This window comes from Pogoniulus pusillus, chromosome 12, assembly GCF_015220805.1.
Source record: "Pogoniulus pusillus isolate bPogPus1 chromosome 12, bPogPus1.pri, whole genome shotgun sequence".
In the NCBI taxonomy this organism is placed as follows: domain Eukaryota; kingdom Metazoa; phylum Chordata; class Aves; order Piciformes; family Lybiidae; genus Pogoniulus; species Pogoniulus pusillus.
Window position 1 is genome coordinate 1,548,071 of NC_087275.1, and position 121,911 is coordinate 1,669,981.

General features: G+C 49.6%; 3 protein-coding genes across 3 annotated transcripts in view; 2 read left to right on the forward strand and 1 right to left on the reverse strand.

Moving 5' to 3' along the window:
* Positions 1 to 1,746, reverse strand: part of RCSD1 (RCSD domain containing 1) — a 41,235-nt gene extending 39,489 nt beyond the window's left edge. The window contains exon 1 of the mRNA XM_064152199.1: positions 1,684 to 1,746. Coding sequence (XP_064008269.1) covers positions 1,684 to 1,746 — 63 coding nt within the window. The remainder of the gene's footprint in view (positions 1 to 1,683) is intronic.
* Positions 1,747 to 14,546: 12,800 nt separating this feature from the next.
* CREG1 (cellular repressor of E1A stimulated genes 1) lies at positions 14,547 to 19,490 on the forward strand. Its single transcript, XM_064152243.1, has 3 exons — positions 14,547 to 14,828; positions 18,019 to 18,138; positions 19,305 to 19,490. Exons 1-3 carry the CDS (start codon positions 14,553 to 14,555, stop codon positions 19,488 to 19,490), a joined length of 582 nt encoding a protein of 193 aa, XP_064008313.1. The 5' UTR covers positions 14,547 to 14,552.
* Positions 19,491 to 41,197: 21,707 nt separating this feature from the next.
* CD247 (CD247 molecule) lies at positions 41,198 to 117,981 on the forward strand. The gene is made up of 9 exons (XM_064152200.1): positions 41,198 to 41,243; positions 42,448 to 42,828; positions 105,836 to 105,942; positions 108,573 to 108,626; positions 110,206 to 110,289; positions 110,937 to 110,972; positions 111,936 to 111,992; positions 113,820 to 113,861; positions 116,969 to 117,981. Exons 1-9 carry the CDS (start codon positions 41,198 to 41,200, stop codon positions 117,032 to 117,034), a joined length of 873 nt encoding a protein of 290 aa, XP_064008270.1. The 3' UTR covers positions 117,035 to 117,981.
* Positions 117,982 to 121,911: the final 3,930 nt, after the last annotated feature.

A 121,911-nucleotide genomic window follows, 5' to 3' on the forward strand; every position in this document is an offset into this window, starting at 1 on the left:
AAGGACACCTTTTAAATGTAACTTTCTCTCCCACCTGAGCGACTAAGAACGCAGGCGGCAGCGCCTCGGTCCCTTTCGCACGTGTGCTTTCTCCTCCTAACCGTCCCCCAGCTTCGCCAGTCTTAACTCTGCAGAGCCCTCTGAGGTGCATGACAGGGGCTGGGGTGTAAAGAAAGGTATCCGAGCCTCGGCCACGAGGCGTTTTGACTTGCCCTTAGTGAGGAACTGCTTTGCAAGGTGGAGCTAGCGCAGACCCAGGAGCCGCTCACAAGCTAGTGGAAATAAAAGTTTCCTTTACCTCCATGTCCTGCAAGAGAGGTGTCCTCAGGGCAGTCCTGCTTCCCCACCCCTTAGCTGTGGGAAAACTTCAGCCACGCCAGAGCAAAGTCGTGCTGCTGTGGACGGTATGTAAGAGCCGAGGGAACCGACAGAGCCCAGCGAGTGGCCCTGCGCTACGAACAAGGAAGAAGGGCGGGTGGGTGAGAGGAAGGGAGGGAGGCAGAGCAGGGGGAGGCAATCAGCGTTTAAATTTAGACACAAATCTAAACAGATACTGTCCTCCCCGGCGTGCTGCGCTCGGGACACAACAGGCAGCAAACTGCTGCTGAGGCAAACTTGGGAGCGCCACGGGTGCTTTTTCTCCTCCCTTTCTTTCTCTCCTTCATGTTTTCTGTCACCTTATCTTTATTCCCCTCCCTGCCCCGTTTTGCCTCTTTTTCTCTCCACTGATTGCAGTTGTTCCCCTGGTGTCTCTGTCTGGATTTCTCCCCTCTCCACACTTCCTTCTCCAAGCCTGCAACGTCTCTTCCTTGGTGTTTATTTGTGAGGAGGATCTTTTTTTCCCCCTAACTGCAGCTTCACTTCTCTCCTCCCGCATGCTTTCGGGTAATTTCAGTCAGCGGTGGACTGTTTTAGTGCTCTCAGAAGGACGGGAGAGGAGCAGAGTGAGGGTGATGGCTGCATTTGAACACAGTTTGAGGCACTGGTGTCCTGGTGCAGAGCTGGGACTCAGAGGGGTGACAGTAGTATCAGTGGCACTCCAGTGCTCCCCAAGGAGAGCTGGGACTCAGAGGGGTGACAGTAGTATCAGTGGCACTCCAGTGCTCCCCAAGGAGAGCTGGGACTCAGAGGGGTGACAGTAGTATCAGTGGCACTCCAGTGCTCCCCAAGGAGAGCTGGGACTCAGAGGGGTGACAGTAGTATCAGTGGCACTCCAGTGCTCCCCAAGGAGAGCTGGGACTCAGAGGGGTGACAGTAGCATCAGTGGCACTCCAGTGCTCCCCAAGGAGATACCAGGGTTCCATTTTGAAGGGTGCTGCAGAAACACATGAACAAGCACAGGGTCCCCATGCAAGGTGTCACTGAGTAGCTGTAAAGCAGAATTAGCTCTTTCCACCTTAAATTTGTGTCATACTCCCAGGTCAGAAGGTGCAGAAACTTCTCCTCTCCCTTGTCAGGCCAGGACAGATTTGTGCACTGGAAGCAAGAAGCTTCTGTGGTGGTAGAAAAAAAAATGACAGGAAAAAAACCAGTCTCAGAGGTGTTTTGCTACAATTCTCTTTGCATTCAGATGGGAGCATTGTACACCAGACATCTCTTTTAGCAACTGCTTGCATGTGCTCTTTCTCAAGAATCTCAGTCCCCACCTCTTGAGAGCAGGGTGGAGCAGAGGAATTTGGAAACGCTTCCCTTGTCTTCCGCTGGCTTCCTCGCCTTGCGTGCAGCTGCAGAGTGACACGACGTCATGTCGTCCGTCTGGGATGCAAAACGACCTCCCTCCTTCCGCGGGGGAGAAGAGGGTTAAAGCATCTGAAAAGGATGCATACTTTTGCTTTGCAGTGTTTCACAAGTCCCTGCTGGCTATGGCAGAAAGCACTCTGGAATGGATATAAAAGTGACCATCAAGATACCCCAGATTGTTGAAATCAATAAATTATCTCAGCATATCTGTTCTTACAATATAGTTAACTGTTGCTGCCTTGCATGATGTAGGACTCCTGTGAAATTAGAAGATTATTGTTTTCTTATCTCCCACATTCAATAAACAATGCTTACTTGGTCCTTATCCAAAAGAATGATAGGCTGTATTGCTGCAGGCTGGAGACTGGGAAAGAGGACTAATCTGTTGCTGAAAAACATTGGATTAGTTGAAACCCCTTTGCTGTAAGTAACCACTAGGTGCTCCCATCATGGAGAGAACAAAACAGGTTTGAATGTTAAAAGTAATATAAAAATTAAATTCCTTCTTGATTAGAAATTGTGCTGGTTTCATAGAATCATAGAAGCAAGCAGGTTGGAAGAGACCTCCAAGCTCAGCCACTCCAACCTAGCACCCAGCCCTGGCCAAGCAATCAGACCATGGCACTAAGTGCCCCAGCCAGGCTTGGCTTGAAGACCTCCAGGGACAGTGACTCCACCACCTCCCTGGGCAGCCCATTCCAATGCCAATCACTCTCTCTGACAACAACTTCCTCCTAACATCCAGCCTAGACCTCCCCTGCCACAGCGTCAGACTGTATCCCCTTGTTCTACTGCTGCTTGCCTGGCAGCAGAGCCCAACCCCACCTGGCTACAGCCTCCCTTCAGGTAGTTGTAGACAGCAATGAGGTCTGCCCTGAGCCTCCTCTGCTGCAGGCTGCACACCCCCAGCTCCCTCAGCCTCTCCTCATAGGGTTTGTGCTCCAGGCCCCTCAGCAGCTTTGTCACCTTTCTCTGGACACCTTCCAGCACCTCAACATCTCTTTTGAATTGTGGAGCACAGAACTGGACACAGCACTCAAGGGGTGGCCTGAGCAGTGCTGAGCACAGGGGCACAAGAACCTCCCTTGTCCTGCTGCCCACACTGCTCCTGAGCCAGCCCAGGATGCCATTGGCTCTGCTGCCCACCTGGGCACTGCTGCCTCATCTTCAGCTCCTCTCTACCAGCACCCCCAGGTTCCTTTCTTCCTGGCTGCTCTTCAGCCACACTGTGCCCTGTTTCTTGAAGTCAAAGCAATGCTATGGTAGTAGGAGTGGGAAGCAGAATAAGGCAGAGAGGGCAGGATGCTTTGGCTGCCTGTGCTTTGCCTGCTGTCTGGACAGAAGGCGGATTTCATGCTCAGGGATTTCACTGCAGGCAATGTTCACAAGTGTCATTTTTGAGTTGTCTGCCATGTATCAGACTGCCAAAATCACATACCTCCAGTGGTTACTTTATACCACTCGGGGCCTATTTCAGTGTTTTCTTTCTGCTTTCAAGGGTTGTACTCTGCAGAGGAAACGGTTTGCCTAGGTCTACAGAAAAGGAAACTGCTAGGCAGAGGCTGTATTGCTTTATCAGTACTAATAAAGCAAAGGTAGCTGAGGCTGCCTCACCACAGTTCTCATTCTGTTTCTTTCTGCTCTCAAGTATCTTGCCACAAGGCAAATCTTTTCTGCCAGCAGGATTCCCAGATGCTGTTGCTCTGACCATGGTACACAGAACTCAGTTTATTAATACTAAATCTCTCTTCCCAAAGGAGCAAGGAGATATAGGATGTATGTTTTCTCCAGGCAGGAAGACACAGGGTGTGGATTTGCTCTAGCCTTGCTTGTTTCTGGAATGGAAAACACTAGAAAAACTGAAACAGGCAAACCTCAAGCTCTAACTGCAAGAATTTTGCAACAACTTATACCAAGGAACTAGGTCTTTTACATGAGGAGTATGTGCAAGTATGAATGTGAGATATTTTAGAGTATGACCCTCTGTATGTCTGTATCTTTGTTTACAGACCTAACTTGTTCATATATGCAGAAAACAGAATCATAGAATCAACCAGGTTGGAAGAGACCTCCAAGCGCAGCCAGTCCAACCTAGCACCCAGCTGTTATGGTAAGCCTCACAGGCCCAACATAGGCTTATCCATGTCCTGCCTTGCCTAGGCATGTTTTTCTGCCCCACCAGAGAGGCAAGCACGGGAAACGGACACAAAAGGACCTGGAGCCGCTGAGTCTGCCCTGCCCAGGGTCCTGTGGTGTAAGGTGCACACACTTAGCTTGTGCCTGCCTAGTGCAAGGCCTGTGCTGCTCCCAAATTAGGGAAAAACAAGCCTGTGGCTTTGCCTAATGTGGTAAGGTTTGGCTAACTGCCATCCTGATTGGCTATTCTCTGTCCAAAGGGCAATTAACCTCGTCCCACACTGATAAAAGGAGATAGGCAGGTGAACAACCTGCTTTTGCTTCCCTGCTCTGCTCCCCTGCTCTTTGCCTGCTCTCTCTGCTGTGCCCAGCCCTGCTGCTATTGCACACTGCCTTATTGCTGCCTGCTAAACTCCACTGCTGCGAGTCGCCAGGAGCAGACCCTGGATGCTTGTACACGATTGGCCTGTGTGGCCAGCTGACATCGTGCTGAGACTGCACCACATCTGCCTCTGCACCTGAAGGTCCTGCCTAGAATCCCTGGACATGTACACAGATCATCCAGAGGAAGCCAGGAGACAAGGTCAGAGACTGTCTGCATCCTGTCCCCAGGAGCTGGGAAGATTCAAGCCTCAATGTCCAACAAGACAGAGTCCCCTGGGAGCATTTGGGCACTGTCAGGACTGTGGCCAGCCCCCACGAGTGGGTAATAATAATAATCTGTGAGTAAATGCTCAGTGCCTCTTTGTAACTCTCCATTGCCTTCTGCCATAGAGCAGAGAGAGCTCCTTGAGCCCAGCTGCTGGGCAAGCAGCGTATTGACCGCAGGAGGCATTTGACCACGGGAACCTTCTCTTCCAGTTCAATTAACGTTTCTGTACTTTGCTGGTTATTGCTAGAGCTAGATAATATCCAGAGAATGTTTCCATGGCCCTGTAAGAACCCAGATACTACTAAAATTAGCGGTGGGAGATGGCAGAGTTCAGAGTAGCAAAACTAATAAACAATACTCATTTTGGAAAAGGTCATCTCCCACCAATTAATTTCCCCTCCCTAACACCAGCCCTGGAGAATCAACCAGACCATGGCACTAAGTGCCCCAGCCAGGCTTGGCTTCAACACCTCCAGGGATGGTGACTCCACCACCTCCCTGGGCAGCCCCTTCCAATGCCAACCACTCTCTCTGGCAACAACTTCCTCCTAACATCCAGCCTAAACCTGCCCTGGCACAACTTCAGACTGTGTCCCCTTGTTCTGTTGCTGCTTCCCTGGCAGAAGAGACCAACCCCACCTGGCTACCACCCTTCAGATGGTTGTAGACAGCAATGAGGTCTCCCCTCATTGGGGAGAAGAACCTCCCTTGTCCTGCTGGCCACACTGCTCCTGAGCCAGCCCAGGATGCCATTGGCTCTGCTGCCCACCTGGGCACACTGCTGCCTCAGCTTCAGCTCCTCTCTCTGTTGCGGAGGCAGGAATTAATGTGTGGCCGAGTCGGGAAATTATACAAAAATAGTTAATTTTATTTCCCAAAAACCCACCCCCAATACTATATATACAAAAATTAATTTAGTTTAATTAGCAGATTCAGTTGCATGAGAATTAACTACAGGGATGCTATCAATAATCTGACTATTTTGGAAGTCAGAAGTTGGAAAAGGCTTTAGCTATTAATTAATAGCAGGTTTCTCACTGAAGTTAAGCTGAGCCAAATAACTCACGGTCGGGCTGGCTTGCTCGGGTCTGCCCTTCTCCACCTTTCAGCGGCTGCAGGTGAACGATTAAGAGTCGTTAAGAGGTATTCAAGTCTTACAAAGGTATCAATGGGAAAGCAAATCCTTTGAAGGTCTCTGCAGCCAAGGCGAGGAGAGTGTGTGAGCTCAGGCAGGCACATACGTCCAGGCACAGGCAAAACTCCAAAGCGGGAACCCCAAAGGCGGGAAGACCCCCAGTAGTTATAACCTTGGCTAGACAAAGGGCAGAGTTACCACACCTTAGGCGCGAAAGCGCACGGCCAGTCCCAGCCTGGCTCCAGCGCGGGAACTCACGGGGCAGTCCTCCCCCCCTTCACGGCTGCAGGGCAGGCAAGGAGGGAGGGAAACCAGGCGGCTTTTCCCCCTTCCCCCCCGAAGTCTGGGCAGGAGAGGAATTTAGGGGTACAGGACTCCAGGACACTCTCCCAGCACCCCCAGCTCCCTCTCTGCCTGGCTGCTCTCAGCTACACTGGCCCCAGCCTGTAGCACTGCTTGGGGTTGTTGTGGCCAAAGTGTAGAACCCTGCACTTGGCCTTGTTCAATCTCATCCCATTGGCCTCTGCCCACCCATCCAAGCTGTCCAGGGCTCTCCTACCCTCCAACAGCTCCACACATGCTCCTAGCTTGGTGTCATCTACAAACTTACGGATGCTGGACTCAATCCCCTGGTCCAGATCATCAGTAAAGATCCTGAACAGGCCCCTCTGCATGCATGTCTGTATCTGTTTACAGATCTTACGGGATATAGCAGTGTTTGAGACTAACTTGTTCATATATATGCAAAAAACCAGTTTTTACCTCTGTTCAGGAGGAAATCAGTGGACTCACCACAAGTGCCATTAAAACAGAGTCTAGAGAGAAATTTCATTTGAGTGAGAAAATGTTACAGTAGTGGACCCCTGGGTTTTGCAGCTTTCCAGTTGATTCTTTTCAAAGCATGTGAGACCAAACCAGCACACTTGCTTCAAGCCAAATGACCAGCACTCCTGCTTCAAGTAGCATGTGAATGGTACAAGGAAGTCCTTCACCCTATGAGGCTTGCAAAAGAGGTAGCATGACTAGTTCTGCAAAGCTGAGAAAGACCATGTGTAGTATTTGCTGGCCTCTTGCATTTTGGCTATGAAGTGTGGACAGTGAGGCCTCTGCAGGGTGCTAGAAAGAAAGGAACAGGAGGTACAAGGCAATTCTTTGTTCATATAACACTAGCTCAGGAAAGGAAGCTTTGGAGGTCACCTGCAACTTTGATATTTGTGTGCACACATTTATCTTACTCAGATATGTCTGTGTAGGTGCTGAATCTGGGAAGGTGTGTTTGCCTGGGGGGCGGTGGATGAATGAAGAGGGGAGGGAGTCATGGGTGCCCGCAAGGCAGGTTGAATCTCTGCACTTAAGGCATTTTTTGAGGCTCCCCTATCAGTGCCAGTATCTGAGATTGTTCTGTGTGACTTGAGCTGCTGACATCCACATAATTACCCAGAATTCATATTGCTAACCAGCAGCTGTTACCATCTTGGGCTTTTGACTCCCCAAAAATGGGGTTTCAACTCTTCCTGTTCCCACTCAAGCAACTCAGTTCTGAACTGAAAAAAAAGGAGAATAGGTAACCACAGGAGGAAAAAAAGAAGCAAAGAAAAGGAGAACACTGAAAAGCATGAGCATTTCAGAGATCAATCGGCTCAGAAAGCCAACATCCTGTTTTGGATTAAGTTTGCACATCAGCTCCTCTGACAATGGCAAACTGACAGGAAGTAAACATGAACAGTGTTTTCTATGGGAAACCCATTTTCTTTACATCCCCCCCGTTCTGCTGTGTTCTTAAGTAGCTGCTCCTGCCAACCCTGCTTTCGCTCCTCAGCATTAAACCAACACTGCGGACGCTGAGCCTCACCCTCCTCTTCAGGGAGTTATCAGCAGGAAATTAAGTCAGCTGGATCCCTTTGTACCATTGGCATTTTTTGCTCTAAGCCTGCAGCTGCAGTGGAGTGTGTCTGACAACACACACACACCCACCCCCATGTGTGCACACAGCGCGGCATGCCAGGCACTGTGCACCCCTGGGAACCAATGGCACCAAGCTGTGTGGCACAGGCAACTTGCTAGAGGGCAGAGATCCATCCAGAGGGACCTGCACAGGCTGCAGAGGTGTGCCCAGGGCAACCTCAGGACATTCAACAAGGCCAAGGGTAAGGTCCTGCACCTGGGTGGGTGCAATCCCAAGCACAGCTCCAGGCTGGGTGGGGAATGGCTGAGAGCAGCCCTGAGGAACAGGACCTGGGGGTCTGGGCTGATGAAAAGCTCAACAGGAGCCTGCAGTGGGAGTGCAGCCCAGACACAACCCTGTGCTGGGCTGCAGCAAGAGCAGTGTGGGCAGCAGGGCAAGGGAGGGGATTCTGCCCCTTGGCTCTGCTCTCCTCACACCCCACCTGCAGTCCTGGGGTCAGTTCTGGAGCTCCCAGCACAAGCAGGACATGGAAGTGTTGGAGCCAGTGCAGAGGAGGCCACCAAGATGCTAAGAGGGCTGCAGCAGCTCTGCTGTGAGCACAGGCTGAGAGAGTTGGGGCTCTGCAGCCTGGAGAAGAGAAGGCTTCAAGGAGACCTTGGAGTGGCCTTGCAGTATCTGGAAGGGGCTCCAGGAAGGCAGGGGAGGGACTACTGACAAGGTCTTGTAATGACAGGACAAAGGGGAATGGGTTTAAACTGTCAGGGGCGAGATTCAAACTGGATGTTTCACTGCTGATCTGCCTGACTTCAGAGAACACTGAGCAGGGGCATTAGAAGAGAGTGTTCACAGAATCACAGAGTCACAGAATTTCTTAGATTGGAAAAGACCTTGAAGATCATCGAGTCCAGTCATTAGTTTCACACTGACAAGTCCTTGACTAAACCAAATCCCTCAGCACAACATCTATTATTAATATATATATTAGCATATAATATGAATATATATTATATTATATTATATTATATTATATTATATTATATATAGTGCACTATACAACATTATATATTAATAACATATCAATGTTACATATAATATTATATATGGATAATATTATATATATAAAATTAATGACATTTAACATGATATATTAATATAAGGATGGGTCTTACATTATTAGTGCCAGACACTGACATCTCGCTTCTAGACTAAACATTTCTTCTACCAGTTGTTAGTTTGAGTGTGCAACAAGGCTTAACACAGACTAATAAAAAATTACAGTCAGAGCATGGATGCTGATGCAATTTCAGGCATCTGTGCTGGATACAACCATGTTTTTTATTACACTGTGCTACTGCCCATCTCTCAGCATCCTAGAAGGTGATGTCACAGCTGGCCTGTGACAATCACAACAGATTCCTCAGCATGTAGCCCAAGCTCTCACTCAACACCAAAAATTTCTAGCTGAAAATGGAGTGGTATTTCTGGTCCTTAACAGCTTGTGCACAGAGGAAGCTTGGCTTGCCACTGCCTGCGTGGTGGCTGTTAAAAAGCTAAAAGGACTTTAGCTGAATCCCAGACCAGTGCTACATTCATTTTACCCATCTCTGAAAAAAAAAATGCACTGATGAAAGAGTCAGAAGCTCAATTTCAACCATGTTAATTTGAGAATTGTGATGGTTTTGGAGTTACCCCCACCCTCACTCTTATGAAACTAACCAGCCTAGACTCAGCCAAGCTGGAAGCTAAGGAATGAAGCTTTATATTCACAGCTTAACACGAGATACAAACAGAGAGTTACAACAGTTACAGCTACAGAGAGAAATAGACAAGTTAAAGGTAACACAGAAACACAACAGCCCTGCCAGAAACCAGAGTGCCCAGCAGGGGCTTCCAATTGCCCTTCCACCCTTCTACCTTATCCCAGAGTCTGCCTTAAATGCAAGGTGACTTGTGAAGATCAGCCAGGGGGGTTAGAAGCAGAATGATTAGTTGAGCTACACAGATCCAAGCAAAACAGCAGAAGCCCAGGGAGAAAGCATAGACATCGACTCCGACTGATAGACTCTGTGTCTTATCCATGTTTGTATCCTTGTTCTTATGCATCTCAGCAAGCCTGTGAGTGCAGCAGACATCACCATCATTTCCTTTTCACAGCCTACCATCTAATTTTTCTTGTTAAAATATTCCAATTAGCCTCAAACTACAGAGGAATTCTGAGGATGAGAACACATAAGTGCATTATGTGCAAGCACATAACCCATCTTTGCGTTCAGCAAAGGTCTGTGCCGTGTGCCATTTCCCAATAGCAGTAGCAGGGCAGTGCTCTGCAGGGGTGGTGTCTCCTCTGGGGACAGCTCACCAACTCTTTTAGAAACAATTTGCATGGCGGGTCTCATGTGGCACGGAGCGCTGGCACTTCAAAGCGCTGAGTGCTCCAGCCCTTGCCAGAGCTGACTCACAGGTCAGTTGCTCCTATCAAATGCAGCGGCAAGCGCCTTTAATCACTCTGGCTGTCGCTGGGATGCAGAGAGCCGCACTGGCGGGGCAAACACGTACTGCACACAGAGACTGCACAGCCCCCAGGTGTTATCTGGGCAAAGAAAGGTCTCTGTTCACAGACAGACTGCGTGATCTAGACAGGAAGCCTGGCCCAGCAAGTAGCTAGATTGTGTGTCTGAAGAGAAACTTTGCCCTGCTTGTCCAACAGCCATGCTATCTAAAGAGAAACCTAGCTCAAGAAAAACCGACTATGAAGAGGACAAACACAGTGCAATAATCTATCAGCCAGGATGGAGACCTTGCCTACTCTCTGGCCAAAATACACCTTCTCCAGAGGTACGACCCCCAGATTCAGCCTGAGGCCATGCTGCTAGGCAGGTGCAGGGCTCACCCTGTGCCACAGCAGGAGTGGCCTGTGTCTGCAGAAGCTGCTGGCAGCTCAGGGAAGAGCTGCTCAGTGTGAATACTCCCTGCAGCCTGTGTTTGGTAGAGAGAGAATGCTAGAGATCCAGCAAAACCCTGCATGCTTTGCACCCCTCGTCCTTATTGGCCCCTCTTTGATGAATTGCTGCACTGGCAGCCTCCTTGCCAGCTGGTTGGGGTGAGGACAAGGAGTAACTCTATGATTACTGCTATGATCTAGTTGATTGGATAGGTCTGGGTGCTAGGTTGGACTGGATGATCTTTGAGATCTCTTCCAACCTGGCTGATTCTATGATTCTGTGATAGTGGATGTAAGCTGCAGCACAGGAGGTTCCAGCTCAATGCAAGGAAGAACTTCTTTACTGTAAGGGTCCCAGAGCACTGGCACAGGCTGCTCAGAGAGGTTGTGGAGTCTCCTTCTCTGGAGCCTTTCAAGGCCTGTCTGGATGTGTTCCTGTGTGACCTGAGCTAGATTGTGTGGTCCTGCTGTGGCAGGGGGGTTGGACTCGATGATCTCTTTGGGTCCCTTCCAACCCCTGACATCCTGTGAGCCTGTGAAATGAAGATCGTTCCATGAACCGGGCAGCCCCTGCAGGAAGTAAAGAGACTCAATCCATGGTAAGATATTGCTGTCTTTCTCTCTCTCTTTTTTTTTTTTTTTAATGTAAATACACAGGAGTTGAAAAGGGGAACTAGAGGCTAGCAATACTTTCTTGACCTTGTTATGCAAGGATGCTGGGAGCCTCTAGACATATTGCGCCACAATAGAGAGAATCCTTCTCCTTTCTTTGAGCTCTGAGGAAGTGAGGAGCCTGGAGACTTACTTCGCATATCCTTTCAGACAAACCTGAAGGAGATAAAGACCTTACCCCTCATCCTATTAGGTTCAACCCTGTGCTACTCATCAAAGAAAGGAGGGGACCAAAACAAGCCCCCTTCATTCAGTGCAATGCTCAGTCCGTATGCTGGTGTGCACTGCCCACTGCAGAGGTTGCTCAGCCTGATAGATTCTGTTCTCTGTAGCACAGAGCCAACATGATTTGCTTCCATAAATTCTGTCGAGTGTTTAATTCCCGTCAGACTCATCAGTTTAAATCCCGCAGGCTGCTTGGGCTGGGCACCAGCACCCCTTGGCGGCTGCAGACAGGGATGGCTGGGGGTGTGCCCTGAGGGTGGAGGTGCAGGAGGAGGTGAGGAAAACTTGGCAGACTTTGTTTAAACAAATCGTTTTCTCTTGGCTCCTGAGAGCTCACTGTATGGCCCCAGCGGTGGTAGGAGGAGTGCAGGTCGATCTTCCACTTTCTTTACGAGGTTCATGTTGACTGTGCTGCCACAGGAGATGTGCAGCTCCAGTAACACACACCTTTCCTGGCCGAAGGTAGCAAATACATACATCTAAAACCCAGAATATGAAAGCTTTTCCCCTTCCTGCATTTTCTTTTTCTGAAACAAAAGAAAAGGGAGAAAATTGTCAGCCCTGCTTCCCACATCCCCATTGTCTTCTTTTCTTCCCATCTCTTTTTATTGTTTTCCCAGTGGCACATGTTGCTTCCACATACATTCCACGTCATAGGTTGTTTCCTGTGCTGACCCCACCTGTCTGCTTCTGCTCCTGGGTAAAATCATTCCTCCTCACATCTCCCTCTACCAGTCAGCCCCTTGAGTTGCCATCCCAGGAGGTGTTGAAGCCAAGCCTGGCTGGGGCACTTAGTGCCATGGCCTGGTTGACTGGCTAGGGCTGGGTGCTAGGTTGGGCTGCATGAGCTTGGAGGTCTCTTCCAACCTACTTGATTCTATGATTCTATGACTACCCCTCCAAGTTCTCGGAAGGCAGAACTGCCTGAAAATGAGAACGAGCAGTTTCTGTGTATGCAGGCACACATTGATTGGGAGAGAAAAGAGGAAACTCCCATGTCGTGGTCTGGTTTAGTTAGCAAAATTTTTAACTACCAGAGTTTGTTTGGCTCTGTTTTCCTCATGCCCTTCTCTTTCCTAAGCGATTTCCTCTAAGCAGTATTTGTCTGTTTCATACATACTCTTTTCACTCCTACAGAATGGCTGCTGTCTTTTCCCCTTCAACTTGTTCAGCTCCTGGCCTTCATCTAAACATGCTGCATACTCCTACATACATAAAGACCACCTTCTGTGTAGTCTTTTCACTCATACCCCACTCCTTTTCTTGCTAGTTTTCTCCATAGCACTCTGCCCTGAAATACCACTGTGCCTGCCTCATAAACAAGGCTGTTTATGTTGGTTTGTTGCTGGAGCAACTGCTACTGGCAAGCTCAGCTACCGCTGCCAAGATGAGTGGCTGTATATCAGGGAAGAAGCTTTGTTTCCTCTTTTTTTCCTTTTCATCTTCATTTTAGTTGTGTCCTCATGTTCACTACATATACAGTGTAGAGATGCTTGGTAAGATTGAAGCTGGAAAATGAAAACTCATTGTCTTTCAGGAAAAGTTGAATTAAGCCTCAATATTACCTTACCCCAGTTAAGAAACATTTTTCCCTATAAATCTTTGGTGACAGAACAGAGAGTGATGGATGAAGTAAGGTGTATTTCAGTATTTATTTCTGTAAGCAATCTATTGAAGGCCAGGAGGTTGTTTGGGTAGCAAAATCAGGTCTTGTAGCAGAGGTGATTTTGACATAGAGCTTTCAAGTGGTAAGACTTTGGGCTGTGCCTGATGGCAAATCATCCTATCTATAAGCTTTACAGTTCAAACTAGTTTAAGATAGACTCTGCTTGTAGAGATTAAATGACAGGGGGTTCTACACTTCAGCCACAGCAACTCCAAGCAGCACTACAGGCTGGGGACAGAGTGGCCGAGAGCAACCAGGCAGAGAGGGAGCTGGGGGTGCTGATAGATAGTAGGCTGAAGCTGAGGCAGCAGTGCCCAGGTGGGCAGCAGAGCCAATGGCATCCTGGGCTGGCTCAGGAGCAGTGTGGGCAGCTGGACAAGGGAGGTTCTTGTGCCCCTGTGCTCAGCACTGCTCAGGCCACCCCTGCAGTGCTGTGTCCAGTTCTGGGCTCCTGAATTCAGGAGAGATGCTGAGGTGCTGGAAGGTGTTGGGCTGGATGAGCTTGGAGGTCTCTTCCAGCCTGGTCGATTCTGTGTTTCTACGAAGGTCGGGCCGCAAACACAGGTGTCTACTCAGAGCCAGCATTTGAGGACTGGCTAGGGCTGGGTGCTAGGTTGGACTGGATGATCTTGGAGGTCTCTTCCAACCTGGTTGATTCTATGATTCTATGACTCTATGATTTAGCAATAGCCAGGGACGGCAGGACCGAGGGTGCCACAAGTGTCCCCTGCGGCTTTAACGGATTTCCCCCGCCGGACTAACCCGGGACAACGCATGGGGGCAGCTGCTGCTGGGCACAGTGCTGACACCACGACCCACGCCGGGTCAGAGTCTGCAGCACACCTCAGAACCGGCTCTATTTCAGCTCCTCCTGGGTCGCCCCTGACCGTCCGCGCCGGCGGCGCAAAGCGCCGGAACCGGAGGCAGAGGCCGAGGTACCAGGCCCCGCCGCGCCCCACCAGCGCCCCCCGCAGGCCAAAGGGCCCAGCCACGCCGGGAGCTCCAGAACGCCCAGACTGCTGCTGCTGCTGCGCCCCGGCCCGCACCCGGACGCGCCACGGCCGCGGCCGAGCCCTTCCGGACTCTGCTCGCCAGACATGATTGGCCCAGAGTCCGAAGAGACCTTTCATTGGCTTACGGACCTGCAGCCACTCCGCCGCCTGCCTCCTCTGCCGCCGGCGAGGCGCAGCTCTCGGAGGTGTTTACACAGGGTGAACGCTGCGGGAATGTCCCTGCCTTCCGGCAGCCCTCATTGGCTGAAGAGTGGGGACGTTGAGACCCCATTGGCTGACAGCTGACAGTCTAAGTTCCCACTACCGTGATTGTCGCCGGCGTGCCCTCATTGGTGAAGGAGGACAGGCAGCGTTGTTCCGATTGGCGGAGAGTAGAGCGGTCAGCCCCCGCCCCCGCCGCGGACAGGACGTAGGTGACGGCGCGGCGGTGGCTCGGCAGTTGTCGGTGGTCGGTGATCGCTGCGGCATGCCGAGGCTGACGCTCCTGTGCGCGGTAGCGGCGCTGCTTCTGGCGGCTGGCAGGGCCATCCCGCCGCCAGAGGAGGCAGCGCGCATGGCGCGCTTCGTGCTGCACAACTGCGACTGGGGCGCGCTGGCCACGCTCTCCGCGCAGGAGGGGCTGCGCGGCCGCCCCTTCGCTAACATCTTCTCCCTCAGCGACGGCCCCCCCGGGCCGCTCGGCGGCAGCGGCGTCCCCTACCTTTACCTGACCGACATGGAGATCTCCGTGCAGGACCTGGAGGTGAGCGGTAGCAGCCGGAGCGCGGGCATCGCCGCCTCGGGGGGTTGCCCCTTAAGCTAGCCCGTGGGGGTGGGTGGTGGTGAGGCTCTGCGAAGTCGGGGCTAACACTGGCGTATGCGAGCCGCGGATACGTATAGGGACCCCGGTAAAGGAGACTTAAAACTTCCGAGGGAGCAGGTTGCTCAGTGTCCTGTTTTCCATGATTGCCTACACTTTGTTTCCTTCCCAGTGGAAAGTGGTGGTTGGAATTTCCTTCTGTGGGAGTCGGGGTTTACACCAGCGTTGTCTGAAGGCAGTGTTCAGGCACCGACTGCCTGCTTCCTGGGTGCCAACTCACCCCTGAGCACTGAAGGCAGTTATTAGACCTTGAGCACGTAAACATAGGCAGTGCTGCCTTGGCGCTCCGTAGGCCTCTGTCCTGGTTTAAGACAGTCCAAGCCCCTCCTTAACCCAGGAGGAAAAGTAACACAAAATTAGCAATCTCTGGTTTGAGATAAGGAGTGTTTAATGAAAGTAGAGTTATGAGAGTACAGTTACCTTAGCATGTTTCTCAGAAGAGCTCAGTAAAAGCAGCAGCCGGCGATAAAACGATGCCCAAACCCGGAGCAGAAAGCACCACCTAGAAAGCAGGCGCGGGTCAGGAGCGGAAAAAGTGCTAAGCAGCGCTTGGAGGGAGTGGCTGAAGCTCCCAGACACAGTGAGCAGGGAAATGAGAGGCCACGCGGTTTGAGTAGGGGAAAAATAGCAATGTCACTTAAAAATATCAAAAGGACTGGGAAGTGACAGTGTGAGACGTGAGCACAGAGGGCTTCTGCGCAGGCTGCCCGAGAAACAGCATTGGACTTTCTGGAGCACAACAAAGCAGCAGACTGGTAACTGAGACTCTGAGTGTGTGTAGTTCCAGACACAGTGAGTAGAGAAATGAGGGACCACAGTATTTAAGCAGGGGAAGAATAAAAATGCCATTGAAAATATCAAAAGGACTTGGAAGTGACAGCGTGAGACGTGAGCACAGAGGGCTTCTGCACAGGCTGCTGAAGAAACAGCATTTGAATTTCTGGAGCATACCATAAAGGCAAGAGCAGCACAAAGCACCAGACTGGTAAACTGAGGCTCTGAGTATATACAATTGGTCGTGCCTCAGCCAAGCAAAAAACCTGTGGTTAAAAGAGTTGGCTAAAAATTTAGGGAAATAGTAGCTGTATGCCTTCTTCATTACAAGTTGTTGTTGTTCTAGTACCTGTTGCAGTAGTAGTAGAGCAAACACAAAACGTAAATAGTGGATGCTTTTTCAGACTTAATTTTGTTGTAAATCATTTTTGTTTGCTCTCTGACAGAGTTTGGGTTGTTACATTAAAACACTTTCATTAACGTATCCAGCGGCTGTGGAAAGGTGACTTTAACTTGTACAGTATCTGCAGCTGCAGCATTTTGTTTCCAGAGTAGTGTAAAAATCCCAGTATAAATGTTAATACGTTTTCCTTCAGAGTTGTTTTCAGCATGTTCTTACGCTGCTGTTAGAGGGCAGAAACACTTGACGGTGGGAAGTCACGTGCAAAGGAGACATCTGATAAGAGATGGTGCTGAATAATCATGAGTCAGCATTCTTTGTAGTTTAGCAGCTTCCTATCTGTCAGGTGATTGCTACTGTATCATCAGCTCAGTGGCACTCTGGGTAGTGTATGAAGTGAATTTTGGGGGTTGTTTTTGAGGTGAGCTCTCCTCATGATGTTTCTCAAACATATGAATCTTGTTTGGTAAACTTTAGTCTGTGATATTCAGCAGCAGGTAATCCTGCATTGCACCGATACTCTGAAAGCTGTGTTGACCAAATAGTTGAGAAAAAACAGTTGAGTACACATTGTTTAACTTTCAAGTTAGGTGACTTAAATAATCATACTATTTAAAACCTAACTTTAAAAATTAGCTTTAACTTCCAAAAGAGCAGCTGTGGGCAGCCAGGAGTCTTGTTTTGATGGTGGCAGCATGGTTCATTTTTTTGTTTGTTGGTTTAAGTACTTTTGCCTTTTAGTAAAAGATAAAAATACTTCATTTCACCGGAATGAAGTTAATGAAGATGGCCACAATAACCCCAAGCAGCACTGCAGGCTGGGGACAGAGTGGCTGGAGAGCGGCCAGGCAGAGAGGGATCTGGGAGTGCTGGTAGATAGTAACTGAACATGAGCCAGAGTGGCTGGAGAGCAGCCAGGCAGAGAGGGACCTGGGGGTACTGGTAGATAGCAGCTGAACATGAGCCAGCAGTGTGCCCAGAAGAGCCAGTGGCATCCTGGCCTGGCTCAGGACCAGTGTGGGCAGCAGGACAAGGGAATTCTTCTGCCCCTGTGCTCAGCACTGTTCAGGCAACACCTTGAGTGCTGTGTCCAGTTCTGGGCTCCTGAATTCAAGAGAGATGTTGAGGTACAGGAACCTGTCCAGAGAAGGTTGATGAAGCTGGTGAGGAGCCTGGAGCACAGCCCTGTGAGGAGAGGCTGGGATTGTATAGCCCGGAGAAGAGGAGGCTCAGGGGTGACCTCATTATTGTCTACAACTACCTGCAGGGAGGCTGGCTGGGGTTGGTCTCTTCTGCCAGGCACCCAGCAACAGAAGAAGGGGACACTGAAGTTGTGCCAGGGGAGGTCTAGGCTGGATGTTAGGAGGAAGTTGTTGTCAGAGAGAGTGATTGGCATTGGAATGGGCTGCCCAGGGAGGTGGTGGAATGGCTGCCCCTGGAGGTGTTGAAGCCAAGCCTGGCTGGGGCACTTAGTGCCATGGTCTGGTTGCTTGGCCAGGGCTGGGTGCTAGGTTGGGCTGGCTGAGCTTGGAGGTCTTTTCCAACCTGGTTGATTCTATGATTCAGAGTTCACTGCATATCTTCTGTGCTGGCCTGTGTGTGTGTGGAATGGACCATCACCTGGATGTGAAATACCTAGACTGCATATTGAATTCAGAGGAGTGCTGTTTTGTGAGGTGGTGTTTCAACAAACTTCAGTATACTTGTAAACTGGGCTCTTAGTCACATTCAGAGCTCACCTGAGTGCACTTTCAGATGTAGTTAGAAAAAGATGATGACAACTTTGTGCTTTTTACCAGTAATACTGAGCTGAATCACATACCAAGAGCTGAAAATACAGTAGGCAAGACATTTTTTTTTGCAGAAGTCTGTAAACCTCTTATGTTACTTGCATTTCAGATCAATTCAAATGCCTCCTTGACTGTGTCTTTGGCGCAGACTCCTTACTGCAAGAAGCACCAATATGACCCCCAGAATCCCCTTTGTGCTCACGTAATCTTCTGTGGGAGTATTGTGAAGGTAAGCAGCTGAAATTTGGCTGTCATGATTTAACCCCAGCTGCAGTGTGTGTATGTGCTTCCAAAACATTATCAACGGTCTGGGCTTGATATTAGGAGGAAGTCGTTGGCAGAGAGAGTGATTGGCATCAGAATGGGCTGCCCAGGGAGGTGGTGGAGTTGCATCCCTGGAGCTGTTCAAGACAAGACCGGATGAGGCACTTAGTGCCATGGTCTAGTTGATTGGCTAGGGCTGGGCGCTAGGCTGGACGGGAGGGGCTTGGAGGTCTCTTCCAACCTGGTTGATTCGGTATGATTCTAAGTAAATACAAACCTGAGGTATAAAGTTGCAGGTATTAGAGACAGGAAAAGTGCCTTGCCCCCAGGGCAGTTCCTCAGAGCACCAGTTCTTTGGTGTTCCCTTAGAAGGAATTTGTAACTGCCTGTGTCATTCATGGAAGATCTTAATCCCATTATTGAAGATGATGATTGGAAGTGATGGCTCATCATCCTTACTCTTATTATACCATAGTCTAAATTCTCCTTGGTGTTTTCACACCTCAGATATTTACACATCACACTGCAGCCAGCCAGTAAATGATTTCATGAGTTTTTCATCAATAATGGAATTGCTCATTTTAATTAGCTCTTATTAAGAGCTCTAACCTGTTGCTCTAACCCTTTAAAAATTCCCTTAATATATATTGAGTTCTGTCACATGTTTTAATTTCCCTTCTCTGTAGATTCTGTTACATCATCTTGTTTATATGTGTATGTGTTTGCACACTTTTGAACACAGCTGGATCTGTTTGTGTGTGAGTGAGCAGGTGCAGAGGGGGTAAAATTGCCCCTAAAACACTGCACTGTAATCATTCCTCAGGAACCCATACTTGTGTTTTGTTTGACTTGTTGAAAGATGTATTCTTCTGTTGATAAAACACAGTTTTGCTCATGCTTACTTTAAAAGCACTCTTTTGATTTAATAGTAAAATCAGCTACCTTGGAGTTTTTGTCTGTCTCCTGTACATGTACAACACCCCAAGGAAGATGTGTGGAGTCTGCCACAGTAATGAGTCCTTTGGGACAAGGTGTGGCTGAACTGAAAAGAGCACACTACAGGCATCAGGGGGTTTTAGCTGAAATATAGTCATGTGATGACCTTACTGTAATGTCTTGCTGGTTATTTAGGTGGATGATTCAGAAGCAGACATAGCCAAAAAAGCATTATTCAGTCGCCACCCTGAGATGGAAAGTTGGCCTAAGGATCATAATTGGTTCTTTGCCAAATTCAACATCACCAATATCTGGGTGCTGGATTACTTTGGTGGACTGAAAATTGTGACGCCAGAAGAATATTACAGCGTCAAGCCTTAGTGAGTACTTGAGTTTTGCATGCTTGCCTCTCGTTGTATTTGGAACCTGGAATACTTCATGCTGTTATCAGCATATGTTACCTGTCTTTATTTTCTGTACACATTTATGTTTTGTCCCTAAGCAGTATCCTGGATCCAGTGTCTGAAATCATAAGATAGTCTGAGTGGGAAATACTGCTACTTAACACTATCGGGCATAGTATCTGTAGAACCATCTATGATTAACTGCTTCAGATATTTTGGGCAGGGGGAGAAAGGACTCCTACAGAGTGGGCACAGACCCTGTCCTCTGAATTAATTGTGAGACAGATTATATTTTGGTGCATTAATGAGACTGTTCAGCATTTATGAAGTTGTGTTGGTGGGATTGTATCTATACTGCTTGTTATCTTCAAAACAAAGTTGCTTTTGAGTCTGTCTTTACAATATTGAAGTATAGATAAATTATGCTCTACTGTCTCCAAATTCCCAAGTAGATTTTTAGTGCAGTCAACACTTTAACATTCAAATTCACTTTCATTCTTACTTTGCAGGTGGAAGAGAATCCTTGGTGTTGCTGATACTCAAATGAGGCTGCCTGTTTCATGAAAGATTTATTCCTTTCTGTATATTGTAGAGCTGAATTAATAATGCAAAAAATCAAACACCTTGCATTGTTAATGAGCTTGTAACAGCTTTCTGAAGCATATGTAAGTTCTGGCTAACCAGCACTACTTGAATCATGTCATGGGCAAAAACCTTTCTGTGTAAGCCTAACTAAATTTTTGTTCATTGGACATGATTCTGGAGAGCTGTCTGAGCCTGCATCCAGAAACGCTGTGTTTACTGGAAACTAAATGAGTCCCATTCTAAACCTTACAATGCCTTCACTAAATAATACCTGTGTGAGCACTTTGCAATTTTATTTTTAATACCAGTTTAGTTTAAGTCTTTATGGTAAAATACTACAGGACTGTGGAATGGAAGGCATGGCTTGTGTTGCAATGGCAAATGATATGCTGAGTTCCCAAGTTCTGTTAAGAATCTTCTTTGCATGCTTGTACACTCCTTTGTTTGAGGCTCTTTTTGGTTGCTACCTATATTGAATGTGATACAGAATATGGTTGTGTTCCTGTAAATGGTACCTATACCTCATAAATTCTGTGCTTATACCTCATGGTAAGTCTTTATCTGGCAGTGGTTACATGCTATGACTCTAATAAAAGCAGTGTGGTAATATCTAAAGTATCTGCCTTGAGCATAAGAGTAGCAACTTACAGATTCCTTGAGGATGTTGTAAGGGGTTAATGTTTTCTGATTAGGATTCTGAAGTCTTCAGCTTTGTTAGTCTGATCAAACAGCAGTGCATCAGCTTTTGTCATCCTCAGCAGTAGAACCAAGCAGATATTTGGGCTCAGAAGCCTTAAACAGCAGCTAGGGATTGGTAATCCAGAAGGGTGAAAGAATCGGGACCGTAAGACAGTTCGATTCTTGAGTGTGTAATTATTTCTCGTGGTTAAAACAAGTCCCACACAACCACAAAAACCAAACACCTTTTTACAAGCTCTCTCAAGTCCCAAATATCCAAAAGCAGTTGTGAACAGGCTGACAAATGAAAAGTTTGTCCAAACACTACAAATTCCAATTGCGATAGTATGTGAGACTTTAGATTCCTTGGAAGCAGGTCCAAATATAACACAGTGGAGTTTGTTGTATCAGATTACCTCTACATCTTGTACCACTGCTTTTCATAAACACTGGAAGGACTTGTCTAAGTGCTGTGGATAAAACTTACTAAGTTTGCCTTCCCTGAAAGACAGGAAGAAAGGTACTTGATAACCTCAGCTAAACCCATTCTGTTCTGCAATTAGACAACTAATTTAGGACTAAAACAACCAGTATAGGAGCAATTTGTGTTGAACAGATGAGACACTGAGTGTGAAATTGGAAGATATTTTTATGTAAGGCATAAATACTAAATATTGCTCCATAATTTCTAATGTGTGAGACTGATGCTGAGCTTTTGTTACAATAAAAATATTTTTGTGACAAGTGGGCTTGAGTGTTATTTATTGCATATTGAGGAGTCACAGACTCAGGGTTGGAAGGGACCACAAGGAGCAGCCAGTTCCATCCTCCCTGCCATGGACAGGGACACCCTACCCTAGAGCAGGCTGCCCACAGCCTCAGCCAGCCTGGCCTTAAACACCTCCAGAGATGGAGCCTCAACCACCTCCCTGGGCAACCCATTCCAGCCTCTCACCACTCTCCTGCTCAACAACTTCCTCATATCCAGGCTGAATCTCCCCACCTCCAGCTTTGCTCCACTCCCCCAGTACTGTCACTCCTTGAGAGCCTAAAAAGTCCCCAGCTTTTTTTGTAGCCCCCTTCAGATCCTGGAAGGCCACAAGAAGGTCACCTGGGAGCCTCCTCCAGCCTGCACAGCCCCAACTCTTTCAGTCTGTGCTCACAGCAGAGCGGCTGCAGTCCTCTGAGCATCCTCCTGGCCCTGCTCTGGACACACTCCAGCATCTCCTCTTGTCCCAGGGGCTCCAGAACTGGATGCAGTACTCCAAGTGGGGTCTCAGCAGAGGGGGAGAATCCCCTCCCTGGCCCTGCTGGCCACACTTCTGCTGCTGCAGCCCAGGCTCTGCTTGGCTTTCTGGGCTGCAAGTGCACACTGCTGGCTCCTGTTGAGCTTCTCATCCACCAGCACCCCCAGGGTCCCTCTCCTCAAGGCTGCTCTCCAGAAACTCACTGCCCAGCTTTGATTTGTGCTTGGCATTGCTCTGACCCAGCTGCAGGCCTTTGCCCTTGGTCTTGTTGAACCTCCAGAGCTTGGCTTGTGCCCACCTCTGCAGGTCCCTCTGGGTGGATCCCTGCCCTCCAGCCTGGCTGCTGCAGCACACAGCTTGGTGTGGTCAGCAGACTTTCTGTGGCTGCACTCAGTGACTCTGTCCATGGCATCCACAAAGATGTTGAACAAGACTGGTGCCAGGACTGACCCTTGAGGAACTCTGCTCATCACTGGTCTCCACTTGGCCATGGAGCCATTGACAGCTACTCTTTGGGTGCAGCCTAGATTACTTTCTCCCTTATGCTCTTTCACACAAGCCTTCTCTTTTCTCTTGCTTTATTCTTTGCTGGAATAAAAGGTGGAAGGCTCCTGCTCTACTTGGCTGTCCCTCCTTGGATGAAATAAGCATCTCTGTGTTTCACTTTCTGATGAAAGGGAACATAAAGTGCTAACAGGGCAGTTTGTGAAAATGAGTATTAGCAAGCCTCGCATGATGATTTCTTCCATCTAGGACTTCTGTATTGCTCAATGATGGTGTGATCAGCAGTCAGGCGTTCAGCCCTTCCCAGCAAATTAGTCCTCCATCATGTGCTAATGGTTACTGAAGAAAACAAACATTATCATTCCAAATGCCCTTCCCTACCTCCTTCCCTCACCTGTTATTGCTGAGAATGCGGTCCTGTGGTCTGGGACATCTCTTTGGTCAGCTGAGGTCAGCTCTCCTGGCTGTGTTCCATCCCAAATGCTGGTGCACCCCCAGACTCCTTGCTGGTAGGGCAGGCTGAGAAGCAGAAAAGCTCTCAAGATTGTGTAAACAATAACTAAAATGTCAGTGTGTTGTCAACACTCTGGTCAGCAAAGTTTCAAAATGCAGCCACAGACAAGGTACTACCAAAAGCTTATCCTAGCCCAAACCAGCACAACACCAACAAAAGAATCACTTTCATTCCAGTGTTAGGCAGAGACCAAAGCTGGTTTGATTTTGGTTTGTTTCTGCTTGGGTTTTGCTGGATATTATTTTCCCATTAGTAGCAGTTCCTAAGTCGTCTGATTGGGTGTCCAAGGCCTTATTTCATAGAATCAGCCAGGTTGGAAGAGACCTCCAAGCTCAGCCAGCCCAACCTAGCACCCAGCCCTGGCCAATCAACCAGACCATGGCACTAAGTGCCCCAGCCAGGCTTGGCTTCAACACCTCCAGGCACAGCCACTCCACCACCTCCCTGGGCAGCCCATTCCAATGCCAATCACTCTCTCTGACAACAACTTCCTAACAACATCCAGCCTAGACCTCCCCTGGCACAGCTTGAGACTGTGTCCCCTTGTTCTGTTGCTGGGTGCCTGGCAGCAGAGCCCAACCCCACCTGGCTACAGCCTCCCTTCAGGCAGCTGCAGACAGCAATGAGCTCTGCCCTGAGCCTCCTCTGCTGCAGGCTGCACACCCCCAGCTCCCTCAGCCTCTCCTCACAAGGCTCTGCTCCAGGCCCCTCACCAGCTTTGCTGCCCTTCTCTGGACACCTTCCAGCACCTCAACATCTCTGTTGAGTTGAGGAGCCCAGAACTGGACACGGCACTCAAGGTGTGGCCTGAGCAGTGCTGAGCACAGGGGCAGAAGAGCCTCCCTTGTCCTGCTGCCCACACTGCTCCTGAGCCAGCCCAGGATGCCATTGGCTCTGCTGCCCACCTGGGCACTGCTGCCTCCTGTTCAGCTCCTCTCTGCCAGCACCCCCAGGGCCCTCTCTGCCTGGCTGCTCTCAGCCATTCTGTCCCCAGCCTGTAGCACTGCTTGGTAGCAATTTTGGTAACTACTGATCTTGAATCTATTTGTAATAACATTATTGCAATGTATTGAGAACAGATTTAGCTCATCCAAGTCTTTTTACATTTGAAATTTGAGAGGACCCCATCCAGATGTTTCCTTTGCAAAGTGGTGAAGAACAGGCTGGTTGAACAGGTGTGTTTGAGGGTTTGTAGGAGTGTTACCTGGATTTGTTGTGTCTGCACCTCACGGAACTCACAGATAAAGGAACCTTTGTCTGTAGAAATGGAATGTAAGGCACACCAGGGTATCAATCATTTGCTCTCCCTTAATAATAGGTGTGTAAATGTTAAAACCACTAACTCAAGAAGGCATCAACTTTTCTCCTGTTATTTTCTTCACCACCTTTTCTTTCTCCCTGGTCTCACTTTTCATTGTATTAGGCTCATTCAGGAATTCAGATATGAGCATGTTTTCTTTTTACCTACTACTCAGAAGTAATCCTGCACCTTAGAACCCAAGAGGCAGAGTATAAGAAATCAAACCATCTGTAAACAGTGGGTCAGTGTTTCAACATCTGCCTGTGTGCATCCTCTACCCTGGCATGCTTGACATATCTGAGCATATAAACAGTGGCGAAGGCTCTCTGTACCCAGCGCAGAGGTGTGCCTGAGACACAGGAAAGCTTAGGCACCTCAAGCCACAGCTGTTAGCTGGAAATCCAATTGGGATACTGTCAGCCTGTCCCTAGTCAGGCAGTCATGTTCTTTGTCCACTGATTTTGCTCACTGTTATCTTTGTGTTTCTACTGCTTTCTTTTCAACTTCTTGTGCTTTAATGTCAGGTTTCTGTCCAGTACATTTCTTCTGACATGCTACATCATTACAGAGTAGAGATTGTGCACATCAGGCATTTGTTTCATCATTTAGGGACCCGGCCTGGCTGGATGGGTGGGCAGAGGCCAGTGTGATGAGATTTAACAAGGCCAGGTGCAGGGTTCTGCACTTTGGCTACAACAACCCCAAGCAGCACTGCAGGCTGGGGACAGAGTGGCTGAGAGCAGCCAGGCAGAGAGGGAGCTGAGGGTGCTGGGAGAGAGGAGCTGCAGAGGAGGCAGCAGTGCCCAGGTGGGCAGCAGAGCCAATGGCATCCTGGGCTGGCTCAGGAGCAGTGTGGGCAGCAGGACAAGGGAGGTTCTTCTGCCCCTGTGCTCAGCACTGCTCAGGCCACACCTTGAGTGCTGTGCCCAGTTCTGGGCTCCTCAACTCAAGAGGGATGTTGAGGTGCTGGAAGGTGTCCAGAGAAGGGCAGCAAGGCTGGTGAGGGGCCTGGAGCAGAGCCCTGTGAGGAGAGGCTGAGGGAGCTGGGGGTGTGCAGCCTGCAGCAGAGGAGGCTCAGGGCAGAGCTCATTGCTGTCTGCAGCTACCTGCAGGGAGGCTGTAGCCAGGTGGGGTTGGGCTCTGCTGCCAGGCAAGCAGCAACAGAAGAAGGGGACAGAGTCTCAAACTGTGCCAGGGGAGGTCTAGGCTGGATGTTAGGAGGAAGTTGTTGTCAGAGAGAGTGATTGGCATTGGAATGGGCTGCCCAGGGAGGTGGTGGAGTCGCTGTGCCTGGAGGTGTTGAAGCCAAGCCTGGCTGGGGCACTTAGAGCCATGGTCTGGTTGATTGGGCAGGGCTGGGTGCTAGGTTGGCCTGGCTAGCTTGGAGGTCTCTTCCAACCTGGTTGATTCTGTGATTCTATCTTAGCTATTCAATTAGCTTCTTATCTATTTAATGTTGTATCTGTGATCTTCACGATAAATAGGGGTAGATCGATTAGAATATTAGATTTATACTGAAAGTATTGATCATAGCTTAATGGGTTAATTTGATGTCAACCTTTTTCCCTGAAGGACAGCAACCTGGATGGGAAGATTCAGCCCCCGATAAAGTGTTCTGTTGAGTTTGAACAGCAGAGGGCGCCAGGCACTTACATTTGGGTGATTGTTGGCGGCCAGAATTGGTTACCGAGTTCGTCACAATGCAAAGATGCTGGGAAGTCATTCAGCAGCGGCTGTGAGGTGACAGCTTCCTTTTACAGAGTGCTTTACGTGATGAAGGCTCTGCTCCATAAGCACAGCAGCCTGCTAGCTGATGAAAAAGAAGCACTCATTCTGGTTTTGTGGTTTGTAATCATTTTTGGCTATGGAGTGCTCTGAAGTCATAGCTGTGAAAACGAGTTAAAGGGCTTTAAATTAATAACTCCAGTAAAGGAAATGGAGACAGCTGTAGAACAACTCAGAACAGCAGCTGCAAGCAGCTGCTTTCAGATCTGATAGCAGTCTTTGCTCCCAGGACTTACTATTCAAAGTGTGGGTGTTCTTATCATGATGCTGCTTTGCCTTCTTTTAAGCTACACTTAACCACCTGGTTCTGATTTCTAATTCCCAATAGCTAATTGACTTTGTTCTAGTTGGATTTGCACCCCCCAACCTCTTCCTTGGTGGTTTGGGCTGTCTGTGCAGGAGGCTAGCCCTGACTCTGTGCAGGCTTTTGCGGGGAGTGAAGCAAAGCTGGGGAAAACCTTTACAGTTTCTTCTCTTTGCTGGAGAGTTGTGCTAGAGCTCAAGCCCTTGCTGCTTCACTGGTACCACTGACTTCACTTCAAACTGGGAGAACTGGAGGATGAGGTTGCTAAACCCCTCCTTTGTTCTGTTCCAAAAGCCATGGCCGTCTGGTGCAGTCCCCACTGACTGGAAAAGGGGAAACAGAACTGCTGTTTTCAAACAGGGTAGGAGGGAGGAGCTGGGGACCTCCAGGCCAGTCAGTCTCACCTCTGTGCCCGGTAAGATGATGGTTGTCTGGCAGAAGAGCCCAACCCCACCTTGCTACAACCTCCCTTTAGGTAGTTACAGACAGCAGTGAGGTCTGCCCTGAGCCTCCTCTTCTGCAGGCTGCACACCCCCAGCTCCCTCAGCCTCTCCTCACAGGGCTGTGCTCCAGGCCCCTCCCCAGCCTTGCTGCCCTTCTCTGGACACCTTCCAGCACCTCAACATCTCTCTTGAATTGAGGAGCCCAGAACTGGACACAGCACTCAAGGTGTGGCCTGAGCAGTGCTGAGTAGAAGGAAATGAAAGTACACAAAAGGAATGCTTTACTAAAATCAGGGTGGCTTCTGGTTGCTACAGAGTAGCTTGCCAAAGCCATGCAGAGGTTTATGTGTGCAAACACAGATAAAGGCTGACTTCTGACAAGTACTAGGTAGCATGTATATAAATGCATATGTAGACATGTGTTATGGAGGAGTAATTAATTTATGTGAGATTATATTTTCCAAAATTAATATTGTTTATTATTTTTGATATTCAGAACTTGTGCCACCCCTGAGCACTAGTTTTAATAACAATGGGTTCTTCACACAGTCATGGAAACATACAGAGGAACAACTGGATCTAGGAATAACTCGGGAAAACATCTAACATGAACTGAAGGGGAAGAGAAGGTTCCTGTGGTCAATACACTGCTTGCAGTCAATACACTGCTTGCCCACTAGATGGAGTCAAAGAGCTCCCTTTTGCTTATGGCAGAAGGCAATGGTGAATTACAAGAGGCATTAAGTATTTGCCCACAGAATATTATTACCCAACTTGTGGGGCGAGCTACAGCTTCAGACAGTACCCAAACATATTCAGGGCATTCTGGTACTGTCTTCTCAGCTGCTGAGGCTTCTGATTCTTCCCAGGCTTCAGAGTGCTGGGAAAAGGAGGCAGATTATCTCTGACCTTTTATCTTGGCTCCTCTGTCTCTGGCCAGGCTGTTCTAGGGTAGGGTGTCCCTGCCCATGGCAGGAGGGTTGGAACTAGATGATCCTTGTAATCTCTTCCAACCCTGTCTGATTCTATGATTCTGTGATTCTCTGGACAACCTGTGTATCTCCAGGATTTCCTGTCTTGGCAGGAGACTTTCAGGTGCAGGCAGGATGTCTTGTGATGTGCAGTCTTAGCACGATGTCACACTGGCTACGCAGGCCAATCGTGTGGAGGCATTTAGAGCCTGTTATTGGTAAACTCCAGGCAGGCAGTTTCCAGGCAATTCAACAGAGCTAGCTTATAGCTTTAGCATAGTGCTGCAGAAGGCAATGGCAGACTCAGTGCCATAGACAGAGAGCAAGAGCAGCAGGCAGCAGCAGGCAACAGCAGGCATGAATACAATGGCAGAGCACATTGCATTTACCTGCATCTCTTTTTACCAGTGTAGCCAGAGACTAATGCACCTTTGGGCACAGAACAGCCAATCAGAATTTCAGTTATCCAAGCTTGACCATGGTAGGTGAATCCATAGGCTTACTTTAGCCAAATTTAGGAAAAGCATAGGCCTTGCACAAGGCAAGCACAAGCTAAGCATGTTTACCACAGGAACCAAAACAGCCTGGGCAGGCCAGACTTTTCAGTGGCTCCAGGTTCTTTGTCCTCTTTCCCACAGTTACTTCTCCCCAAAACAGAAGGAGGGAGAGCAGAAAACCATGTGTGGGCAAGCCAGGACAGCCATGAGTGTCTGCTTCCCATGGGAGATGATAAATAGCCTCTGATGCAGTGAACTCATCTTCATTACTTGGTGGGGTGGGCGTTGTGACTATCAGCTCCCTGTTCCCACCATGGTCTTAACATTTTCAGTGCAGCATGGGGTTTGGAAATGCATGGAGGAGGTGTTAGCAGAAGCACCCTCTCTGAAGACTCCCTTTTGAGACTACCGAATCCGTAATGTCCAATTCCTTCACGCCGAGCGAAGCCTTTTTATGGTCTTCTCTGGATTCCATTCATCTTTAATGTGCAGGAGAGACCACCACTTATACCAGATCTTAAGAAGGAAGCACAAGAGTTCTTTTGAAGTCAAGCTGGTCACCTGTGCTAGTTTGAAGCTAGCTAGAATGTTTTGGTGAGAAGAACTGGATCACAGGCTGTGAAAGGGAAACAATGGTGATGTCTAATTCACTCATAGGCTTGCTGACATGTATAAGAATAAAAGCAAAACATAGATAAGGGAGTCTCTTCTCGCTTCTGTTGGGGAACTGGCTGAGCTGCATCTCTAACCTCACCCTCCATTTATTTTCTAATCCACTTTGCTTCCTAACCCCCTGGCCTAACCTCCATTCTTCCCCGGGACTGGGGTAAGGTTGAGAGGGGTAGGGGGAAGGTGCAGGGGTGGTTGGGAGCCCCTCCTGGGGACTCAAGTTTCTGGGAGGGCTGTTGTGTTTCTGTATTACCTTTTACCTTGTCTATTTCTGTCTATAACTGTCTATACTGTAACTATCTGCTTGTCTATTGTGCTAGCTGTAAATATAAGCTTCATTCAATTTCCAGAGCTGCTGAGTCTAGTCTGGGTGATTTCCAAAGTGGGGGGGCAGGGAACACCCAAACCATCACATCACCCTCACATCTTTCACCTGTAATGAACAGGAGAAAATGTTAATTTCTGATTACATGACAGCATACAGAGAAAAATTCTGAGACGCTGGAGACAAATTCTGGGACTTGGGAGACAAATTCTGGGACTTTGGCACTAAGCACACATTCTGGACATGAAACTTTGAATTACAGAACACTTGCAATATTGTCTTGCATGGCTGTGGCCCGCGAAACAAACCCCCAGACTCACTGCAGGGTGATGAAGCAGGTATGTTTTATTACAGTGCTGGGTGCAGGCAGGATGGCTCCATCAATCCTGCACACCCCACACTGGAAATTTATGTTACAAGAGCAGGCATATTCATAATAGGGGTAGGGTTATTGCAGTTATTCCTTGGAGTTCATTAATATGGGTATTTTTCCATTCTCTACCCCGGTTCCAACCCACCCTGGTGGTCTGGAATGGTTATCTGCAATGAACACCCCACACAGTGTTCCTCACAGGGTCTTTTCATCTCTGGTCAGCAGGCCCCTCTTTATTGCTGCTGTCAGGATATCCCTGCTTCTCCTTTATCTCCTTCCTGCTTTCCTTAGTCACTGCAGGCCTGGGCCTTTACAAGATTGCTTATCCCAGCTCTCCAACAAGTAACTGCAGACACTCCTACAGTAGCCATTGTTTAGGTTTGCAGATTATCAACTGACTACTACAAACAAACCTCTCTGCAAAGTGTGCTATTTTAAGGCTTGCCACAGACACCCTCCAAATGTGCATCTGCTCTGTAAGACTCTTGTGCCAGCATTCCTTGAGTTTTCTTATATCAGCTGTGCAGACTACAAATGATTGGCAAAGTTACACCTCTCGTGAACACAGAAGTATTGTGAAGTCAGACTTTAAGACCTCTGGCAAGCATCTTGATTTCCAGTATTGCCTTTGCCTCTCCAACGTTAACACACAACACTTCTGCGTTTTTCAGATGCTCGTCTAGGGAGAACCTTAACTAAATGAGCTGATGCCTGTTCTTGTTGGATTTTTGTTGGTGGTGGTTGCTTGGTTGGTTTGGGGGTGTTTGTGTTGGTTTGGGTTTTTTGGGGGGGTTTGGTTTCTTGGTGAACGCAGCAGAGTTTCTATTAGCGCAGTGCAGCTGCAAGGAGGAGCCACAGTCGAGTGATTTTTTTTCCCTGGAAAAGTAGTATTTCACAAACGGAGAGCAGCTGTAACAAGACCTTCTCTCGTCTCCCTAGTGGGAGCTGCAAAGCAAGACCAGTAGCTAAACGCTCTCTTCTTTACAGCTGTCCATTTGCAGAGCTGGCAAAAGTGCAGGGCAGGGACTAATCCTCTTGGAATGCAGCAATTATCGCTAAGTAAGTATTAATTGCTGCATTCCAGGGGGATTAGCACAGTTGAACCCAATTATAGCACAGGGAAGCTTCACTGTAAGGCTCTACAGAGCACTGAAATGCGTTGGAGCAATGCAGGACTGTCAGCCCCCAACGTTTTGCCAGTAGAAATGCTGGGCTTGCACACAGCAAACAGCAGACTTCTCAGTCAGTTAGGCTACTGCACGAGTGGCACGCCTGGCTGGGGGCTACAGCCTGCTCACCAGAGGAAGCTGCTGCTTATTCAACACCCATTATCTTCAGGTGAACATCTCCCAAAATCGTTTCAGTGCTTGTTAAGTTCTGGCATTAGAACTGTTGCTCCCTGCTGGATCAGAGCCATGACTCTGCAGCCTGTTTGGCTTCTCCTGCTCTTTCCTCAGGTGGTGCAGGAATTCATTGTGCTTGCAAGAACTAACTGTATCAAATAGGCTTAGGAGAGGGAGGTTCTCCTCCCCCTCTGCTCTGCCCTGCTGAGACCTCGTCTTGAGTACTGCCTTCAGTTTTGGGCTCCCCAGTTTAAGAAGTACAGGGATCTGCTGGAGAGGGTCCACTGGAGGGCTACAAGGATGATGAGGGGACTGGAGGGCATGGATGATGAGGAGAGGCTGAGGGACCTGGGGATGTTTAGTCTGCAGAGGAGAAGACTGAGAGGGGATTTGATCAATGTTTATCAATATCTGAGGGCTGGGGGTCAGGAGGGGGGGACAGGCTCTGCTCACTGCTCCCTGGGATAGGACAAGCAGCAATGGATGGAAGCTGCAGCACAGGAGGTTCCAGCTCAACACAAGGGGGAACTTCTTTACTGTAAGGGTCCCAGAGCACTGGCACAGGCTGCCCAGAGAGGTTGTGGAGTCTCCTTCTCTGGAGCCTTTCAAGGCCTGTCTGGATGTGCTCCTGTGTGAGCTGAGCTAGATTGTGTGGTCCTGCTCTGGCAGGGGGTTTGGACTCGACGATCTCCTTGGGTCCCTTCCAAGCCCTAAACATCCTGTGAGCCTGTGAACTGACCTGTTCTCAGCAGTGGTGACTGCAGACAGAGCTCTGCGGTAGCAAAACAGGAGCCAGAGGGCAGTGTGTATTTGCTTTTAACCCGCAGCCTGTCTCTGGTGTACTGGTCTGGTTTCGCTTGGTTGGTTTGTTTGTTTGTTTGTTTGTCTTTATCTGTTTCCTGTTTAAACTGCAAACCCTGATGGCTTTGTTTGGTTGGTTGGTTTTGTAGCAGTGCAGTCAAAGCATAAGCAGTGTGCATGAAAAGGGGATGCTTCTGGGGCTGAACCAGCCCCTTGCATTGCAGCCGTTCCAGGATTTCTTGTGCCCAGAGACAGAGTAGTGTTTTGATGCACACACCCAATTGAATGGATACCTTGTCCGTTGTAAGAGAGGTGTGATCTTTACAGATAAGGAGCTGCACCTTAGCCAGAGTTACACACAGCTGAGTTGTGCCTGGGGACACTTCAATTCCCTGACCTATTCTGTTTCAGGAGCCACAGATCAAATCTCGCAGTCTTACCAGTGCAGGTAGTTCTTGAAACGCACCTTCCTCCTCCGCCTCTGTGTTTAGACAAAGACTCAAGTTTAGCTGGGAGCTTCTCTTAACCCAGCAGGGAGGGGTTGCTGCCTCTCCACTGTGGCCCTGTCTGCACTGAGGAGAGCAGCTGCTGGCTCAGCTGAGCTGGAGTTAGCATTCATTTCTAGTCCAGTGTTCACAAAGTGCTTCTGGCCTGACTGCAGTGCGTGAACCGAGGCATCTGTGCTGTTTGAACTGCTGGTGAGAATGCACACAGGAGGTTGCCTGATGCACCAGCTGGGCAGGAGCCCTCCCAGCCTTCACTGCGCTCTGCAGTTCCTAGAGATGCACAGACCAAATGGGCCGGAAAGAAGGCGACACTAAGCAAATCCTTCCCCATCGTCCACTTGCAAGCTGCAAGAGCGCAGGGAAGCCTTTTCCTGGAGAAGCGACCACTTCCCTTTGATCTTTCTCTGTACCCCTTGAACGCCTGCGATTTGCTGTGCTTGTCTGAGGAGAGCTGCCCACAGAAGCAGGGCTGCTTTTTGTGTGCTTTTGTTGTTGTTTAGATGGAAATGGTAAGCTTGCCTTATTTCAAAAACTGAGGGATGGGGAGGAGAGAATTTCTAGGGGCACTGGCATGCAAAGTCTGTCTTCTGACTCTACCCACACTTCTAAATGAAGTCCATAGACTCGATTTCTCCGACCTTTCCCTATCTAGACATCAAAACACCCTGGCCCAACTGCTGTTCTCCCAGTGTGCCTACTCTTGTCATTAATCTCCCTTTCTTACACAGCTCTTCATTCTTTTTCCTTACCTTTGGCCTCGACTCTTTATTCAAAGTGATAATTTGCTGGCGCTCTGCCGGAGGGAGAAGCTATGATCAATAACAGGAGGAGACAGGGGTCAGCAGCATAGTGATGAGCAGGAGCACTTTTGCCTCGGAAAATCCCGCTGCCCCCAGATGTCAATACCTGCTGTGATGATGTCTGTGCTTCCGGGGAAGGTGGCCGCCAGGATGAGGCAGCTTTCAGGGGGAGCAGAGGGCTTTTTCCTCTTATGAATTCCTTCTTTCAGCCAGCTTTCTGCTACGCAGGGAAGTGGGCAGACAGGGCTTTATCCAGCTCTTGTTGGAATATAGAATCAGAGAATGGTTTACGTTGGAAGGGAACTCAAAGCTCAGCCAGTTCCAACTCCCTGCCACAGGCAGGGACACCTCCCACTAGAACAGGTCACTCAAGGCCTCATCCAACCTGCACTCGAACACCTCCATCTTTGATCACATTCAATGATTCTGTGCTCCACAACCTCCCTGGGCAACCTGTGCCAGTGTCTCACCACCCTCACTGCAAACAACCCTTTCCTAATATCTAGTTTGCATCTCCTCTCTGCCAGTTCAAACCCATTCCCCCTCATCCTGTCATTACCAGACCTTGTCAATAGTCTCTCCCCAGCCTTCCTGTAGCCCCCTTCAGATACTGCAAGGCCACTCCAAGGGCTCCTCAAAGCCTTCTCTTCTCCAGACTGCACAGCCCCAACTCTCTCAGCCTGTCCTCACAGCAGAGCTGCTGCAGCCCTCTGAGCATCTTGGTGGCCTCCTCTGCACTGGCTCCAACACTTCCATGTCTTTCTTGTGCTGGGGGCTCCAGAGCTGCCCCCAGGACTGCAGGTGGGGTGTGAGGAGAGCAGAGCCAAGGGGCAGAATCCCCTCCCTTGCCCTGCTGCCCACACTGCTCTTGCTGCAGCCCAGCACAGGGTTGTGTCTGGGCTGCACTCACTCTGCAGGCTCCTGTGGAGCTTTTCATCAGCCCAGCCCCCCAGGTCCTGTTCCTCAGGGCTGCTCTCAGCCATTCCCCACCCAGCCTGGAGTTGTGCTTGGGATTGCACCCACCCAGGTGCAGGCCTGTGTACTAATCTGTATACTTGAGTCCAGCCATTTCTGGGATTGATGGTGCTTCTTTCAGGTTCAGTGCATGGTGGCTTTCATGGGCTGTACTTTGCCTCTTGCCTGGTGTTTGTCAAAGCACATCCACAGATAGAAGAGGGCAAAGGAAACCCTTCCCAAGGCTGGGGGTCACCAGTGCTTCAGCAGTGCTATCCAGACATCATGGCATGGCATGCAGCACTAGGTTTGGGGCACTGGAGTAGTACTAGTGTCTAATAATTTTGGCATTGACTGGCACAACATACAGTAATTATTAAATAAAAGGATAATCCTATTTTATCAGTGTATTACCTTCACTACTCCAGACAGCAAAGTGACCAGTTTCTTGGTCTCCTTCTTCCAAGCACTTCAATTTGCTTTCCAAATGCTATAAATTCTTACTTCTTATATGGACAATAACTCTCACCCTGCCAGTTGCCTTCATACTACTGTGAAGTAGTTACCTCCATTCCTCTGCTTGCTGGGCATGTGTTGGAGAATTTCTTGCTAACAGGACATGAAATGATAAACATGAGCAACCCGTGCTGGGAGTGTCCTTGTGTCCATCTTGGGAGTTAAGATACCAGGCACAGGGTAGCACCCCCCACATGCAGCTGCAGGGGGTGGAGTGCCAGCCGCAGGTGGGCAGAGTTTAGCCAGCCCCAGAGGCTGACCCTCAGATTGTTAAGGTATGCTGACCTGTCCATGCCTCCTTACAAGTAACCCTGTACCCTCTGTATGTAACCAATCTTGGTGGAGCAGGCCTCTTGCTAGAATGCTTGTAACTGTCTGCACCATGGAAATACAGCGAGCTGTGAGCATCTAACCACACTGGTGAACAAGGAGTCATTGCACCCAGGTGCTCCACCAGCAGAGATGCTCATGCCTTTTATTTATTTATGGTTTTAATCTATCGTAGAACTAGAAATGGAAGAAAAAGTCAATTACTCATTGGCATACTTGTGCTTGCTCAGCATAGGTTCTGATCCCACAGTGCATTAGTAGCACTGCTGGTGTGCATACTCACCAATCCCCTGTAGAGCTAGTTGTATTTTGATGGGAGGGACACTGTTTTAGGCTCCAAGGTGCACCTAAGTATGTTTTCAAGCTTTTTTTTTTTAATTCATGGTTGCCTAAAGGTACTTTTTTGTTTCTGTTAATAAAAGCAAAAAAAATTAGAATCACAGAATCAAGCAGGTTGGAAGAGACATCCAAGCTCAGCCAGCCCAACCTAGCACCCAGCCCTGGCCAAGCAACCAGACCATGGCTCTAAGTGCCCCAGCCAGGCTTGGCTTCAACACCTCCAGGCACAGCCACTCTACCACCTCCCTGGGCAGCCCATTCCAATGCCAATCACTCTCTCTGACAACAACTTCCTCCTAACATCCAACCTAGACCTCCCCTGGCACTACTCCAGACTGTGTCTCCCTGTTCTGTTGCTGCTTGCCTGGCAGCAGAGCCCAACCACACCTGGCTACAGCCTCTCTTCAGGGAGTTGTAGGCAGCAATGAGCTCTGCCCTGAGCCTCCTCTGCTGCAGGCTGCTCACCCCCAGCTCCCTCAGCCTCTCCTCACAGGGCTCTGCTCCAGGCCCCTCCCCAGCCTTGCTGCCCTTCTCTGGACACCTTCCAGCACCTCAACATCTCTCTTGAATGGAGGAGCCTATTCACATTTGAATAGAACACAGTAACATGAGATTCCTTTCAAAGAGTGAGAGTGGGCACAGCTTTGTCAAGTGGCACAATTTTCATATAAATGGTGCAGTGCTTTGCTAGAGAAACTCCTCCTGTACAGCATCTTCTTTTCAGGGAAATCTTTTCTAAAACTCCAGATTTCAACTTTCTTATTTTCATTATGCTATGTCTCTTTTCCCCCTGTTTGCCCTACGGGGATCCTTTTGTTAGCTGCTCCTGCCTCTCTGTGATAATTTAACAAATGCAATTAGAAATGTTGAGGAGGAGCTATCCCTAAGCACAGCTTGGCTCTCACATTGCTTTTATAGTTGGTGGTCATTTTCTGTTCTGTTTCATTGCTTTTAATAAAGAAAACAAACACACCAGAAAAAGAGAAAAATCAACCTCATAGCAACTCTCAAATGTCCCTGATTCCCATGGTTCACAGAATCACTGTGGGTTGAAAAGGACCTCAAAGATTATCGAGTCCAACTGATCACCAAACCCTTCGAATGAACTAACCCATAGCACTAAGTGCCCCAGCCAGGCTTTGCTTCAACACCTCCAGGGACAGCGACTCCACCACCTCCCTGGGCAGCCCATTCCAATGCCAATCACTCTCTTTGCCAACAACTTCCTCCTAACATCCAGCCCAGACCTGCCCTGCCACAACTTGAGACTGTGTTCCCTTGTTCTCTTGCTGCTTGCCTGGCAAAAGATACCAGAGGGCTGACCAGAGGGCTGGAGCAGCTCTGCTATGAGGACAGACATTTTAGGCTCTCAGGGAGTGGCAGGACTGGGGGGAATGGAGCAAAGCTGGAGGTGGGGAGACTCAGCCTGGACATGAGGAGGAAGTCCTGATGGGGGATTGGAAGTGGCTGATCCTTGTGGTCCCTTCCAACCCTGACTGATTCTGTGATTCTGTGACCACCTCCACCCTGCCACAACTCTCTTTGAGTTCTAGTGCCTTGTGTTCCCTGTCTCCCTTAAGACTTAATTTCTTTATCTGTAAAAGATTAACTACCCTGGGTTTGGTGAGACCAGTTTGAAAAGTGCAAAAGCAAAAGGAAATTATTTAATATGGTTAACACAAGTCAGTTTCTTTTGTTTTTCCAGCTCATAGTATGAAGGAGCCTCCTGAGTCACATTTCATAGAATCATAGAATCACAGAATCAGTCAGGGTTGGAAGGGACCACAAGGAGCAGCCAGTTCCAACCCCCCTGCCATGCCCAGGGACACCCTACCCTAGAGCAGGCTGCACACAGCCTCAGCCAGCCTGGCCTCAAACACCTCCAGCCATGGGGCCTCAACCACCTCCCTGGGCAACCCATTCCAGCCTCTCACCACTCTCCTGCTCAACAATTTCCTCCTCACCTCCAGCCTCACTCTTCCCACCTCCAGCTTTGCTCCATTCCCCCACTCCTGGCACTCCCTGACAGCCTCAAAAGTCCCTCCCCAGCTTTTTTTGTAACCCCCTTCAGATCCTGGAAGGCCACCAGAAGGTCACCTGGGAGCCTCCTCTGCTCCAGCCTGCACAGCCCCAACTCTTTCAGTCTGTGCTCACAGCAGAGCTGCTGCAGCCTCTGAGCATCCTCCTGGCCCTGCTCTGGACACTCTCCAGCATCTCCACATCCCTCTTGTAATGGGGGCTCCAGAACTGGATGCAGTACTCCAGGTGGGGTCTCAGCAGAGCAGAGCAGAGGGGGAGAATCCCCTCCCTGGCCCTGCTGGCCACACTTCTGCTGCTGCAGCCCAGGCTCTGCTTGGCTTTCTGGGCTGCAAGTGCACACTGCTGGCTCCTGTGGAGCTTCTCCTCCAGCAGCACCCCCAAGTCCCTCTCCTCAGGGCTGCTCTCCAGGTTGCTTGGTTACTGTTAACACGTACTTATTGTGTTGCCTGTGTGGTTATCCACCACTGCCTGGGGCACTGCTTTGGTACCATCTGATTTGATCAGTAACTCAGCTTCCTAAGGAAACAAGCCCTGGAATTCTGGCTCAGCCTGTTGCTCACCACCACCCCAGCCGCTTTTGACCTGGGGGGTCAACATCAATTCAGATAAACAAAGGAGGCTTAAGCATCACCCGTTCCTACTCGTGGTTTGGTATAGCTAGCCGCAGTGATCTTGTTAGTTCCCTCAGGGCTGCAGAAGACTGGGGCATTTTCCCTTTCCTGCCAGGCTGCTGAGTTAGTCTGTGTGTACATCTGCTGCCTCGGGCTGTGTGCCGCCTGCCTGGCCTCACACAGGTGGGCATGGGAGGCACTGCAGTCATGTGCTGGGTGGAGAAGGTGGACCTGTGGGAAACCAGGCTTTGCCAGCACAGCTGCTGGTCAGACCTGCTTGGTTTGGTGTCACTCTGAGGATCATCTTAAGCAGAAAGTGTGCTGGTTTGAGGCTGACTGGAATATTTTGATGAGAGAAATTAGATGATAGGCTGTGAAAAGGAAACAATGGTGATGTCTGCTGCACTCAGAGGCTTGCTGAGAGGTATAAAATCAAGGACACAAACATCACTAAGACAGAGAGTCTCTATCTGTCAAAGTTGGTGTCTGTGTTTTCTCCCTGGGCTCTTGCTGCTCTGCCTGGATCTGTGTAACCCAACTAATTCTGCTTCTACTCCCCCTTGCCCATCCTTGCAACTCACCTTGCACATAAGGCAGACTATGGGATAAGGCAGAGGGGTGAGAGGAAGGTGGCAGGGTGGTTGGGAGCCCCTCCTGGACACTCTGGTTTCTGGCAGGGCTGTTGTGTTTCTGTATTGCCTTTAACTTGTCTATTTCTGTATATACTGTAAATATTTGTGTGTATTGTGTACATAGCTGCTTGGAATTGTGCTAAGCTGTAAATAAAGCTTCATTCCTTAGCTTCCAGCTGGCTGAGCCTAGTCTGGGTGATTTCATAAGAGTGGGGGGGATGTGTAACTCCCAACCCATCACAGGCAAGTTTGCAATGTGGGGCTGTAAAGCGTTGTTAGCTCCCAGATCACAGCTGTTTTCAAACCGCTCATCCCACTGCTGACGCGTGATGGTCTGTCCCAGGCTCTGCTGCTAGAGGACAACGTCCAGCAGCGAGAAGGTTGAATGCCACAGCCACTCAGTGGGTAGGAACAGCACGGACAGCCAGAAGCTGCCGAGCTCTCTGTTTCATGCAGTGTGAGGAGGAAGCGCACACTGTGGTATCCTGCAGAGACGACACAGGCTCTCCTTCTTACGGGCTGTGGTGGCTCGGAGGGCAGAGTGGCTCAAGAGTGCTGCACATGCTGACACTTTCAAAATAGAAGGATGCAGTATGCTCGCTTCAAAAGGCATCTCCACTTCATAGACAGCTACAACTGAAACGAGCCAGGCAGGGCCACTTTTCCTGGTGTTTTATGTCCTGTGGATGGTATCACAGAATCATAGAATCAGAGTTGGAAGGGACCACAAGGAGCATCCAGTTCCACCCCCCCTGCCATGCCCAGGGACACCCTACCCTAGAGAAGGCTGCACACAGCCTCAGCTAGCCTGGCCTTAAACACCTCCAAGGACAGAGCCTCAACCACCTCCCTGGGCAACCCATTCCAGCCTCTCACCACTCTCATGCTCAACAACTTCCTCCTCACATCCAGCCTCACTCTCCCCACCTCCAGCTTTGCTCCATTCCCCCCACTCCTGGCAGTCCCTGACAGCCTCAAAAATCCCTCCCCAGCTTTTTTGTAGCCCCCTTCAGATCCTGGAAGGCCACAAGAAGGTCCCCTGGGAGCCTCCTCTGCTCCAGCCTGCACAGCCCCAACTCTTTCAGTCTGTCCTCATAGCAGAGGTGCTCTGATCATCCTCAGGGCCCTTCTCTGGACTCTCTGATGCTTTGGGTGTTTCCCCCCCCACACACACTTTGGAAATCACCCAGACTAGACTCAGCCAGCTGTGGGAATTGAATGAAGGTTATTATTTACAGTTTAGCTCAGTATACAAGCAGATAGTTACAGTATAATCAGCTCTATACAGAAACATACAAGGTAAAAGGTAATACAGAAACACAACAGCCCTCCCAGAGACCTGAGTCCCCAGGAGGGGCTCCCAATCGCCCCTTCACCTTCCCCCTACCCCTCTCAGCCTTACCCCAGTCCCAAGGAAGAAGGGAGCTTTGGCCAGGGGGTTAGGAAGCAAAGTGGGTTAATCAAAGAGATGGAGAGTGAGGTTAGAGAGAAAAATGCAGCCCAGAGCCCAGACGAAGAGCGACTCCCTTATCTATGTTTGGATTCTTGTTCTTATACATCTCAGCAGGCCTATGAGTGAAGTAGACATCACCACTGTTTTTCTTTCACAGCCTGTAATCTAATCCTTCTCACCAAAACATTCTAGCTAGCTTCAAAGTAGCACAGACATGCTCCAGCATCTCCACATCCCTCTTGTCCCAGGGGCTCCAGAATTGGATGCAGTACTCCAGGTGGGGTCTCAGCAGAGCACAGCAGAGGGGGAGAATCCCCTCCCTGGCCCTGCTGCCCACACTTCTGCTGCTGCAGCCCAGGCTCTGGTTGGCCTTCTGGGCTGCAAGTGCACACTGCAAGGGCAGGTGGAGTCCAGCATCTCCCTGATGCTGGACAATCTCATAGTCCTGAGAGTGCAGCCACTCCCAAGTGCTAATGGTAAGAACACATTTCAGTTAGACAGAAATTTTGTGCCTTTACCAGTTTAACCAGCTACTTGTTCAAGAGGACTATAACTTAGAGTTTTAAACTTCCATTTATGCCACACTGAGCCCTGGGCATAGTTTGTGTAGTAACCCTTTTGAAGTGATGCCAAAGTAGATATCAGATATGCTTTTCTAGCTGCCTTGTAAAGGTCAGCAGCTGCTGACTGGGATGGCCTAGTGCACTGGGTTAGGGTGGGTCCCTGCCCCGGGAGAGTAAACTCAGTAAGACATGTTTTTTTGGAAAGTCAGGAAAAATGAAATGGTATTTCTTACAGTTTAAATGTAAGAGTGTTAGGAGAATAAACTCATTACAGAAATGTAATAACCCCAAGCAGGATGGGGAAGGGGTCTAAGCGGCGGTGAAGCAGCAAAAGCAGCAGCAGCCAAAACAGCAGCAGGGGCAGATAGCAGCAGGCACAGCAGAAGCAGCAAGGGGAAGGTCCAGGCTGTGCTTCCAGACACAAAGCTCTTGGTGCTCCAGTGAAATTACCTTAACTTATCCATTGTTGCCATCATATGGCCTATCCTTACAATGTTGTGCTGGTTTGAGGCTAGCTGGAATATTTTAATGAGAGAAATTAGATGACAGGCTGAGAAAAGGAAGCAATGGTGATGTCTGCTGCACTCATAGGCTTGCTGAGATGGATAAGAACAAGAACACAAACATAGATAAGACAGAGAAGGAGAGTCAGAGCATGTCTCTGTGCCCTGGGCTGCTTCTGTGTAACTAATCCTTCTGCTTTCTAACTGCCCCTGGCCAATCCTCCAACCTCACCTTGCATGTAAGGCAGACTCTGTGATACGGCAGAGGGGTGGAAAGAAGGTGGAAGGGTGGTTGGGAGCCCCTCCTGGGCACTCTGGTTTCTGGCAGGGCTGTTGTGTTTCTGTATTACCTCTAACTTGTCTATAGCTGTAAATAATTGTGATATATTCTAAATATCTGCTTGTATAATTGTGTGTCATTCCTTAACTTTCAGCTGGCTGAGTCTAGTCTGAGTGATTTCATAAGACTGGGGGTGCAGATAACTTCCAAACCATCACAAATTGCCAATGGGATGATATTTAATAAGGCCAAGTGCAGGGTTCTACACTCTGGCCACAACAACCCCAAGCAGTGCTACAGGCTGGGGACAGAGTGGCTGAGAGCAGCCAGGCAGAGAGGGAGCTGGGGGTGCTGGCAGGGAGGAGCTGCAGAGGAGGCAGCAGTGCCCAGGTGGGCAGCAGAGCCAATGGCATCCTGGGCTGGCTCAGGAGCAGTGTGGGCAGCAGGACAAGGGAGGTTCTTGTGCCCCTGTGCTCAGCACTGCTCAGGCCACCCCTGGAGTGCTGTGTCCAGTTCTGGGCTCCTCCATTGCAGAGAGATGTTGAGGTGCTGGAAGGTGTCCAGAGAAGGGCAGCAAGGCTGGGGAGGGGCCTGGAGCAGAGCCCTGTGAGGAGAGGCTGAGGGAGCTGGGGGTGTGCAGCCTGCAGAAGAGGAGGCTCAGGGCAGAGCTCATTGCTGTCTGCAGCTGCCTGCAGGGAGGCTGTAGCCAGGTGGGGTTGGGCTCTTCTGCCAGGCAGCCAGGGCCAGAACAGTGGGACACAGTCTCAGGCTGTGCCAGGGGAGGTTTAGGTGAATGTTGTTAGGAAGTTGTTGTCAGAGAGTGATTGGCATTGGAATGGGCTGCCCAGGGAGGTGGTGGAGTGGCTGTGGCTGGAGGTGCTGAAGCCAAGCCTGGCTGGGGCACTTAGTGCCATGGTCTGGTTGCTTGGCCAGGGCTGGGTGTTAGGTTGGGCTGGCTGAGCTTGGAGGTCTCTTCCAACCTGGTTGATTCTATGATTCTATGAAATGTTCGCCTCTCCACTCAGAGCTTCTAAGTTTCTCTGTTCCCAACTGTTTTTCGTGCCTGAGCTAGAAATGCAGCTCAAAGAGCCACACCTAGGAATCACCAGACAAATGAGAAATACTCCACCATAAAAGCCCGTCTCGTAGAGAGGAAAAGGGAAAAAAACCTGAAAGGAAACCCCAAGCATCAGTGCCAAGAACAAAAGCCCAACGGCCGGGGCTGCTCGGCAGCGGGAGGCGTGTGCGCGGTGCCTCCGCCAGCAGGTGGGCTGCAGCAGCCCGCGCAGGGGCTCAGCTTCCTGTGGCGCCAGCAGATGAGCGGAGCCGGCGGAGGTGACTGCTTCTTGCCTTGTGGCCTTCCCCGTCCCAGCGCCACCCAGGCGAGCAAGATGAAGTGGAGGCGGATTGCAGTCTTTGCCGTCTCGCAGGCTCAGTTCCCAGTCACAGGTAAGGCAGGCTTGTTTTACCGAGAGCTGGTTTGAAGCTCTTTGAGGGAAGCACAGGATGTTTTTGCGGTGGCTTCCCCACTGTTTTGGTAGCTGGACAGGAGCTCAGCCGTGTCTGTCCTCCTAATCACAGCTGGCATCACGGCTGCCAGCGAGAAGGCAGGAGGACTTGTCGCGTTGTGCAGCCCTGCGGCGAGAGGGCTGGGAGGAGGCGGCAGGCACAGCCATTGCCGGCAGTGCAGCCTGCTCTGCTCCTGCCCGGCCGCCTGCTGCAGCCCGACAGCCACCTGCCGTTCCATAGGCCTCCTCTCGGCCCGCACCCGGGAGGCTTTCCTTGCCATTGAAAACCTGGAATGGTGAAAATGTGGCCACTTGCAGCTCCCTGCCAGATGAAACCAGAGGTGTGTTGTTCGCCACAGCAGGCTGGTTTGCTGTAGGTGGCGTGCCCGGCAGGCTGGCAGTACGGGGCCGCAGGCCGCGAGGAAACGGTGGTGTCTCTGCCTCCATGCTTGCCTCCGCCGGACAGCCTAAGCGGGAGGCACCTTCACCTTCCTTCACCTTCCTTCACCTTCCTTCACCTTCCTTCACCTTCCTTCACCTTCCTTCACCTTCCTTCACCTTCCTTCACCTTCCTTCACCTTCCTTCACCTTCCTTCACCTTCCTTCACCTTCCTTCACCTTCCTTCACCTTCCTTCACCTTCCTTCACCTTCCTTCACCTTCGCCGTGGGGCGTACCCTGGCGCTGCTCGGCAGCGAGCAAAGCAGCTTCCAGACGCGCGGAGCTCCAAAGGCCGCGGCAGTTTTAGCGGGGAGGATGGATCCTTTTAGTAGTTTGGTAGAGCTGCGATCTAGTTGTTCTCATTCAGCTATTCCAATTAGCCTCAAACCAGCACAATATCAGAAGAGTATCAAGGTTCACATCCAGAGAAGGGCTGAATTTGGAGTGGTCAGTACCAGCAGCCCACACTTCAGCGTGCATTGAAGCAAAACCCCCTGCAGCATACAGCTGTAATCAAACACATCCTAACCGTAATCAAACACAAACTCACCATCCTTATGCTGAAGGGCTTTGGTGGCTGCCACAGCCTTTTGATTGGACAGTTTTATGGAGACTAGAGAAAGGGTTTTGCTGCCACATGCTAGCGCTATGAAACAAGTTCTGTGCGTGCTGTTTCCAGAGGATTTGAAGCAGAGCTGTGTGCTCTGTGGTAGACATTCCTTCTGCTCATCCTCCCCTCTTCCTCTTCTGATACCTACTGGCACTTATACTTTTGCACTTTTTGCTGCAAAGGTATGGAAATTGCTTTATGTAGAGATGTGTCCACAAAAGAGTCCTTTTGTGTTTTCTCCTTTTAATCCATCACACTTCAGGCTTCTATTTGTGCTTCTGTAGCAGAAAATGTCTACTGAAAATTACTTAATGCAGTCTGCAGAGGAGTAAAGGTAGCCTTACAGTCATAGAATCAGCCAGGTTGGAAGAGACCTCCAAGCCCATCCAGTCCAACCTAGCACCCAGCCCTATCCAGTCAACCAGACCATGGCACTTAGTGCCCCAGCCAGGGGTCTCTGGTGCAAAGCACTTAAGGATATTCACAGTATCACAGTATCACCAAGGTTGGAAGAGACCTCACAGATCATCAAGTCCAACCCTTTACCACAGTGCCCAAGGCTAGACCATGGCACCAAGTGCCACATCCAACCTTGCCTTGAACTGCCCCAGGGACGGCGACTCCACCACCTCCCCGGGCAGCCCATTCCAGTGTCCAGTGACTCTCTCAGGGAAGAACTTTCTCCTCACCTCGAGCCGAAATTTCCCCTGGCGCAGCCTGAGGCTATGTCCTCTCATTCTGGAGCTGGCCACCTGAGAGAAGAGAGCAACCTCCCCCTGGCCACAACCACCCTTCAGGTAGTTGTAGACAGCAATAAGGTCACCCCTGAGCCTCCTCTTCTCCAGGCTAAACAACCCCAGCTCCCTCAGCCTCTCCTCGTAGGGCTTGTGTTCGAGGCCTCTCCCCAGCCTCGTCGCCCTTCTCTGGACACGCTCAAGCATCTCAGTGTCCTTCCTAAACTGGGGGGCCCAGAACTGAACACCTAGAGAGGTGTGAATCAAAAAATTTGATCCTAGCATCAAATGTTGAAGAGGCTACTCTTGCTGTTGATTTGGAGATGCTTGCCTGTGGGTTTGAGGTGAGGTATTTCTTTATTGGATAGCTGTAATAGTACAAAGAGCAGTAGTATTTAGCCTAAGTACAGATAGAGAATGCAGCATGAAGCTTGCAGAATGTTATGGATGCAAAATACACAGTAACAAAAATGGGAGGTCGCCATGAATTTAAAGACAAGACCAAACAGATGGGGTTTTCAGCTCAGAGCTATAGCAGAAGCACAGATGTGCTGCTGAGTAGTTTCAAGCCTTCTCAGTGGACATTTTTTGTTATGTAACAAGCTCAGAGGGGGACAGATATTCACTAAGATACATACTGCCTTGCAGTGTGTTCATTCTACTTCGCTCTAGGGGGCTTTCTACTTATTCTTCATCACTTAAAAGATGCTACCAAGTGTGGGAAAACACTGAAGTTGCCAAGCCTTTCCTTTTGTGTACTTCAATAAATATGTCAGGCAGGAGAAAAAAGAAAATATTTAAAAAGAGGTCGTTTTAGAGGGAGCCCACAAATGTCGATGCAGACCACAAATGTTGAATGCACAAACTCGGCCATTGAGCCGTTGCAGAGGGAAGCCATGGCATAAACACATTTAGTTCTCTGGGTTCTCCTCTGCACAGGTGCAAGTGCCTACCTCTGGAAGTATAAGCCCTCTGTTAAAAAGAGCATAACAATAATCTGAGTTTCTGTGCAGATGTCTTTGCTAATTAAGTTATTTGTTGAGAAGAACCCTAAGAGACTTCTACACTATACCAACTATTCACAACAAAAATGGCAGAAACCTCCATTCTGTTTCCGGAGCTTATAATCTGAAGCATGACAGACTTTGACAGCAATAAGCAGAACGTGGGCAGTGCTGTAGGATCGGTCTCTGTGTAGAAATATGTGTGGAAGAGTTCAAGGACAGCTCTTCCTTGGTTGTTTTTTTGTTTTACTTTTTCACCAAATCACTGTTCTTGGAATACTCTGCTAAACAGAACTGCACAGTGTCCTGGTCTCTGCAGGCTGTGTGGAAACTAAGCCATGTCAGCCTTTGACAAGATCTTCCTTGTGCACTGTAGTTTCACAGCATTTTGCTGCTCTGCCTAACTGTGTCTTCTGCCCATTGGGTGCCATCTTGATGGGAGTGTATCAGGCTGCCTTGAACACCTGTCTGCAACAGAGCTCGGTACTTTTCCGCTTCTCAGGTGCCAGGAGCCATTTTTTATGGGCAAGAAGACAAAATGATCATGGCTCTTAAGGTTCATTTGTTCCTTGTTTTCCATCAGATAAATTAACAAGTCCACAAACTACAACACACATAAACTAAGCATTGTTCACAATCCTATAGGAGAAAACCAGTCAAATACAGAATACTAAGCTACCATCCCCATATCCGTATATGTGGCATTGAGTCGTAGCTGAATTATTTGTATACCTAGGGGGGGAAATATTAAAGACTTCATTTTATGTGCTTGGGTTGTTGGGTTTTTTTTCTCATTTTCCTCCTCCCTGTTCACAATGATTCATTAATAATTCATGAAAAAAAAAATAACAACCTGTGCACTGGCACATTCGTGAATGGAACAGAATGTAGCCTTTCTTTGTGAAGGGACATTTGCTGAGCTCTTGCAGCAACATACTCAGTTCTCTCACGCTTGTTACAGGGTAAGTGCTGTCTGTCTGAGCCCTTCCAAGCAACATTCCTAATGACTGAAGTAGCGATGGGCATGTTTGGGTTACTTTTTCATCTACACTAGATGGGGAAGCAGATACAAAATAGAGAAAGCTGCCTGAAAATATATTTTTATTCCTCCTGTGTGTCAGGACTAGCATGAGTAAAACCATAAGCAAGGAAAATTACATAGGCATGTGTAAGATATAATATTTAAACAAATTATACAATAGATTATGTATATTATATAATATATTATAGATATACTAATAGATAATACCTATTATTAGATATAATAATACATTATATAATTATATAGAATATATTATACTGTGTATAATATAGTATATATTATATAATATATATATATAACATATGGTATACATTATACAATATTATATCTATTATATATTATATAACATGTACATATATATTATGTATACATATATATTATGTATACATATATATTATATATACATATAGTATATAAAACAATATATATTGATGTAGAATATATAATAATTCTATATAATAATTCTATATATATTATAATATATAAACAAACTCTTTGTTTCCTATCTCCAAACTGTAACAAACCTCCCTTTCAGAAGGAGATAAGGATTGTCAGGAGCCGTCAAGTCCCCATCCCCTCCTCCAACTCATCCTCTGTCTTATGTGGAATTGTAAGATGCATCATCTGTCCAGACAAGAAAACAGAGTACATTTTTAGGACAGCATGGACAGAAGACACAATTTCTTAAAGGGACTTAAAATATATCTCCTGTTGAAGGTGTCTGTTTTGTCCATGTGCATGGGTACTCATAAGCACATCGCTGATTTTCACTCTTCTCCTGTTACGAGTTCAGTCGACAGCTAAATTGGAGTGTCACTGCTGTTTATTTTTTAGCACCAGGAGAACAATTTATGCTCTTTCACAGTCCACGAGAAGCTGACATTTTGCAGGTTTTTCTCATTTGTATTGTTGTATAATGGAATATTTTGGGATCGAGTTTTAATATCATGTTGTTAATTAAATTTTTTCCCTTTTAAAGAATGTGTAGCATTTTTAGCTTTTAAAACACAACAGTCTAAATCAGGGTGGTTGTTTGTTGTTGTTCTTTTTCAGGAATGCAAAAAAACCCCCACCTTTAAATCTACTTTGTTCTATGCAACTGATTTATAACTTCATATATAACAGAGAAAGTGTGCAGGGAAATGAAAAGCTCAATTTGCAGTTCTACTCACTCAAATGCACAGGGGACAGTGGAGATGCATGCATTCAGCCACATACCATGGATATATCCATCTCTGGGAAAGTTAGACTTACCAACACAGAGCTCTGTCAGTCCTTCAACAGTATTTGGATGTTTGGAGGAAGTTCTTGACAAAGTGATTTGCCATTGGAATGGGCTGCCCAAGGATGTGGTGGAGTCACTCTCCCTGGAGGTGTTGAAGCCAAGCCTGGCTGGGGCACTTAGTGCCGTGGTCTGGTTGATTGGCCAGGGCTGGGTGCTAGGTTGGGCTGGCTGAGCTTGGAGGTCTCTTCCAACCTGCTTGATTCTGTGATTCTATGATTCTTTTTAGTTATTAAAAATAGAAGTGGAAAGAGCTAGCTTCTGATCCTCAGAAAACACAAGTGCTGCTGTCTGTACAAGGTCTGTTTAGGGGACAGACTCCATCTAGATTTCTGAGCCATACAGACTGGAAACATTTGAATCCCTTCAAGTTTCCTCAGAATAATCCACTGACATCTGGCAACCTTTTATGCATTTTGTTCTTAGCGCTTCTTTACATTGCTTGTTGAGTGCTATAAAATTTCTGAACCATGTAGAATGGAAATATTTGAATCCCTTCAAGTTTCCTCAGAATAAACCACCGACCTTTGGCCACCCTTTACGCGTTTTGTTCTTAGCGCTTCTTTACGTTGTCTGTCGAGTGCTATCAAATTTCTGAACTTATGGAATGGAAATATTTGAATCCTTACAAGTTTCCTCAGAATAAACCATCAAACTTTGGAAACCCTTTATGCATTTTGTTCTTAACACTTCTCTATGTTGTCTGTCAAGTGCTGGAAGAACAGCAAGCCTGACATTTTCCATCTTCATGTGCTTTTGCTGTGTACATTAAATGTTGTGCATCTGGCAAGCAGGTGGTGAAGCACAATGAATTTCTCCTCCTGTTTGGCCTATTTCTGTCATGGAATGTAAGTGCAGTGAAGACTTTGTCTGTAATCTGACTTCTGAGTAGCACAACACTTTCCCCTTTGTTGTATTAATTGAAGAAGAAGTCGGATTGGTGACAAAACTCTTTGAAAGCTCAGATGACACCAAGTTAGAATTTGATGGAAGCTGACAAAGAAAGAAGGTGGGGAATTTTCAACAAACAATTGCGTAAGATGTAGTAGGACACACTGAATACATCTAGAGGGTCAACACTTGGGGTTTGTTGGTTTCTTCAGGAGTCTTGCCATGTATGATTTGCCTTAAACTTGTCTTAGGTGAAAATCTTAACTTTCACCATAAACTTTCCTAGTTTCCTGGTTGGATTTTCTAGCTTGTAAATGAAACGTTGAGAGCGCAGCCTGCGTCGCTCCTGAAGCGGAAGAAGAGCAAAGCAACTATAGAACCTATCTCTTCTACTTATTTCTTTTTAAGGCAGTTGCTATTTTGGGGGCGTGGTGGGCCAGCCTGCCTCAGGATGCTGTGGTGCTCGTCTTGGCGAGCGCTGAAAATAGCCTCCTGGTCAGAAAGAAGAGCCCATTTAGAAAGAGGCAACACAGAAGCTTTCCTAGGAGCCCAGAATCTGTAGTTGTAAAAGCAAATTAGCATAAAAAAATGCCTCTCCTCATAAGGCATGCCCTCCAGTCCCCAGTTAATAAATAAAACCAAAGAGTTGGAATATTTGGGAAGCATTTTTATATGTGCAATTATACTCTGTAAATTAATTCCTATTCCCCGTGATGTATTGGTTCAGCTCTTAAGAGTCTGTTAGAATTTGAAGAGTTACAAAGGCAGCACAACCAGTGTAACCACGTGCTGATTAACTGACCTTGGGGCTTATGCTGGCCTGTAGGGCTGAAGACCTTATGCCTGTTTGTTATCTGTAAAATTTTCTTCCCATTTACTTGTAACAGGCTTCTGGTTTTAGCCTCCCTGTGAACAGGTAAATTCCCTGCTTAAGCTTTGCTGAGGGGTTACTCTGATAACCTGTAACAATTTGATCCTTGCAGGCAAGCTTTAAGAGGAAAGTAAATGAGATACACCCATAATTTCCAACAACTCCACTCTGATTTCCCTCTTCCTGAGACGGAATGGGAGCAATACCCCCCATCATAAGATGCCAGGTGGGCAGCAGAGCCAATGGCATCCTGGCCTGGCTCAGGAACAGTGTGGCCAGCAAGACAAGAGAGGTTATTCTGCCCCTGTGCTCAGCACTGCTCAGGCCACATCTTGAGTGCTGTGTCCAGTTCTGGGCTCCTCAATTCAAGAGAGATGTTGAGGTGCTGGAAGGTGTCCAGAGAAGGGCAGCAAGGCTGGGGAGGGGCCTGGAGCAGAGCCCTGTGAGGAGAGGCTGAGGGAGCTGGGGGTGTGCAGCCTACAGCAGAGGAGGGTCAGGGCAGAGCTCATTGCTTTCTACAGCTACCTGCAGGGAAGCTGTAGCCAGGTGGGTTGGGCTCTTCTGCCAGGCAAGCAGCAAGAGAAGAAGGGGACACAGCCTCAAGCTGTGGCAGGGGAGGTCTAGGCTGGATGTTAGGAAGAAGTTCCTGCCAGAGAGAGTGATTGGCATTGGAATGGGCTGCCCAGGGAGGTGGAGTCTGTGTGCCTGGAGGTGTTGAAGCCAAAGCTGGCTGGGGCACTTAGTGCCATGGTCTGGTTGATTGGCCAGGGCTGGACTGGATGATCTTGGTTGGATAGGTTGGACTGGTTGGATAGGCTGGACTGGATGATCTTGGTTGGATAGGTTGGACTGCTTGGATAGGCTGGACTGGATGATCTTGGTTGGATAGGCTGGACTGGACGATCTTGGCGATCTCTTTGAAGCTGGCTGATTCTATGATTCTATAATCCAAGGCTTTCTGGAATTTAGCTTCTCAGAATCAGCATCTGAAATGGAACAAAAATACATCTTTCAGTCAATACAGTTTTGCTTTTAGAAGGGCCCAACCTCTCTTCTGCCTGAGTAGGGCTGTAGGAGCTTTGCCTACACATGCACACCATGCTGTATGTAAGCAGGATTACACAGTGAGCATTAGCCACGGCGCAGTGCCATAACCTGGTCTGTGCTGGTCAAGGCACACAGGGGAGGCAAGTCAGAGAACACACTCACTTGAAAGCCCAAAACACTCCTTGAGCAATTGCTTTTCCATCCCCAGTTCTGGCAGCTGTTCTTTGCTTTCTGCATCAACCCCCGTGTAGTTTGCCGAGAATATGCATTTATTTCTCCATTGCAAATGAGAAACAATTTTATTGATAATAGCTTAACATTGCCCATTCTCTTTACACAGAATGTTTGTGACAGAACTGGGAGGGACTTCTTTTGAAGCTACTGCTTCACAATGCTGTCTTGGCTGTGCTCTAAAGCTCCACTGAAGACTGCTTGTAATTTCAAAATCCTGGTCCATCCCCAAAGGTCTGAAAATAACTATGGATCTGTAAGTGCTTTGTCAGAGGAGTTTTGCTTAAATATAATGAAATATGAAAAGTTATGCATAGTGGATTCAATACTTTTTTCCTGAGGATACATTTTGATTACATCTCAAACTGTTTCTCCTTGGCTTAACTGTTAAGAAAGAGAGTCTCTCACTAAATTACTTCTCCCTAAAGGAAGCAGCTTTCATTTACCTTGGTTTGAATTCTCTCTAAATTTCTCTACTATTAATGTGAACTAGGCAGAACTAGATTTTTTTTTCCTTTCTCTTCTATTCATGCAGATAAATTAATCTCTTTTCTTCAAATAACTCAGATGTTACTTTAATAGTTGCCTCAAACCCCAGCAGCACTCTAAGGCATGCGGAGTTGCCGCTGTTGGCTGTCTCTTCTGACAGAAGAGCAGCAGCAGATTTTCAAGCTGGAGATGATTTTTTTTTCTTTGCCTTTCTATTTTTTTTAAACTCTCTTAAAGAAGTTACAGATATGAACCTACAGCCCTATCTTATTGTGACATCTTTTCCATGGTGTTTTTACCTGATTTTATCTTTCTCAGCTGCAAAGAAGTAGCTAACAGGTTTGCCGCCTTTCTCTCTTGCTCTTCTTTTTATGTCTTGGGCCAGGTGTGTTTGTTAGAGATGATGGCTTTAGTAGAGCAAATACCAGGTTTAAAAGGGAGCTTAAAGAGAAGCAACTTCCTGCAAAACTTTGTGAGACTTCCATCTTTTTCTCCCCCTCATGTTTCACTGGGAGAAACCAAACCCCTTCCAAGGTATTTCTGTGGGACAACAAAGCCTGTGAACAGTTAGTGTTCGGTGTTTGGAAAGAGAGAAACCCAGATTGAGTCCTTTGTCTGGCCCAGAAGAGGAGCTCGAGCAAGGCTTCTGCATGCTAAGCCATTGGAGAGACTCTCGCTGGGTTTGAAGAGAAATCCTAGTAGGAGCCTAGAAACATTCCCTAATTAATGTGCCATCAGAAATCATACTGGGAACTGTTTCTGAAAAGCTGGGGAAGGGCCTGGAGCACAGCCCTGTGAGGAGAGGCTGAGGGAACTGGGGGTGTGCAGCCTGCAGCAGAGGAGGCTCAGGGCAGACCGCATTGCTTTCTACAGCTACCTGAAGGGAGGCTGTAGCCAGGTGGGGTTGGGCTCTGCTGCCGGACGCCCAGCAATAGAACAAGGGGACACAGTCTGAAGCTGTGGCAGGGCAGGTCTAGGCTGGATGTTAGGAGGAAGTTCCTGCCAGAGAGAGTGATTGGCATTGGAATGGGCTGCCCAGGGAGGTGGTGGAGTGGCCGTGGCTGGAGGTGTTGAAGCCAAGCCTGGCTGGGGCACTTAGTGCCATGGTCTGGTTGATTGGCCAGGGCTGGGTGCTGGGTTGGAGTTGATGAGCTTGGGGCTCTCTTCCAGCCTGATTCATTCTATGATTCTCTGATTAAATGTATGCAACAATACCCCAGCAACAACAAAAAACCCAAATGAAAGCCAACCAAAACCCCAAACCCAACCGAACCCAGAAAGCCAAACAATCCTCTGAAACAAAGAAAAAAACTCAAACAAGCCCCAAACCAAAAGACCAAACAACAAAATTCTCAACTTCAGCTGTAATATTTCATACAGTCCATTTAATCCTTTCAGTACATTAATGGAGTCCATGTATCTAAGACTTTCTGCTTTCACCCTTTCAAACACTGTTGTGCTCTTGTGCTCAGTTTAGTAGCAACTGCATGAGGCTCTCTGCAAAGTGAGGTATGAAGATGCTGCTGTTCTCTCATGCATGTGGGTGTGTAAGAATAGCATCAATAGGACTACTTATAATAAGTGCTTATCTAGTGGTGATTCTGCCACTTTTGGAACTCTATGTAATTGTACAGGACTGGAAGATTTAGGAGGTCCTATGCTACTAAATCTTGCTGGTATGCAGGAATCTGAGAGAGTCAGCAACATGAAATTCAATCAGAAGGGGCAATCTGAGAAAGCTCAGCACGTGCACCAACCTTTCTTGAAGAGAAGGAGTATGTGAAGCCAGAAAGAAGGGCTTCAGGTATTTAAAGTTTTGGCAGGTAGCTACACCTCAAAATATGTTGTCTACTTGCTGCAATTGTATTGTGGGGATAGCATTCAGTTTCTGCAAAACTTGCCCCTTCTAACTAGGTCATGTCAGTGTGTGATGGTTTGGGTGTTACCCACCTCCCCCCAGTGATGTGGTTGATGTACTGGATGTGCTCTGGAGCTTTACCTTTCTCCAGTGCACCGTGGATGACTGATTGACAGATGGTTGAGCTGTGCTTCCACCCCTGAGGCAAACAGTTGAACTGGTACTGGCCTTCTCTCCAGGTGAATGCAAACTGAGGCCTGCACTCCTTTGCTATGGGAATAGAGAAGAAAGCATTAGCAGTGTCTATGGTTCCAACCATTTAGCCTCCTTCGATTCCAGCTTGTACTGGAGTTCCAGCATGTCCGGCACAGCTGTGCTCATGGGTGGAGTCTCCTCAGTCCAAAATCCAGAGAGTGTCTGTGTTATCTGTGTTTACATTCTTGTTCTTAGCCATCTCAGCAACACTCCGAGTGAAATAGACAGGGGTGGATTGTGCTAGTTTGAAACCAGCTGGAATGTTTTGATGAGAAGGACTAGATTACAGGCTGTGAAAAGAAAACAGTGGTGATGTCTACTTCACTCATGGGCTTGCTGAGATGGATAAGAACAAGAATGTAAGTATAGATAACAGAGTCGCTGTCTGTCTGGGCTTTGGGCTATGGCTCCCCATCAGGGAATCGAAGCGCGGTCTCGCGTGTGACAGGCGGCGATACTCACCTCTTGTTTAAACGTACCTACACTACATTTAAATTGGTCAGCTTGCTCAGGCAGCTCCCCAGGGCCATCAGCAGGAGTTTTACTTCAGGCAAGCTGCTTGGACATTCAACTGCTCGGCCAGATTTTTGTAGCTCACATGAAGCTCTGCGAGGGAAGAATGTGCAGTTGTCAGTCTTCAGAAAAATGATTTAGTGATGTGTTTGTGAGCTGCTGCTGCTGCTGCTTCCTTCATGACTGCAGTGCATACAAACGTTTTGGAAAGCAGAAGGTTTCTACTTTCACATCTCTGGGTTCAATGAGGTCCTCACCTCTTTTCAGTATAGTAGTGTTCGGCTTCATCCATAACTAGAAGGTATTTGATGCTGAAAAAGAGAGTGCCACTTAGTAGCTATCCTTTCTAGCTCTTACTCACAAATTCACATGTATAAAGTGTTGCACTAAGTGGTTTTAAAGGATTTGACAGTTAAAAACATTTAATTCCCAAGCCAGTTTTATTTTGAGGTTTTCTTTTTTTCAGAGTGCTTCTGTTTAACTTCTCCTTATCTTGTTTCATTGCTCTTCTGAATAATTTTGAAGTATCTTCTGGTGCATTTTAATCTGCTTAAGATTGCCATTAAGAGATTACCCCAAAATCCATATGAATGAAATGTAAACTTTCAAAATTGGGAAGTATGAACTTTAGGATCCTATCTGGAGGATTTGTAGACAATTCTACAATTCCTATCATCTTCACTGTTCTTCTGCTCATTCTGTTAGCTGGTGTTAGCTTTGAATGGTTTATCTGGTTGCTGATATACAAATAGTACGTAAAGTGTTGGCAGAGATGGCCCCAAAGATTGTAGACAATGAAGGTATTTAGTATATAGAATTCTGTCTCCAGCTGTTCATTTCTTGGGTGTGGAAGTAGGGTTTTTTAATTATGGTTGCCTTCATGTGTCTCACTCTCTAGAATCTAATGCTGTATTTCAGTAACAGCCCAACCCAGCACCCAGCCCTGGCCAATCAACCAGACCATGGCACTAAGTGCCCCAGCCAGGCTTGGCTTCAACACCTCCAGGCACAGCGACTCCACCACCTCCCTGGGCAGCCCATTCCAATGCCAATCACTCTCTCTGCCAGGAACTTCCTCCTAACATCCAGCCTAGACCTCCCCTGCCACAACTTGAAACTCTGTCCCCTTGTTCTGTTGCTGCTTGCCTGGCAGAAGAGCCCAACCCCACCTGGCTACAACCTCCTTTCAGGTAGCTGTAGACAGCAATGAGGTCTGCCCTGAGCCTCCTCTTCTGCAGGCTGCACACCCCCAGCTCCCTCAGCCTCTCCTCACAGGGCTGTGCTCCAGGCCCCTCCCCAGCCTTGCTGCCCTTCTCTCAACACCTTCCAGCACCTCAACATCTCTCTTGAATTGAGGAGCCCAGAACTGGACACAGCACTCAAGGTGTGGCCTGAGCAGTGCTGAGCACAGGGGCAGAAGAACCTCTCTTGTCCTGCTGCCCACACTGCTCCTGAGCCAGGCCAGGATGCCATTGGCTCTGCTGCCCACCTGGGCACACTGCTGCCTCATCTATAGCCACTCTCTACCAGCACCTCCAGGTCTCTTTCTTCATGGCTGCTCTCCAACAAAGAGATTTGTTTGCCCAGTTTAGTAATTTGAAAACTGAGATCTGCTGACTGTCCTTTAGGTTCATCCAGTTTAATGAATCACAGAATCACAAAAACATTCAGGTTGGAAAAGAGCCTCAGGATCACCACGTCCAACCGATAACCCTGCTCTACAAGGTGCACCCTAAGCCCTATCCCCATGCACCCCATCCTAACAACGTTTAAACACATCCACTCAGTGACTCAACCACCTCCCTGAGCAGCCCGTTCCAGTGCCTGACCACTCTTGCAGTGCAAAAATGTTTCCAGTCTAAGCCTGCCCAGTTGTAACTTGAGGACAGTCCCTCTTGTTCTATCGTTAATTACCTGTGAGAAGAGACCAGCACCAACCTCTCCACAGTGTCTTTTCGGGTCTCTGTAAATAGCAATGAAGTCTCCCCTCAGCCTCCTCTTTTTCAAACTAAGCAGTCTCAGCTCCTTCAGTCACTCCTCAGAAGACCTGATCTCCAGTCCCCTTCCCAGCTTCATTGCCCTCCTCTGCACCTCCACATCTCTCTTGCCATGAGGCACCCAGAACCGAGCACAGTAGTGGAGGTGTGGCGTCACCGGAGCCAAGTATAAGGGGACAATGCACAGCATGTACTTTACATATAGGAGATGAACTCAGTGACTGTGTTTAATTTGCTGCTTCATTCCCAGTGACTTCTCACAGGACAGCCTTTATTTGCACTGGCAAAATGGCAAATGCTTTTTGTTTCCTCTCTTTACTCATTGCAGATTCAACTGAGGAGAGAAACAAAAACAAAAGCTGAGCTGTAGATATGCTGCTGTTAGTCTTCACAAAGTGGAGAGAGAGAGAGAGAGAGAGAGAGGGGAAACCCATGTCCTGTACATTCTGTGTGTTGTTCCACACTTGCAAGGCATCTTGAGCTCTTTAGAAAGTGTGCTCTGGAGATGAGGAACATTTATAGTGCTCCATGCAACATGTGTGAGCTGCCACTCTTCAGGCTGGTGCAGCTCTTAACGTGATGATGTGATTTAAGCTGGTTAGCATCAAGTGTTATTGTTTAGAGATAGCAGAAGATCACATTCTGTGATCCACAGCCTCTCTGGAGGTGTTCAAGGCCAGGTTGGATGAGGCCTTGAGCGACCTGTTCTAGTGGGAGGTGTCCCTGCCTATGGCGGGGCGTTGGAACTGTTTGAGCTTTGAGGTCCCTTCCAACCTAACCCATTCTATGAGTCCATGATTTGAACTATTTTTCTTGCCACCTTTTTCTCCCATGAGAAGGCTTGTGCTAGGACCTGATGACTGTAATGCCTAACTGTCTTGTTTAGACTAATTAAAACATGCATTACTTTAAAAGGAAATAATTCTTCTTATTTCAGAGGATGCTGAAGTTCAGCTCTCAGCTGTCTGTCTTCCTATAACTGGATGCTGCTTTTCTCGCAGGTAGCTCCTGGCTACTGAGGACTCGTCCTGTGCATTAACTATTAACCAGGCATCAAGGCAAGGATTTCCTCTGGGGATTGACTGCAGTTTATTTGCTCAGTACATGTAGCCTTTTTTGCCTTAGGCACTGAATAGAACACCTTCATCTTCAACTCCCAGGTTTTTGGTGTCTGAGGAGTGAAGTTGCCTAAGGGAAGCTATGCTTCAGCAGAGCTTTTGTTCAGGGTGTTTTGGCTTCTAAGCAGTAATATCTGTCATGTGGCTTGGAAGTCGCTCAGCACATGGCACTTGCCTATTATCTGTGTCATATGTGGGAACCAGAAGGATGGGAGCTTGCCTGAAAGTTACTTCAGATTTTGTTTCCTAAGCCTTCAGGGGTCTTCAGCCTTGGCAGGAATAAGGGAGAGTGTGACCTACTTGGCAATAGAGCTCTAAAGTCAAGTGGCACTTTGAATAGTTTGTGTGTGTTTCACCAAACCATTGTACCTTCCACACCTCTAGGTACAGTGCAGAAGCACACCCACTGGCTGCTTTATGTGGAGGGTTTGAGACAAGAGACAGTGGCTGCCTAAAGCACACAAGAGAGAGGCTGAAATGACATTGAGAGGGCACATTATTAAAAGTAGCTATAGGCTGATTGCTGGGTTACTTCAGGGAGGTCAGAAGGAGGATTCACACCATTAAAATAGTTTTGAGTATATGGTGGGGTTGAGAAAATCACTCCCCAAGAAGCTGAGATGACTTGGAAGTAAGATAAAGCTCAATTTTACAGCAAACCTACATTCACAAGCATGTGTACAGAAGATATTTACATGTGTTTACAATTAATACCATTCAGAAACAACAGAGAAATCGAATCCTCCCCCATGACAAAGAAAGCCCGGGGGGGCCAACACCACCTTCTTCTGCCCCCTCAGGTGGAAAACCATCAGGGCCGTCAGGCTGTTATCAGTTCAGTTAAGGTCAGTATATGGTGTGGAGGAGTCAGAGAAGCAGAGGAACAGAGACAGAGCCCAAGAGTGCAAAATTGTTTATACATTGCTTTTTTATCCCTCTTAGCAAACCAGTGAATGATACAGACTTTACCACCATTATTCTCTTACAGCCCATACTGTAATTTATTCACCTTCTGCAGAGAGCTTTCAGGAATGTCCTGATTCATCTTATCGGAATTCAATAAACCTCAAACTACTACCCTTGTGGCAAAGAGGGTAGAAATGGAGTTCTTCATAGAATCACAGAATCAACCAGGTTGGAAGAGACCTCCAAGCTCAGCCAGCCCAACCTAGCACCCAGCCCTGGCCAATCAACCAGACCATGGCACTAAGTGCCCCAGCCAGGCTTGGCTTCAACACCTCCAGGCACAGTGACTCCACCACCTCCCTGGGCAGCCCATTCCAATGCCAATCACTCTCTCTGCCAGGAACTTCCTCCTAACATCCAACCTAGACCTCCCCTGGCACAACTGGAGACTGTCCCCTTGTTCTGTTGCTGCTTGCCTGGCAGAAGAGACCAACCCCACCTGGCTACAGCTTCCAAGCAGGTAGTTGTAGCCAGCAATGAGGTCTGCCCTGAGCCTCCTCTTCTGCAGGCTGCACACCCCCCAGCTCCCTCAGCCTCTTCTCACAGGGCTCTGCTCCAGGCCCCTCCCCAGCCTTGCTACCCTTCTCTGGACACCTTCCAGCACCTCAACATCTCTTGAATTGAGGAGCCCAGAACTGGCCACAGCACTCAAGGTGTGGCCTGAGCAGTGCTGAGTACAGGGAGAGCAGTTTGCTGAGATTATGGAGTGGGCTTTTTCAGATGGCTGGCTGTAGGATCAAAAGTTTGCCAAGGAGACCTTCTTCAGCCCTTTGTTCTTACTTGCATATCTGTGAGGAGCATGAGGGTACCCAGTGTTTGATCGAGCATGTTGCAGACACGTTTGTGCTTTGTGAGTTAACAGCTAGACACAAACACAGATGCTCTTGATGTTACTCAAGTGTATGCACAGAGATACAGGGCAGAAATGCTTGAATGTGCTTGTAAGGATGTGTTAGAAGCAGATCTCAGAATGGTAGTGGTGTAAGGGACCTCCAGAGGTTGAGTCCAACCCCCTCGCCAAAGCAGGACCACAGAAAGTATCCAGGGAAGGACACTCCACAGCCTCTCTGGGCATCTTGTACCAGTGCTCTGCCACCCTCACTATAAAGAAATGTCTCCCCATTTTGAGGTGGAACCATCTGTGTTCTGATTGTACCCACTGCTCCCTGTCCTTCATATCACCTTCATCTTGATAACCAGACAGCAACCCTGTGCTGGGCTGCAGCAAGAGCAGTGTGGGCAGCAGGGCAAGGGAGGGGATTCTGCCCCTTGGCTCTGCTCTCCTCACACCCCACCTGCAGTCCTGGGTGCAGTTCTGGAGCCCCCAGCACAAGCAGGATAGGGAAGTGTTGGAGCCAGTGCAGAGGAGACCACCAAGATGCTGAGAGGGCTGCAGCAGCTCTGCTGTGAGGACAGGCTGAGAGAGTTGGGGCTGTGCAGCCTGGAGAAGAGAAGGCTTTGAAGAGACCTTGGAGTGGCCTTCCAGTGTCTGAATAGGGCTCCAGGAGGGCTGGGGAGGGACTATTGACAAGGCCTGGTAATGCCAGGACAAGGGGGAATGGGTTTGTACTGTCAGAGGGGAGATTCAAACTAGATGTGAGGAGAAGTTCTTTGCAGTGAGGGTGGTGAGGCACTGGCACAGGTTGCCCAGGGAGGCTGTGGAGGTTGATTCTGTGCACCACAACCTCCCTGGATATGTTCAAGGCCAGGTTGGATGAGGCCTTGAGTGACCTGTTCTAGTGGGAGGTGTCCCTGCCTATGGTGGGGCATTTGAGCCGGATGATCTTTAGGTCCCTTCCAACCTAAACCATCCTGTGATTCTCGGCACCACCCTCAGAGATGAACAGATGTTGATAAGGTCTCCTCACATCCTTCTCTCGAGACTGAACCCCCCCAGGTCTCCCAGATCTGTGCCATCCCATGAAGCTCACAAGTGCTATTGGTATCCTAGTATTAAAACATGCTTTGCTTTCAGTGTTGCAGCCATTGTAAAATGTACATCAAATAGGGGTCAGGGATGATCTTTAGCAAGTGTTGCTTACCACTCTATGCACATGTATTAAAAGCACAAAATCAGTTGATGATCTCTCATCCTGTGGTTAGGTGAACAGCAGTTTTCTGTGAGCAAGGTGCTGTGTGATCTGCTCTAGGTGACCCTGCTCTGGCAGGGGTACTGGACCAGATGATCTTTTGAGGTCCCTGTCAGCCCCTGACATTCTGTGACTCTGTGATTCCATTACCAACATGCAGCCCGAGGTGCAGGGGAATAATGTTTCCTCAGCAGCTGCCAGCAATAATGGAATACTTAGTTTTTAATCTTGACATTAGTATTGCAAGGGCAGTGAGTGATACTGTTGCTGGGACATTTACAGGGTCACAGGATCAGGCTTGCAGGGTGGTAGGGGTTGGAAGGGACCCGAGGAGATCGTCGAGTCCAACCCCCCTGCCAGAGCAGGACCACATAATCTAGCTCAGATCACAGAGGAACACATCCAGACAGGCCTTGAAAGGCTCCAGAGAAGGAGACTCCACAACCTCTCTGGGCAGCCTGTGCCAGGGCTCTGGGACCCTTACAGTAAAGAAGTTCCCCCTTGTGTTGAGCTGGAACCTCCTGTGCTGCAGCTTACACCCACTGCTGCTTGTCCTATCCCAGGGAGCAATGAGCAGAGCCTGCCCTCCCCTCCTGGCAGCCCTGAGATACTTACAAACATTTACCAAATCCCCTCTAAGTGTTCTCTTTTCCAGACTAACAAGTCCCAAGTCTCAGCCTCTCCTCATAAGAGACTTTCACTCTTTCTGTCCTGCAGCCTTTCCCCTGCAAAATACTACTCAGGTTTTATCTTGGTAAGCAAGAGGCATGGATATATCTCTTCAGTTACTCACTTTGCCATCAGTGGCATCTGAGATTTATTGCTATTTCTGCAATAGTAAAGACTGCTATTAAATGGTTTGGAATGAACCTGTCATTCCAGTAGTTAAACTGTGAGCTAAGTTACAAGTGCCTTGTTCATAGAATCATAGAATCGACCAGGTTGGAAGAGACCTCCAAGATCATCCAGTCCAACCTAGCACCCAGCCCTGGCCTTGTTCTGTAGCTTGTGAGGGGCCTGGAGCAGAGCCCTGTGAGAAGAGGCTGAGGGAGCTGAGGGGGTGCAGCCTGCAGCAGAGGAGGCTCAGGGCAGAGCTCATTGCTCTCTGCAACTACCTGAAGGGAGGCTGTAGCCAGATGGGGTTGGTCTCCTAAGCAATCAGCAACAGAAGAAGGGGACACAGTCTCAAGCTGTGCTAGGGCAGGTCTAGGCTGGATGTTAGGAGGAAGTTGTTGTCAGAGAGAGTGATTGGCATTGGAATGGGCTGCCCAGGGAGGTGGTGGAGTCGCTGTGGCTGGAGGTGTTGAAGCCAAGCCTGGCTGGGGCACTTAGTGCCATGGTCTGGTTGGTTGGCCAGGGCTGGGTGATAGGTTGGAGTGGATGAACTTGGAGGTCTCTTCCAACCTGGTTAATTCTGTTATGTTCTGTTCTAACATGTGAAACTGGTTATAGAAGCAATTAATCTCTTCTTCTAAAACTACACTTGTCCCTTCCTGTTGTCTCTCTGTCTCCAGCTGTTCATTTGTTGGGTGTGGAAGTAGGGTTTTGTAATTATGGCTGCCTACATGTGTCTGACTCTCTAGAACCTAATGCTGTATTTCAGCAGCACTTTCACAGAATCACAGAATCAGTCAGGTTGGAAGAGACCTCCAAGCTCAGCCAGTCCTACCTGTCACCCATCCCTAGCCAATCAACCAGACCATGGCACTAAGTGCCCCAGCCAGGCTTGGCTTCAACACCTCCAGGGACAGTGACTCCACCACCTCCCTGGGCAGCCCATTCCAATGCCAATCACTCTCTCTGCCAACAACTTCCTCCTAACATGCAGCCTAGACCTGCCCTGCCACAGCTTCAGACTCTTCTGTTGCTGGTTGCCTGGCAGAAGAGCCCAACCCCACCTGGCTACAGCCTCCCTTTAGGTAGTTGCATACAGCAGTGAGGTCTGCCCTGAGCCTCCTCTTCTGCAGGCTGCACACCCCCAGCTCCCTCAGCCTCTCCTCACAGGGCTCTGCTCCAGGCCCCTCCACAGTTTCATTGCCCTTCTCTGGACACCTTCCAGCACCTCAACATCTCTCTTGAATTGAGGAGCCCAGAACTGGACACAGCACTCAAGGGGTGGCCTGAGCAGTGCTGAGCACAGGGGCAGAAGAACCTCCCTTGTCCTGCTGCCCACACTGCTCCTGAGCCAGCCCAGGATGCCATTGGCTCTGCTGCCCACCTGGGCACACTGCTGCCTCATCTTCAGCCTGCATGTGTCTGACTCTCTAGAATCTAATGCTGTATTTCAGTAGCAATTTGTTTTTAGTGGAGAAAATAGTAATGAAAATAACAGGTTAAACCTACTACTGCTCCCAGAGAACCTAAAACTAAGAGTGGAGAAAGGTATAGCAAAGAGTCTTTGAATTGTGAGAAACAATATTTTTTTCCCTCCCTATATATTCCTTTCATATCCAGGCTCTCTGAGCTGTCAGTGGTGCAGGAAGAGCAACAGTAGCTGAAATTAGATTAAAAAAAAAGGGGGGAGGGGTGATTTTAGCAGCCTTCTTGCTTGAATTCATCAAATGTTAATAATTGTGGCCTTTCAGGACCTGAAGGGGGCCTACAAAAAAGATGGAGAGGGACTTTTTAGGATATCTGGTCGTGACAGGACTGTGGGGAGTGGAGTGAAGCTGGAGATGGGGAGATTCAGACTGGACATGAGGAGGAAGTTGTTGAGCAGGAGAGTTGTGAGAGCCTGGAATGGGTTGCCCAGGGAGGTGGGTGAGGCCCCATGGCTGGAGATGTTTAAGGCCAGGCTGGCTGAGGCTGTGGGCAGCCTGCTCTAGGGTAGGGTGTCCCTGCCCATGGCAGAGGAGTTGGAACTGGATGGTCCTTGTGTATTCTATCATTCTGTGATTCTGTGTTTAGTTTCTGAACTTTTGCTGTTGGTGACCTCTGTCAGCCAGCTTACAAGTATGAACGTATCACAGAATCATAGAATCAACCAGGTTGGAAGAGACCTCCAAGACCACCCAGTCCAAGCTAGCACCCAGCCCTATCCAGTCAACTAGACCATGGCACTAAGTGCCTCATCCCGTGCAGACATATCCATTATAACCCTCCCCTGAAGTAGTGCAACTCTGTGACATGCAGGCTCTAAACCCAACAGCAAGCCCTAGCTGCTTGAGCCGTAAGAAGTCTGAAGTCTGTGGCACAGCAAGGAGCACCTCTGCCCTTACCATTAAATACAGCTTACCTGCTGAACTGAAAATGGGGACACAAATGACAAAGTGTTTTGGTTTGATACTCCTCACTTCAATAAAAAGGTACATCTTAGGACAGAAGGTCCCTAGGCAGTTGACCACCGTCATGGCGATTCTGTTGTCTCTGGAAAGCAGAGACAGATTGATTTCTTGGAGGAAAAGTGAGCCAAGACAGGAAGCCATGAAAGCAGCACCATACATCTATGTGACTCTGTGTGTCAGCCTGAGACATACTGCACTGCAGGGAGGGAAACAAGTGCCATGGTGCTCAGTGTGCGAGATGTTGCCCTCACACACAGCACCATGTATCAGACACTAACGGGGGAGTGTGCGCCCGGTGTGTACTGGCTGCGTTAGGCTTTCCACCCTTAGTAACACCTCAACAACTGGTAGTGTTGCAATATGAATGGGAAATGTCCTGAAAGCCTCTCTTGTGAGAGCAGACAGAAAAGCAGCCACTGTGCCAAATCAGTCAAGCTATGCTGCAAAATCAGCTGCTTCTTCTATTAGTCATTACAGTGTGGCTAACACATTTTGGTCCTGCAGGGTAGGCAGGACTTTGAATTGTCTTTGCCTTGTCCCTGAATTATGTGATAGCCTACTGAATCAGGATAGAAATGGAGTTTTCATGGAATCACAGAATCAACCAGGTTGGAAGAGACCTCCAAGCTCAGCCAGCCCAACCTAGCACCCAGCCCTGGCCAATCAACCAGACCATGGCACTAAGTGCCCCAGACAGGCTTTGCTAGAACACCTACAGGGACAGCAACTCCATCACCTCCCCAGGCAGCATATTCCAATGGCATATTGTTATGGTTGGGCTCTAACAAGATCTGGGAATGTGACTTGACACCATTTAAACTGTGTAATAAACTGTGATTTTAGCAGGGCTGAGCAAATATCTTCTTAAGTGCAGGCTTCTACACTTGGCCACAACAACCCCAATCAATGCTATAGGCTGGGGACAGAGTGCTGGAGAGCAGTTAGGCAGAGAGGAACCTGGGGGTGCTTGGAGATAGTAGCTGAAGCTGAGGCAGCAGTGTGCCCAGGTGGGCAGCAGAGCCAATGGCATCCTGGCCTGGCTCAGGAGCAGTGTGGGCAGCAGGACAAGGGAGGTTCTTCTGCCCCTGTGCTCAGCACTGCTCAGGCCACCCCTTGAGTGCTGTGGCCAGTTCTGGGCTCCTCAATTCAAGAGAGATGTTGAGGTGCTGGAGGGTGTGCAGAGAAGGGCAGCAAGGCTGGTGAGGGGCCTGGAGCAGAGCCCTGTGAGGAGAGGCTGAGGGAGCTGGGGGTGTGCAGCCTGCAGAAGAGGAGGCTCAGGGCAGACCTCATTGCTGTCTACAGCTACCTGAAAGGAGGTTGTAGCCAGGTGGGGTTGGGCTCTTCTGCCAGGCAACCAGCAAGAGAACAAGGGGACAAAGTTTCAAGCTGTGCCAGGGCAGGTCTAGGCTGGGTGTTAGGAGGAAGTTGTTGTCAGAGAGAGTGATTGGCATTGGAATGGGCTGCCCAGGGAGGTGGTGGAGTTGCCATCCCTGGAGGTGTTGAAGCCAAGCCTGGCTGGGGCACTTAGTGCCATGGTCTGGTTGATTGGCTAGGGCTGGGTGCTAGGTTGGACTGGATGAGCTTGGAGGTCTCTTCTAACCTGGCTGCTTCTATGATTTTATGATTCTCTCCCAGTGCAGACCTCTTTGATCTTTTCATTTCTCAGCACTTGCTACTAATCACATTACTGTCATTGGCCTAATGATTTCCTATAAATTCAAAAGGCTCCATAAGCATTAATAGGTGCTCCTCGCACTACTCTTCTGAAGCAGGGTGTTCCTGTAATTTCTATTCTACTAGGGAAAAGTCATGGTACAGAACAGTTAATTGCCTCTCAGAATGTCTCTGGCAGAGGCAGCGATAAAGCATCCAACTGCCATTAGCAATCGCCATGACTGTGATCAACTGCCCAGGTATCACCTGCCATGAAAAGTAACGTTTTATTGAGGTGCTATCAAAATAACACATGATGTTATTCTTTATGCTGTGTTCCCATGTTCAAATTCATGATGGACTAATAGAGTGGAAGACTGGACTGAAATAAGTGAGAAACTGTTCATGCAAAAGCGAATTTCAGGACACTTGCTGACCAGTCGCCAGCCGAAGCGACAGGAATTGTTTTCAGCTTGCTATGTGGGCATGAAAATAGCTCTATAAATAGAGACCCGTGTTAACAGAAGAGAAGTCACTCTGCACAGGCTGTTGCAGCAAGAATGAAAGGGACTGGAAGATAAATACAGTGCTGAAGCGTGCTGTACAAAAGCTGCAATAAACCTTTCTGTGTCTTTAAACCCACCAGTTGAAACACAATACAAAACTTGTTAGCCAAAGCAAAATCTGATTGATAGGTAAGTGCCATGTGGCAGTGGTCCAGACAGTAGTAAGATGGAACATAGTTAAAATCCATTCAGTGCTCGGCAACAGGATCATAGACTCATAGAATCAAGCAGGTTGGAAGAGACCTCCAAGATCACCCAGTCCAACCTAGCACCCAGCCCTGGCCAGTCAACCAGACCATGGCACTAAGTGACCCAGCCAGGCTTGGCTTCAACACCTCTAGGCACAGCGACTCCACCACCTCCCTGGGCAGCCCATTCCAGTGCCAATCACTCTCTCTGGCAACAACTTCCTCCTAACATCCAGCCTAGACCTCCCCTGGCACAGCTTCAGCCTGTGTCCCCTTCTTCTCTTGCTGCTTGCCTGGCAGCAGAGCCCAACCCCACCTGGCTACAGCCTCCCTTCAGGTAGTTGCAGACAGCAATGAGGTCTGCCCTGAGCCTCCTCTTCTGCAGGCTGCACACCCCCAGCTCCCTCAGCCTCTCCTCACAGGGTTTGAGCCCAAAAAGACAAGTGCAAAAAACCCGGAGAGAAAAGGAGTGATGAGATTAATTCAGGTAGCATTTAAGTTAAGACAGAAAGAACACTGGGAAAGGGAAATGTCAACCTGACATCAGATACAAGAGTTGAGGCTGTTAGAAAGCAAACATGCTTCTCTGATACTGCCTTTAGTTCTGAGAATGCTAGGGTGTGCTGGAAGCCAGCAGAGTGAAGCAGCAGGATTTCTCTTAGGCAACCCTCTGTTGGATGGAAACAGCAAAATTGGCTTTTCCTTGAAAGAGCTGGGCATCAAGAGCTGACATTAAAAGGGGTTCAAGATGAAAACAACCACCAAAAATCTTGCCATGAAGGTGCTCTTCTGCAGCAAAATGACAGGTTGTTGTGTTACGATCAGGAGGGAAATCCTTTGGCTTTGAGTCTGCTTTTTGTTTTGAAATGGCAGTGCTGCAGCTGCTGCATAAAGACCTCAGCAGAAGGGAAGTAGGTCGATTAAATGTCTTGTTTCTTATTTCTGGCAACATTTTAGCAGAGAGGTAGGTTTTCTTTTTTTGTTTCAAGCAGAACACACATGAGGAGCAATAATGAGATCTTGAGTTCCCAGGGCATTGCTGTATGGCTGGACAGAGTGCCCGTGTCAAAGTGTCAACCCAGATTTCCTAGGATTAGTCCTGGGTGGTGAGCCCTCAGCAGGGCTGCAGTTGGTCTTTACAAAGCAGCAGGGTGATGAAATTTGACCACCTCAAAGTGTTGCCACCTGTAATTGAGAAGGCATGGCAATACAAAACAGCGGGGGTTTCCCAAGGTGTCGAAAAGCAGTGGGCAGGGTGGGAGGCAGAGGAGCCATCCTATATTTCCTCCAGGCACAGAAGCTGAAAGTGTTTTGAATACTTCCCTTTCGGACTTGCCAGGCTATGTTAGTGCAAGAACCAGAGGGGCTTTCAGGAAGGCTCTGTATGGGTGCAAAAAATGAAGCACAGTATGGACATGGTCTTCAGAATTGTCCAGCCAAAGAGGTTCAATAATGTCATGCTGTCTAAAGTTGTGCTGTTGATTTGAATCATAGAATCAGCCAGGTTGGAAGAGAGCTCCAAGCTCAGCCAGTCCAACCTGGCACCCAGCCCTGTCCAGTCAACCAGACCATGGCACTAAGTGCCTCAGCCAGGCTTTGCTGCAACAGCTCCAGGGACAGTGACTCCACCACCTCCCTGGGCAGCCCATTCCAATGCCAATCACTCTTTCTGCCAACAACTTCCTCCTAACATCCAGCCTAGACCTCCCCTGGCACAACTGGAGACTGTGTCCCCTTGTTCTGTTGCTGCTTGCCTGGCAGAAGAGCCCAACCCCACCTGGCTACAGCCTCCCTTCAGGTAGTTGTAGACAGCAATGAGCTCTGCCCTGAGTCTCCTCTTCTGCAGGCTGCACACCCCCAGCTCCTTCAGCCTCTCCTCAAAGGGCTGTGGTTCAGGCCCCTCACCAACAAAACACAATCCCCATAACAAAGGAAGCTGCTATTTGGGTTTCATATGAAGGTAACCCGAACGGAACCATAGAATCATAGATCAGTCAGGGTTGGAAGGGACCACAAGGATCAGATAGCTCCAACCTCCCTGCCATGCCCAGGGACACCCTACCCTAGATCAGGCTGCCCACAGTCTCAGCCAGCCTGGCTTTAAACACCTCCAGGGATGGGGCCTCAACCACCTCCCTGGCAAAAGCTTCCAGCCAGTATAAGAGAGCTCAGTCTGGTTTGGTTTTTTTGTCTTAAAAGTTGTATGCACCTGCAGTCACTGTGGTGTTCTTGCAAGAGCAGCTTAGAAACTCTGCCTCTTGCACTGCTGACTTGGTTGGGGGCAGAGAAATATCTGAGTCCTGGCGCTGACTCCTTTTCTTTTCAGTGTTGTTTGCCTAATGCCTCTGAAAAACACGAGTTTCAAGCTGCTTTCCCCTCAGCTCAGCAGAAAATGTTAGCTCTGCTCCTCTCTGTGAGAGAGCAATGGGTGACAAACTGCCCTGTCATTTCCAACAAAGCCACCCACACTTGTCACTCGGTTTATCTAGGGTTAAACCGTTCGTTAGGCTCCAGCCCGGGCTGCCCGGGCCAGCTGCTTTTCTTAATCTCTTGTCATAACTGCTGTAGGTTGGAGGCAGGAATGAAAGCACCTGCTGGCTGAAGTGACAGCTTCATTTCAGGAGCTGGAAACTCAGCTGAACGGCAAAAAAAGAACCAAAAGAAACAGGAGGTGGGGGGGACATGAACTAGTGGGTGTGCAGTTCAGAAGGGCAGTGCATTTCATAGCATTAAGAGTTTGTTTACATGAAATTATATGGTGCTTTTCATTCCCTCCTACTTAGAGTCACAGAATCAGGCAGGTTGGAAGAGACCTCCAAGCTCAGCCAGCCCAACCTAGCACCCAGCCCTGGTCAAGCAACCAGACCATGGCACTAAGTGCCCCAGCCAGGCTTGGTTTCAGCACCTCCAGGCACAGCCATTCCACCACCTCCCTGGGCAGCCCATTCCAATGCCAATCACTCTCTCAGACAACAACTTCCTCCTAACATCCAGCCTAGACCTGCCCTGCCACAGCTTCAGACTGTGATCCCCTTGTTCTGTTGCTGCTTGCCTGGCAGCAGAGCCCAACCCCACCTGGCTACAGTCTCCCTTCAGGTAGCTGCAGGCAGCAATGAGCTCTGCCCTGAGCCTCCTCTGCTGCAGGCTGCACACCCCCAGCTCCCTCAGCCTCTCCTCACAGGGCTGTGCTCCAGGCCCCTCCCCAGCTTCATTGCCCTTCTCTGGACACTTTCTATATACCTGACTTTTTGCACATGTTTTTTCGACATTCTTCTTGTTTCTCCCACACAAAACTGCTTTCAAAGGGGTTTTGTTTGGTTTTGCTGTTTTAATGGAATATATTCCACCAAACCCATTACCAATTTCCATGCCATGTTTTGTTTAACAACTCAAATATTTAAGGCAAGTCCAAGCTGGTATAATCCATGGCACACTGTAGCAGCAGTTACTCCAGAGACATTTTATTGTTGGTTGTTTTCTTTTTGCCATTGTTTTTGGTAATTATTATGATTCATTGTGTTAACTGTCCCTGGTCTCCAAACTTATTTTCCTTTGTCTTGCTTCTATAGTGTTAAGAAAATATTCAGTTCAAGCCTTATACCTTGGAAGCAGGCATCTTGTTTTCAGCCTGATACTGACTGTGCTGGTTTGAGGCTAATTGGAATATTTAAGTGAGAGAAATCAGAGGATAGGCTGTGAGAAGGAGACACTGGTGATGTCTGCTGCACTCATGGGCTTGCTGAGATGTACAAAAACAAGGACACAAGCACAGATAAGGCAGAGTGTGGGGGTCTACATCAGAGCCTGTGCTTTCTCCCTGGGCTTCTTCTGTGTATCGAATCCTTGTACTTTCTAGCGCCCCTTGCCGACCCTCCAAGCTCACCTTGCGTGTAAGGCAATCCCTTGGATAAGGTAGAGGGGTGGAAAGAAGGTGGAAGGGTGGTTGGGAGCTCCTGGGCACTCTGGTTTCTGGCAGGGCTGTTGTGTTTCTGTATTACCTTTAACTTGTCTATTTCTGTCTATAGCTGTAACCATTGTAACTCTCTGCTTGTCTCTTGTGCTAAGCTGTGAATAGAAAGCTTCATACACAGGATCACAGGTGCACAGGATATCAGGGGTTGGAAGGGACCCAAGGAGTCCAACCCCTCTGCCAGAGCAGGACCACATAATCTAACACAGATCACAGAGGAACACATCCAGACAGGCCTTGAAAGGCTCCAGAGAAGGAGACTCCACAACCTCTCTGGGCAGCCTGTGCCAGGGCTCTGGGACCCTTACAGTAAAGAAGTTCCCCCCTTGTGTTGAGCTGGAACCTCCTGTGCTGCAGCTTACACCCATTGCTGCTTGTCCTATCCCAGGGAGCAGTGAGCAGAGCCTGTCCCACCCTTCTGACCCCCAGCCCTCAGATATTGATCAAATCCCCTCTCAGTCTTCTCCTCTCCAGACTAAGCATCCCCAGGTCCCTCAGCCTCTCCTCATCATCCATGCCCTCCAGTCCCCTCATCAGCTTTGTAGCCCTCCACTGGACCCTCTCCAGCAGATCCCTGTACTTCTTAAACTGGGGAGCCCAAAACTGAAGGCAGTACTCAAGATGAGGTCTCAGCAGGGCAGAGCATAGGGGGAGGAGAACCTCCCTTGATCTGCTGGACACACTCCTCCTAATACACCCCAGGCTCCCATTGGCCTTCCTGACTTCTTAACTTCCAGCTCGGCTGAGCCCAGTCTGGGCGGTTTCATAAGAGTTGGGGGGATGAGTAACACCCAAACCATCACACTGACTTGCTTGGCTCCCCACTTACCCTACAGCTAATTGGAAATAAAGATGCATTTATTTTTCATTAAGCACTCTGATATTTGCAGCAGAAGGCTCAGCTAAAGCCCTGCAAGACAGCTGCTCCCCCAGCAGCTAAGGGAGGAAAGAATAATGAGATCTGGGGTTTGTTTTGTTTGCTTCTCTTCTCAGCTCCTGGAAATCAGATGGGTGGGGTTGAGTTATTTTAAATAAATACAGTGGGATTTTTGAGCTGATGGAATCAAAACCTACAGGTGCACTAGAACTTTGGATGAATTTTCATAGTGTGTTTGAGATTTAGGGTATTTTAGGGGGTTTTTATGACTTAGGCTGCCTAAATTCTGGCAATATGGCCAAATATTTGTTGCTACTGGATAGCTTTGAGTGACTCAAAGCTCCCAAGCAATTTCAGTGACCCAAGCATTATAGCAATATAACCTGCTACAGAGTGCTTTCTTATTTTTTTCCTAGTTAGGCTAATCCTGTGTGGATAAAAGCAGCATTCCAGATAACAAATCTATATAATGGTAGAGTATATTCTATTATCTTCAGGTGTTCCATATCTAGTCTATACTACTGAGGCAGGAGAATAGTGAGGAGGTGATTGGCTACAATCAGCATGGCTGCACCAAGGGCAAATCCTGCCTGACAAACCTGGTGGCCTTCTATGAACAGGTCACAACACAAATAGATGAGGGGCAAGCAACTGATGCCATTTACCTGGACCTGAGCAAGGCTTTGACTCTGTCCTGCACCACATCCTGGTCTCCAAGCTGGTGACACATGGGTTTGATGGGTGCAGCACTGGATGGATACAGAACTGGCTTGATGGCTGCACCCAAAGAGTGGCTGTCAATGGCTCCATGGCCAAGTGGAGGCCAGTGACAAGTGGAGTCCCTCAGGGATCAGTCCTGGCACCAGTTTTGTTCAACATCTTTGTGGGTGCCATGGACAGAGGCACTGAGTGCACTCTCGGCAAGTTTGCTGACCACACCAAGCTGTGTGGTGCAGCAGCCAGGCTGAAGGGCAGGATCCATCCAGAGGCACCTGGACAGGCTGCAGAGGTGGGCACAAGCCAAGCTCAGGAGGTTCAACAAGACCAAGGGCAAGGTCCTGCAGCTGGGTCAGGGCAATGCCAAGCACCAATCCAGGCTGGGCAGTGAGTGTCTGGAGAGCAGCCCTGAGGAGAGGGACTTGGGGGTGCTGCTGGAGGAGAAGCTCAACAGGAGCCAGCAGAGTGCACTTGCAGCCCAGAAAGCCAAGCAGAGCCTGGGCTGCAGCAGCAGCAGTGTGGCCAGCAGGGCCAGGGAGGGGATTCTCCCCCTCTGCTCTGCTCTGCTGGCTCTCCAGGTGGGGACCTGGAGTCCTGCATCCAGTTCTGGAGCCCCTGGGACAAGAGGGCTGTGGAGATGCTGGAGAGTGTCCAGAGCAGGGCCAGGAGGATGCTCAGAGGCTGCAGCAGCTCTGCTGTGAGCACAGCCTGAAAGAGTTGGGGCTGTGCAGGAGCAGAGGAGGCTCCCAGGTGACCTTCTTGTGGCCTTCCAGGATCTGAAGTGGGCTACAAAAAAGCTGGGGAGGGACTTTCGGGGCTGTCAGGGAGTGGCAGGAGTGGGGGGATTGGAGCAAAGCTGGAGGTGGGGAGAGTGAGGCTGGAGGTGAGGAGGAAGTTGCTGAGCAGGAGAGTGGTGAGAGGCTGGAATGGGTTGCCCAGGGAGGTGGTTGAGGCCCCATGGCTGGAGGTATTTGAGGCCAGGCTGGCTGAGGCTGTGTGCAGCCTGCTCCAGGGTAGGGTGTCCCTGCCCAGGGTAGGGGGTTTTGGAGCTGGCTGATCCTTGTGGTCCCTTCCAACCCTGACTGATTCTGTGATTTATTGACAAGCAAATGTTTGAATAAAATAAGGATGGCTCAGGTAGCAGGAGGGAGAGGAGCAGGTAAGCCACTCAAATAGAATTGACATAAGAACACATAAATAATGCCTCAATCTCGTTGCTCCCTATGGTTTTTGGTCTGAAATTTGCAGAGATGTTGGTGAGCTGGCATAGTTTTCTGCAGTGGCGGGGGGGGGGGGACTGGCAAAAAGGGTGGCTGTAGGAATGGCATGAAGGAAACTGCTGGTGCCAAGACCTGTTCAGTAAGTCTGAACAGTGAGTACCAGAGCATCGCCAGGCTGTGGCTCCGGGGTGCAGCTTGGGTGATGGAACTCATGTAGCTGCACTGCAGGGCCTGAAACCAAGCAGAGGCTAAACCCCTGGAGTCAGCCAGAGTGTGGCTCCTGTGCCCGGTGCGCTCGCACACGCCAGGCTGGCTGCTGGTGAGCGGCAGCGTGCAGCTGAGCACGTCGGGCAGACCTAGCCACAGAAAACTCTGCTCTGACTTTCAGTGAACCAGCTGGGTCAAGTCTGCAGTTTGGTGAGCCTCTGTCACCTGCCTTTTGTACTCAGATCTAGAGGTGAAGGTGGTGTATATCCCAGAGAAGAGCCCTGCTGACTGAACCAGGGAACTTTTACAGAAAAGCTGTTTCCTCACCATTCAGTTGCTGAATTTTCTCCACATGAAACTGCACAGACTACATTCAAAATCCAGGCTGCTGCAAAGTTTTGTGTACGATTGTAGTGAATTATAGCAAAGAGTCTGTCCCTGCAGGCATTCAAATCCCTCCTGGATGTGCTCCTGTGGGATTGAGCCTGGGTGATCCTGCTCTGGCAGGGGGTTGGACTGGGTGATCTTCAGAGGTCCTTTCCAACCCCTAACAATCAGTGACTCTCTGACTCTCTCTGGTATGATTTAGTAATGAGATACAGAAACAGTGAGACTTAACCCCCTTTTTTTTGTCTAGAGTTAATTGGAAATCTTTTTTTAATAAAGAATTTCTTGTGAAGGGTTTGGTTACAGTAGCCAGAGGATTCCTTCATTTAGGAAAGATTTGCTGGTTGACACTTTATCTGAAAAAACACTTCATGAGGATTAAAACTGAAATATCTCATGAATCACAGAATCACAGAACCATAGAATCATAGAATCAGCCAGATTGGAAGAGACCTCCAAGCTCAGCCAGCCCAACCTAGCACCCAGCCCTGGCCAAGCAACCAGACCATGGCACTAAGTGCCCCAGCCAGGCTTGGCTGCAACACCTCCAGGCACGGCAACTCCACCACCTCCCTGGGCAGCCCATTCCAATGCCAATCACTCTTTCTGCCAACAACTTCCTCCTCACATCCAGCCTAGACCTCCCCTGACACAACTTCAGACAGTGATCCCTTGTTCTGTTGCTGGTTGCCTGGCAGCAGAGCCCAACCCCACCTGGCTACAGCCTCCCTCCAGGTAGCTGAAGATAGCAATGAGCTCTGCCCTGAGCCTCCTCTTCTGCAGGCTGCATACCCCCAGCTCCCTCAGCCTCTCCTCACAGGGCTGTGTTCTATGTCTTGAAGGTTTTATTTATTTCTGATATGTTGGGAGACAGAAAATCATAACAGTAAAAGTATTTTGGTTTTAATTCTTCAGAAAAAAACTGCTTGTAAGTTGTAGACTCCTCTGAACTCAGTTGTTGTACTCTCAGTTGTTGTGCCTTATGAGCATTTAGGCAAAGAGACTGATCTATTTTTTTCCCCTCCTTTCTTTTCTTCATTTTAATAACTTCAAGGATGCAAGTTAGGACCATGAGGTATTAAACCTATTTTTTGCCACTCTATGTAGAGCTTCTTTTAAAATAAAAGCAAGCACAATGTTAGCAATGAAGACATCATTTTTATTCACAGTGTACTGATAAAGCGGGTAGGAGAGCCCTGCAGAGAGGAACCTTTCCAAGCTGGATGGGTGGACAGAGGCCAATGGTATGAGACTGAACAAGGCCAAGTGCAGGGTTCTGCACTTTGGCCATGACAACCCCAAGCAGCACTACAGGCTGGGGCCAGAGGGGCTGAGAGCAGTCAGGCAGAGAGGGAGCTGGGGGTGCTGAGAGAGAGGAGCTGAACAGGAGCCAGCAGTGTGCCCAGGTGGGCAGCAGAGCCAATGGCATCCTGGCCTGGCTCAGGAGCAGTGTGGGCAGCAGGACAAGGGAGGTTCTTCTGCCCCTGTGCTCAGCACTGCTCAGGCCACCCCTTGAGTGCTGTGTCCAGTTCTGGGCTACTCAATTCAAGAGAGATGTTGAGGTGCTGGAGGGAGGCTGTAGCCAGGAGGGGTTGGGCTCTTCTGCTAGGCAAGCAGCAACAGAAGAAGGGGACACAGTCTCAAGTTGTGGCAGGGCAGGTCTAGGCTGGATGTTAGGAGGAAGTTGTTGTCAGAGAGAGTGATTGGCATTGGAATGGGCTGCCCAGGGAGGTGGTGGAGTTGTTGTGCCTGGAGGTGTTGAAGCCAAGCCTGGCTGGGGCACTTAGTGCCATGGTCTGGTTGATTGGCCAGGGCTGGGTGCTAGGGTGGCCTGGCTGAGCTTGGAGGTCTCTTCCAACCTGGCTGCTTCTACGATTCTATGAAATGTAGCTTGAACTTTTTGGCATGCAAACCCAGCTAACAGTCTGAGGCACCAGAAGATACAAACTTCCATCACTTAAGAGTGACTTAGAGCACACATACTGCTTCCTTCAGACTGCACTAGGGCAGAATAACTCAACTTTTTTTTTTTTTTTTTTTTTTTTTTTTTTTTTTTTTTTTTTGTGTGTGAGTCATTTGGCTCATCTTGAGGTTGAAAAGGGTGTTCCAACCTGCAGTTAGCTTCAGTATAAGTCAGAGCTTCAGCTTGCTGGGTCCTGGGCAGTTATTTCACTTGTAACGTAAATGAACATGTCAAGAACAACATTTTACATGTTCTTATTTCTGTAAAGAAAAATGCTTCATGGTAACATGGGATAAATACCAGGAGCAGCACAGTTTGTGCTGACAGTTGAAGACTTTAAGGTTAAAAGAAAGTTGTTGTTGTTGTTGTTGTTTGAATCATAGAATCACAGAAACAGTCAGAGTTGGAAGGGACCACAAGAAGCAGCGAGTTCCAACCCCCCTGCCATGCCCAGGGACACCCTACCCTAGAGCAGGCTGCACACAGCCTCAGCCAGCCTGGCCTCAAACACCTCCAGCCATGGGGCCTCAACCACCTCCCTGGGCAACCCATTCCAGCCTCTCACCACTCTCCTGCTCAGCAACTTCCTCCTCATGCCCAGCCTCACTCTCCCCACCTCCAGCTTTGCTCCATTCCCCCACTCCTGGCACTCCCTGACAGCCCCAAAAATCCCTCCCCAGGTTTTTTGTAGCCCCCTTCAGATCCTGGAAGGCCACAAGAAGGTCACCTTGGAGCCTCCTCTGCTCCAGCCTGCACAGCCCCAACTCTTTCAGGCTGTGCTCACAGCAGAGCTGCTGCAGCCTCTGAGCATCCTCCTGGCCCTGCTCTGGACACACTCCAGCATCTCCACAGCCCTCTTGTCCCAGGGGCTCCAGAGCTGGATGCAGTACTCCTGGTGGGGTTTGGTTGGTTTGGGTTTTTTTAATCTATTATTTTTAAGTCCGTTTTGTCTGCTCACCTATTAGCAGTTAGTCCTTTTTATTACAGATATTGTCAGACTGTATCTTATGTGCTTCATGTACTTCTCTTATCTTCTTCTTTTGTGATGCCCTGTAACTGACTTTTGGTATCTGAGGCTTTGCTGCCTGTCAGATTCCAGGCTAGCACAGTGCAGTGTGAAGAAGAGATGCAATATCTTCTCCCACAGAGTCTTTGGTGGCAGATTATTAACTTCCTGGCTTCTGTGGCTCTGGTGACTGGGCTCTAACAAGTATCCAGCAGTTAGGGATAGTATGAACTGTCAGAGAAAGAAGCAAACATCTGATTTTGTAGCTCTTTTCTCCATACAGTTAAGATACTAAACACAAGTCTCTGTAAAGCACCACACAAACTCTCTGGTCACCTAAAATGTCATATGCTGAGTTTATTTATTAATCTGAATTTCTTAAGCCTCTGAGGAATACATTTTTGAGCTGTCATCAATTCATCACTTGTCTTGAGAAGGTGGTAATTTTTCTTCAGACCTTGTCTAGGCTTCGTGCAATTGCCTGCATCAGTGTAAGGTCCTGCACCTGGGTGGGCACAATCCCAAGCACAGCTCCAGGCTGGGTGGGGAATGGCTGAGAGCAGCCCTGAGGAACAGGACCTGGGGGTCTGGGCTGATGAAAAGCTCAACAGGAGCCTGCAGTGGGAGTGCAGCCCAGACACAACCCTGTGCTGGGCTGCAGCAAGAGCAGTGTGGGCACAGGGCAAGGGAGGGGATTCTGCCCCTTGGCTCTGCTCTCCTCACACCCCACCTGCAGTCCTGGGGGCAGTTCTGGAGCCCCCAGCACAAGCAGGACATGGAACTGTTGGAGCCAGTCCAGAGGAGGCCACCAAGATGCTGAGAGGGCTGCAGCAGCTCTGCTGTGAGGACAGGCTGAGAGAGTTGGGGCTGTGCAGCCTGGAGAAGAGAAGGCTTTGAGGAGACCTTGGAGTGGCCTTGCAGTATCTGAAGAGGGCTCCAGGAGGGCTGGGGAGGGACTATTGACAAGGTCTTGGAATGACAGGACAAAGGGGAATGGGTTTAAATCTCTCCTGGCAGAGGGGAGATTTAAACTGGATGTTAGGAAGAAGTTCTTTGCAGTGAGAGTGGTGAGACACTGGCACAGGTTGCCCAGGGAGGTTGTGGCTGCTCCTTCCCTGGAGGTGTTCAAGGCCAGGTTGGATGAGGCCTTGAGTGATCTGTTCTAGTGGGAGGTGTCCCTGCCTACAGTGGGGGATTGGAGCTGGGTAATCCTTGGGGTCCTTTCCAACCTGGATCATTCTATGATTCTATCATCATTAAGGGGTTTAATTATCTGCAGACAAACATTTAGACTCTCTTTTTGTCTTCTCCACTCTCCTTTTAATTTCTCAATGAGAGAAGAAACATGAAAGCATGGATGGCAAAGATTCTGTTTAGAAAGGAAACAGAGGCTGCTGCTGTTTGTCGCTGAGTTGGGGTGGGAGGCTGGAATGCAGTTGCAGCGCTGTTGGCTACCTGTGTGCACATGTACCAGGTAGTGGGCAGTGGAGATACATAGCAGCGCCTCTGGGCTGGCCTGCGGCTGAGTGCTGACACATGCAAGACGTTTTAAGCAGTAGCGTTGGCACTGGCAGTGGCCAGAACATATGCAAGCAAAGGAACCACACTCTCACCTGGAAGAGATCTTTGCCCCAGGAGCAGCCCAGCCCCTCCTCGTGCCCTGCACCTTTACCGTGTGCCTTGGGCATCAGCTGCTTCCTGGCTGCACGGACATACAATGCCTCCAGAGCTGCAAGCCAGAGCTGCTCACCCATAGGAGTGCAATGACTGCCACTAATAAGAACAGGACCGAAAATGCTGAGCAGGAGAAGTGCTTCAGTTTTCCACTGTTTGTCTGCTTTGCCTAGGTCTCTTTCTCTAAATACAGAGTCAAATTAGACCTGAATTTGTAGCTCCTCTCCATTCAACTGGAAAATATTATTGTCTGGTTTTATGAGTCTGTTCAAAGCTGCTTACTGCTCCTTTCCACAGCTGCTTTCAGACTCTATCTTTTGCTGCCACTCAGATTTTTATATCCCCCTTCCCAAACTCCTTCAGCACAGATCTCCTGCCAAACACTGGCGTGAAAGCAGTGACAGAGCAGTGAGGCCAGGCTGGATGCTGAAGGTGGTTTTCCTCACCAGTGACAGGCACACTCTTCCAGCACTGCACAGAGGGGAAGGGACCCTGCAGAAGCAAAGCCCTGGGGAGCCCCAACCTGAGGCCCATTGCAAAGGCGAAGCAGTTTCCTCTGCACTGGGATTCCTAACCCTAACCCCCCCCTCCTGCTTGCCAGGGGGAAGGCAGGAAGGGCCTCCTGCAACCAGGCAAAGCAGGGCAGGAGATGTCCTTCTAACTGAACCGTTTTTCCCTTTCACATGTGCCTGTCTGTCTGAAAGGTGCTGGTGTTACAGGAGGGATTTGACTGATCACCCTCACTCAAACAGAACACCATACATAGTGTGGCATTGGTTACTTGGAAGGGGAAGCGAGCGAGCCTGGTGTACCAGCTGGAAATGACAATGGGTGAACCAAGGAGTGCACACTGAAGCTTAACAGAGCCAGGGATGTAGCCAGGTCCTTCAGCTCTGGCAGATAGCTCCTGAGTAGAGTCCTATTACATCACAGAATCATTGAATCAGGCAGGCTGGGAGAGACCTGCAAGCTCATCCAGCCCAACCTAGCACCCAGCCCTGCCCAACAAACCAGACCATGGCACTAAGTGCCCCAGCCAGGCTTGGCTTCAACACCTCCAGGGATGGTGACTCCGCCACCTCCCTGGGCAGCCCATTCCAATGCCAATCACTCTCTCTGCCAACAACTTCCTCCTAACATCCAGCCTAGACCTCCCCTGCCACAGCTTCAGCCTGTGTCCCCTTCTTCTGTTGCTGGTTACCTGGCAGAAGAGCCCAACCCCACCTGGCTACAACCTCCCTTCAGGTAGTTGTAGACAGCAATGAGCTCTGCCCTGAGCCTCCTCTGCTGCAGGCTGCACACCCCAGCTCCCTCAGCCTCTCCTCACAGGGCTGTGCTCCAGGCCCCTCCCCAGCCTTGCTGCCCTTCTCCAAACACCTTCCAGCACCTCAACATCTCTCTTGAACTGAGGAGCCCAGAACTGGCCACAGCACTCAAGGTGTGGCCTGAGCAGTGCTGAGCACAGGGGCAGAAGAACCTCCCTTGGCTCATTTCTTTCGGTGTCTCTTTCACTGCTTATCAATAGTCACTTCAGGAACAGTATGATCCAAGGCAGCATAAATGCAAAATAATGGGGAAAAGGCAAAACTGAGGTTGTTGAATTGAAGATATTTGGCAAATATTCAGTAGAGTTTTATTTTGATTATTCCATCTCCACTACACAGCCACAGCCTGGTTCGGCAGGAGAGCAGGACCAAGGCTAGCTCAGCTGAAAGGTGCTTTCTCGAAGCCTTTGTTCTCCTCCATTTTGAGGCTCTCTCCACCCGAGGAGCCCAGAGGGAGGCAGGGAGCGGCAGGCAGGCGCTAAGTGCTCGCAGGAAGGTGAGTCAGAGGCGGTGCCTGGCGAGCGGCAGATCCAAACGAGGAGCGGCAGAGGTCTCTGCTGAGCGCAGCGCAGCGCCGCTGGGAAAACAAAACAAAACCAAAACCAAACCCAAAAACCTCACACCAGACCTTCAGGAAAGCAGACATGGTGCAAACTAGGTCCAAGCTGTATAATACTTGTAAAACTGTGGGCACCCAAACAGAGCCCACCTGTAGGAATGCAGGTGTGCAGACGTCTGGATGTGAGGAGTGCTGGAGCCTGGCACTCGACACAGGCATTGGCTGCATTCGGTGTGAGCAGATTGATTGTCTGCTTAACCTGGTGGCTGAACTCAAGGGAGAGGTGGAACGACTGAAGGCTGAAAGGGAATGTAAAAGAGAGCACCATGCTCTGCAGTCCCCCTTGCCAGAGGGAGACGAACAGAGCAACCAAGGAGAATGGATGCAGGTGCCTGCCAGAAGGGGCAAGGGAAAACCCTTCCAGCCATCTTCACATCCCCAGCTGCCCTTACACAACAGATATAGGGCACTAGAGGTTGAGGATGAGGTGATCCTGGAGCAGGCAGAAGCATCACCGGCTGGGAGGGCAACGGAGACAAATCAGTTGCCCCCTTGCATCAGAACAAGTACCCAGAAGAAAAAGAGGAGGGTAATTGTTATTGGTGACTCCCTTCTGCAGGGAACAGAGGGCTCCATATGCCACCAGACCCCTCCCACAGGGAGCTCTGCTGCCTCCCTGGAGCCCGGGTCAGGGATGTTACCAGGAGGCTGCCTACTGTAGTGCAGCCCTCTGATTACTATCCCTTATTAGTTATACAGGCAGGGGATGATGAGATTAATAACAGAGGGCTAAAAGCTATCAAAAGGGACTTTAAGACACTGGGGAAAGCAGTTGAGGGAGCAGGGGCACAGGTCATCTTTTCATCTCTACCCTTAGTTACAGGCTGGAATGCAGAGAGGAACAGCAAAGCGTATTTGATGAACAAGTGGCTCAGAAGCTGCTGCCTCCAACATAACTTTGGATTCTTTGATCTTGGGGAACTTCATCTTGCCACAGGTCTGCAATCAGCAGATGGGATACAACTGTCACAGAAGGGGAGAAGGACCCTGGCACATAAGCTGGCTGGGCTTGTTGAGAGGGCTTTAAACTAGAATGGAAGGGGGAGGGGGTTAAACATGACAGCACCAGAGATAAACCAAAGGGAATTGAGGATGGTAGGCTAGAGCTAGGGGTAAAAGCAGCAGCCCAGCTGAAGTGCATGTACACTAATGCACGCAGTATGGGTCACAAACAAGAGGAGCTGGAAGCTCTGGTGCTGGAGGAAAACTATGATGTTGTTGCCATCACAGAAACGTGGTGGGATGGCTTACATGATTGGAGTGCTGTGATCAATGGCTACAGACTCTTCAGGAGAGACAGGCAAGGGAGAGAGGGCGAGGGAGTGGCTCTGTATATTAGGGATGCTCTGGATGTCATGGAGGTAGAAATCAAAGATGTTCAAGTTGAGTCATTATGGGTGAGACTTAAGGCGAAGGCCAACAAGGCTGATATCCTGGTTGGAGTCTGTTACAGACCACCCAACCAGGAAGAAGAGGTTGATTTATTACTCTTTAAGCAACTGGAGGCTGCCTCAAGATCACCTGCCCTTGTTCTGGTGGGCGACTTTAACCTACCAGACATCTGCTGGGACTTAAACACTGCAGAGAAGAAGCAGTCTAGAAGGTTTCTGCAATGTGTGGAAGACAACTTCCTATCCCAGCTGTTAGGTGAGCCTACCAGGGGGGCAGCCCTGCTTGACCTGCTGCTCACAAATAGAGAGGGGCTGGTAGGGGATGTGGTGGTTGGAGGCTGCCTGAGGTCCAGTGACCATGAAATTATAGAGTGTTCAATACATGGAGAAACCAGGAGGGGATCAACAGAGCCTCCACACTGGACTGCCCAAGGGCAGACTTCAGCCTATTTAAGGAACTAATTCAGAAAGTTCCTTGGGAAAGAGCCCTTAGAAACAAAGGGGTCCAGGCAGGTTGGAGCTGCTTCAAGAGAGAACTCCTGAAGGCACAGGAGCAGCAGTGCCACTGAGCCGGCAGAGGAGCCAACAAGGGAGGCAGCCAGGCTGGATGGGCAGGGAGCTGCTGAAGGGATTAAAGATTAAAAAGAGAGTGTATCACCTTTGGAAAAGAGGGGAGGTGTCCCAGGAGAAGTTCAAGGAAGTTGCTAGGTCTTGTAGAGGAAACATTAGAGAGGCAAAAGCCCACTTGGAGCTCAGGCTGGCCACAGCTGTCAAGGAAAATAAAAAGTGTTTCTTTAAATATCTGAATGGCAAGAGAAGGGCCAAGGACAACCTCCAGTCCTTGTTAGATAGAGAGGGAAACATAGTGACAAAGGATGAGGAAAAGGCAGAGGTGCTTAACACCTTCTTTGCCTCAATCTTCACTAGTGGGACAGGTTGTCTCCAGCACAGCTGGACTCCTGAAGTGGTGGATGGAGTCAGGGACCAGTACAGTCCCCCTCTAATCCATGAGGAAGCAGTAAGGGACCTGCTGCGTCATTTGGATCCTCACAAGTCCATGGGACCGGATGGGATCCACCCTAGGGTGCTGAGAGAGCTGGCAGCTGAGCTGGCCAAGCCACTCTCCATCATTTATCAGCAGTCCTGGCTCACTGCAGAGATCCCTGAAGACTGGAAGCTGCCAATGTGATTCCCATTCACAAGAAGGGTCGTAAGGAGGAGCCAGAAAACTACAGACCTGTGAGCCTGACCTCAGTGCCAGGCAAGGTCATGGAACAGGTCATCTTGGGTGCCATCACAAAGCACCTACAGGATGGCCAAGGGATCAGGCCCAGCCAGCATGGGTTCAGGAAGGGCAGGTCCTGCCTCACCAACCTGATCTCCTTTTATGATCAGGTTACCTGCCTGGTGAATGTGGGGCAGGCTGTGGATGTAGTCTACTTGGACTTCAGCAAAGCCTTTGACACAGTCTGCCACAAGAAGCTCCTAGCCAAGCTGGCAGCTCATGGTTTGGACAGATTCACTCTGTGCTGGATCAAGAACTGGCTGGATGGCAGAGCTCAGAGAGTGGTGGTGAATGGTGCCACATCCAGTTAGCAGCCAGTCACAAGTGGTGTGCCCCAAGGATCAGTGCTGGGCCCAGTCCTGTTCAATATCTTTATTGATGATCTGGACGAGGGCATTGAGTCCAGCATCAGTGAGTTTGCAGATGACACCAAGCTAGGAGCAGGTGTTGATCTGTTGGAAGGTAGGAGAGCCCTGCAGAGGGACCTGGACAGGCTGGATGGGTGGGCAGAGGCCAATGGGATGAGATTGAACAAGGCCAAGTGCAGGGTTCTGCACTTTGGCCACAACAACCCCAAGCAGCTCTACAGGCTGGGGCCAGAGTGGCTGAGAGCAGCCAGGAGGAAAGGGACCTGGGGGTGCTGGTAGATAGTAAGCTGAAGATGAGCCAGCAGTGTGCCCAGGTGGCCAAGAGAGCCAATGGCATCCTGGGCTGACTCAGGAGCTGTGTGGCCAGCAGGACAAGGGAGGTTATTCTGCCCCTGTACTCAGCATTGGTCAGGCCACACCTTGAGTACTGTGTCCAGTTGTGGGCTCCTCAATTCAAGAAAGATGTTGAGCTGCTGGAACATGTCCAGAGAAGGGCAACAAAGCTGGTGAGGGGCCTGGAACACAAATCCTATGAGGAGAGGCTGAGGGAGCTGGGGGTGTTTAGCCTGGAGAAGAGGAGGCTCAGGGGTGATCTTATTACTGTCTACAACTACCTGAAGGGCCATTGTAGCCAGGTGGGGGGTAGCCTCTTCTCCCAGGCAACCAGCAATAGAACAAGGGAACACAGTCTCAAGTTGTGCCAGGGTAGGTATAGGCTGGATGTTAGGAAGAAGTTCTTCACAGAGAGAGTGATTGGCATTGGAATGGGCTGCCCAGGGAGGTGGTGGAGGCACCGTCACTGGGGGTCTTCAAGAAAAGCCTGGATGAGGCACTTAGTGCCATGGTCTAGTTGATTGGATAGGGCTGGGTGCTAGGTTGGACTGGATGATCTTGGAGGTCTCTTCCAACCTGCTTGATTCTATGATTCTATGATTCTATGATTCTACATGTTTGAGATGAAGTGACTTAATCTTCCTGAATAAGCAGAAAACCTTCAGGACATAGAACACAGCCCTGTGAGGAGAGACTGAGGGAGCTGGGGGTGTGCAGCCTGCAGAAGAGGAGGCTCAGGGCAGAGCTCATTGCTGTCTGCAGCTACCTGAAGGGAGGCTGTAGCCAGGTGGGGTTGGGCTTTTCTGTCAGGTAACCAGCAACAGAACAAGGGGACACAGCCTCAAACTGTGCCAGGGGAGGTCTAGGCTGGATGTTGTTAGGAAGTTGTTGTCAGAGAGAGTGATTGGCATTGGAATGGGCTGCCCAGGGAGGTGGTGGAATGGCTGTGCCTGGAGGTGTTGAAGCCAAGCCTGGATGAGGCACTTAGTGCCATGGTCTGGTTGCTTGGCCAGGGCTGGGTGCTAGGTTGGGCTGGCTGAGCTTGGAGCTCTCTTCCGACCTGCCTGATTCTGTGATTCTATGATATAATAGGACTCTGTTATGGAACTCATTTGTCATTGCAGCTGCTATCAGCAGTGTTATGTGTATGCTGTGTTTTGTGGCTACCAGAATTTATGTTTCTTATGAAAAAGATACAACCTAAACTTCCAAGACTTCAATTTCAACTTCTGGATGTTTCTCTGTATCACAGAAGCAGTGTTTTGTTGCTTGCTGGTGGTGGCCAATATAGTCTGTTCCCGACAGCACAAGCAGGGCTTTTTTTGCCCTTTGACTTGACTTATTTTTCCCTAAATTTATAGAGCTAATTATTCAGATTGAAACTTCACAGTTGCTCATTATGAAGGAGTGGGAGTTGACCAGAAATATTCAGACAGCTTGTACTGCTATAGTCGTATTGGAGAGAGGGAGCAAGAGTTTGTGCCTCAGCCGTTGCTCTATATGGATGTGAATTCGGTTTTCCCCCAGGCAATTTCATTATTCAATTCCAGAGTCAGAGCTGCCTTATGAAAGGAGATCTGAACCTTGTCTTTCATGACAGAAAAAATAAAATAGTGATATTAATGAAAAAAACCAACGACCTTGTGTCCCTCTCTTTCTGCCTTAGCCTGTCAGGCAGCACTTCCACCCAGGCTGCCCCGTTCAAGGGCTCCTGCTGTGCAAGATCATTTAGTGTGGTTTTCTCTCCGAGCACCTGGGATGTGCTGAAAGCCAAATTCCTCAGCTCAGAGGGCAGGGCCAGGACATTACATGTTAAAACAAATCGTTTCTATCTGCTGAGCTCTCTGGGCATGTCTCGTTTCATGGTGAATGGCTGAGGGCAGCGCTGAGGAAAAGGACCTGCTCCCTGCCTCATCTCAGAGCTGCACTGCCCTCTGCTAAGCTCCACTGCCGCAGCACAGCCTGGTGACCCTAGGAACCTGCGTTCTCTTTGCCACTTGGACCAAGTTCATCATCAGGGTGGTCATGTGTCTGGGGTTTGTTTTCTGTTCCACATCTTCAGCCTTTCTTCCTTTTTCTGATTGCAATCCCAAGCAAAGCTCCAGGCTGTGTGGGGAATGGCTGAGAGCAGCCCTGAGGAACAGGACCTGGGGGTCTGGGCTGATGAAAAGCTCAACAGGAGCCTGCAGTGGGAGTGCAGCCCAGACACAACCCTGTGCTGGGCTGCAGCAAGAGCAGTGTGGGCAGCAGGGCAAGGGAGGGGATTCTGCCCCTTGGCTCTGCTCTCCTCACACCCCACCTGCAGTCCTGGGTGCAGTTCTGGAGCTCCCAGCACAAGAAGGACATGGAAGTGTTGGAGCCAGTCCAGAGGAGGCCACCAAGATGCTGAGAGGGCTGCAGCAGCTCTGCTGTGAGGACAGGCTGAGAGAGTTGGGGCTCTGCAGCCTGGAGAAGAGAAGGCTTTGAGGAACCCTTGGAGTGGCCTTGCAGTATCTGAGGGGGGCTCCAGGAGGGCTGGGGAGGGACTAATGACAAGGTCTTGGAATGACAGGACAAGGGGGAATGGGTTTGAACTGGCAGAGGGGAGATTGAAACTAGATGTTAGGAGAAAGTTCTCTGCAGTGAGGGTGGTGAGACACTGGCACAGGTTGCCCAGGGAGGCTGTGGCAACCTCCCTGGAGGTGTTCAAGGCCAGGTTGGATGAGGCCTTGAGTGACCTGTTCTAGTGGGAGGTTTCTCTGCCTACGGCAGGGGGTTGGAACTGGATGATCCTTGAGGTCCCTTCCAACCTAAACCATTCTATGATTCTATGAGTGCAGCAACTCCTGGAAGCCATCCATGTTTTGAAAACAACTAATCAATTCCTTGCCACCACCATCTGGCTTACAAGAAGCCACCCCAAAACAAGCACTTTGGTGCATCACATACATGTTGCTTTCAGGGCGTTGAAAGGGCTGTCTTTGGAGCCAGATGCTTGAAAGGAAAAGCAGTCCCATGGACAATGCTGTGCAGTGGGGTGGGCACTATGCCAAAAAAACCATCCCCAAACTGTGCAGGTTTTCCCCAGGGTCTGACACAAAGCTGGTGAGGGGCCTGGAACACAAACCCTATGAGGAGAGGCTGAGGGAGCTGGGGGTGTGCAGCCTGCAGCAGAGGAGGCTCAGGGCAGAGCTCATTGCTGTCTACAACTCCCTGAAGGGAGGCTGTAGCCAGGTGGCATTGGTCTCTTCTGCCAGGCACCCAGCAACAGAACAAGGGGACACAGCCTCAAGTTGTGGCAGGGCAGGTCTAGGCTGGATGTTGTTAGGAAGTTGTTGTCAGAGAGAGTGATTGGCATTGGAATGGGCTGCCCAGGGAGGTGGTGGAGTCTGTGTGCCTGGAGGTGTTGAAGCCAAGCCTGGTTGGGGCACTTAGTGCCATGGTCTGGTTGCTTGGCCAGGGCTGGGTGCTAGGTTGGAGTGGATGTGCTTGGAGCTCTCTTCCAACCTGGTTGATTGATTCTATGATTCTATCAGAGGTGGGATGTTGATCTCAGATGTTACTGCTGCTTCTCGTGTCACTGAGGGCAGCCCTCTGACCATTCAGGGCATTTCTCAGAAGAACACTTCCTTGCTCCAGTGTCCCTAAAGTCCCAAGTCTGGGGAAGGGCTGCCTGTGACCCAGATTTAAGGACAACACCACGTTGGTGGTGCCCTGCTTTCGTCAGGCTTCTTTCTGTTTCACACACACATGTTCATTTTTTTTCCATTCCCTCCTGTAAAAAAAGAGAGGTTGAAGAGGTCTGAAATTTCAAAGCTGTCTCCTCCACTTGCTTAGTTCTGAGGTAAGGACTTGTAGCTCAGTTACAGCAGCTTTCAGTGTGCTTTCTCAGACGCTCCTGGCAGTGCCTGTCTCTGCTAACAGAAGCCTTAGATGTGTGTTTGCTGGGGCGGCTGTGTAGGGGGGGTAGATTTATATCTGTCTGCATAATGTCTCTTTGCAAAGTGGCTGGGGGTGGGGGGGTGGGGGTGGGGGGAGAGAGAGGGAAAGAGGGACCATGAGGTCTGTTTCATAGCTGCAGCTTCTAAGTGAAAGGAACTTGGTCCACATGGATATTGCAGTTGCTGTCAGACAAGCAAACATGCCTCCTTTTCCCGTGACTCTCTCGGAGCATGAGAACAGATCTGTCTGGGAAGGATGTTCAAGGTGGTTCAGAATCAGCTTCTTAGATGGGGCTTGGAAATGCTGCAAGTGCTGCCAGAAATCACAGAACCATAGAATGGTTTAGGTTGGAAGGGACCTCAAAGCTCAGCCAGTTTGAACCCCCTGCCAAAGGCAGGGACACCTCCCACTAGAACATGTCACTCAAGGATTCATCCAGCCTGGTCCAGTGTCTCACCACCCTCACTGAAAAGAGCCCTTTCCTAACATCCACTTTAAATTTCCCCTCTGCCAGTTGAACCCATTCCTCCTCGATTCTGGAATCAGAAAAAGGAAGAAAGGCTGAAGATAGGGAATAGAAACAAGCCCCAGACACATGACCATCCTGATTATTAACCTGATCCAAGCGGCAAAGAGAATGCAGATTTCTGGGAAACACCAGCCTGTGTTGCAGAAGTGGAGTTGGAGAACAAGGGGACACAGCCCCAAGTTGTGCCAGGGGAGGTTCAGGCTGAATGTTAGGAGGAAGTTGTTGTCAGAGAGAGTGATTGGCATTGGAATGGGCTGCCCAGGGAGGTGGTGGAGTGGCTGTGCCTGGAGGTGTTGGAGCCAAGCCTGGCTGGGGCACTTAGTGCCATGGTCTGGTTGCTTGGCCAGGGCTGGGTGCTAGGTTGGGCTGGGGGAGCTTGGAGGTCTCTTCCAACCTGCTTGATTCTGTGATTCGATGATTCTGTGATGCTTTATTTAGCATTACCTGGGTTATAAATCTCACCATAGAACTGTCATTCATTTACCACTTCTAAAGAGTATCATAGGTACATGTAGGATATTTTTGCCTTATATGCTAACTGCTTTATGGTAGTTAGTGCTAGAAATGTGATAGAGAAATGAGAAGAAATGCTGCTTCCCCGCTGGTAAACTATGCTTTAAAAGCATAGGGTTTGGATCACTGATTGTTAGCATGGTGACAATATACCTGAGCAGACACTTCTCTGCCAGAGGTCTTTGGACTTTTTCTTTTTTTAGGGTCTTTTACTGTTCTGATCACAAACTCTGGTGACCAAGATACATAATAGTAGGACACTAGAGGAGGATGAGGCTTGAGGAAGGCAAATTTGTCTTTATCAGGCACTAATTTGCTAAAATGAACTTACCTTGCATCTATGCAGTTTTGTTTATTATTGTTATCAGTGTAGCCAGCAGGACAAGGGAGGTTCTTGTGCCCCTGTGCTCAGCTTGAGTGCTGTGTCCAGTTCTGGGTTCCTCAACTCAAGAGAGATGTTGAGGTGCTGGAAGGTGTCCAGAGAAGGGCAGCAAGGCTGGGGAGGGGCCTGGAGCAGAGCCCTGTGAGGAGAGGCTGAGGGAGCTGGGGGTGTGCAGCCTGCAGAAGAGGAGGCTCAGGGCAGAGCTCATTGCTGCCTGCAGCTGCCTGCAGGGAGGCTGTAGCCAGGTGGGGTTGGGCTCTGCTGCCAGGCACCCAGCAACAGAACAAGGGGACACAGCCTCAAGTTGTGTCAGGGGAGGTCTAGGCTGGATGTTAGGAGGAAGTTGTTGTCAGAGAGAGTGATTGGCATTGGAATGGGCTGCCCAGGGAGGTGGTGGAGTGGCCGTGCCTGGAGGTGTTGAAGCCAAGCCTGGCTGGGGCACTTAGTGCCATGGTCTGGTTGCTTGGCCAGGGCTGGGTGCTAGGTTGGGCTGGCTGAGCTTGGAGCTCTCTTCCAACCTGGTTGATTCCATGACTCTGTGATTTGGTTGTGTGTAATGAACTGGGCCATCTGGTCCTTCCTGCTTTTCTGTTTTTTTGCCTTGTAGTAAATAATTTTAATATAGCTCTCTTTGAGTAAAACATTGCCTATTTTGGTTGATAAAATAGGAGTAGAACTTTAAGGTGTCTTTCTATAAAAATAAAGCTGTTAAAAGTGAAGTTTCAGAGGCAAATGTGTTTTTTTGCTGACTTCTGTGTAGGCATGTGAAAATTACTTCTAGAAGAAAAAAAATGTAAAGTCCATCTGAAAGTAGGATGAAATGCAGCAAATCTAAAGAGAAGAGCCACAAAAAAGTTAATTTTCTGGGAAAAATTATAGCCTCATACTTCCCAAACTTAAATTTATTGGCGCAAAGAGAATAGGATAGGATAGGATAGAACAGAATCAAGCAGGTTGGAAGAGACCTCCAAGCTCCCCCAGCCCAACCTAGCACCCAGCCCTGGCCAATCAACCAGACCATGGCACTAAGTGCCCCAGCCAGGCTTGGCTTCAACACCTCCAGGCACAGCGACTCCACCACCTCCCTGGGCAGCCCATTCCAATGCCAATCACTCTCTCTGACAACAACTTCCTCCTAACATCCAGCCTAGACCTCCCCTGGCACAGTTTGAGGCTGTGTCCCCTTGTTCTGTTGCTGGTTACCTGACAGAAAAGCCCAACCCCACCTGGCTACAGCCTCCCTTCAGGTAGCTGCAGACAGCAATGAGGTCTGCCCTGAGCCTCCTCTTCTGCAGGCTGCACACCCCCAGCTCCCTCAGCCTCTCCTCACAGGGCTCTGCTCCAGGCCCCTCCCCAGCCTTGCTGCCCTTCTCTGAACACCTTCCAGCACCTCAACATCTCTCTTGAATTGAGGAGCCCAGAACTGGACACAGCACTCAAGGTATGGCTGAGCAGTGCTGAGCACAGGGGCACAAGAACCTCCCTTGTGCTGCTGCCCACACTGCTCCTGAGCCAGCCCAGGATGCCATTGGCTCTGATGCCCACCTGGGCACTGCTGCCTCCTCTTCAGCTCCTCTCTCCCAGCACTCCCAGCTCCCTCTCTGCCTGGCTGCTCTCAGCCACTCTGTCCCCAGTGCTGCTTGGGGTTGTTGTAGCCAAAGTGCAGAACCCTGCCCTTGGCCTTGTTCAGTCTCATCCCAGTGGACTCTGCCCACCCACCCAGCCTGGCCAGGTCCCTCTGCAGGGCTCTGCTATCCTCCAACAGCTCCACACCTGCTCCTAGGTTGGTGTCATCTGCAAATTAACTGATGCTGGACTCAATCCCCTGCTCCAGTTAGTAAAGATAGTGAACAGGACTGTGCCCAGCACTGATCCCTGAGGCACAGCACTAGTGCCAGCTGCCAGCTGGATGTGGCACCATTCACCACCACTCTCTGGGCCCAGCCCTCCAGCCAGTTCCAAAGTCAAGAGTACTTCCCTCTTCTCCTCTGTCATATAAGGAACTCACACTAAGTGCAGGTGTGGATGAGATATGGATCAGTCAGAGCTATCTCCCATGCAACAAGGGAGAGCAGTGGTTTGTTGTATGAGCCTGGGCATTCTCTGGGCAGCCCAGCTTTGGGTTATGTGTTTTGAGTAGTACAGGATACAGTGCACAGTTCTGTGAGGAGAAGAAATGTTAATGGATAGAAATATCTTCATGGAGACCACACAGCAAAGGTAAATGCAGCGCTGGGGATCCTTTTCACTTTTCAGAGAGAACTTGTCTCCTGTGGGCTTTTGATCCTTTGGGCATCTTCCACCCCACCCACCGCTCCTGTAACTGCGCCTCCCAGCACCGTGCTTCGAGTAAGGCTCACCTGAGCTCCCGCTGGTACCAAACGAGGAGCTTGTACAAGCTGCCTTTGCATGCTAGCTTCCTCTTGGCAGCAGGGAGAAAGTAAACAAGTAGGGTTTGCAGGCAGGCTCTTTATCTGCCTGCATATCTCAGAGGCTTCCCGATAAGGCTTTCTGTGGGGAGAGAGAGGGCGTTTAAAGGAAATATCATTTGAAAGTTTGTAATCCAGAAGAGAGCTAAAGACCTTAAAATACACAGGTTCACTGAGACTGACAAGCCAGTAGAACACTGCGATGCATAATTCTACTCTTACAAAATTATTCAGAGTGAGAAAAATCAGAGGGAACACAAAACCCCATCTTAAATGGCTGCCTCAGATATGTGCTCTGAAACTCGGCCTGGAGCACAAACCCTATGAGGAGAGGCTGAGGGAGCTGGGGGTGTGCAGCCTGGAGAAGAGGAGGCTCAGGGGTGATCTTATTGCTGTCTACAACTACCTGAAAGCACATTGCAGCCAGGTGGGGGGTGGCCTCTGCTCCCAGGCAACCAGCAATAGAACAAGGGGACACAGTCTCAAGTTGTGCCAGGGTAGGTCTAGGCTGGATGTTAGGAAGAAGTTCTTCACAGAGAGAGTGATTGGCATTGGAATGGGCTGCCCAGGGAGGTGGTGGAGGCACTGTCCCTGGAGGTCTTCAAGAAAAGCCTGGATGAGGCACTTAGTGCCATGGTCTAGTTGACTGGATAGGGCTGGGTGATAGGTTGGACTGGATGATCTTGGAGGTCTCTTCCAACCTGGTTGATTCTATGATTCTATGAGCAGAATTGATCTGTGAACTGTATCCAGTAAGCAGCTAAGAGCTATTTGTCTGCATTAAGGAGGAATAAATGCAAGGAATCTAAATGCTCTAGAAAGAGAATCATAGAATCAGCCAGGCTGGAAGAGAGCTCCAAGCTCAGCCAGTCCAACCTAGCACCCAGCCCTGGCCAATCAACCAGACCATGGCACTAAGTGCCCCAGCCAGGCTTGGCTTCAACACCTCCAGGCACAGCGACTCCACCACCTCCCTGGGCAGCCCATTCCAATGCCAATCACTCTCTCTAGGAAGGACTTCCTCCTAACATCCAGCCTAGACCTCCCCCAGCAAAACCTGAGACTCTGTCCCCTTGTTCTGTTGCTGCTTGCCTGGGAGAAGAGCCCAACCCCACCTGGCTACAGCCTCCCTTCAGGGAGTTGTAGACAGCAATGAGGTCTGCCCTGAGCCTCCTCTTCTGCAGGCTGCATACCCCCAGCTCCCTCAGCCTCTCCTCACAGGGCCTGTAATGTCCCATCTTAAATGGCTGTTTCAGATATGTGTTCTGAAACTCCATGGGATGAGCAGAACTGTTCTGTAAACTGTATGCAGTAAGCAGCTAAGAGCTACTTGCCTGCCTTAAGGAGGAATAAATGCAAATGCTCTGGAAATAGCTATGACATCCTCCAGGAAAGTGGAGCAGAAGAACAGCAGTCAGAAACAAAAAGGTGTGATTTCTCTGTCTGGTGCTTCCATAAAGTCTTATTATCAAACCTCCCACAGAGAAGCCAGTGGGCTGAATTCAGTGCTGCAGATGAATTTGGAGTAAATCCTTGGTGGTAACTCAGCTTCCCAGGTTGCTTAGACTGATTTACATGAGCTAAGGAGAGCACTTCAGCAAAGAGCACCTCCACGCTGGCATGGTTTAGGAGGCGCAGCGTGTGCGTACAAATAAGGTCAGGTGTCTGCTTCACAAATGAGATCAGTGCTGGAGATTATGGCAGTGCTCAACTTATCAGCTCCATTTCCTAATGACATCAACCTCACACAGTCAGCGTCTTTATCAGCTAGCACATTTCCACCAATTTTAGCCGAGGAGCTAAGGCTGCAGTAGGCATTTAATTTTCTTCAGCTTTCACGAGAACTGACAGTTGGATGGAAGCAGAAACTCAGGAGAGCTGCACAAGCTCAGCAGGGATCTGCTGGGCTGGCTGCTGGGTATCCACAGCACATACCACTGCTTGGCAAGGCTGTGCTGGGTGATGCGCAAGAAAAGACTGGATCATAGAATCAGGCAGGGTTGGAAGGGACCACAAGGAGCAGCCAGCTCCAACCCCCCTGCCATGCCCAGGGACACCCTACTGCACACAGCCTCAGCCAGCCTGGCCTCAAACACCTCCAGCCATGGGGCCTCAACCACCTCCCTGGGCAACCCATTCCAGCCTCTCACCACTCTCCTGCTCAACAACTTCCTCCTCATGCCCAGTCTGACTCTCCCCACCTCCAGCTTTGCTCCATCCCTCCATGTCCTGGCACTCCCTGACAGCCTCAAAAGTCCCTCCTCAGCTTATTCGTAGGCCCCTTTAGATCCTGGAAGGCCACAAGAAGGTCACCTGGGAACCTCCTCTTCTCCAGTCTGAACAGCCATGTCCACATCTCTCTTGTAATAGAGGCTCCAGAACTGGATGCAGGACTGGATGGGACACTTACTGCCATGGTCTAGTTGATTGGATACAGCTGGGTGCTAGGTTGGACTGAATGATCTTGAAGGTCTCTTCCAACCTGGTTGATTCTATGATCTTATGATACTGTGATATAAAAGGACTCTGCTCAGACGCTGTCTTCATGAGCTGAAGGACTTAGCTAAATCAGTGGCACTCGTAAGTTTCAATGACCTTCCACCTCAACACAAGGGGGAACTTCTTTCCTGTAAGGGTCCCAGAGCCCTGGCACAGGCTGCCCAGAGAGGCTGTGGAGTCTCCTTCTCTGGAGCCTTTCCAGGCCTGTCTGGATGTGTTCCTCTGTGACCTGACCTAGATTGTGTGGTCCTGCTGTGGCAGGGGCTTGGACTCAATGATCTCCTTGGGTCTCTTCCAACCCCTAATATCCTGTGAGCCTGTGAATGCACACCTCAGAATTTTGGTTGACTCACTGTCTGGTTCTCTGGTCCTGTCTGCTTGGTTCTATGATTCTATGCACAGGAGGGGCGAGAGGGTGGGAGAAGGTTTCAGTTGTGTCCAGAGACACTGGAATTATTTTAGTGTTGTTGCTTTTGTAATGTAGAAATGAAAAAGGAAGGAGGGGAAGAAACAGAAATTTGCATCTGGGGATATGAAACATAGAATATGAGTTAGTATGATGAATTGTTTCAACAGCATTTCACACTCCCCTGTCTCATTTGTGCTCACTTTTTGTGTTGGTAACTCACTTCGGTTTTGCTTTAATGTAAATTTGAATAGAATAGGATAGAATAGAATAGAATAGAATAGTATAGAATAGAATAGAATCAACCAGGTTGGAAGAGAAGCCCAAGCTCAGCCAGCCCAACCTAGCACCCAGCCCTGGCCAATCAACCAGACCATGGCACTAAGTGCCCCAGCCAGGCTTGGCTTCAACACCTCCAGGCACACAGACTCCACCACCTCCCTGGGCAGCCCATTCCAATGCCAATCACTCTCTCTGACAACAATTTCCTCCTAACATCCAGCCTAGACCTCCCCTGCCACCACTGGAGACTCTGTCCCCTTCTTCTGTTGCTGCTTGCCTGGCAGCAGAGCCCAACCCCACCTGGCTACAGCCTCCCTTCAGGGAGTTGTAGACAGCAATGAGCTCTGCCCTGAGCCTCCTCTTCTGCAGGCTGCACACCCCCAGCTCCCTCAGGTTCTTCTCACAGGGCTGTGCTCCAGATGAGCTGTGTAAAAACACAGGTCAGCTTCTGAAATCCCATTTCTCTTATTACATGTGCCTGACAGTATAAAAACAATATATCCTTCAGCTTTCATTTTGGTGGACTTAAGTCTAAGTCTAATACTTGCTCTGGTGGATTGACCCTGGCCCTTATTTTTGCCTTACAAAAAAGATCTTCAAAACCCCCAGTGTGATAATGTCCAAATACATTCTTCTTCTGCCCTTCTGAAACCAGCACGTTCCAGAACTACATGAAATCCCAGGATCTTTAGTGTGCTTCTCTCATCATCCCACCCTTCAGCATGCAGCACATGAGTCAGTCACGTAGTCATTCGCCTGTGGTTTCCAGACAAGCTGACTTGGAGCACTGCAATAGGTCACTAAAGCTTTGTGTTTTTTAGAGCCATAGCTAACAAATGGTGTCTGAAGTTGAGCCTCTTTGAAAGAGAATTTCCTATTATAAATTGGTCTATGATGTAAATTTAAATTCAGAGCTGCTACCTGGACCATCAACAACACAGAGCACTGGGAAAACAGAAAACTGTGGAAAAATGAACATCTACATTGCAGTCAACAGCTACCTGCAGGGAGGCTGTAGCCAGGTGGGGTTGGGCTCTGCTGCCAGGCACCCAGCAACAGAAGAAGGGGACAGAGTCTGAAGTTGTGGCAGGGGAGGTCTAGGCTGGATGTTGTTAGGAAGTTGTTGGCAGAGAGAGTGATTGGCATTGGAATGGGCTGCCCAGGGAGGTGGTGGAGTGGCTGTGCCTGGAGGTGTTCAAGACCAGACTGGATGAGACACTTAGTGCCATGGTTTAGTTAATTAGAAGGGTTTGGTGCTAGATTGGACTGGATGATCTTAGAAGTCTTTTCCATCCTGGTTAATCCTGTGCTATCAACTAGCACAACAGAGAGCAGGAGTGACTGGAGACTATTTAACATCTGCAAAAATAGATAGATGGCCAACAGATACCTCTGCTATTACCTCTCCTTTGTTAGTGGTGATGTAGAGACAGATTTCAGTGTACATATTGAATTAAAAGTGGGATTGCTTTGATAAATTTAGCGTTATTAGAATGCACTGTAGGTACGAGCAAAGCTGTAACAATTGCTTTCCTCTCAGCCACAAACACTGACACAGGAAAGTCCAAACTCTTACTGTAAATATATATGGAATTTTCTTTGTGATGAGAGTTTGGGGTCCTTTTTTCCCCTTGTTATGCTTTTTCCTTTAAGTCTGTGTCTCAACAGAGAAGCACTTAAGAAGAGACTAACTCCTAGCGTCTGAAATCTTGAGAGCACTTCTGTATTCTTGACAGTTAAAATATTACTTTAGTTATTCTTTTCTTATAGGTGGCAAAATATAATGTATATAATGTATAAAATAGAATGTATAATGAAATATCATATAATGTCATTAAGGGAATGCTTTGCTCATATTCCCCCACCCCCCAGCAGGAATGCATTGCTTTGTAACAGTCCCTAATTCAGTCAAAGCCTTGATATCTGCTCTTTCCTACCTTCAATTGAGCAGGTATGATTCAGAGATCACCTTGGGCACAAGCCAACCTCATCAGGTTCAACAAGACCAAGTGCAAGGTGCTGCATCTGGGCCAAGGCAATCCCAAGCACAAATACAGGCTGGGCAGTGACTGGCTGGAGAGACAGACTGAAAGAGTTGGGGCTGTGCAGGCTGGAGCAGAGGAGGCTCCCAGGGGACCTTCTTGTGGCAAAGTTCGTTCTGATCCTTCCATTTGTGTGTTGGCTCTTTTTGAGGAGGGCTATGAAATGCTTCATGTCCAGAGTGTTCTTTTTGGAGTGGGGTATCTGCCAGTGGTATTACTGTTGCTGAGCTTTGGTGAGCAGTGCTGCCAGAGGAATTAAACCAACTTTGTAATCAGTCTTAGCACGTAACGGCTGCCTGTGCTGCTTCTGGCAGAGGCAGGACACAGCACTCACGGCTCTCCACTAAGTGCGTCAGTACCAGGGAGCTGAAGGGCTGCTCTGAACCCTCTCCCTCCCCTGTGTGCGTAGCTATTAACGTGTGGAACCTCAGCCATTGGGCCCATGTAACCTTCTTCCTGCCCGATAAACTGGGGCCACCACTGCCTCAGTTTCAACTGTTTCTCTGCTTGACAACAAGGTTCAACAGTAATGTCACCACCCTCAGAAGCCTTCTTGCAAGTGCACTGCTCGACAGGGACGTCCTGACTCTTTGCAAGCCTTAAAACAGTCTGATCCCTGCTGACCTGCTGGACAAGCTGAAGAAAACCTTGCAGTGTTTCTGCAGCTTTGCATGTCTACCTTCCTGGCACTTCAGTCATGATGTTCATCTGATGAAAAACATAACATGAGGAATCTACTGAAAAACCTGGAGGACAGTCCCCTGGGTGTTGCAAAATGGTGCTAACCTTCTTAAGTTTATGGCTTGCTTTATTAGGGGTTGGTGCACTTCCTGACACTGGCTCTTTTGGCATGGGTTAGATCTGGTGCTGTTAGTGAGCTTAGGTGGGAATTGATCATGGTGAAAGGAAAACCAGTTTCACCCCAGTAGGATTACCTGTGGTGAGTGTACAGTCCTAGCTTTGACCATAGGATCATAGGATGTTAGGCGTTGCAAGGGACCCAAAGAGATCACCCAGTCCAACCCCCCCTGCTGGAGCAGGACAATGCTACCTAAGACAGATCACAGAGGAGCACATCCAGACAGGCCTTCAGAGGCTCCAGAGAAGGAGACTCCACAACCTCTCTGGGCAGCCTGTGCCAGGGCTCTGGGACTCTTACAGTAAAGAAGTTTCCCTTGTGCTGAGCTGGAACCTCCTGTGCTGCAGCTTCCATCCATTGCTTCTTGTCCTATCCCAGGGAGCAGTGAGCAGAGCCTGTCCCCCCCTCCAGGCCAGCCCTCAGATACTTATGAACATTTATCAAATCCTTTCTAAGTCTTCTCTTTTCCAGACTAAGCAGCTCCAGGTCCCTCAACCTCTCCTCCAGTCCCCTAATCATTCTCTTGGCCCTCCGCTGGACCCTCTCCAGCAGATCCCTGTCCCTCTGGAACTGGGGAGCCCAAAACTGAACACATACATCAAGCTTAGGTGGAAATTGATCACAGAGAAAGGAAAACCAGCTTCATCTCAGTAGGATTACCTGTGGTGAGTGTACAGTCCTAGCTTTGACCATACATCAAGAATGGTTACTGTTGCAGCTTTGCTCATGAGCTAACTCAGGCCTCTGAGTAGCCTTGTAGTCGCAGTTCTCCCTCCAGCACCTCCACCCCTAGCTGGCATTGTTGTCTTGGAGAATTTTCCTGCTTTTCTCCAATCAAGAGAGTTGCAAATGGGACCAACCTGAGACAGAGTAGCCCTGTAAAGGCTTTCGTTTGGCTTCTGCACATCTGTGCTTAGCTTGACACCAGTAGTCCTCTCGTGCATCAACACTCAGATAAGAAGAACCCCCCCTGCTAAGTCTGTGCTTGCTGACTGACTCTGAGTGTTTTGTGCACATGTATTTCTATTACTTCATTACTCATCTAGCAGAAAGGCCCAATAGTGATAGCCAGGGTCAGCTTAATGATTCAACGTCTGCAACCAGGATAAAAGGGAGTAGAGTTGCCTCATACATCTTCCAGTTGGGAACTGTTCTTCCTGTTATCAGTATAGTTGATTATTGGAGCCGTCAGCAGTGAGCTAGTTGGAAGCTGTTTATCATAACCCTATTTTCACTGTTTTTTGGTAAAGTCTGACTTAAAAGAGCTAATTTAGAGTGCCAGGGAAACGTCTGCACATCTGTGAGGTGCTCACTGAACAGAGCAATACATCTGATTGCAATCAACAGCTTCTTGTGTCCTCCTTAGTGGCTCTTTCTTTAGCCTCGTGGCACAGTGTTGCTTTGAGGTTCCCGGCAAGCCAAGATGTGTAAAGTGGCTTCTTTCAAGCAGCCCTCCATCCTGCACATTGGGTTGTAGAAGCTCAACAAGAAAAGGTTACCTAATGGCAAATCAGTCTGGGATGAGTTAGTGTTTTGGGACAAAATTAGTAGGTTAAGCAGCCTGGAAACAATTATTTGCAGAATGAGTCTTGCCCCTTGGAACAAAAGACCAAGTTAGTTTAGACAGCAGAAAATGTACATGAAGGAATGCCTTTTGCTAGTTACATTTCAACTATCCTTGGTGAGGATCAGGCTAGTCAAAGTGTATGTATCTGCTTTAAAATCTGAAAAACCTCTCACCCGAGCTTGTTCAGCATCCAGGTTCTGCACTCACTCTGTGCACGGGTTGTTGCCTCCAGGAGGCAAGCTCAGGTTTGCTTCAGGAAAGCCCTTTGCTCCAAAGTCTTGCAAAACTGAGACATGAAAGCAGTTGTTGTTTCTAGAATGACTGTTTTGACGAAGCAAGGAGTCCCCTTCCAGAGATGAGCAAGGCACTCTCCTTTCTGTTTCTAGTGAGGCAGTGGAAGGGTTTGCATGGTGAAAGATTGCCTTATTTAATGAAACGGTAGAAGTTAATCTTCTTCATCTTCAGACCACTTGTTGGTGTTTTCTGCACACATCATGTCCTCTCTCCACAAATCAGGCAGCTGGTGCAGATCTTCATATCTTGCTCCTGTTGCAGCACCCTGGACTTTCCATTGGAGTCTCATTCTTTGATGTGCTAGCAGAGTTTTGGCACTTTGTACCATTATAAGCCTTTCTTCTTTTGAATCTATTTCTTCCCAAATAAATCACATGAAAACCTGCATTAAGGGAGGTTGTAGCCAGGTGGGGGTCGGTCTCTTCTCCCAGGCAACCAGCAACAGAACAAGTCATCACTGAGAAAAAGCTTCAGTCTGACACCAGTGGGTCTGATGCTGTATAATTGCACTGTTAATGGTCCAACTGAAAAGAAAGAACCAGACAAGACAGTTTATGTGAGCTCTGAACAGATCATACAGAGGCCAGGGGTTTATATGGGCAATGGTTTTGACAGCCTCAAGCTGTGCCAGGGCAGGTCTAGGCTGGATGTTAAGAGGAAGTTGTTGTCAGAGAGAGTGATTGGCATTGGAATGGGCTGCCCAGGGAGGTGGTGGAGTCACTGTCCCTGGAGGTGTTGAAGCCAAGCCTGGCTGGGGCACTTAGTGCCATGGTCTGGTTGATTGGCCAGGGCTGGGTGCTAGGTTGGACTGGCTGAGCTTGGAGGTCTCTTCCAACCTGCTTGATTCTATGATTATTTTAACTTTGTGGTAGTGCCTCCCTTCCTACTCCTAGTATGAGTACACTTGTCCTATCACTGCTAGTAGGTGCATGGAGGAGTCATGAGGATCCTAAAGCATCTTAAGCTGATCTCATGTCTCCATAGTGCTAACATCATTTGTCACAAAAGAAGTCAAAGTTAATGACCTGAAATACTTTCCTTTTTTAACATGTAACTGCTCTGTCTGCACTGTGCCTGGTGCTGTAGCCTGAATCCTGATCATATCAGCAGCTTCTTCCTTGGCTTTAAACCTGAGGACAGCAGCAAGCCGTAATGTTGAAGCTCAGGAACATGAGCTGTGCTTTTGGCTGTGCTGTGTTTCATAAATGCATGATGGTGTATTGGTGACAAATACAAGAGCCTTCCTCAGCATTAAAGAAACTGATCATGAGTTTAAACAGCAAAAACCCAGTGATGTAAACAGGTTTTAGCTTCCTTCTCAAGGCAAGTGGCTGGTGGGAAAAGACAAATCTGGAAGCTTATTCAGGCAGCAATCTCACTGGCAGTTTGCTGTGGTAGGGTTATTGTATCTTCCTGTGTTACAAGCCTGCTGGTCTTCCTTGGTTGTTTTGGGTTTACAGCTATTGTAATGGGCAAGTTTTGTGTTGCAGTGTTACTCGGTCCTACAGCCTTAATTTAATGGTCAACAGAGCTACCTTTAGTCTCCACATAAAGGGAGAAGCCTGCTGACTTCATGTACTTGGCTTAATGCAGGGGCTGCCTTTCCTCCGCTCTGTGTCAACCGGCTGCCATGCCACTGAGAACCTCTGACCCGTGGATACGCTGTGCCTGCTGTAATCCAGGACTTTTCTTCTCTCAGATGGTTTTGCTCACATTTTTCCAAAGAAGTGCCCAATCAGTGGCTTGAAGGAGCCTCTTTCTGAGAGGGAGAATTTTGCCTCCACTTCCTCAGTCTTGGAGCTTCCCAGGCACGTTTATGATTTGTAACCAAACCACATAGAAACATAAATAACTAAACCCCAGCATAGATATGTTCTTTATGAACATAATTTTAGGTGGCTTTAGTCCGGGCTGCCTCTTTAGATGCAAATATGCATGCACTTAAGGTGAAGCACCACCTGGAGTGCTCATCTCTCTTTCCTTTCTCCCCGGAGCCCAGGCAGCTGTCCGGTGCTCGGCACCCTGCTTTCGGACGGTGACAGTGAGGTGAGATCCAATGAGTCCAGCATCTACTTGTGCTTGACTTCTGCAGGTGCCTGATGTGCAGCTGTGGAAGTCTGCAACTCAGCAGGGTCTGGCAACGCAAACCTGCAGCAGCAGATGCTTGGAAGATAAGGGGTAGAAATGAGGTAATGGCATGCCCTGTGAGGAGAGGCTGAGGGAGCTGGGGGTGTGCAGCCTGCAGAAGAGGAGGCTCAGGGCAGACCTCATTGTTCTCTACAACTACCTGAAGGGAGGCTGTAGCCGGGTGGGGTTGGTCTCTTCTGCCAGGCAAGCAGCAACAGAAGGGGACACAGTGTCAAGTTGTGGCAGGGGAGGTCTAGGCTGGATGTTAGGAGAAAGTTGTTGGCAGAGAGAATGATTGGCATTGGAATGGTGTCGCCCCTGGAGCTGTTGCAGCAAAGCCTGTCTGGGGCACTTAGTGCCATGGTCTGGTTGATTGGCCAGGGCTGGGTGATCTTGGGGGTCTCTTCCAACCTGGTTGATTTTATGATTCTACGATTCAGTGACCCTGAGTCCCTCAGATCACTGCTGGTGGAGTCTGCGTAGTACTTCACACCAACACGTAGCTGTGCCAGCTGGGTTGCTGAGAGGGTGCTGTAATTTCTGTCTTTACCTTTGCCAGTAACTGCAGTTGCAAGAGCAAATGTCTTGTGCTGGGCTCAGGTTTCGTCAGCTTTGCTGAGAAATTCTGTTTTAAAGCTCTTCCCTTGTAACAGTGTTGCTGAATTTTGGTCATCACTAAAAATAAAACTCATAAATGAGTCACTTGTAAATGAACGAGGACCATGGGAGAGAGAAAATGTCGTGTTGGACAGGTGTGCTGTGAATTCAGCTCAGCCCTTATGCTCTGTCTGTCTAAAACTGCCACCAGGAACCAGGGGCTAACTCAACCCAGACACACCCCAAACATTCTGGAGCGGGACGGTCCTGTCAGAAAGAAATGCACTGGCATTTGAGGGTCCAGGCTGCATTTCAGCCATTCACTGCAGCCCTGCGCTGCGTTACAGCGAGCCAGCAGAGGAGCCCCCCAGCCCTGCGGGGCAGGGCCCTGGCCCCTTGGAGCGCAGGAGCCAGCAGAGGACCCCCCCAGCCCTGTGGCGCAGGGCCCTGGCCCCTTGGAGCTCAGGAGCCAGCAGAGGACCCCCCCAGCCCTGCGGGGCAGGGCCCTGGCCCCTTGGAGCGCAGGAGCCAGCAGAGGACCCCCCCAGCCCTGCGGGGCAGGGCCCTGGCCCCTTGGAGCGCAGGAGCTGCCAATGGCGCTGGTTTGCTTGAGCAGGCTGGGTGGCTCTGCTGTAGGTGCTCGGAATGCCCAGGAGCTCTGTGCCTGGAGCAGGGGGGTGGCTGGTGGCACAGGCAGGCAGCAGACAACAGGAGTGTGGGGATCAGCCCACAGGCATGTGCAGCAGATCCGGTGCTGGGCCTGAGCCGGGGAGCTGAAGCTGCTGCCTGCAGCTGGGCGCCCAGGGTGGGCTGCGGCACAGCGCTGCCGAGCCAGCGTCCGCAGCGAGCCTCCCTCGCCGGCCCCCAGGCTTCCTCTCCTTTGCTTACTGATGCTCTGTTGCTAGGGGGTGGCTTTTCCCACTCGCTTGTCGGGAGCGGCTGGTGTGAGTTGCCTTTTTTCTTACATTTATTCCTGTAGATTTTTTGTCCCCTGTTTAAGAAGTCAAAGAGCCCCAGCAGGGTTTTGCAACCCCTGCTCGGGGCTGCCGTGGAGCAGGTAGAGGAAGGTGTGCCAGCACAGAATCATAGAATCAGCCAGGTTGGAAGAGAGCTCCAAGCTCCCCCAGCCCAACCCAGCACCCAGCCCTGGCCAATCAACCAGACCATGGCACTAAGTGCCCCAGCCAGGCTTGGCTTCAGCACCTCCAGCCACGGTGACTCCACCACCTCCCTGGGCAGCCCATTCCAATGCCAATCACTCTCTCTGACAACAACTTCCTCCTAACATCCAGCCTAGACCTCCCCTGGCACAACTTGAGGCTGTGTCCCCTTGTTCTGTTGCTGCTTGCCTGGCAGAAGAGCCCAACCCCACCTGGCTACAGCTTCCCTTCAGGTAGTTGCAGACAGCAATGAGCTCTGCCCTGAGCCTCCTCTGCTGCAGGCTGCACACCCCCAGCTCCCTCAGCCTCTCCTCACAGGGCTCTGCTCCAGGCCCCTCCCCAGCCTTGCTGCCCTTCTCTGGACACCTTCCAGCACCTCAGCAGCTCTCTTCATAGAATCATAGAATCAACCAGGTTGGAAGAGACCTCCAAGATCATCCAGTCCAACCTAGCACCCAGCCCTATCCAGTCAACCAGACCATGGCACTAAGTGCCTCATCCAGTCTTTTCTTGAAGACCTCCAGGGACGGTGCCTCCACCACCTCCCTGGGCAGCCCATTCCAATGCCAATCACTCTCTCTGCTAACAACTTCCTCCTGACATCCAGCCTAGACCTCCCCTGGCACAACTTGAGACTGTGTCCCCTTGTTCTATTGCTGGTTGCCTGGGAGAAGAGGCCACCCCCCACCTGGCTACAATGTCCTTTCAGGTAGCTGTATACAGCAATAACATCACCCCTGAGCCTCCTCTCCTCCAGGCTAAACACCCCCAGCTCCCTCAGCCTCTCCTCATAGGGTTTATGCTCCAGGCCCCTCCCCAGCTTCATTGCCCTTCTCTGGACACATTGCAGCACCTCAACATCTCTCTTGAATTGAGGAGCCCAGAACTGGACACAGCACTCAAGGTGTGGCCTGAGCAGTGCTGAGTACTGGGGAAGAAGAACCTCCCTTGTCCTGCTGCCCACACTGTTACTGGTATGGGCCTGATACCATCCCTAACTTTGTTTCTGTGAAGGAGACTTCCCCCTGGTAGTGAGTGCATAGTGCCTGAATGTGGTCTGCAGCTTCCTTCTGATGAAATGTTTAGCTTGGCAGATGGGGCAGCTTGCAGAATGGTTTCTGCTGTCGCTGTAGCAACTCAGTACCTTGAAGCACTACATTGAAGCCAAGCCTGGCTGGGGCACTTAGTGCCATGGTCTGGTTGATTGGCCAGGGCTGGGTGCTAGGTTGGGCTGGCTGAGCTTGGAGCTCTCTTCAAACCTGCTTGATTCTATGGTTCTATGAATGGCTTTGATTTTTTAAAACTTTTAAAATCTACCTGTGTGAAGTGATGCCATCTTCATGGACTGATACAGAAGCACTTTCATCAGCCTGAGCTGCTTAAAACCAGCTGTGCCCAGCTTCAAGCGGTCAGAGTATAAACACAAGGAGTGTTGACTAGGATACGAATGACATCTTCTGAGTAACAGCTTGGTTGAGCTCTCAGGGTAGTAGTAGGTTTTTCTCCCTCAGGCTAATTTTAGCACTTCTATTGAATTCAAATAAAAATAAAGATCTCCTGGGGATGATCCCATCTAAGAAGCAGCAGCCAGCTGAGTTTCCTGTGCAGGGGGTCCAGGTTTAAGACCTCCCCCTCAACACAGCAGCACAACGGGGTATCTCACATGGGTATCTCACAGTTGTCACAGAGTCACTGAACTTTAGAGGCTGGGAGGGACCTCCAGAGACCATCAAGTCCAACCTCCCTGCCAAGCAGGATCCCCTTGGGTAGTTTGCTCAGGAACATATCCAGGTAGGTTTTGAAAGTGTTCAGTGAAGGAGACTCCTCAGCCTCTCTGGGCAGCCTGTTCCAGTGCTCTGCCACCCTCACAGTAAAGAAGTTTCTCCTCATGTTGAGGTGGAACCTTCTATGCTCCAATCTATAGCCATTGCTCCTTGTCTTATTGCTGCTGACCAGCAAAAAGAGATTGGCCCCAGCCACTTGGCACCCACCTCTCAGATATTTGTATGCATTGATCAGATCTCCTCTCAGTCTTCTCTAAGATGTGAAGTTAAAAGTCTGCCTCTTCTGCCCATAGTTCCCTTCTCATGGCTAATGTTCTCCAAAGTGCCCAAACTGGGAGCCCAGGAGTACCCTCAGAGAGAAGACCCTGCAGTTTTACAGCTATGCTAGATAACGTGGGGCACGAGTGGTGCACCTTCAAATTCCTTTTTTGGATAATGATTTCAGCCTGAAACTCCAGCCAGCTGTGGTGCTGGCAGTCTTTACAGTCAGCACACGAGTTCGTCCTGGCAACCCCTTCCCTAAACTTCTGTCCAAATGGACACATTTCCTCAGCCCATGCCAGTCTGATGAAAGAATCCTTTACCAGGCACAGTGATTAATCCATGCAGGAGATGCTGCTGGGCTTTCCCAGACAACACATGCTCTATGTGAGGCTTTCTTGCAGCACCTGCAGTGCTAGCAATCCTTCTTGTCTCCCTGCAGATCCACTGCCTGCTCCCTGACTCCCACCTGCGAGCTGTGGGGAGCAGGGCTCGGACTCTGCGGGTGGAAACTGCAGGTAAAATGTCCTGTGTCAGCTGGGGAAAGCTGCAAACACTTGCAGCCTTGGAGATAACCTAACTCAACTGTCTGATGTCGTGGACAGCCAGGTCTAAACGACACTGTTTAGGGAGAGAGTTGGACCTGCAGTGGTCCCTTCTGAACTAATGAATCCCATGATTGCTATTCAGCTTTCCACCTCCACTGCAGATAACAGACTTGCCTGTATACCAGGCATTTTTTGATGGAGCACCATGCCACGTTTGTGGCACCAAGCACCCCGTGCCCCAGCCTCGTTTGTTGATGTGCCTGGTGTTTCTGTACAGGTGCTGTGCCAGTTCTTGGCCTGACGGACCCGAGACTCTGCTATATACTGGATGGATTCCTCTTCATTTACGCAGTCGTCATTACAGCCCTGTTTGTGAAAGCAAAGGTCAGTCTGCCAAAACATGCATGCATCTGGCTTTGGTGGAACAAGTGGTGCGCAAGTTTGGCTTGCCTGGGACGTGGGAATGGACAGGAAACATGGCTCTTATGTCTCTTAGAATTAGACCTTTTGGGGTTTTTATTCTTCCTTAAAGTTTTAGCCTTTTCAGGGCCATTCTGAGCTGTTTGGAGGATTTCTCAGTGAGGGCTCACAAATGGAGGGGAAGAGAGTATAGGAGAATGCTTTGATGGTTATGGATGCAGTCAGGAACTCCAGCTATAATAGGTGGGAAATGGCTGATTGACAGCAATGTGGTTTCTTCTGCTATGCTTTCATTGAAAAGAGTCTAGGGGATACACAGAAAGCTCTGGATAAAAGCCAGGCTGACAAAAGGAGTATTAAAATGTTTCACAAAGTCAAATGTCTGTGATAGTACAAGTGCCATGGTAGAAATTATACAACCCCAACCACCACAGCAGAGGAGTCAGGGAGACAGAATGGACACAACTTAATGGACTGTCGCCACTGGCCAGCAGTGGTTCAGCATCTAGGGACTCGCTTTAGTGGCCTTCAGTGCACTTTCATGGAAGACAATGATGCAATGTGCTAGAGCCGTGTGCATTTCCAGTCATCTACATGTTCTGAGCGCTCTACTGATCATAGGAGAGGAGCTGTCTGTCTCTCCCTGGCACAGCACTGCCAGGCAGGTGGTGCTTTTAGCACCTCAGCAGGTGCAAAGGTGTCGCGCCTGCTCTTTGCACATCTGCCTCAGCCTGCCCCCCAGAAGCAGAGGCTCGTTGTGCTTGGCTTTCTCTTTCGGCAGGTTGTGGCTGAGGTCAGCAGTAGGAGTCCTGGCCAGATGCTGTCACTCGTGCCCCACCGGCTCTGCAGTGCGATTTTCCCTCAGGACTACTGCAAAGGCAGTGCAGAGCCCAAAGGGGGAGAGTGAAGTTTGCAGGAAATGAGCAGAGCTCAGTGAAGGAGAATCCCTTTTTGTTGTCAGTGCGAACCCTGACCGCAGGTGAAGGTTCTGCTCTCGGGCTTCAGGTCTTCTTGAGGCTGCTAGAGGGACAAGCCGCTGTGGCAGAGGGCAGCAGCTGTTACTTCACCTGGTGTGGGGCGAGAGCAGGACAGCTCAGGAGAGCTTGGCAAAGCATGCAATGAGCAGCGTGGACCCGGCGCGGGTCGCTGCTCTTTGTCCCTCGCTCGCAATGCACTTGAAGCGCGGTGCTGCAGCGGCAGAACCAGTGCGGATCCTGCTCCTGGGGCTTGCCGCAGGGGCAGCGCTGGAGCCGGGACTGGCTTGTGCTCGGAGGCAGTGTCCCTCAGCGCTGGCTCTGGCAGCGCTCCCTGTCCTGCCGTGGCTGCCCCTGGGGGCCAGCGTGTACGGCGCTCAGCTGCAGCAAGGCGGGCAGAGGGCCCGGGGAAGCCCTGCCCCTGGTCAGGAAACCAACAGAGGCATGGCGGCTGAAACGCCACCAGAGCAGCTGGTGGGGCACTTTCTGAGGGGTCTTCGCCTTGTCCCAAACCTAGGACTTTTTTATATATCTTCCAAGCTGTGCCACAGCTCCACTCTGTGTCCTGCTCAGAGAAATGGTCTGTGGAGGCTTTTCTCAAGCCAAGCAGCCTCCTCTCTGGGGTGAGCTTTTTCAGGGCGGAGCATGCGGCCAGGGCATGCCAAGGTTTTGGGTCGGTTGCAAAAAGCATGGGTTTGATGCTTGGGAAGTTCCAGCTCAGGTTCAGAGATGGTAATGGTGCTTTCATGGGAAAGGAGTGGAGTAGGTAACTCATAATTACTACAGACGTGATTTCTAACTACTCAAGTTTATCCTATGCCTAAATGCAACCCTAACTAGAAAACTACTTTTAACAAAGAAATTAACATGTGCTGATAGCTCAAGAATGCTAAAGCAGTGCAGAATGTAGTTTGGTACTTCTGGAAAAGACTGGAACACAAGGTAGGTGCTGGCATTGACATGAAGCCATCCCTTTTTACTTGGAAGTTTGGCTCAGCAATTGGCTGCTCATAAATATTGTGAGGAACAGAGCCAAAGAGCAGCTACAGGAGGGCAATCCTTCGTCTTCTCACCAGCTGCCACTCGTGCCAACTTAGCACAGCCCTGCAAGCCAGGTGCCAAGGGGCACAGCAGTCCTCCCACACCCTCTGAAGCTAAGGACACCCAGGAACTCTGCAGGCAGTAGGTTTGCTCGAGGGCTGGGGTCTTGGGGAGGGTTTTTGGTCATTAGCAGCCCCACACAGCCAGTTCTGCTTAGCAAAGGCTGCAGTTATCACTTTGTAGCCTGATGAAGCTACTTGAATATAGCACAGACTTATGATATGCACAGAGTAGGAACACAAAAGCAGTGGGGGCAGAAACACATACACACACCCTGCCACAGATGCCTTGAGTAGTAGTGGACTGGTGTTATGTGCAAGTAAAATGACCTGGCTGCTAAGAGCAGCCCAACATGTGCCAGTGCAGCAGGGACTTGTATTGCTTGCAGCCCCTGCTGGTGCCACAGGTTGTCTGCTTGTGGGTTGCTCTGTTCCTGGTGAGAATAACTTGCAGATGAGAGGGAACAAAAGGACTGAACGGAGCCACTGTCACTCTCTCACAGTGTGGTTTTTCTTCCAGCTTAGCCAGGCCTCTGAACCCCTGCTACAACCAGGCCAGGATGATGTGTACAATGTAAGTAACCACTGGTTTTCATCTCTCTGGGCATTTATAACTAGTGAATTGCCTGTGGATCAGAAAAAAACCTTTGGATGACCCAGCTGTATCCAAGTGTGGAACACAGCAGTTGTAAAGAGGAAAGAGGTCTTGTAATGACAGGACAAGGGGTAATGGGTTCAAACAGGCAGAGGGGAGATTCAAACTGGATGTTAGGAAAGGGTTCTTTGCAGTGAGGGTGATGAGACACTGGCACAGGTTGCCCAGGGAGGTTGTGGAGCACGGAAGCACCCAATGTGATCTTTGGCACCTCCCTGGAGGTATTCAGGACCAGGTTGGATGAGGCCTTGAATGACCTGTTCTAGTGGGAGGTGTCCCTGTCTTTGGCAGGTGGTTGGCACTGGCGAGCTTTGAGGTCCCTTCCAACATAAACCATTCTATGATTCTGTGATAAAACCTGAGAAGGGCTGCATCTGTTGCCTCCTCTCTGTATGGATGCTAGATAAATATATGGGCTGTAGGTTCCTGCTTGGATCCCCTGAGCTGAAGGTGTAGCAGGAACTCAACCCATTCTAGCATCAGTGCTCATTGTGCTGCACTGTTACACCCCTGTGAGAGCTCTGTGTGTGTGCAGCTGCCAGGCGGTTCTATGCAATGTGTACAGCCAAGCTCTTGCCTAGCCCTCTGCAGTTGGGTTGCAGCTCTTGACAGTCCTTGGGCAGCTCACAGGCATGCCACTCCTGGTGCTGCTGATGTTTCTTTGATGTGGGCTGTGGAAAGGGCAAATGCCCAGAAGTGCTGCATTGCTGACTGGGCAACTGTAGCTCCTCTAGCACCAAGTGTGTGAAGCCTGAGTCATCACAGCTCCGTCCCTGAGCTCTCCTGTCACTCTGCAGCCGCCAGAGGTGCACCTCATCTGCGTGTTTGCAGCTGGCATCTTTAGGCAGTGAAAGAGGGCAGAAACAAGATCCTGCCTGTCCTTTCTAGCTCAATTGCTCACTCATGGCAGCACTGAACCTAGCTATTTTTGCTGTCTTGCTTGTCTTTAGGTTTTAATTCTTTTTCTCTCATGCTTTTGACCATAGCCACATCCTGTGGTGAGTTCTACTGCTTAGCTGTGTAAACACCAATACATTAAGTGTCACCTTTTCATCAGCATTCTGTCTTACCTGACCTCTTCCAACATAGCCTTTCCCAAGTAAGAAACATGTTAAGCATAAAATTTCTGGTGGAAATTTCGATGAGCTGCTCTACAAGAAAAAAAAATTAAGCTCTTGGCCCTTCTTAGTGAGAAAGCATAAAGGTCATGAAGGTCAGGGTTCTTCCTCCTCACACTCTCTCATTTTCAATTAACTTCTAGTTAAGGTGCAGTGGCTTGCAGGTTTGTGCTGCACAGCCCACTCTGTCATTTCCATGGCTTAGTCATAGATATTTTTGTTGATGGTTACATTAAGGGGGGAAAAATTACTTCTAGCTCAGTTACAGTGCTCATGAAGTTGGATACCAGGCTGAATTCCCTTTCTTTTTCTCTGGTAAGCCAAGATCTACCTTCTGATGGTGGTAACATACATCACTGCTCCTTGCTTTCTTGTTTCAGAAACTGTCTCGTGGCCACAGAGATGAGTACGACGTCCTGGGGGCCAAGCGAGGTGCAGACCCTGAGCTCGGTGGCAGACACCAGGTAGCTCCTACACACACACCCCTCTCTCTTTTTCTTTTGTTCTCTTTCCTTTCTGCCGTAATGACCTGCAGGCAGTCATCCAGCATTTGCTGAGCACCAGTGCCTTCGTGGAGAGGGAAGGGCAAAAGCCTGTGTAGAAAGGGCAAGAGTAAGCTTTCCCCCTCCCCTTTGATTTTTGCCCCCTGCATCTCCAGCCGTCGGTTTGCGGAGGGCTTGCAGCTGCCTAGAATAGGAAGTGACACCCAGCCGTGGGGCGGATGTGGAACAGGCAAGGCAGAAGTGGGTGTTTCATGAGAGCTCCCTGCATGTGATGCCACCAAACAAGTGCCAAAAGAGTAAAGCAGTTGACAGAAGAACTGTTTCTGCAGCAGAGGCCACAGAGATTTAAAGGAGAAGGGAGTGGAACCCTTCTGCATCAGCATGTAGGGCTTGCCTGTGGGTGGCAGCTGTAGGGAAGGAGTAGTGAAGAGCTACGTTTTAGTAGTTCTAAGGAAGCCTTGTGGCTGGAGGTGGGATGGACTGTAACGGGCATGGCATGCCCATAGGGCTGCAGCTGTGCCTTAGAGCCAGTGTACAGACACATAGAAGGTGGAGGGGAGGGTGCTGGTACTGTAACGTGTTGGCAACTTTCTTCTTTTGTTTTACAGCAGAGAAGAAAGAACCCACAGGACACTCTCTACACTGTGAGTAGAAAGAGCAGGACAACGAGAAGAGATGGTTTCAAAGAGGAGTTTCTATTTCACAGAGTCTTCTTTTCACCCTATCCAATTTCAGCTCTGGTTCAAATTTCAAATGCTTCTATTTCCTTTTACATCTCCCCTTTTGGGTTAGAAAATTTCCACTCTCTCCTCCAAGGCAGGAGAAAAGCACTGACTGCCTGGGCAGATGGGGAAAAGAATTTGGATGAAAATGCCTGCTGATGCCTTTGTGTTAGGCATCAGTAACACAGCCCTTTGTCCCATGTGACTGATGTTATGTGCCTCTCTCCAGCCTCTCTGGCAAAAGCCAAATGCCAGTGCATGCCAGTGCATCTAAGCACAACTACTTGATTTACTGATTTCACTCTGGCTAAATGCCTTGGTCTGTGCTCCAAATGATAGATATATGAATGTTAGTGCCCATGTCTCAGGTCTTTCTGGTTGTTCAGTGCTTGCTGAGAAATGAGCTTGTTTCCAAGACTGGTGTTCATTGTTATTGAATAAGATGATCTGATCACAGCTGGTTATAAGCATTTGGAAGCTGTTTTGCCCAATGGAGGAAGAAAGAGCTCCTCTCTCTTAACCTTCACTCTCTGGCATTAGGCTTCTCTTTTCATTGGGCCTGAGCTGCATGTTCGAGTTCACCTCCTGGACAAATACTGTTTAAATCTTTCCTTTGGAAAAGATTGTAGTATGTGGTGGCAGTCTAGATAAATGACTTGGCTGAGGGCAGAATTCTGTTTGTGTTTGGGGCTGGGGTGGTGCTGATGTGCTAAGCAGAACTGATCATGTGTAGCCGCAGTCAGTCAGCTCTCACCACTATCCCTCTGCTCTGGAATACATTGAAGCTTTGGAGGCAGGGCAGCCCCAGGCCTGGGGGGCAGTAACCCGGGGGCTGGCTTGGCTTTTCTGGTAACATGCTGACTCTTTCCCCCTTTGTGCCTGCAGTCCCTGCAGAAGGACAAGATGGGTGAGGCCTACAGTGAGATCGGAATGAAGGGGGAGGTGAGTCCTGCCGTTCTTCCCACTAAAAGCTCAGGAGGAACAACTCTGCATTGCTATTCCCTTCCAGCAGAGCCCCAGCTGTGCGTGGCTGCCTTGCACGAGGAAGCCCCCACGTTGCAGAGCCCTTACAGGCACAGCTGAGAGCAGCTACCTGTTCCCTGTAGTAACCACCGTGGTCGGAGCACCAGTAAGCCAGCCGTGTAGCTATGGCATTACAGCAGCCAGGAAAGAGGATGTGAGCTTTGTCCCACCGGTATTAGTAACAGCAGCTACCTACATACACCAGCAGTTCCCCGGGGTGCACTGAATGATGTCAAGGGAAAAGCTTTTGGAGAGAAAAAAATCTGTCAGCTGCCGCAGCTGAGGAAGCAGAGGGTATAACACAGGTGAGGGATAGCTGAAGGAGATGCCTGGTTTCTGTGTCTCAGCAGCTCTTGCATGTTCCTGCAGAGGAATTCAGAGGTGGAGGTTCAGAGTTTCCCCTCTGCAGCACTCTTGATAGGCAGGCAGGAGCGAGCCTCTGCGAGCTCCTCTTTGGGCAGTCTCGGGGCGGCATTGCGCTTCCTCCTCCGCCTTCACTCGGCTCCCTCGGAAGGAGCACATCGGTTATGTCTCACGCTAGCAGCGAACGGGTAGCTTCGGCTCTGCACAAACTGCTGGGGGAGGGAACCTCTGCTGAGAACGAACCATCTGAGCGCAGCGCTTGTGGCGAAATGAGGAACTGCCGTGACCTGCACAGGGTCTCTGCTGTCAGCGCGGGGTGTGTGTGGGCTTCCCTTGCCTCTGAACCGCGGACAAACGGGCACTTCACAGCAGGCTCAGTGCTGAGGGGCGACATCCAGCCCCGGCCCCTGTTTGTTCTAGCGCCCCTCTGCCGGCGCCAAGCTCAGCTTACAGGCTGTGGGTTTAGAAAGGCACTCTGTGCTTCTGCGAGGGTTTCTGGTACGGGGTGGGGGGTGGGGGACACACGACAGGAACACCAAACCCTTGCCTTGTTCTATGTATCTGATCATTTAACAGGCTGCTGTGATTCTAATTGGGGCAGGCACGATTCCTTGCCACGTGTTTGTGGCGCAGCCAGTGCTTTGCTGCAGCAGCGTGGCTGTGACAAGCTCTGGGCTTGGTGTACCAACCTCTGTAAGCTCTCCTGTCCCTGAACATCACACTCTCATTCACAACGTGGCTGCTGTGCCTGGAAGCTCTTCACACCTCTGTAAACGCAGCAGCAAGTGGGTTTTTCGTTGTACCTGGCTGGTCTGAGTGACCTTGTTCCTGTGCTCCACTTGTACCGTGACAGTCCCACGACCTATTTTACTGAAGCCTGCACAACTCTGTCCTCAGGCTGCCCTGTCTGCCTAGAGAGCTTACAGTCTGTGTGCCTGAGAATTTATTTACTTGTCCATGGCTGTTCAATAGAGAGTAGAGTCCCTCAGATAGCAGCTGGCATTGCAGCAACTCAAAAAAATACAGCCCCATTTCTTCCAGGTGTGCTTCAGCTCATAAAGCAATTGGTGTCTATGGGAGCACTGCCAAATCTGTATAGGTGCAGTAAATCAAAGAAATAGCAGCATTATAACAGCAGGACAGGAAAATATGTCAGCAAGCCAAAATAATTTCCTTTTATTTCCAACCCTTGCTGTTTTCTCCTTCGTGGCCCTTGCAGCATGTCTGGGCTGCCCCAGGCTCAGCAGACACTTCCCATGCAGGGGATGTCCAGGCCAAGCAGAGCTGCTGACCCTCAGTACAAGATGGGGCAAGTCAGGAGTTTCTTTCCTTTCCCAAGTCAGGAAGGCACCCACTAACCCATGGTGTTCTTCTTTCTCAAAGCAGCAGCGGCGGCGAGGCAAAGGCAACGAAGGTGTCTACCAGGTAGGCAACACATCCAGCAGCTCAGCTGTGCACAGGGCTTGTTGTAGCCTGTCACTGCTGCACTCTTAGCGGTGCACAACGAAGCAGAGCCTTCAAAGCCCCTTTCTGAGGACAGTTACTCAGAATGAGGGTGAATACCACACTGCTGTGCTCCACGACAAAGCAGCTGCACAATCCAAATGCAACTGGTAGGAGCACCTGTTTGGCTGCTCTGGTAGGAACCATTTGGCAAACGGCTGAGAGCAGCCCTGAGGAACAGGACCTGGGGGTCTGGGCTGATGAAAAGCTCAACAGCAGCCTGCAGTGGGAGTGCAGCCCAGACACAACCCTGTGCTGGGCTGCAGCAAGAGCAGTGTGGGCACAGGGCAAGGGAGGGGATTGTGCCCCTTGGCTCTGCTCTCCTCACACCCCACCTGCAGTCCTGGGTGCAGTTCTGGAGCTCCCAGCACAAGCAGGGCATGGAAGTGTTGGAGCCAGTGCAGAGGACAGGCCACGAAGATGCTGAGAGGGCTGCAGCAGCTCTGCTGTGAGGACAGGCTGAGAGAGTTGGGGCTGTGCAGCCTGGAGAAGAGAAGGCTTCAAGGAGCCCTTGGAGTGGCCTTGCAGTATCTGAAGGGGGCTCCAGGAGGGCTGGGGAGGGACTATTGACAAGGTCTGGTTGAGGAGGAATGGGTTTAAACTGGCAGAGGGGAGATTGGAACTAGATGTTAGGAGGAAGTTCTTTGCAGTGAGGGTGGTGAGACACTGGCACAGGTTGCCCAGGGAGGTTGTGGCTGCTGCCTCCCTGGAGGTGTTCAAGGGTTGGATGAGGCCTTGAGTGACCTGTTCTAGTGGGAGGTGTCCCTGCCTAGGGCAGGAGATTGGAGCTGACTGAACTTTGAGGTCCCTTCCAACATAAACCATTCTATGTTTCTGTGATTCCTGCAGTCCTGCATCTTGAAGAAGCGCCTTGTGACTGTGGCAGATGATGCATACAGCTCTGTCTTTGGGTATTTTATGGTTTAAGTGGAAGCCTGCAGGTTGACAAAGAGCTGTGGTACCTGCTAGCAGCAGCGGCTCAGCCCATCCCCCTGCAGTGTGCAGAGCAGAGAGCGGTCAGCACCTCCAGTCCCTGGGAGCACTGGGGTGAGGTCAGTGCTGCACTCGAAATGGAGGCTGAGTCCACCACCAAGGCCTTATTTGGGCTACCAGTCCCAATTGTTTCAAAATGTGTTTTTCTTTCTGTAGACTGCCACTGGCATAGTTCAGAATCACAGAATGCCAAACTGACAAAAATGAAGTGCATACAACAAAGTTTCTCTGCTGCAGCACATGCTGGGCCCCGAACCTGAGCCCTGAGAGCTCTGCTCGTGACCAGTGCGGGCTGCATTTAACTCCACTCACCACTCCTCAGGCCCTGCCATACAGCCCTTTTTTAACCAGCAAAATGTTCACCTGCCCAAGCCAGGCGCAGCCTCATCCGTGACCATTATGTTCCCCTCAGACCCAACAAAGGACAGAGACTCTCCTTAGTGCTCCTTTTCACAGACTCATAGGCCGGTTTAGATTGGCACCTCAAAGCTCAGTCAGTTCCAACCCCCCGCCATAGGCAGGGACACCTCCACACCTCCCGCTAGAACAGGTTGCTCAAGGCCTCTTCCAGCCACTTCGTTGCTAATACATTTGTAGAAGGAATTCCTGTTCTCTTTAGCAGCTGAAGTCAAATCAATTTCCAGTTGAACTTTGCCCTTTCTAGTTTTAAATGATAGAATAGAATGGAAAGGAATGGAATAGAATTGAATCAAATAGAATCAACCAGGTTGGAAGAGAGCTCCAAGCTCAGCCAGCCCAACCTAGCACCCAGCCCTGGCCAAGCAACCAGACCATGGCGCTAAGTGCCCCAGCCAGGCTTGGCTTCAACACCTCCAGTTACAGCCACTCCACCACCTCCCTGGGCAGCCCATTCCAATGCCAATCACTCTCTCTGCCAACAACTTCCTCCTAACATCCAGCCTAGACCTCCCCTGGCACAGCTTGAGACTGTGTCCCCTTGTTCTGTTTTCTCCCAGCGCAGCTCATGACAACCTTGTATTCTTCCCAAGTGCCTTGCTGCTTCTTCCAGTGACCACAGACTTAATTTTCTCCTTAAGTAGCAACCACATTTCTCTATTCAGCCAGACTGGCCTTGTCCTGCCGACTTGTCCTTCAGCACATGAGGGCAGCCTGTTCCTCTGCCTTTAAGACTTCCCTCTTGAGCAGTGTCCAGCCTTCCTGACCTAGGACTTTGGGGACTGCCTCCCAAGGGGCTGTGTCAATCAGTCTATGAAAGAAACCAAAGGATTTGTAGCTAATTGTGCCTTCTTCAAAACCTGCTCTGCTGAGACAGTCACAGCTGATAAGAAGCACGACCTTATCAGCGTACTCAGGACACCACTGAGTACTCATAGGGAGGAATGGAAGGTAGTTACAAGTTTTACAAGCAGGCACCTTGTCTTGGAAGTCCCAATTAACCCCACTCTGGCAGCCTGCTGGGCTGACTTGTGACAGCCACGCTTTCTTCTGTGCCAGGCTGGGAGCTGTGAGTTCCACAGCTACAGCAGGAACCTGTAACACCTGTTAGAGTTGACTTACCACCACCAGAGCCTACTAGCAGAGAAGGGCCTGCTGCACTGCAGGAGAGAGTGAGGGAGTCCTTTCCCACGTAGCTCACTGCCAGCTTACCCAGAGTTGCATCTGACTTCCCTTCCAAATTAAAAAGGAGCCCAGAGAATAAAGTTCATTATTTAATGTCTGCTTATTTAGCTTGAAAAGTTTTTTCCAGCAGCAGTTAGCTCTTAAAAGTCAAAACCATGCAAATAAAAATGCACCCCAAGTGTCTGTGCAACTGGTTAGGATGAGCTGCTGTGGTCATACATTCACAGCTGTTACTCAGGATGCAGCTTGCCCGTAGGTAGTTGGTAGCTATCGACACTATGCAAAGACTAAGGAACTCCTCATGAGTAAAAAACCTCTCTAGGAGGAAAAAAAAAGAATGACATTAGTGTGCCCATGCCACCCTGCTCCTGACCAGTCAGCTAGGGAGAACAAAGCACTCACACTCAGAGCTCACCTGCTCTTCTCTTTTCCAGGGACTCAGTGCAGCGACCAAGGACACTTACGATGCTCTTCAGATGCAGCCTTTGCCTCCTCGCTAAGTGGGAGTCACAGAGGAGATGGGCAAGAGAGAGGCCCACTTGCTTTGGGGAGGAGGGAAAGCCTTCTTCATCTAAACCAAGTGTTATTTTCTCAGTGCAACAACCTGTTTCGGTTGGTGCACAGAGGGAGTATGTCTGGACTTGCTCATCCCCTCTCCCATCTGCCATGTGAGGAACCTGCGAGCCTTAGCTATGAAAATGTACATAATTGTAAAGTTGTTTGCAGTGAGAGCGACCACAGGGCTGGTGTTTGTAAGAGCTGTGTCGTGGGACCAGGCCACAGCTGTGCTCAGAGCTCTCACCTGCCCTCCTGACAGGCAATGGTGGCTTCATTGCAGCTAAAGAACTTGTACAGATAGGGTTCTGGTTGCTTCCTGTGGTATTTATCTTCCCGCTATTTGACACAGGCCAGCTAAGCAGTTTGCTTTCATTTTGCCTTTAAAGAAGTGCTTTAGTGGAGGACAAGTCTTTTTCTTTGACTGCAAAACGTGATGTGATGTTCCTGTAGTGAGGAGGGAGGCTGAAAGCCAGCCTTACGCTACAAAGCAAGCGGCTCAGGCGGCAGCAGTGCCACTCCTCAAGCACCTGGAGATAAATAAGGTAACCTGCATGAGACTTCTTGAAGAAGATACTCCCCATTCGAACAAAACCAGGGAGAATGGTCTCTCATAAAGACTGCAACACTGGAAAAGCAAAACACAGCACCAATTTGGCTGAAGGGTTTGGCTGAAACGTCTGACCCCTTATATTAGCAACCCTTGTAATGGCAGGAACAGACCAAAACTTTCCACCTCTGGGCAGCAGAAACTGTACAAAAGGCAATGGCAATGCAGTTACCACACTGTCATCAGGTTACCTTTAAAGGGTGGTGCAGGTATGGTTCCAAAGGCATCCTGGTTCAGTCATGTAATGCATGTTTGGTGAACTAATAAAGTGAGTGTCAAGGATGTCTCTGTGCATGTGTGTGTGCGTGCAGCAAACACGTGTGGGACTGCTACAAGCTCCTTTAGCTGTCACAGTCAGGCCAGCTGGGCCAGTTAACACACAGCAGTGTTATCTCCAAAGTAAACTGAGAAGGAAGGTATTCCAACAGGAGCTTCTACATGCACTCTGGGAGGTGGAATGGGATGCTGGAAAAATGCTGTAAGCCCAAGTATAAAAGGGACAATCACCTCCTGCTACATCTGAAACCTGTAAACATGGACAGTAGTCAGTCCCTCAGGGGTCAGTGCTGGCACCAGTGCTATGGAACATCTTTGTCAGTGACATGGACAGAGCAATCAGTGCACCCTCAGCAAGTCTGCAGATGGCACCAAGCTGTGTGGCATAGTTGACTTGCTAGAGGGCAGGGATCCATCCAGAGGGAGCTGGCCAGGCTGCAGAGCTGTGCCCAGGCCAACCTCAGGACATTCAACAAGGCCAAGGGTAAGGTCCTGCACCTTGGTGGGTGCAATGCCAAGCACAACTCCAGGCTGGGTGGGGAATGGCTGAGAGCAGCCCTGAGGAACAAGACCTGGAGGTCTGGGCTGATGAAAAGCTCAACAGGAGCCTGCAGTGGGAGTGCAGCCCAGACACAACCCTGTGCTGGGCTGCAGCAAGAGCAGTGTGGGCAGCAGGGCAAGGTAGGGGATTCTGCCCCTTGGCTCTGCTCTCCTCAGACCTCATCTGCAGTCCTGGGTGCAGTTCTGGAGGCCCCAGCACAAGCAGGACATGGAAGTGTTGGAGCCAGTGCAGAGGAGGCCACCAAGATGCTGAGAGGGCTGCACCAGCTCTGCTCTGAGGACAGGCTGAGAGAGTTGGGGCTCTGCAGCCTGGAGAAGAGAAGGCTTTGAGGAGCCCTTGGAGTGGCCTTCCAGTGTCTGAAGGGGGCTCCAGGAGGGCTGGGGAGGGACTATTGACAAGGTCTGGTTGAGGAGGAATGGGTTTAAACTGGCAGAGGGGAGATTGGAACTAGATGTTAGGAAGAAGTTCTTTGCAGTGAGGGTGGTGAGACACTGGCACAGGTTGCCCAGGGAGGTTGTGGCTGCTGCCTCCCTGGAGGTGTTCAAGGCCAGGTTGGATGAGGCCTTGAGTGACCTGTTCTAGTGGGAGGTGTCCCTGCCTAGGGCAGGAGATTGGAGCTGACTGAACTTTGAGGTCCCTTCCAACATAAACCATTCTATGAAAATCAGCCCAACAAACAAAGGGTCTTTTAACCCAGGTCAGGAGCTCGCTACTTCAGCCAGTCAGTGCCAACAGAGGGAGCAGAGCTAAAGCAAAAGGGTAGGAACAACAGCTCCTGCTGTGGGCACTGTCACGTCTTAAGGGACTGGGTTAGCAGCAGAACAACCTGCTGAAATGGCTCAAGTGTGAGTGCCAAGGCTGTGCCCAGCTGCACAAGCAGTGAAGCTGTAATGGCAGTAGGTGCTTGTAGCTTTTGCAGAACATTTTGAAGGCACTAAGCTAGTAGAGAGGATTGTGAGCTGAGACATCCTACCTCCTGTTGTAAGGGGTGAGACACCTACGCACGGCAGCGAGGACTTCTTGCATTGCGTCTCCTCCAGCCCGTTCTGTTCTTCTGTGACAAGAGAACTGGGCTGGAGCTCTGCGCTGTTGGGAGCTACAGTGAGGTGTCAGCTGCAAATCACTTCTGCTCCTGATGCAAAAAACAAAGAGTACTGAAAATAGCTTTTTACAAAATCATGCTAAGCAGGTTGCTCTCGTTTGTTAACCAAGATGTAGCAGTCAAAAGTTTAGGCAGCTGTAAAACAACTAAACAGCAGGGAAGAAATTCTGAAGGAAAACCTCACCCACTACCAAGTTCTTTATATAGGAATGGAGCTCAACTTCCAAAAGCATCTAACCTTTCAGGGATACTCACTGTGGGTGTGAGCTGAGCCTTCTCTTTGCCCTCAGGAAATAACTGAAGCTGTTAGATCTTTTAGAAGAGGAGCTCAGAACAAAACCTTCAAGCAGAGTGCATTTTGACAAGAGCATGAAAGAACAATCTTCTGGCCTAGTTTGATGCACCAGGGGGGTGGGTAGCTGAACTGGCCTTCTCGGCCATGCCCAGTGACAGGACAAGGGGCAAGGGGTGGAAGCTGACACATAGGAGGTTCTTTGTGAACCTGAGAATTTTTAACCTGTGAGGGTGACAGAGCACTGGAACAGGCTGCCCAGAGGGGTTGTGGGGTCACTCTCTCTGGAGATACTAAAGAACTGTCTGGATGTGTTCCAGTGTGATCTGCTCTAGGTGATCCTGCTCTGGCAGGGGGGCTGGACCAGAGAGAAAGGGAGCTAGGGGTGCTGGTAGAGAGTAGCTGAAGCTGAGGCAGCAGTGTGCCCAGGTGGGCAGGAGAGCCAATGGCATCCTGGGCTGGCTCAGGAGCAGTGTGGGCAGCAGGACAAGGGAAGTTCTTTTGCCCCTGTGCTCAGCACTGCTCAGGCCACCCCTGGAGTGCTGTGTCCAGTTCTGGGCTCCTCAATTCAAGAGAGATGTTGAGGTGCTGGAAGGTGTCCAGAGAAGGGCAGCAAGGCTGGGGAGGGGCCTGGAGCAGAGCCCTGTGAGGAGAGGCTGAGGGAGCTGGGGGTGTGCAGCCTGCAGCAGAGGAGGCTCAGGGCAGAGCTCATTGCTGTCTACAGCTACCTGAAGGAAGGCTGTAGCCAGGTGGGGTTGGGCTCTTCTGCCAGGCAAGCAGCAACAGAACAAGGAGACAGAGTTTCAAGTTGTGCCAGGGGAGGTCTATGCTGGATGTTAGGAGGAAGTTCCTGGCAGAGAGAGTGATTGGCATTGGAATGGGCTGCCCAGGGAGGTGGTGGAGTCGCCGTGGCTGGAGGTGTTGAAGCCAAGCCTGGCTGGGGCACTTAGTGCCATGGTCTGGTTGCTTGGCCAGGGCTGGGTGCTAGGTTGGGCTGGCTGAGCTTGGAGGTCTTTTCCAACCTGTTGATTCTATGATTCTAAGAAACAGTAACAACTCAGGCAGTTCTACAGATCTGTTCCACTGGGATGCTAAGCTGCTGCACCTTGTGCAGTATGCATGTACCCTCTAAGATCAGTGTCTTCCTTTAAGCTCCGTCTCTTCCAACATGGTTGATTCTATGACCTTTTGAGGTCCCTTCCAGCCCCTGATGCTCTACGATTCTCCTGGGTTTGAAAAGACTACAAACAAGTCAGTAGATGTTAAAACACCTGGAAAATGGTTTAATGATGTTTACAACAGAAATGAACTGTACAATTACAGTAAGTTTAATATATATAAAAAATTACAGCAGACAAATGCATCTACACAAAATCTACCTTTTCATTCTGATTTACTGTAATCTACACAATCTCTCAATGCCTACAGCTATCTGTAGGCAACCACTGGGAAAATAATAATAATAACAATAAAGCACATCTTTAAAGAGACAGCATTTTGCCTTCCTCCTCACCCTTAGTGTGATCAGCAAGGTCTTGAAATGTGTGGGACTCTCACATTTCAGTCTTGAGAGAAGCTTGGGTTGTGTCTGGGTATGGGTGCTCCCATATGGCCCTCGATTTCAAGTGTTCTGCTGACCTGAAGTCTATAAATGCAGTACATGAGGAGGGACAAGAGAACAAATCCTCCCAGCCAGTGTTAAGCAGGCAGCTGCACAGAGCAGTGAAACCATCAGACTGAAAAATTGTCTGTCACAGAAACAAAGCAGAAAGGGACTGCCCAGACGCTACAGACAGGTCCAAATCCTCCTCTCTCTGGAAGCCATTGCCAGATTCAGAAGACAGGGCTTGAGCCTCAATCTGCACAAAGGGTTGGTTTTCAAACCCCTGTGTTTTGGTTGTGGTTTGGTTTTTCATGGAATTTGAGCTACTTCCTCTTTGCTCTTCCCTTCAGAGGAGTGAAAGCCCCTTTTACACCGAG

Coding starts and splice junctions, on each gene's coding strand:
- CREG1 (XM_064152243.1), top strand. CDS start 14,553: ATGCCGAGGCTGACGCTCCTGTGCGCGGTAGCGGCGCTGCTTCTGGCG. Junction 14,829..18,018: donor TCTCCGTGCAGGACCTGGAG/GTGAGCGGTAGC, acceptor CTTGCATTTCAG/ATCAATTCAAATGCCTCCTT. Junction 18,139..19,304: donor TCTGTGGGAGTATTGTGAAG/GTAAGCAGCTGA, acceptor CTGGTTATTTAG/GTGGATGATTCAGAAGCAGA.
- CD247 (XM_064152200.1), top strand. CDS start 41,198: ATGGATAAGAACAAGAACACAAACATAGATAAGACAGAGAAGGAGA. Junction 105,943..108,572: donor CCCTGTTTGTGAAAGCAAAG/GTCAGTCTGCCA, acceptor TTTTTCTTCCAG/CTTAGCCAGGCCTCTGAACC. Junction 113,862..116,968: donor GCAACGAAGGTGTCTACCAG/GTAGGCAACACA, acceptor TCTCTTTTCCAG/GGACTCAGTGCAGCGACCAA.